Here is a 120923-nt window from a genome sequence, read left to right as displayed (position 1 = left end):
TGGGAAAGAATTCTATTTGATAAAAACTTCTAGGATAAAAAAATTATAAACCAATCTCACAGAAATTAGGCTGAGATCTATATCATACACCATGGTGGCTTTATTTCTCATTGGAAATAGCTGGAGAGTCCTTTGAAAGGAGGAATTGTTTGGATCCCAATGCCTTTGTAAGCTTGAACAAACTATTAATTGTATCCCCATGTACCATAGTAACCTGTGTTTGTACTGGCTGTCCTCCATGCCTAAAATGTACTTACTTCTTACCTCCACCACAGTCCTTATTTTCCTTCTGCATTGTCTTCCTTGATCTCTCTCTCCCACCATATGCCTATTCTCCCAAACTACCCTGAATTTGAATTTATTCACTATAAGTATGGAATATATGTATCTATATGTAGAGGCAGTTGGGTGAGACAGTGAATGTGCTGGGCTTGGAATCACTACCACATTTTAAAAATAAAATAAAATAATAAATTTGAGGTGTGCCTTGAAAAGAGATATGAAAAGACAACCTTTTTGTAAAATTGGGAAATCCCCAAGTCTTGGACAATTTTGAAAAAAATTTTTCCACATATTGATCATTTATGCTGATGTTTCCATCTTTTTTTTTTTTTTTTTCCTTAAAAATGTTATTTGTTAAATGGGATGGCTCTCTGGGAGAGATACTGAAGGAAGCTATGGTGATGTCAAACAAAAACAAAAAAAAAAAAAAAAAAAAAAGGTTTTTCCAGTGCAAAACTGTAGTAAAACTTTGAGACCAAAAAACAAAATAATACAAAAATACAGTAAGACCTACTTTATTTTATGGAAAGAAAAATGAACTTGGAAATGGAAGACCTGAGTTAACGTTAGCCTCGGTCACTTCACTTAATGTGGGCTAGGGTTTGGAGTGGGGGGGGGGGGGGAGGGAAATAAGGTAGGGAAGGCTGCCTCTACGATTTAGTAACTGTGGAAAGGCAGATTAAATTTTCATTTTAGGGACACCAAAGGTGAAACGACAGGGTTACACAGCCGGCATATATAATATGCAAAACTTGAACCCAAGACTTCAAGCTCACTATTCTCTACCCCCTACCCGCTGCTAACAGTATTTAGGACCAATAGATTAAGGTGCATGTCCATCGTGTTCGAACGAGTCTGTCCCAACAAAACAAGTACCGTGAGTTTGGGGGACTGGAGAGAGTAGGGCTCCCACACGTCCTCGTGTGGCTGGAGCGCGCCCGGGCAGGTGGCTACCGAACCGCCCCACTGCCCCCTTAGTCCCTTTCAAAGGCAGCAGCTGCAGCGGTGGGTAGCGAGGAAACGCCTAGGTGCATTATGCCGGCCAAGGGCTTAAACTGGAGCTTCATCACCAACCAGCGGATTCAGCAGCTGAAACATCAAGTTCGGGTGAGTGAGTCCAAAGACTCCTCAGGGGTCAAGTCCGTGGACTTTTACCTCTTGCCAGGCCGATGTTTTACCCGGTCCAGGTGTGACTTCCCCTAGAGCCTCCGGACTGAAGTTATTCATGGGCATAGAACCAGAGGTGTCAGGGGTCCTCCCGAGTTCATTTCCTTCACTGAAAAGAGAAGGAAATGCCCTCACAAAAATCACTAGAGTAACTTACCCAGTCTTACACAGAGTTATCCTCTGTGTAAGACAATGTCGGTAGCAGAACTTCTCTTCAACGAGGCTTTGCCTTCCGGAACCGTTGGGTCTGGATTTGGAGCCTGTTGTATTTTAGTGTATGTTGGGGGGGGGGGCGTTATTTGTTTTGGTTTTGGTTCATTATGCTGGTGCAGCTGGGACTAAGGGTCACAGATCATAGACCTACACCTGGAAAGTGTCCCAGAGCTCATTCCCTAATTTTTGGTTGATTCTATATCTGTATTTGTCTATAGATATGTACATATACATATATGGATATATCACTTTGCAAATCCTAAGTTGATATATAAATGTTACCTATTTTCATTACTACCTTTTCCCCTCAGTCGAAATCAAGGTAAACAGCCTTCTCAGAGTGTGAGTAAAGAAAACAAGATACTTTGAATTGTGATTTAGGAGATCAAGTTCTAGTTCCAATCATGTGTTTGGGATTTAGCACTAAATGATGAGCATCAAATGTTGGGGTTCTATCATGTGAAGAATTCACAATGGCCACTCTTTTTGGCAAAATGTAGGTTTATTTAGAAGAAGAAGTTATAGGCAAAATGAAGGGTTACAATAGACCTAATGTCTATGGTAAGCCTGAAATGGAGTTGGGAAAGTATATAACAATTAACAACAGGAAAGACAAATTCCCTCGTGGAATTCATAATTAACCACAAGAAAGAGAATGCTCTGTAAAGTTGGAATATGCTCTTAAAGGTCAAGGTAAATCCTAAAAGGAATTTAGCATCCCAAAACAGTTAGCTATAAGGAGAAAGATAGGAAAGACAACATGAGGCAGAGTGGAGTGATGAGAGTATAGGGGACATGTTGGACCCTGATTCTGGGCCCTAGGTTAGCCTTTGATAATTACTAACATAAGCATTTTGTAAAATCACTTATTTAAGCATATTTGGATTTGCTAAGGCCACAGAAGAAATGCTTCCCATATAACTTGTTCCTTGAACCCAGGTACAATAAGTTGTGTGACTAGGCTACTATCTAAAAAGATATTCAATTTAACAACTTCTACATCTCTATAGCAATTTTAGTATCCCTAACTCTAGTTTAGAGCCAGATTTATGGTATATAAGTATTCTCCCACCCCGCCCCCAGTTGCCAATTAGTAACCCATGCTACTTGGCCCACCTGCTTTGGTGAAATAAAGCTTTGACTAAAAGAGAATCCTGTGTGAGAATATTCACTGAATCAAATGCTTTCCTGCAGCAGCAGCATCTTTGATTTTTTTTGCCCACACCTTAGAAACTACCCACCTATATTTAGTTACCAAGTTTTGGTGTTTCTGCTCTTAAAGTAACTTTTAAATCACGCCTCTCCTTTCTATTCCCATTGCTAACACCATTTTATACCCTTGTACTTGTTCCTTCTTCTTTCCCAGTACATTCTATACACTCCTGCTTCATTAGTTTTCTTAAAATTAAGCACTTATTAGGTAACTCCCTTGACCAACAATTCTCTCCCTTTCTCTCTTCCCCCACCCCACCGAAAATGAAAGAAAAAGAAACAAAACAAAAGTCAAGCCAAAATATATTTGTCTCATTTTGCAATGTCAATCCTTTGCCTCTCTGTGAGGAAGAAGATAGGACATTTCATCATTTGTCCTCCAAAATTGTGATTGGTCATTATACTGATCAGAGTTCCTAATTCTTTCAAAATTGTTCGTCCCATGTTAACCAAATTCACTCTAAAGATCTCTGTACCTTACTGAGCACAAAATCATGTGAATTAATTATGGAAAAAAATCTACTGGAAAAAGAATGAGGTTTGTTGTGACAGAACTATGTAGATTAATATTGACCTAGATTTTTAAAAGACACATTCAGAAGATGGAATTTGGAAGTGACAGAGGTTGAATATGAAAGGATGATGGGATTCTGGAAGGCTAAAATACTTCAGTTAGGATGGCAACTTAGCAGGTCCTAGTGAAACCCAGATCCAACAAACACTCCCTCAGAGATTAAAAAGGGTATCAGATCAAGCAATGACAAAGGGAAGCACCATCTGATGCAGGGATCCATAAATTGACAGCCATAAGCCTATGGACACTCTGTGTAGACCACAGTGAATGACCCTGAACCATGGATCTCTATAAACAGATTATAGCCAGTGAAACCTTGGCTCTGGTCTATCCAAGGCATAGCAAAGGATAAAGCTAGTCCTTGTTGGAGGAATCTAGAGAAATACAGAACCCAGGAAATTTGTCCTGAATAATACCTCTGGGAGGCCAGAAGTCAGAATGATCGTCACCTTATAATTGATTCGAGTTTGTCAGGACTGCATCAGGGGATAAAAACAGTTTTAGATTGATAACTGTGGAAGAAGGAAAAAAAAGACAGAACTGATGCCAGCATCACATTGGGCCACCAGGGACCCGACACTAGGAATCGTGGCAGATGGAAGGACCTATTCTCAGCCCTTCTATCCAGAAGTCTGTGGCAAGGAAGCAGCATCCAGATTGCAGAGGGGAGAGGAATTAGCAGGGTCTCCCCATCGCATCCAAGAGGGTGAAGGCTGGCTGTGACACAAAATTTGCTAGAGCTCAGAATATTCTGAGGTTGGTGAGGAAACCTAAAGATAACAAAAAAGGATTATTTGTTCCAATGTGAACAAAAGAGGAAGATCAATAAAGAGAGCATTGTTTCTGGGGCAGACAAGATAATGATAATAGATGGTAGAAAGAAAGGACTCTTCATTTTTAAAAAATTGTTTCTATTTTCTTTCTGCCAAAGGAGAATGATCTTTGCACTAGAAGGCATAGAATGAGAAAAAGAGAGAGAAAGAAAGAGAGAGACAGAGAGACAAAGAGAGACAGAGACAGAGACACAGAGACAGAGAAAGAAAGAGAGAGAGAAGAAAAGGAAGAGGGACAGGGAAAGGACAGGGAGAGAAGAGGAAGAGGAGAAGGAGGGAGAATTAAAGAAGGAAAAAACAAACAAAAACTGTCCCTGTAGTATATAGCATAGCTCAGCATTGATTTCATTTATTCACAGCCCATTCTCTTCATCTTGTATTCCCTGTTCTTTTCTTGCTAACATTTATTGTTATAAAAGAAAATAATAGTTCCCTCCCAAAAAGAGGGGAAAAAATAAAAAGAAACAATGAAACACTTTTAAAGAGAAAAAAACACAAAAATCTTGATTTTAAATGCTGTCAGTTAAATCAGAATAATAATGAAAATGTTTTGATTTCTAGAATTATTTTTAAATTACAAAAACAATCTACAAATAATTATGTCTTCTTTCACCTACACTTTCCTTTGTATTTTCATTATAAACTTTATTTTTATAAGCAGACTATCCTCTCTACTTCTCTGGTTTATCTTTATGTTCTGTCCAATCTCTCTAACCTATCACCTACTCCACCCCACTACCTTTCAGATTTTTTTATTAATGAGAACAAACCCTTCAAACATAGTTTCATTCATGAGTTATGAGGTAAGTAGTCAATGTGAAATGCATCATATCTGGATTCATGCCAGGAAAAAATATGATGAATGTAAGAGCAATGCTTCCCTGATGTTAAAAAAAAGTTAATCAACCAATCTACAAGTACTTATTAAGCCCTTTTTTGTGCTCCACCAACGTGTGAGGTGCTAGAGATACAAATACAAAGGACAAAACTCACAATATCATCTGTGTCATGGGCATTACATAGTATTTTAAAAGCATATTAGAATATCTTATATTGAGATTATTTATGATTGAAATAAACTGTTCTCTATGCTCTTTCCTACTTCTGGTCATAATTTTTTCTTTTCTGTAGACTAGGGCTTGGCATTTGGGCTTCCAATAAGGTCCTTTCTTACTACTGCATCTTCCACCAGCATCAATCCCATGGCTGTTAGCTTCAGTTCTCCTTTCCTGGGCAAAGTCTTGAGATTATGTTCCTTGTCTATTATTAAAACAGTAGCAGGACTGAGAGTCATCATAGTTAACAGAAAAAGCAGCAGTTGAATAGACTTGCATTGTAGGAGATGATCACATTAAATAGGATAGAGCCAGAGAACTAGAGACCATGGAATATACATATATATATATACACTAGAGGAACTAGCCAGAAGCAAGCCATCACAGAAACCTTTGTTGTCAACCCTTATCTAAAGTATTCCAAATAGAACAGAGATTCAGATCTGGTAGGTGAAACTGAGCTATATATAGTGTGATCTAAAGGAGTTTATCTGAACCCTTCCATATGTTCTGTGTTCTGTACAACAGCAAAAATGAGTGTCATTAAATGAAATTGCTGTTCCTTTAAAATAACCAAAGTAAATGATCTCTTGGTGATGTTTCCTTTCTGGGTCCTTGGTTTTAGGCCAAAGAAGAAAGAATAGTTGAACTGGAAACTGAAAATGCTGTTCTTCATCTGAAACTGGCTGAGGTAATCATATTTTATACACATACACACACATATGCACATACATAGACATATATGTATATATATATGTATATATTTAGTGCAGTGCGTTTGTATTTTTTTTAACTTTGGTTTTTACATCATCTTTACTTTTCAGTATGTCCCTATATCCTTTCACATTTAGAGAGCCAACACTCCTAAGAAGTTCATTGTTTCATATGGCACAATGATACTCCATCACATACATGTATCACCACCTTTTTAGTTATTCTTCAAAAGACTATTATCTACTTTGTCTCTTGTATTTTGCAATTTTAGAGAACATTGCTATAGATATTTTGGTGTATGTTGGACTGTTCTTCACCAAATACTTTTAATATTTTAATAATGTAACTTATTTATATTTAGATTGTTACCAATTTGTTGTTAAAACAGTTTTCGACCTGATAAATTGAAATTTGAGGTGCTCCTCAATCCTTATCTTTCATTCAATGAACTGGGTAAAATGCCAACTTTTAGTTTGATTCATAAAAGTTCCATTCCTGTCTTTATTCTTGTAAGAATATGAATCATTCTCTGATATGTTATGTGTGGTTCTGAATAATAACCTGAGAGCATTTGTATAGCGCATTACTACAAAGATTACCGAATATTTCATCTTTCCTAAAATATGTCATTGTCCTGAAAGCTTCCAGGACCATTCCACATCATAGCTGTACACAAAACAAAAACAAAATTAATTTCCTAACTTTCCTTACAGGTACTGTTCTCAAAGCCCGGAAGGGAGAGCATAAACAAAGAAATGACTCCAAACATCAGAAGAAACATGTTTACTCCAGTCTTATAGACTTTCATTGTTGCCTCAAAAATGTTCACTTGCCCCAGATTCAATCTTTAATCCTCAGAAGATTCATGACATTCAAGACATGTAGTTTGTAGTTAGACTAGAATAAACCCAAATTGTATCTGAAAATCCAAACTCACTTCTATCAACATCCCTCCTTTTGTTAACCCGCTCTCTGCCATTGCCTCCATACCTGCTAAGAAAATAGAGTGAATCCTAAGACCTCCAGTCTTGAAACCTACTTGTCATCCTCAACTCCTCATTATATTTCAAATGTTAATACCAAACAGTTTCCAAAGCTTGTTGATTTTACTTTTTCAATATCTTTCAAATATGCCCCTTTCTCTTATTTCATATTGCCGCCACTCTGGTGCAGCCCCTTATTATCTCAGTCCTGGTCCATGGCAATAGTCTGCTGGGAGAGACTCTAGTCTCTCCCTCCTCTAGTCCATCTTCCATTCAGCTACCAAAGTGGTCTTCCTAAAGTTAAGATCCAACCCCCAGCCTCCCCATCTCTCCAGTCTTCTTATCTCCACCTCCTGGCATCCTGAGCTTTCTTCAAATTTCAGCTAAATTTTCATGTTATATAGGTAGCCTATTCCTCCTCCTCTTCCTCTCTCTTGATTATTTCTCATGTATCCTGTCTACATTTTGTTTGCACATCGTTGTTTACATGTTGTCACCCTCATTAGATTGTGCATTCCTTGAGATATCCCTAATATTTAGCACATTGCCTGGAACATAGTAATCTCTTGACAATTGTTGATTGATAAAGTGACTGATCTTAGATGATACCTGGTTCCACCCATACTTAAACAAAAATTATTTTTACACAATACCTGACAGCTGTTTAATTTCAAATGAGACAGAACACATTACCCCATTCTGCTCTACTTTGTGATAGCTTTTCCTCTTGAGCTCTTCCTTACATCAAGCTCAAGGCTACCTTGTTGGGCACTTCCCCAAATTCTCCAAGTTCTGCTTTCTGGAACCAAATAGCACTGAAAGAGTTTCCAGAGTATAATACATTAAGATAGCTTTTATATCCTTCCTAAGTCGTCTCCTAGTCAAGTATCCCCATTTTCTTTAACCAACCAAAAGAGCATGATCTAAAGACCTTCCATAATTCTGTTTCTCTTAGATACTCTCAGTCTTAAAAATGTTCTCATGATTATAAATTAGATAGATTGTAAATTAGATAGATAAATAAATAAATTAGAAGAACATAGGATAGTTCACCTCTTGGACCTGTGGAGGAGGAAGGAATTTATGACCAAAGAAGAACTAGAGATCTTTATTGATCACAAAATAGAAAATTTTGATTATATCAAATTGAAAAGTTTTTGTACAAACAAAACTAATGCAGACAAGAATAGAAGGGAAAACATTTTTACAGTCAAAGGTTCTGATAAAGGCCTCATTTCCAAAATACATAGAGAATTGACTCTATAAGAAATCTAGCCATTCTCCAATTGATAAATGGTCAAAGGATATGAACAGACAATTCTCGGATGAAGAAATTAAAACTATTTCTAGCCATATGAAAGGATGCTCCAAGTCATTATTAATCAGAGAAATGCAAATTAAGACAACTCTGACATACCACTACACACCTGTCAGATTGGCTAGAATGACAGGGAAAGATAATGCAGAATGTTGGAGGGGATGTGGGAAAACTGGGACACTGATACATTGTTGGTGGAATTGTGAACACATCCAGCCATTCTGGAGAGCAATTTGGAACTATGCTCAAAAAGTTATCAAATTGTGCATACCCTTTGACCCAGCAGTGTTACTACTGGGCTTATATTCCAAAGAGATCTTAAAGAAGGGAAAGGGACCTGTATGTGCCAGAATGTTTGTGGCAGCCCTCTTTGTAGTGGCAAGAAACTGGAAACTGAGTGGATGCCCATCAATTGAAGAATGGCTAAATAAATTGTGGTATATGAATATTATGGAATATTATTGTTCTGTAAGAAATGACCAACAGGATGATTTCAGAAAGGCCTGGAGAGACTTACATGAACCGATGCTGAATGAAATGAGCAGGACCAGGAGATCATTATGTACTTCCACAACAATACTATATAATGATCAATTCTGATGAACGTGGCCCTCTCCAACAATGAGATGAACCAAATCAGTTCTAATAGCAGTAATGAACTGAACCAGCTACACCCAGCAAAAAAACTCTGGGAGATGACTATAATCACAACATAGAATTCCCAATCCTTCTATTTTTGTCCACCTGAATTTTTGATTTCCTTCACAGGCTAATTGTACATTTGTAAATTGTAATTTCAAAGTCGGATTCTTCTTGTGCAGCAAAATAACTGTATGGACATGTATACATATATTGTATTTAACATATACTTTAACATATTTAACATGTATTAGTCAACCTGCCATCTGAGGGAAGAGGTGGGGGGAAGAAGGGGAAAAATTGGAACAAAAAGTTTTCCAGTTGTCAATGCTGAAAAATTACCCATGCATATATCTTGTAAATAAAAAGCTACAATAAAAAAATAAACTAGGAAAAAAATGTTCCCATGAAGATTTCAATTCCAGAAATGAACATGATATTTTAAGCTCTCTAACCAGTATTACAATCACCTACCGAGGCGTAGACACTGCAGAATCTCAGAATTTGAGAAGTGGGAGGCATTTCAAGAGCTATCCAGTTTAATACCTATATAAAAGGAAACTTTTCCATGATATACCCAACAAGTGATTGTGCAGCTTCTACTTGAAGACCTCTAATGTGTAGGGATCTATCACCTCTAGGGGTAGTTCATTCACTTTTAGACAGTAAGATTTTCTTAATAGAAAGCCTATTCCAGAAGGACTATTTAATGCCCAAGAGACTTTAACCAAGTCACATCATCATCATCATCATCTCATTTGTACAAAGCTTTAAGTTTTGCAAAATGCTTTACACAGTTTATTGCATCTGATGCTCACACCCATCTTGGTAGGTATGTGCTATTATTATTTCTGTTTTATAAATAAGTACACTGAGGTTGAGAGAAATTAGATAAGTTTTCCAGAGTCATATAGTTAATTAATAAGTATATGAGGTAGGATTTCAATTCAGGTCAACCTGATTTCAAGCCCAGTACTATTACCTATCTCTATACCTATCAGTGTTATTACCTACCTCTGTAGACCTCAATTTCCTTATCTGAAACATGAAGGAGTTGTACTGAATGAGTTCTAAGACCCCTTCTAGCACTAATTCCTCTAATCCTATGATCTGTCTCCCTAGGGAAACTGTAAATTCTTTGAGGGAATCATATTTTCTTTCTATTTCTTTATCTATGAAATAAACAAATTCAACTAGACATTATTTAAGGTCCTTATGACACTAAAATCCTTTGATTCTACAAGTATGATTCCATGCAATGAAATACCTAGTATATAATAGTTGCTAATCCTGGTAACTGAAAAATCGAATCTCTCCAAATTCTGAATGTCCTTTTATAATTTTTCTTCATTCAACTTGCTTTTTCAATACTCCTTCCAATCATATATGAATAGGCTTTCCAAACAATTAATTAGTGGCTCTTTTTAAATTTAATTTTATTTCTATTTTTTGAAGGTATGATTTTACTTTGTTATTTTTATAATAGTTTTTTTTTTATTTTCAAAATAAATGCAAAGATAGTTTCAACATTCACCCTTGCAGAACTTGGTGTTCCAAATCTTTCTTCCTCCCTTCCCCCTGCTCCCTCTCCTAGACAGCAAATAATCTAAGTTAAACATGTGCAATTCTTCTATAAATATTTCTACATTTATGTATCATGCTGCAAAAGAAAAATCATATCAAAAGGAGGGAATGAGAAAGAAAAAAAAAAAAGCAAGCAAACAACAACCAAAAAAGTGAAAATACTATGTTTGTCATTCACATTCAGTCCCCATAGTCTTCTTTCTGGATGCAGATGGCTCTCTCCATTACAAGTCTATTGGAATTGCCCTGAATCACCTCACTGTTGAAAAGGGTCTTGTTCTTCAGAGTCAATCATCTTAGTGGCCCTTTTTAATTACTCCTTTCCTTTTAGTATATTTGCAGTGACTATATGGAGTTGTGTGGGGATATTCAAGGAGGAATAGCACAGTTCACTGAGTCCTTTTTTGGTGTCCACCTAGTACCAAATTCTCACCTATCACTCCTAGAAGTTATAGCATGTACAACAGCCACAACCCAGTAAAACTTTCTTAGCAGATGGGCTAAACAAGTTGAGAGTTAACTGACAGGTCAAAAACCCATAGGTGAGCTAAGGGTTCAAGACTTCACCTAGCAGAATGGGCAAGTTACAACAAATCATTCCAATGGCCATGAAAGCAGATAATGCAGGTGGTGTAGAAGGCTTTAGGGCTTGATTGGAAATGGAAGATGCCAAGGTCATTCACTACATCCTAGGCCATTGACAGTTATTTTGACTTTTGTCTTGCCGCTGGACTTCAATGACCCAGGAAGAGAAAATGAAGCTGACAACTTTATGCAACTCTGCCTCACTTAAGTCTAATTCACACACAAGTTAAGACATCACTCCATATGCAATTGGTATTTTTACTAATGACAAGCAAATAAAGAACAAATAACAACAGTGACTTCTATATTCCATAGCTTAATATAATTACAACCTTTTTATTGAAACAGGGTAGAAGATCAGTGTGGTAGTTAAATAAACAAAACTTACTGTGTTTATTGGGGATTAGAATTCAGTAAGAATATATTAATTGCTTTCATATGCAAGGGACTATAGATAGAGTGCAAAGAAAAATACTTATGATGATTTAAGAAAAGTAAAGAATAACACTAGTGGACAATATATTCAATCCTCTATTTTTAAGGAAGAAAAAGGTGACAGCCTTAGACAATGATAGTGAAACTACAAAACTTCCTTACCTTTTACCAAGTGATTCAAAGAAATATAAATTGCCCTCTACCAATATCTAATCTGTCACTTAGCTGTTGAAGTGAGCATTGAAAGAACATTCTGTAATGGTAGGAAAGGTATCAGAATTCTCCCTCTATTTTCTTCTCTGCTCTTTTTGATAGCATTCATTTCTCAAATATCAGATTACTTTTGGTACTTTCAAGGTGTCAACTGAAATTAAATCTATGGCTTTAGGATGACCTTCAAAGTAAATGAATTGAATTAGATAAAATTACTTTCTGGTTTATTTTCATTCTTGTCACTAGAAGTGCCATTATTGCCCTGCCTATTTGCTGTTATTCTGACACAATGAAAGGGATGCCTTGAATTCTGAAACCTGTTCTTTCTAAGGACTTCATGTATTATTTCACTTCTCATCACATCTGTTTGAGATAAACATCATCCCTAATCCTTTTTGACAGATGGGGAATCAGGAAACAAGTCAGACAATTTACTTGTGGTCATAGAAATAAAGATCTGGGATAAGACTTCTTGTCTAGTAGGCTTCCCATCTTAATTAAACTTGCAAATCATATCAATTCATCGTGTATTGTATATAAATAATGTGTGAAGTAAATTAAATAGCAAATGAAATTGTGTTTGGGAACACAGGAAAGGATAAGAAACATATCAGTGGATTGTTGAGCCAGAATAAACAGAATTCAGGCTGCTATTCATTAAGAGACTGCCATTTACATGGTACTGCTATCAACAGTGGAAAATATATATATTTTTTCTTTCAAGTAAGGCAAATGTTGCCATAACTCTCTCTAAAAAAAAAAAAAAAAAAAACACACAAAAAACAACAATACATGGAGGTCCAGCTGTCCTGCAGAATTTTGGAAAAGGTTTTCTGCAGCTATTTTCTTTTCTGGCCACCTTTATTGGAGGGATTAAAATGGTAAGCATATTTCCTTTAAAGATGCATTTTTCTCTAGGAAATTCCAATTGTAGGCCATTGGAAAGTATGTCTTCATTTCCCTTTCCTCTCTAACCTTTTCTAATAGGGAGGATTTCCTCCCCTTTCTTAGAAAGTCATGTATAACATAACTTGGCTATCGAAATATCCTTAGAAATTTTCTGTTAATGACACTAGTCACTACTTTTAGTGAGCAGAGTGAACATCTGATTCAACATTTCACTTAATCTTAAAATTCAACTGTTGAAAAAAATTATGTCTTTTATCACATGTATCATGGAATCGTGTAAGAGCTTATCACATATGTGGGACATTTAAAAAAAAATATATTCTAAATTTAACACCAAATAAAATTGCATTAGGGATAGATAACAAGTAAAACAACAACAAAAGGATTTTGTGTGAAAACATAAATATCTGTTACCCAAAGATATCATTTGCTTTTCTTTTTAAGTATTTAATAAATTCAATATGTAACTTCCAAAGCTGATCTATTTTATTTTAATCCTGGTCTTCTATCTGTTGTCTTCTGTCCATTAAAAAAAAAAATGCTTCAATTATCTTCCTTTTGGGGGACTGCTGTACCATTATCTCTCCTTTTACCATCTCTCCATCATGCTCCCATTTGAATTTTTTTTTTAAAAGAAAGAAAATACTTTAAACCTTTTGAAAACACTTTTAAAGGAAGGGAAGGAAAAGAGGAGAGGAGGAAGGAAAGGAGAGGGGGGAAGGGGAGACGTTGGGAGAAAGGGATTCAGAGACAGAGAGAGACAAAGGGAGGAATGGGAGAAGAGAGAACGAGAGGGAAGGGGAGGGAGGGAATCAAAAAAATAAATTTCTACACTGTTGTATTTTAAGATTTATGGTTTTTGTTGCATCTTGAGGTCATCACCTTTGGGTTCCTCTGACATCATGTGAGGTTGACATTTTGTTTGACAAAACCTTAAAGGCCAGCTGAATTCAAAGTGTCCATGAAGTTAAAAAATAACAATAACATTCAATAGTCAATCGAGGCAAGCTTTATTCTTTATATCTCTCATTCAATACTACTATGACTGATTACAGTTTGGTAGCAAATCTTTTTCTGGGAAAAGATCTGGGAGTTTATTGAACTGTGACCTTGATATGGACAAACTATGATATGCCACCATCCTCTCAAAATGCTAATGAAATTTTGGGATTACAGTGATAAAGGCAAAGTTTTATGAATTTTGTGATACTTCTGCTGTACTTTGTCCAGGTCATATCATGTCTGCAGTATTTGTTCAATTCAGGGTACCAGAGTTTAGGAAAGATACAGTTAAATTGAAGATAAACCATTCCTTTGAATGCAAAGAAGAGAACTATAGACATCTTCAAGTATTCAGAGGGCAGCCTCTGGAAAGTATATGAGAGTTATTTTGCTTGATCCAAGAAGAAAGTCAAAGATCTAGGAACAATGAGTGAAAGTTGCAAAGAAGAAAGTTTAATCTTGATGCTTAAAAAGAAGTTTTTGGGCAGCTAGATGGATAGAGGACTGGCCCTAAGTCAGGAGGACTTTGGAACAAATTCTGACTCAGACGTTTCCTAGCTGGACAAGTCATTTAACTCCAATTGCCTCCAAGAAAAACCATAACAGTACAAGGCTGGGAGTGGGGGTAGGGGGGTGGAGCTTTCTAAGAATTAGTGCTGTGCAAATTTGGGATGGGCTGCCTGGGTTCTTCCTCATTGGAGGACTTTAGACAGAGGCTAGCTGCCCATTTATAATTGTTGTAGTAGAAATTCTTTTTCAGATATGACTAGATGACCATGTTATTTGTTACATACTTCTAGCATGTGTTATGTTACTATGTTACTATGTGTTTATGTAATCTAAGTAATTATGTGTAATGCCTCCCATATTGATGGATTTATGTTTCAAGGTCATGACTATCCTATGTTCTAAATCAAAAGAAAGGGGGAGATGTTAGGTTCTTACTAAGTGCTAAGTCGATACTTGACAATTTTGAACTCTGAATTTTGTCACTTTGCTGATAATTATCTGCTGCAAAAAATCTTCATAAAATAACTTATAATAGAAAAAATATGGATTATTAACAACTATATAAAATTCCTCCAAATCACTAACAATAAAAGTAATGAAAATCAAAATAACTCTGTTTTCACCTCACACCAAACAATTTGGTAAAGTTGACAATAGATAGGACTATTCAGTATTAGAGGTATTATGATACAGTATATACCATTGTTATAACTGTTGAATTGAATTGATCCAATTATTACAGATAATGTAGTTGTAAAGACAAAAAAAATCAATATTTTTTTTATTTTTAAAAGACGAGATAAACTTCAACAAAAATTATAGAGCTATTAAAAAAAGATGTTAGTTGTCATTATTGCAGCAGATGAAAATGTAAATATAGGCATTCTAGTATATTATTGGTGCAACTTGGAAGGATCCAACAATTTGAATATCAATTTAGAATTATTCAAGAAAAGTTACTTTCCTTAGAGATCTTATTTCTCATATTAGGCTCCATCTTTGAACCTACAAAATTCAATATTCACTACTTTTTTTTTTTTTTTTTTTTACTCATTATAAAGTTTACTTGCCTAATCATAAGAATGTTGGTAACCATATGTAACATGGGTGAGATAAGTTGATGTTATAAGGAAAATCCCCTACTTATTTTTGTACCTCTGGAGTATCCTCTTTTGCCCAACATGAAGACAAAACCATCTGAAGACCACTTAGTAAGGCAAGATAACCTTTACCTTTTTTGTCCTATTACCATCTTGCTGATGCATTATTTCTGGCCCTCCTGTAAGATCCATTTTATTTTGCCTCTTTAGTGTGTATAAGTATCAAGCCCTATAAAAGGCACTAGGGATCAGTGGACATCTCAGACCATGAGGAAAATGATTAATTGTTTGGAGTTCTGCCTCAGTGGTTTTTCTTACAGATTAGATATTTTTGGACCCCACAGTAAGCAATCTGGCAATAAGAAACAAAAGTTTATTAGCAATACTGTTTATAGCCCAATAATCCCTTAATGAAAATATACTCTGAAAATGTTTTCCTAAATAAAAAAGAAAAAGTTTATCTATTCAAAAATTTCCATAGCAACATTATATATAATTGTTAAAAAAAAAAAAAAAAAAAAAAAAAAAAAAACTGGAAACATACCCGGCTTAATAAGTAGAATAGCAGAATGGAATTAAAGTGAACAAGTATGAGGATTACAAAAATGATCATTTGAAATAAGGCAAAATGAGGGGGGGAAAAAAAGCAGATTTAGAAGTCTAGAATATATACAATAATTATAAAACTTTGAGTATAAGTAAATGAGAATGAATGGATAAAGAATTTGGTTGGCAACTCAGAGGAGGTAATTAAAATCATTTTGTGTTACTTTAGGTGTTGAAGCCAATATAAATATAAATAATCAGTAAGTTAGTTTAGTTTGTACTGACATCGTCAGGTTAAAAAAATGTTTTAATGAGCTAGTATCCAGTAAACTTGAGGTCTGGAACCATACAAGGTCCTTTCAATGAAATTTTTGGACTCTCAAAAAAAAAAACCTTACTCTAGGGCAGCTAGGTGCTGTAGAGTGGTTAGAACACCAGCCCTGAAGTCAGGAGGACTTCAAATCTGGTCTCAGGCACTTAATATGTCCTAACTGTGTGAAAGCAAGTCGCCTAATTCCAATTGTCTCAGGAAAAAAACAAACAACAACAACAACAAAAAAACAAAGCAAACAAAATTAAGACAACTCTGAGATACCACTACACACCTGTTAGATTGGCTAGGATGACAAGAAAAGATAACGCTGAATATAGAAGGGGATGTGGGAAAACTGGGTCATTGGTACATTGTTGGTGGAGTTGTGAATGAATCTACCCATTCTGGAGAGCAATTTGGAACTATGCTCACAAAGTTATCAAACTGTACATACCCTTTGATCCAGCAGTGTTACTGTTGGGCTTATATCCCAAAGAGATCTTAAAGAAGGAAAAGGGACCTGTATGTTCAAGAATGTTTGTCGCAGCCCTCTTTGTAATGGCTAGAAACTGGAAATTGAATGGATGTTCATCAATTGGAGAATGTCTGAATAAGTTGTGGTATATGAATGTTATGGAATATTATTGTTCTGTAAGAAATGACCAAGAGGATGATTTCAGAAAGGCTTGGAGAGACTTACATGAAGTGATGCTGAGTGAAATGAGCAGGACCAGGAGATAATTATATACTTCAATAACAATACTATATGATGATCAATTCTGATGGACGTGGCTCTCTTCAACAGTGAGATGAACCAAATCAGTTCCATTTGTGCAATAATAAAGAGAACCAGCTATACCCAGAGAAAAAACTATGAGAAATAAATATGAACCATAACATCACATTTCCACTCCCTCTGTTTTTGTACAATTGCATTTTTGATTTCCTTCTCAGGTTATTTTTACCTTATTTCTAAGTCTAATTTTTCTTGTGCAGCAAAATAACTGTATGGATATGTATACACATATTATATTTAACATATACTTTAACATATTTAATATGTGTTGGGCTACCTGCCATCTAGAGAAGGGGATTGGGGAAGGAGTGGAAAAATTGGAACAGAAGGTTTTGCAAGGGTCAATGCTGAAAAAATTATCCATGCATATATTTTGTAAATAAAAAGCTATATTAAAAAAGAAACAAACAAACAAAAAACCTTAGTTATCTGCAGTGGAAAATAAAGTGGATAAGCAACTATTACAAATATTAATACTTGCCCATAGAGCTCATTAGTAAAATATGGGGAGGACGAGTATGTACCTTGTATGGACCAAGAATTATGGTAAATGTTGTACAAAAATTATCTAATTTGATTTTCACAACAATCCTGGGATAGGAACCTAATCTATCTCTAAATATAATCCCCATTTTACAGTTGAAATTAAGGCAGACATATTATATAACTTGTTGAAGATTATATAGTGTATAGGTTTCTGAAATCATATTTGAATTTAAGTCTTCTGTCTGCAGGTCTGTCCCCTATTCACTGCATCTCCTAGTTATCTCTGAAATATGGTTCTGAAAGAGTGTATCATTCAAATAAATATGATTTGTAAAAGGTGTGAGGGTCAGAGTAACATAAATTTTAAAAGTGTAGTCCTACGAAATAATGAAGAAATCATAGAGAGAATCATGATGAAGAACAAATATTAACAAAGGCAAAAACAATAGTACTGTCACCAGTGCATAGTGGAGAGTTAGAAAGAAAAAACAGGTGAGGAATCTGGGAAACATGACAAGTTTATCAAAGAAGTATGATTCCGTAGTGAAAAGGGACTTCAGTTATTCTGCTAAAGCTTCCTACCAAAAGTCCATGTAACAAGTCATTGCCATAAACTGTGTTTGTTTAAACATGTATTTCCTTTAGCAAATGAAATAGATGTAAAGAAATAAGTTTAATAATGACTTTTCTTCTCTCTCTGCTCCATATACATCTTCAACATTTTTTTTGATATAATATCCCCCATCATTACCTCCAGGTATTGTGGTGAACCCTTCTTCCTAAAGTTATAATTTTTTAAAATGTTAAAATAAGGTGTGTTTTTTTTTTCTCTTAAAAGTGCCATGGAATAATTGGGAGAAGCAATAGTAAGACTATGCAACTCTGCTCTCTTTATAAGGAAGAACAACACTTGAGAAGAAATACATACTCAAACCTAACCCAGATCTACCAGACAGTACAGGTAAGAAAACTTAGTCACAAGGCAAAGGTGTTGTTTACATAATACATTTTATATGTAAATAATCTATGTAAACAAATAAAACTATGTGTGTATATTTGCATATATGTACATATATATATATATATATGCATGGACATACTGATGTATCTCTACACATATACAAATAGTAATTATTATATTAAGTTTGGACAAACAAATATGAGGTATTTGTGGAGGAAGGACTGGAGGGGATCAAGAAAGATCTTTTAGGATTTGTTGCTTGAGATTAGCCTTGAAGTAGAGAACAGTTTGGAACTGTTCCCAAAAGGCTATAAAACTGTTCATACCCTTTGATCCGGCAGTGCCATTACTGGGTCTGTATCCCAAGGAAATCATAAAACCACATGTGCAAAAATGTTTGTAACAACTCTTTTTGTAGTGGTAAGAAATTGAATGGATGTCATGTGGGAAAAGGAGAGACTTGAGGCAGGGGGGCCAATTAAAAGTTCAGATAAGAAGTGATGAGGAGCTAAATTAGACTGGTAACCTTGAGAGTAGAGAGGAGGGGACAGGTGTGAGAAATGTGTATGTAAAATTGATAAGATTTGGCAACTGATTGGATATATGGGAATAAGGAATTGAAGATGATATAAAATTTATGAACCTGGATAACTTATTCCTTCAAAAAAAAAGGGAGAAATTTGGAAAACAGGAAGGTTTGGGAGGAAGAGGAAAAAATAAGTTCACTTTCAGACATCATGAATCTGAGATGCCTACAAGAGAGACTTTGAAACATTCTATACAGGCAGTTGTAAGGAGGGATTGGAACTTAGGAGAGACATTAGAGCCAAATATATACATATTTGTAAACATATATATATGGATGGTCATTGGAAGTTAGTGATAGCACTAAGAGAGAAAATATAGAGAGAAGAGTATTCAGGATAGAGCCTTGGGATATACGAATAGTTAGGAAGTGCATATGCATGATAATCAAGCTAAAGGAGACTGAGAAGGACCACTCAGAGAAGTAGAAAAACCAAGAGAGAGTGGTGTCATAAAAACCATATAGGAAAAATATGGAGGAGGGATGGAGAGGGAAAGAATGTCACTACTGTCAAATAATATAAAAAGGTATAGGAGAATGAAGATTGAGAAAAGGCCATGAGATGTGGTAATTAAGAGATCACTGGAACTTTGGAAAGAGAATTTGCAATTGAGCAATGAGGTTTGTCAGGTTTGAGCAATGCCAGTGTATCTGATAAACTTATTTCTAAAATACATAAAGAACTGAATCAAATTTACAAGAATTTCCACATTACAAAGGATTAAGAAGTGAATGAAAGGAGAAAAAATAGAGGTAATGAGTGTTATCTAGTGAGTGTTACACTCATTTTATCTCACTAATTTTTCTAAAAGTTTGATGGTAAAATGGGACAGAGATATTGAAAAATACCTTAAGAAGAGAATGTGGTAAAGTGAGTTGTTTTTAAGGGTGAGGAAGACCTAATTGTGTTTATATTCATCAGGGAATAGACCAGTAAGGGGGAGATGATAATGAAGGCACTCTGTCAGAAGAGAAAGAAGGAGATGGAATTAGGCAACATGTTGAGGAATAGACCATCTTCATCAGAGACCCAAGGAAAGAAAGAGATAATAGTGGATGGTGTTAAAGGGTTTGGGCATGTTTTTAATGCATAGTAGGCGGAGAATGAAAAAGCTCACAAAGACTGGTTTAGATTATCACAATAAATTTGAGGTAACATTTGTAAAGAAGGGAAGAATGTAGGACATTTGAGAAGACAAAGAAATATTTAGAATAGCTGTTGTTGGGAATGTAATGAATCAATTAGGGAGAAATAAAAAGATTGCTTCACTGCCACAAAATTTTTGATAGCTCAGATAAAATAAATTTGTCCTATTTCCAGTCAATATGATTGTGTAAATTTCTCTAATTTCATTCAGTAGTATTTGAGTAGGAAGATCTTAGAGTATAAGGGGATCGTTAAATAGAAGGGGAAGATCATAGATCATAGATTTAAAGCCAGAAGGGACATTAGAAGTAATCATCTCCAGATCCCTCAATTTATAGAAAAGGAAACCACTATTCTCTCCTTTATATAATATTGTCACTCTAGAATGGTGATAGTAATCTAGCATTGGGGTTTATTGAGGCATGGATAGTAGTAGGATAAGGGGACAAGGGATTCAAAAATAAGAAGATGATATAATATTAAATTGACTAAGCCAAGGTGAGATTGGGAAGAGAAGAACATGAAGTCAAAACAATGATTATAGCTTAGGAGAGTATTTAGAGGTGGAAAAACTGGTAACAATAAATAGAATAACATAGATTTAAGAGGAATGAGGTATATGGAGCAATATGAGGCTATGTTAAAAGAATTTGAGAATTCTTCACCATGAAAGTAGCACATTTGTGAGTGATGGCGAGATCAAGAATGTAACCATCCTTCTCTGGAGCTGAGGTTAAGTAGTATGAAACACTGGAAATCCAGCATGTTTGAGGGAAGGTCAAATGTTATTTCCTTGTATTAGATTGTTGGTTGTTTTCCTTCATTCTCAAAGAAGACTAAAATAATATCATTATGTTAGAGTCATGTTAGTGTGTCTGACTGTGGCTGATCAAACCAATATGAGCTCAGAATGTTCTGCCACAGGTTGGGCACAAATAGATCCCTATGAACATTTGGGGTACATTCTCTAACTTTGTGCATCTCATGTTTCTTGAGCTACTTCAATTCTGCTTTGCTCATAGAGCATAGTACCTTCTCTGATAATGGCACACCATACTGAGCCGTCCTATACCAGTGTCTCCCATGTCTTGCAATCAATTCTAAAGTTCTTAAGAGAGAGACCTTGAAAAGTATCCTTGTGTCACTTTTTTTGTGAGCCTTGCCATGTGAGTTGTCCATAAAATAGTCTTTTTGGCAAGTGTTTGGAATTTAAACAATGTGACCAATTCAATGGAGTTGTGCTCTCTCCGGTACAGTTTGAATGCTTGGCAGTTTAGTTCAAGAAAGGTCCTCAGTGTCTGGTATTTTATTCTGCCACGTGATCTTCAGAATTTTTCTAAGACAATTCAAATGGAAGTGATTCAATTTCCTGGCATGATGCTGGTAGACTTTCCAGGTTTCAGACATACAACAATGAGGTTAGCACAACAGCTCTGAAGTATAATATATCAATGTATGACATTCTTGTCCAGATTCTGGACAATATATAATGCTCTTGAGTTTTCCCATCCACCAATGGAATAAAACAAGGCTGTGTGCTTGCTCCCATGCTTTTTAGTATGAGGTTTATAGCCTTTGTGGTCAAATGCTTTTAAAGGAGAACAAACATGGTATCAAAGTTAACTACTGCACTGATGGTAAATTCTTCAACTTGAAAAGTCTATGAGCCAAAACTAAAGTGGAGGGAGTGTTGGTGTATGATTTTTTGTTTGCAGATGATTGTGTATTCAATACAGCCTCTGAAGCTGAGGTGCAAGAAGGTTTGGATTGATTCTCTGCTGATTGTGCTAATTTTGGCTTAAAAATAAACATATACACATGCAAAAATAAATAAACAAATAAATAAATAAAAAACCCACAGATACTCCATCAGCCAGGACCACACCATCCATATGTGAAACCATTGGTTACAGAAAATGGAAAAGTTTTGAATACTGTGGATAAGTTCACCTTAGCAGTATACTTTCCAGGAATGTACACATTGATGATGAGGTTGGTAAATGCATTGCCAGGAGTAGGTCAGTGTTTGCAAGGCTTCAAAGAAAAGTGTGGGAGTAGTACTATTAATGAAGAGTAAGAGCAAGAATTGGGAAGGAAAAGAAGACTAAGCCATGTACTTTCAAAAATGAGGGAAGATGACCTTATCTGATAAATAATTGCCACAATGTTCTGGATTTGATAATATATCTGGCTAGAATGAATTTCAAAGGAGAGGTTGCTGGCTGATGGTTGAGAAAGGAAGGGTCTTGAAATTAGGGGGGAGCAAAGAAGATACTGACTGTTCCTTCAAGATCAGTATTCAGGGGCTATTAAGGAAAGTACAAAAAAGTATAAGCAGGGAACTGAGGGCAACCAGGTTTCAGTGAATGCCAGAATGTAGATGTAAACACAAGAGGAAAATGTGTGATATAAAGAGAAGTTTGATAACAGTAAGATGTGGATTCTAGAAGGTACAATAGAAATAAGTTTTTAAAACAAACAAAATAGATAAACCCTTGGTAAATTTGATTAGAAAAAGGAAAGAGGAAAATTAAATTGTTAGTCTTAAAAATGAAAAGGGAAAACTTTGCACTAATGAAGAAGAAATTAGAGCAATAATTAGGAGTTACTTTGCCCAACTTTATGCCAACAAATTTGATAATTTAAATGAAATGGATGAATACTTTCAAAAATATAGCTTGCCCAGATTAACAGAGGAAGAAGCAAATTGGTTAAACAGTCCCATTTTAGAAAAAGAAATAGAACAAGCTATTATCAACTCCCTAAGAAAAAATCCCCAGGATCAGATGGATTTACATGTAAAGTCTACCAAACATTTAAGAACAATTAACTCCAATGCTATATAAACTATTTGAAAAAGTAGGGATTGAAGGAGTCCTACCAAATTCCTTTTATGACACAGACATGTTATTGATAACCTAAACTAGGTAGGACAAAAACAGAGAAAGAAAATTATAGACCAATCTCCTTATTGAACATTGATGCAAAAATCTTAAATAAAATACTAGCAAAAAAGATTACAGAAAATCATCTCCAGGATAATATACCAAGACCAAGTAGGATTTATACTAGGAATGCAGGGCTTGTTCAATATTAGGAAAACTATTAACATAATTGACTATATCAATAACCAAATTAACAAAAACCATATGATCATCTCAATAGATACAGGAAAAGCATTTGATAAAATCTAATATCCATTCCTATTAAGAACACCAGAGAGTATAGGAATAAATGGACTTTTCCTTAAAATAGTCAGTAGCATCTATTTAAAACCATCACTAAGCATCATATGTAATGGTGATAAACTGGAACTTTTCCCAGTAAGATCAGGAGTGAAACAAGGTTGCCCACTATCACTATTACTATTCAATATTGTATTAGAAATGCTAGAATTGAGAAAGAGATTAGAGGAATTAGAGTAGGCAATGAGTAAACCAAATTATCACTCTTTGCAGATGATATGATAATAGAGAACCCCAAAAATTCTACTAAAAAGCTATTAGAAATAATCCACAAATTTAGCAAAATTGCAGGATACAAATAAATCCACATAAGTCTTCAGCATTTTTATACATCACTAACAAAATCCGACAGCAAGAGATACAAAGAGAAATTCCATTTAAAATAACCGTCAATAGTATAAAATATTTGGGAATCTATCTGCCAAAGGAAAGTCAGGAACTATATGAGCAAAACTACAAAACACTTTCCACACAAATAAAATCATATCTAAATAAGTTGAAAAATATTAAGTGCTGTTGGATAGGCCGAGTGAATATAATAAAGATGACAATATTACCTAAATTAATCTATTTATTTAGTACTATACCAATCAGACCCTCAAGAAACTATTTTAATGACCTAGAAAAAAATAACAACAAAATTCATCTGAAAGAACAAAAGGTCAAGAATTTAAGGGAACTAATGAAAAAAAAAATCAAATAAAGGTGGCCTAGCTGTACCTGATCTAAAACTATATTATAAAGCAGCAGTCACCAAAACCATTTGAAATAGCTAAGAAATAGACTAGTTGATCAATGGAATAGATTAGGTTCACAGGACAAAATAGTCAATAACTATAGCAATCTAGTATTTGACAAACCCAAAGACCCAACTTTTGGGATAAGAATTCACTATTTGACAACAACTGCTGGGAAAAATGGAAATTAATATAGCAGACACTAGGCATGGACCCACACTTAACACCATACATACACCAAGATAAGATCAAAATGGCTTCATGATTTAGGCATAAAGAATGAGATTATATATAAATTAGAAGAACACAGGACTCTTAGACTTGTGGAGGAGGAAGAAATTTGTGACCAAAGAAGAACTAGAGATCATTATTGATCACAAAACAGAAAATTTTAATTATATCAAGTTAAAAAGCTTTTGTACAAACAAAACGAATGCAGATAAAATTAGAATGGAAGCAATAAACTGGAAAAACTTTTTTACAGTCAAGGTTCTGATAAAGGCCTCATTTCCAAAATATATAGAGAATTGACTTTAATTTATAAGAAATCAAGCCATTCTCCAATTGATAAATGGTCAAAGGATATGAACAGATAATTTTCAGATGATGAAATTGAACTATTTCTACTCATATGAAAAAGTGTTACAAATCATTAATGATCAGAGAAATGAAAATTAAGACAACTCTGAGATACCACTATATACCTGTCAGATTGGCTAAGATGAAAGGAAATGATAATGATGAATGTTGGAAGGGAGGCAGGAAAATTGGGACGCTGATGCATTGTTGGTGGAATTGTGAACGGATCCAACCATTCTGAAGAACAATTTGGAACTATGTTCAAAAAGTTATCAAATTATGCATACTCTTTGATCCAGCAGTGTTACTACTGGACTTATATCCCAAAGAGATATTAAAGAAGAGAAAATGTTTGTGGCAGCCCTTTTCATAGTGGCTAGAAACTGGAAATTGAATGGATACCCATCAATTGGAGAATGGCTGAATAAATTATGTTATATGAAGTTATGAAATATTATTGAAATAAACAGCAGGATGAATACAGAGAAGCTTGGAAAGATTTACATGAACTAATGGTAAGTGCAATGAGCAGAAGCAGGAGATCATTATACATTTCAACAATACTATGTGAGAATCAATTCTGATAGAAGTGGCTATTTTTTGGCAACGAGAGAATCCAATTCAGTTCCAATTAATCAGTAATGAACAGAACCATCTATATCCAGTGAAAGAACACTGGGAAATGAGTGTGGACTGCTTGAACTTTTGTTTTTTTCCCCAGTTATTTTTACCTTTCTAAATCTGATTTTTCTTGTGCAATAAAAGAACTGTATAAATATGTACACATATTATATTTAAGATATTCGTTAACATATTTAACAAGTATGACACTGCCTTCCATCTAGGGGAGGGGATGGAGGGAAGGAAGGGAAAAGTTGAAACAGAAGTGACTGCAAGGGTCAATGTTGAAAAATTACCCATGTATATGTTCGGTCAATAAAAAGCTACAATAAAAAAGAGTAAAAGGTTCTTATGGTTGAAAAGTCAAGTTTAAGGGGAATAAGTTTGAAAGACTGGAAAGTGATGGCAGAGTATGACACTGCCTTCCATCTAGGGGAGGGGATGGAGGGAAGGAAGGGAAAAGTTGAAACAGAAGTGACTGCAAGGGTCAATGTTGAAAAATTACCCATGTATATGTTTGGTCAATAAAAAGCTACAATAAAAAAGAGTAAAAGGTTCTTATGGTTGAAAAGTCAAGTTTAAGGGGAATAAGTTTGAAAGACTGGAAAGTGATGGCAGAGATACAGGCATGATTTTTGCTTTGGCAGCTAGGGATTCTTTTAACATTTGGATAGGAAAAATAAGAATTTGTGAGTCATAGGGAATTTATTCTTTTTAAATAGACTTTCACTTTTAAGGGTCCAGTGAATATCTAGGTAAGTGAGGTTCTTTTAAGTGTAGGAGCACAGATGCTTTGTACATCCTGAGGAGAGTGGGCAGTGAGAGGGGATCTGATGTCAGAGGCTGAAGTTCTGAGTTGCATCGAGGAGGCAAAAGATGAAGGATATAACAGGTTCTAGGAGATGAAAAGTAAGCTATATATTATGAATCTAGGAGAGACTTGTTGCTGTGACAGCAAAACGAAATGGAATTGAATCAGATTTATTTTTAAAGCCTAGTGGTTGGTACTAGTTGAAAAACTTATTCAAATTTAGTTATGAATGTTCCCTCATTGAGAGCAATCTCCTCTTTCAGTCCCTATTTTCCTAGCACTTACAGAACTTAAAGAACAAAAGCTTGTGAAATGACCCATACCTAGGATGCTTCTTAATTAAAAAGAAAAATGGTAAAGGCATTTAAGAATCGGAATAGTTTTACAGCCAATTCTGGTGATATGTTCCCTCTAGAGTTAATAATTTAATTTTCTCTGCTAATGTCAAATCTGTCTTTGTTTTAAAAAAAAATTAAATGCTAGAAAAATGGTTGCATTTATATGTTTTATTAAAACCAAGGCTAGGACAGTATGTCTTTACACAGGAAAGTTTTCCTTTAAAGTCCTGACAGATTCTGGGATAGTATTAGAAGAAAAATTAGGTTTCCATATTTTTTTGCTGGCTATTCTCCAAAAAAAAATTGTGATAGGTTATTTTTAAACCTTCAGCTCAAGGTATTGTTTTGCTTTTTCATTATAGCCAAACAATGTTTCTAGCGTCAAAACTTCAAAATGTAGTTATTGTTACAACCACAAAAACACCACCTGTAAATGTGATTAGTGAGCTGTCATGCTTAATAAGGTTATAAGTTAGTTGGATGGAAACAGTGTCTTTACTTTTTTATGAAGTACTTCAGTGTGTTAAAAATATTCTTTAAAAATTTTAAGGTAAAGTCTTTGAAATGAATCAGATTGGTGTGCCTATAACTATTTATACAACGGTTCAAATACAGAAAAGAAAGAGCAAGATATATTTATAAGCAGATAATTAGCCAGAACTAATTGGATTACAGGAATCATAAGTCAAGAATCCTGGGTAGATTATGGGTCATTTTCCATAATATGTCTGTCTTATTGATATATTGTAACCATAATAATCTTATTTTTTTTGCTAAGGAAGACCAGGTAAAAATATAATTTGGTCAGCAAAATCCATCAGTATTAGTAGGAAAAATGATCAAAGTACATAATTTAAAATTTGCTTTCTATATATCTACTGAATATTGATCAATAAAATCATCACCATAGATGATACTTTGATTATGGTAAAAATACCATGTATTAGAATAATAAATATATTTTATATCAAATTGTTATTCTGTGTCTTCCATAATATTTTCCAACTTTTCCTCAAGGCACTTAATAATTCCTAAGTCTATAGCTTTCTTCAGGGTACACAGATTTTTTTTTTAATCATGCTTTCTTTTTCTCCTTTTTCTTCATTCCAAACCCTTTATTCTTCTCAAATTAATTTATCCTACAGCAGCTTTTCTCAAATGTTTTGTTCTCAGAACCTCTTTACATCCTTAAAAATTATTGAGGACCCCAGTAAACTCTGAAAGTGTTTGGGGAACTCAAAGAACTTTTGTTTGTATGATGTATAACTACCAGTATTTACCATATTAGAAATTAAAACTGATGATTTAAACTATTTATCCATTCATTTGCAAATAATGTAAATAAGACATTTTAACATAAAGATCATTTTCATAAAAATAATCACTTTCCAAAACAACAAAAAAAATTAAGAACAGTGGCATTGTTTTACATATTTTTGAACATCTCTTTAATCTCCAGACACCTGGATTCTCATATCTGCTTTTGCATTCAATCCATTGTGATATGTTGTTTTAGTTGAAGCATATGAAGAAAATCCAGTTTGAAAAGGAAAGAATATTTTAATAGGCAAACAATGTAATTGTATTATTATGAAAAAAGTTCTGACTATATATACAAATTCCCAGGGGTCCATAGACCATACTTTGAGAACCACTATTTTAACATCTTTTATGTTATCCCTTACCCCTCATTTCTGCTTTTATACGTCCTTCCAAACTGACATATAGCATATAACATTCTAGTACACTAACATGTTTCAATCATAATTCAAAATGCTCCTAAAATCTCACCTCTTTACTCTTGACTGAAGCCTTTTTGGCTTCTAGAGTTAAGCCCTCTCTAACCACATAAAGTTATTACACATTTTTATTGTATTAATCAGTTTCTTGTAGACATGTCTATATTTCCTTTATGATTTTGTCTATGAGCTATCTTAATTGTAATATTGTTAGCTGTCTTGAATATAAATCCTCTAGAACAATGAAGATTTAGTCTAAATTCTGGATAAAATCTGGTGTAGTTTATATAGTATTTAAATATAATTTAAATAATAAAACCCCCAAATTGTTCTATATATGAAAAATATCTAGAATACATTCTAAAATAAATAATAAAAGTAATTAAATTCTTTTTAATGACCATAATGGGATTGATTTTCTTGTAGACAAAAAAATGAGGTAATTTTAAAGTACTCATTCAATTTAACACAAAAAATTGCCTTTATACATACCTTTCATTTTTTGCCTTCCCCCCATATAAATGTATGTATGTAATCTGATCTTTTAAGCTTATGATTTCCATGTTATAGATTAAATAATAAGAAAAATAAAATGACTGTACTATTTTATTAGATTTATATGATCAAGGACCATAATCTGTACCATTGAATAACAATGCATTCTCTTTCACTCTATTTACTTATCTTCTCTATGTATAGAGAAAAATTTTGTTTTTGTATAGAGAAGGTGAAGGTTAAAATTCAATGAATGAGGTTTTATTTGATATGATTTATTCTTAAGAGATTTGTCAGGATTCTGAAAAAAAAAATTGTACTTAAAATTTTACTATGTTTGAGTCCATAGCAAATAGTTTTAACTTTATTAAAATTCCATTTTTTCCCCTCATTCATCCATCATAAATGCCTCTAAAAAGTAATCTGGGCAAATGATAAGAATTTCTTCCCCCATTTAATGACAAGTTGACAGAGAGGTTTGGAAGTGTTGCCAAATTCATAAGGAAGTCAATGTAGCAGCAGAAAAATACCATATGTTAACTTCTTTCTACTGTTATTTGTTATTTGATGTTCTAAGACATAGCACTTTAAATAATTTTAGTTCAGGGGGTGTCTTCTATTGAAAGATAGGAAATTGTTTATCAGGAAAGTAGACACTTTATAAAAAAAAGCACAGATAAAATTTTTCTTTAAAAGTGTGGTTAACAGTAACAATGGTATTAATTATTAGGAATGTGTTCTTCTCATTTATAGAAATTTAAACAAGAACTAAAGGATTTTCAGTCTTTTTCTTATCTACTCATGAGAAATTTCCAACATCATTACAAAGATTATCTTTCTCAAATAGTGGATGCTGTTCAAGGAGCACAGATCGAAAATGAGAATCTGCAGTGTAAGTCTCATTACCTGCAAATACAGGTTGGGTCACTTGAGACCAAGAAATATTTCTGTGAAGAATGTAACTTCATTATTATAATCATTTTCCTTTTAGAACATATTGATTTCAAAAGTTTAAAGGAGGTAGTAAAGGAGGTAAAAATCACTTGCACCTGAGTAATTAATTTTCATGCCTGACTTCCAAATTAGTTGGCTCTAAACATAGAGCAAATTATAGATGCCACCTTCCTTTTCCCTATTCCACCCTACCCTCCAGCCATTGCTAATGGAACTTGATCAATTCATTGTAGATTTCAGTAGGAATATACTGGTCTTTCCCTTTGATAAGGGAAAAATAGCTGGGCAATTTTCTGGCATCTGAGAATGGGCTGCTTAGTTTTAAATTTTAGGGGGGGCTTGTGTGTATAATGTTTTATATTTAATACTGCACATTTCAAAATGTGCCTTCCTTTCACCACTCTCCTTAAAATCATGGTAAAGTAACACAAGGAATCCTGATTTGTTACTTTAGAAAGTAGTAAAAACTAATGAATGCATTGTATTTTGGAGAGAATCTCTTCCCAACATTTTTTTAATATTTTAAAGTCTGTATTTATAATTATAAGACATTCAAAGTCTCTCCCAGTTAAAAGAGGACATTATTAATCATCTCTAGTCCAACCCTCTCGTTTTGTAGATCTAGAGAAATGAAGTGGTTGGATCTGTTCTAAAAATGTTTCCATTATCAGCCAATTTAGACATGACCTTACTATTTCTAAAATCAGAACCTTTGGCAGATTGTCTCAGGGAATAGAGAAATAAAATTACTGCTTAAGAGCATATAAACCAGTGGCCAAGATTGAATTAAAATTTGACTCCCTTATGGAAAACAAAGAAAAGAAATAAAGCCTGGTGTTGCAAGTGAAATTTAACAAAAGGATAAATGAAGACAATTCTTTGAGTAAGATAACATTTATTAGCAGGTGTCTGCTACCTGTCAATAAATGGGTCAATATATTGCCTCTATTTATACCAAAGACCCCAAGCAAAAGGATAGTTCAGCTTTTGTAGGTTTGGGAGAATGCAGAACAATGGCAGAATGCAGGGTAGATGATATATGGTTGAGGACATCATCTGGTTGAGGTGTAAGGAACAACATAATTGGTTGGAAGTATGGTCATAGGGACTAGTAATAACCTCCTCATTACCTCCTGAAAGCACAAGTGCGACACAAAAATACCAGACATCTTTAAAGGTTAGTTTGGGTATAAAGTATGTTAGGGTCCATTTCCTTGTGTTCATATGTATTCTTCAAGATCAGTCAAAGTTTTTAAGGCAAGAATGGATAAGTTATTAACAGAAAAAATGGGTTTTAAACTTAACTGCAGGTCCATTGAATTTTGTCTAAATTTGGAAGATAAAGAACTATAACTTAAGTAGTAATAGGACAAAAGTAATCGCAAGACACAATAATCTTTTCACTGGTAAACATTCTGATCTGTCATGGTCAAAATGGACATTCCTAATGCAAGGTCAGAACTTGAATAGCCTTGGAGCATTGAGATTCTAGGGAAGAGGCAAAAAAAATCATTTGTTGCATCCTTTTCTATATTTCATTTCACCTGATTCAACTTTTTTTCTCATTCAGGTTAACTTTAATTGTCATAAGTGCTCTAAATAGTTCTGGATCCCAAAACTATTTTCTAAGACTAAAACATTATCTTAGACTTGGCCTGAGTATAAAAACATTCCCATTTTTGGACAAAAAATAAAAGAATTCATGCTATATGACCTTGAGGAAGTTACTTAACCCAGTTTGCCTCAGTTTCCTCACTAGTAGAATCAGCTCGAGAAGGAACTGACTTCTACTCCAGGAAATTGGCCAAGAAAACCCCAAATAGGGTCACAGGAGAATAAGACATGATTAAAATGACAACAATAACAACAAAACAATTCATGAAGACTGCTTAATAAAAAAGTTAATAATAATGTCATAATAGCTAGACAATTGCTTAGTTTGAATGGCTTTATTATCCTATGTTACTGGCTTAAGAAAGATTATTTTACTTTTTTTCCATTGCCAAAATAAATATCCTGATCTCTGATTTATAGTCAAACCTTTACTCAGAGAAAGCAGAAATTATATTGCCTCATATATAAGGATATTTAAGAATTTAAAGGTCAAATGATAATGGAAGAAATGCTAAAGTCGTTAAGCATAATATATCTATATGTGTATATAATTCTTAAACTGAATTGAACTGACTTTCTATTTCTGTCTAAATTTTGCTTATAAAATTCTTTCAGTTTAGTTTTACTTCCTTTTTACTCTTGGGAACAAATCATCCTTACCCCCACAAATTCAACAACTAAGATTAAATGTAACATTGACTTTAAAGACCACATTTTTCCCCCAGATAGTCTGACAATGCTTTTAAGTACAAATTCCTTCTATTGTGACTTTCTATACTTGTCCATCAAAGTACTTTGTGTCAACACTGTCCCAAAACTCAGTCTCTCAGTACATCATTTATTCAGTGTTAAATCTGAGTTCAATACACATTTATTAAGCACCTTATTGCATGCAGACCACTCTGCTAGAGTTTGGGGAATATAGAGTTATAGGTTAGTACTACATGGTATATATAAGGACTTTAGAGAAAAAGGAGAACAAGAGCCTGACACAAATACAGTGTATACAAATGAAAAGTTTCTTTAGTACTCTTTTGCCTAAGGTTTTGAGCAGCTTGACAGCAGAATTTGCAGAATCTCTCTCTCTCTGTCTGTCTCTCTCTCTCTTTCACACACACATACACACACACACACACACACACACACACACACACACACACACACACTTTCTCTCTCTCTCTCTCTCTCTCTCTCTCTCTCTCTCTCTCTCTCTCTCTCTCTCTCTCTCTGTGTGTGTGTGTGTGTGTGTGTGTGTGTGTGTCTCACCTTTCCTCTTCTCTCTCTCCTTCCCTTCCTCCTTTCTTCTTTGTCTCTCTACTGCTCAACTCCAATGAACTCCAACCTGTCCCCTGTACTCTCTCTCTTTCAAAGATTCTCGTCTTAATATGTAATATGATTGGAACCAATTTCACAAACACCAGCTAGCCTTTCTTTTATTTTACATACATGCTGACCATTAGAAGATCCAATATGGGAAAGGATTTTTATTGTTTGGGGTAAATTATTACAACTCCTACATTCCTGACCTTACAATTTAGATGTCCTATTGATCTCTTACTATGCTAATTTTAAGCAAGTTGAGTGACAGAAGTTCTCAATCTGATCACCTTGGCTCAATATGAATTTAGGAAATATAATTAACTCTGAAAACAATTATGTCACCATATTCTCTTTTTTGTGGTTGATCTGTTTTCTACAGGTTAATGTAGAAAATAGTGTTATTTTATGAAAAAAGTATATCTGTTTTTTAATAGAATTTTATATAAAATATCAAGGAAGGAAATAATTTAATGATGTGTTTTTTTGGACAAGAAATGTTTAAATTGTATGGAAATTTAATAACATATGGCATATTTAAACACATTGCATATGGCACAATCAGTTTTTCTGTTCTGAGAAAAGAAACATTTTTTAAAACTGTGCAATCTTTAATTTTCTCAATATCAGGAAATGCAGAGCATTATCTTCAGTTTTCTTATTATATTTCATTATAATTCATTTAAAGGCCAACTAATTGACATAGTGGATAGAACATTGGGCCTGGAGTCAAGAAGATTTGAGTTCAAATCCAGCTAAAGACACTTATTATTGTGTGACCTTAGGCAAGTCACTTAACCCTGTTTGCCTCAGGTCCTCATCTATAAAATGAGCTGGAAAAGGAGATGATAAACATCAGCATCCTTGCCAGGAAAACCTCAAATAGGGCCACAAGGAATCAGAAATGATTAAACAAATAACTTTTTTAAAACTTTGAATGATATTATTGTTTTTTTCCTCTTGAGGCCCAAAGTATTGTTACTTGTCTCCTTGCTCCATAATCATCATCCTTGAACCCTTCTCAGTCCAATCTACATTTTTGTAGAAATCTAACATTTCTCCTAAATAGAAGAATCATCTACTTTTATCATTTTGTCCAACTTTATCACTCAATTCATTCCACTATGTAGGCAATTGTCACTTAGATCTAGTTGACCCAGGAATTTCAGAACAAATCTTATAACCTAGACATCTTAAGTGACAAAAATATAAAGACCACCATCAAAAAATGAGCCAGGTAGAATTCAGTTGGAATTAAACCCAGCAGACTTGTCAGATCCAAATAGTTTGTGTGTGTAAATTTCAACAAGTCGACTTTTATTTCAATGTTCAATTTTTAAAAAAATTTTTTTCAGTATTACAGGCAAGAGCAATTGATCTTGAACAGTCTTTACAGGAAATAAATGGCCGTTATCAAGTTGAAAAACAGAAGAGAAAAGCACTTCACAACAATCTTGTGGTAAGCATCTATGATTAGTCATTACTTAGTTACTCTACCAATATAATAGACCAATACCAATATTTATATGACACATTAGTGGTTCAAAAACATCTGGAAGTTCTAGTTCTCCTTTTCTTTCCTTGATAGATTTTTCCAGCTGCTTTTCCTCAGATTTATTTTTTAAAAGTCTTGTTTATTTTGTTTGTTTTAAGATGTTTTGTTCATTTACTTGATCAGTAATTCTCTGAAATCTGGCACTATTTAAGATTTAAGTTTCAATTTACCACCCATTGTTTGTTACTCTTTGCCAAATTGGGTGATTTATTTAATGACTGGCTCTTAACCACCATGACTGACTCTTAACCACTGGCTCTTAACACCTTTATGCCTTAGATAAGAAATATCCCTGCAATTTTTCATTTGTATACACTGTATTTGTGTCAGGCTCTTGTTCTCCCTTTTCTCTAAAGTCAAACCATTCTGCCTTTTCTGGAAATACTCTTTTCTTCTCTCTTTCTATTGAGAATTCTGCGTCAATCTTCAAGACAAGATATAGGACTATTTAGATATAGAAATAGTTTTGTTTTTCTCATTCTTATTTGAATTTCATTTTTAAAAGGAACATTTTCTAAACTATACTTCTCATACCAGTAAGTTGATTGACTTATTTTTACTTCTATTTCAGGCAAGGTCAAGATTTAATAAAACAAAGTTAAAAAAAAAAAGATAAAAAATAATAACAAACTAGTAGCAGCATCAAGATGATAACCATTTAATGCAAATGTGCATTTTTGGCATGGCTCTCAGGAGTCCATCAGAGTCTTGCCTTGGTCTAAAGGCAAGTGGTTCTCAAAGTGTGGTCCAGATAATCCTGCAGGTTTCTGAAACTCTTTCAGAAGATTTACAAATTAAAAATTACTTTTTGTTTCTAATACAGTAAATATCTATAAATATAACCCACATTAACAAAAACTCTTTGGACAGATCCTCAATAATTTTTAATAGTAATAATATATATATATATGTAAAAGTTTGAGAACTATTGGTCTAAAGCATAGCTGTTTACGTCCTCATTGCAGAAACATAAGGCCACACAGGACTTTGGGTATTTTGTATTTTAGTTTATTTCATAGTCCATAATGGCCAAAGTCATCACCTACTGAGCGGTCTACTAATATTCAGCCTCTCCATATGAAACCAGCTAAACCATACTAAACAAACTAGACTGAGTTTTGGAAAGTAAGTTCAGTCTGTCTTTAGGACCAGATCCTCATAAGGATTAATGTTGAGGTCTCTCCAAAAGATAATGATGAAAGACATGATGGTGAAATATAGATTGCATCACACCAGAGAATGTCATGACCTACATCTTTAACAAGATCTATGAGCAGAAAAAGAGAAGAAATGAAATTATAGTAAGTTCAAGGGTAAAATTATGTATATGAGTGAAAGAAGTATTTATTTAATATTTACCTTGAGAATATAAATAGAAAAGTAAATCAGGAGCTTCCTCAAGGAGCTCACATTCTATTTGGGGGCAAGATAAGGAGAAGGGGAGATGGAAACATGTGGAATGTTTTGGCTGCAAATCAGATGGAGAAGTTCCATAATTCTTAGGGTGCAGCAGCAAAGCAGATGGTGATATTGCCTCTTTAACTAACAAAATCATCTGAAAAAGTCAAGGACTTTGGTGGCAAGAACTCTTTCCTTGTTCTTCAGTAGCTATAGTTATAACTCCTGCAGATACAGTTGCCAGGCTGTATCTCCCCAGAATGATGACTGAGCACACTAGGCTGGAAGCATTGCTATTCCCACGGCTTTTGGGTTCAAGATCCTTAGCTTTCTCCATCAGTGTTTGAAGGGACATCACCTCTCCAAGATAGTGGTAGTGATATGACTTGCCCTACACATGCTACCCCTTATCTCTCCCTAAATGTTCTGAAGTTCATCATTATTCATATAATGTCAAGAATGCTAGAGAGATGTCTCCAGCCCATTGTGTGTGAACATAATAAGGTCATGGATAAGTATTCTACAGGAAGAGATAGATAGCAATTGACCATGTAGGAAAAAGGACTCACACTTTTCAGAACAAGATCCATTGAAATATGAAAATTCTTATTTTAGTATGTGACACATAATTTTAAATGCCTTAAGATCTATAAAAAACTAATATTTAATCTTGTAATTCATTTTTTCCCCAGAGGCAATTGGGGTTAAGTCACTTGCCTAGGCTCACAGCTAGGAAATATTTAGTGTCTGAGACCAGATTTGAACTTCAGGGCTTATGCTCTATCCACTGCGCCATCTAGCCTCCCTAATGTTTAATCTTTAAAGAAATATCTGCTTAGAAATCTATGTCCCAATCTTTAATGCTTCCAAGATTCATAATTTTGCTAGGATGCATACTTCTTTCATCAAGGCAGATTGTAACCCCTCTTTTCTCAGTGGATAGAATTCATGCATGGTTGTATCTAGAAAATGTATCATCTTTTGCCCAGCCATTGACACTTATATGAAAAATACAACGTGCATTGACCAGTATTTGCAACTTATTAGGAACTGGTTGTATTTTGAATAGCTCTAATACAATATGATATCAAAGTTAGGATTTCAGTGAAAAAAAATATTTTTTTCTTGTTGAATATTTTCACCACTGAATATTTTATTAGCTGAAAAATAAGTGTAATCCTTCTCTTTATGTTGTTTACAACTTTAATAAGACAAAATATATATCCTCACAGTCAGGGAAAGAAGAAGTAGGGTCAGGATGGGGGTGGAGGAGGCATGGACTATTAGGGAAAGTTGAGTTATTTGCTTATTTTAAATCAGCAGTATCTCTAAAAGAAACTCACTGAAGGATGCACATTTGCAAAAATGTTTGTGACAGCCCTTTTTGTAGTGGCAAGAAACTGGAAACTGAATGGATGCTCAACAATTTGAGAATGGCTGAATAACTTATGGTATATGAATGTTATGGAATATTATTGTTCTATAAGAAATGATCAGCAAGATGAATACAGAGAGGATTGGAAAGACTTACATGAACTGATGCTGAGTGAAATGAGCAGAACCAGATCATTGTATATGACAACAAGAAGATTATGTGTTGATCAATTCTGATGGACATGACTTCTCAACAACGAGATGATTCAGGCCAGTTCTAATGGTCTTGTGAGGATGAGAGCCATATACAGCCAGAGAGAAGACTGTGGGAACTGAGTGTGGATCACAATATAGTATTTTCTCTTCTTTTGTTGCTTTTTGCTTGAATTTTAGTTTCTTTCTCATTTTTTTCTTTTTTGATCTTTTTCTTGTGCAACAAGGTAATTGTATAAATATGTTTACCTATATTGGATTTACATATATATTAACATATATTGGATTAGTTGCCATCTAGGAGAGAGGGTGGGAAGAAAGGGGGGAAATTGGAACACGAGGTTTTACAAGGGTCAATGGTGAAAAATTATCCTTGCGTATGTTTTGAAAATAAAAAGCTTCAATAAAAATAAAACAAAGCAAAAAGAAACTCACTAAAAAAAAAAAAAACCCAATACATTCAAAAGGAAAGCCAAAAGGTTAGCTCAGTCTCTCCCCTCCTTTGATTATTAGAAGGTATTTCTTTCATTGTAGGAGCTGAGAGGAAATATCAGAGTGCATTGCAGAATCCGCCCTTTGCTGCCTTTTGATACTGAATCTGGAGATCCAGCCTTCCATAACAGGTAATTTGTGTTTACAGTATGATTATTGATCTGTTAAAATCATGGAGACCCAATGCACATGTATATTAAATGTTAAATCTGAGTATGTATGCAATAAAGATGAAATATAATATTCTTTTTAAAAGCTAGCAATATATATTATACATATATACACAAATGTTTGGAAAATGTTGACATTTTCTCACACTTATATACATACACATACATATATATCTGAAAAATGTTGCCAATTGAGTTCATGGTATTTTAATCATTATATCCTTTTACTGCAGATAGGTAGCTGACATCTGATGCATATGGAGATTAAGTAACCTTCCAGTGAGGTTATTATTCCCTCTTCTTTTTGATAGACACAGATGGGGCCTTGGAACTACACTCTCAAGTGCAAAACTGTCCTAGACTAACCTGAGACCCATTTTCATTACCCATGGCTCCCTTCTAGTAACTTGACCAGCTCTGGCCCCACTCCCAAATATCTCCTGCCCTCACCCAGGTGCACACAAACCACCTGTTATCTCCACAGGGACACAGTGTAAGATGAAACACAACTCTCTTGTAGTTTGTAGAGAGTAGAACTGAAGGAAACATATTTGCAACCCTGAGGAGGAATAGGACTGGTGGGTGAATCCTGAAGGGGTGCAGTTCCCCACACTGTCCCTTCAGAAGCACTAATCCACAAATAATTTATCACAAGGTACTTTTGGTTTAAAAAAAAAAAAAAAAAAAAAAAAAGACAGAGCAGAGGACACCTCTCTGCTGAGTTCTGTAGCTTCAGAGGTAGAGCTTTATTTCTGCTCAAACATTTATGCAGTGCCTGTAATGTACCAGACACTGTGCTAAGCACTGAATATCTGAACATCCAGGATCCTGCATTCTGAGTATCTGGGGTCCTCTGGCACTTATGTACTTTTAGGATTCAGGATTGATTCAGAGAATATGTTCTCAGGGATGTTTTAAATCTTTACTTTGCCATTTACTCCATGTGTGATCTGATTTTAGTCATTTAAACTTTCTGGGTTTCAATTTCCTCATCAGTCAATTGAAAGGGCTGAATTTTCCCCCTAATCTTTGATATGTGTAGCCTCTGCTAAAATAGTTATAGCAACACTTGCTGTTGTTGTAAAAAGTTGTAAACAAATTGGATTCTCATTGATTGGGAAATTGCTAAATAAACTGCTATATGAAAATAATGATATATATTGTTCATTAAGAAATGATGAAGATAAGGAACTCAGAGACACATGAAAAAGTTTGTATGAATGGATGCAGAACGAAAAAAAAAATAGAACAAGAACTATCTATACACAATGATTACAATGTAAATGAGAGGATCACTAAAAGGAAATCAAACTCTGTAATTAAAAGCCAACAATGATCCTGGAGTACAAATACTTCAACATGCCTCCCTCCTCTCAAGCAGATTAACTACCCAGACAGAATATTATTGCCCAAATACATCACTTGTTGGCTGTTTTTGGATGACTTTGTTCAAAAGGAAGGTTCTAATTTAAAGATATAGCTTCAGAAATTACATAAGATCTAAAAACAAAATATATTAATAACACTTTTGTAGGCCATAGAAGAAAACAAAGAATGTTTTAACAGTACTTTTAAATTTTGTGATTTTTGTCTGCTTAGGTTGATATCACTTTCAGAAAAGGTGGTACACGCAACTGATGATGTGAGTTAAGTTTTATAACAAAAGTTGATGGGAACTGGGGGTGGGTGAGGAGGGAGAGAGTAATTACATAGGGATATCTTGGCATGTGGAAAGTCATCTGAGAATTAGATTTTTAAGAAGGCCAAGGCCTTCATCTATATCACTTTCATCCAAGCCAATGCTTAGTGCAGTACCCAGCAGTTACCATAGTACCTGACACATAATAGACATTTACTGTTTATTGACTGATTGATCTACTAGCACAGAAATAATAATTCACATTTATGCAATGCTTTACAATAGAGTAGGAATAAGATATGAGCAGCTTATAAATTAACAAATTATTGTAGTGAGGTAATAAATGAAACTATGATATTTGATATCCAAAGGACCCGTATGCTTGAATATCTAAATAACTTTTAGACTACTTTGAGAGCCAATGGCACAGTTGTTTGGGTTTGGCTCACCCCTAGAAAACCTAAAATGATTAGAACAACTTCCTACTGACCAGTATGAAAAATTTCTATTTTGTTCTTCTGCAGAGGGAGGAAAATAAAAGTTAAGAATTTCTCTATGAACTGCTCCAGCTTTTTTATTTGCTTTTTTTTTTTTCTGCCATTTTTGCTTATGAAATCATTTTGGGCCAGATTACAGATATTCAAAACAAAACTTGAATGGGTGTCATTCTTTCCTCGATAAATAACAAACTAGAACTTTTTTTTTTTAAACTGTCAGCTTTTCTCTTCCTCTGTGTGCTCTTTGGGCCCAGCTTCTTATGGTTCAACCTGATTTGAAAAAAATATATTTTTGGGATCTATCAAAGAAATATATTTGTATTGATTTTTAAAATCAATGGAACCCAAATTAATGATGAAAACAAAAATCAATTTCTCTGGAGACCATGCTATTAAATTACTTTTAAATCAAAAAGTGATTTACTAGCAAATCTTTAAGTTCTGGTTCTCTGCCTTCTATCTCCATTTTCACTTGTATTCATACTCCAGGAATAGTTTGAAAATAAAATTCCTATTTTATTTTGTCCTTCCTCAAATGATTTCAAAAAAAGTATTTTTCTTCCTTTGATTCTTGTTGGAAAAGGAAGTCAATAAAACTGTTTACCTATTTAATGTTAGGCCTGTTTTGTAGTTTAGTGTGGAGAAGTTTTCTGGTGATTGTATCATTTTTATTCTTGTTCTAGCTCCAAAGACCATAAATACATGATTATAAATTATTTGTAAATATAATATTTTGATCTAATTTTTCTTGTGTAGTATGATAAATGTGGAAATGTGTTTGGAAGAATTGCACATGTTTAACATATATTGGATTACTGGCTAACTAGAGTGGAAGGGAGAAAAATTTAGAAGTCAAGGTTTTGCAAGTGTGAATGTTGAAAACTATCTTTGCATATATTTTGAAAATAAAAGCTGTTATTAAATTTTTTTTTAAAGAAGTTATTTGTAAGATTTAAGGAATTGAACTTGGATTTCTGATTCCTAAATCCCATAATCCTTTCACATTTAGTTCTTTGTGTATTTTACTTTGTGTAAATTATATAACAAAAAGAGGCTGCCTTATAATTGTTGTTGTTTTGGAGTTGGGAAGATTTGAGGAATAAAGAAATATAGTGGGTATTTTCAAGAGACCTTTAGATAGATTTTGGAACTTTCAAAATTACATGTGCTGGTTTATTTTAGACACACAGGGAATTAATACAAATATGTGAATCATTCAGAAATAGACAAGGATATAAACAAATAGCTCTTCAAAAAAGAATTGTAAACTATTTACAATCATGTGAAATATCTCTCCAAAGAACTAATAAGAGAAGTGGAAATCAAAACAATTTTGTGGGTTGATCTCACACCCAGCAAATTGCCAAAGATGACAAAAGATGGAAATGATCAAATAGTAGAAAGGTTGCTGGAAGACAGGCAAAATAATTCCATTTTGGTGGAGCTTTTTGTTGTTGCAGTCATTCTATAAAGCAATTCAAAATTATGCTAAAAAGTGCTTAAAATATTAATACTCTTTAACTTCTAATTTCTACTGTTTAGAGACAAAAAGAAAGATTTCATTTAAATTTAAATATTCATAGCAGCACTTTGTGACAGCAAAGAACTGGAAACAAAGTAATGTAACATGCCCTCTTGGCAGTTACTATTACCAGTCTGTCCTAGGCCCAACAGAGTACCTTTGACCACTGACCTTGGCAGTGTCAACTCTAGCTGGCTCGCCTCCTCTGAGGCCTTCAAAGGTCTCTGGCCACAATTTCTTGAATCTATAGTTTAATAACCTGTAGCGCACTCAAGAACAGCCACGTGTAATCTTAAAAGCTTTTATTATACCTATTCACATAATGCCCTGACTTAATGCCCTGACTTGTTAGCTCCCTAGTGAACACCTGGTCTGAAGACCAACATGTTCACTACCAAACTCCTTACCTCTCTGGGCTATCCATCAGCTTGGCTTGGCTACCCCAGGCTGGGGAGCCAGGTTAAAGAGAGAGACTGATGCCTGCAGTGGGCTTATAAAGGGCCTGTGAGGCCACACACACAGCCAACCAGCGAGAGAGCCATCACCCATTACGAAGCTATCTCAATATGGCCAGGATCCCACCCACAGGGCAGTCCTATATCCACAGAGATTACTTCTGGGTCACTCAATCTCCTGTTGCGCTGTGGCGCCGCCCATTTAAAGGACCCTTACAATTCCCTTCTCTTGTTTTGCGGGAACTGCATCCTTACAAAGTTCATGAGTATAATAGAATCTTATTATCCCCATTTTACAGATGAAGAATATGAGACCTACGGAGGTTCAGGTCTTCCTGATTTCAAATTCAGCACTCTACCCACTGTTACATATATCTGTACTTATTAAACACCTAATAGATACAAGGCACTGTGCTGGGTGCTGGTGATACAAAGATGAAAAAATTTAAATCTTCCCATCCTGAAGGAAGACTATATTTAGAGGAGTGTATGTAAGAGGAGAGAAGGAAATGGCAAACCAGTATTTTTGCCATGAAAATCCCAAAAGGGTTATCACAAGAATCAGACTAACATAAAAATTAACCAAATAATAATATGTAAGGAGGAAGAATAACATGGCAAATATAAGTAGATAAGCCGAGTGATTCCAAAAAACAAACAAAAACACTAGCAGCAGTAGAGATAAAGAAAGAACTCATGCCAGTTCGAATGATCTTGTGATGGAGAGCGCCATCTGCACTCAGAGAGAGGACTGTGGGAACTGAATGTGGTTCACAAGAAAGCATTTTCATTCTTTTTGTTGTTGTTTGCTTGCATTTTATTTTTTTTTTGTTTGATTTGATTTTTCTTGTCCAACAAGATAAATATAAATATGTATGCATATATTGGATTTAACATTTTTTCTACCATATTTAACATATATTGAACTACTTTCCATCTAGGGAAGGGGGTAGAGGAAGGGGAGAAAACTGAAACACAAGGTTTTGCAAAGGCTAATGTTGAAGAATTATCCATGCATATGTTTTGAAAATAAAATGCTTTAATAAAAAATTTTAAAAAGAAAAAAAAGAACTCATGAAGAACTTGGCTTTTTAGTCAGTCATCAAGTATTAAGTACTTACTGTGTTCCAGGCACTGGGCTGAATCTTCAAGTTACAAAGATAAAAACTGTGTCTGCCTTCAAGAAGCTGACAGTCTAAAAGGAAAGATATGTTAAATAACTTGTTATATACCAGATATACACAGAGTAGATGGAAGATCATATCAGAGGGGAAGGAATTCACTGGGAAAGGCTTTTAGACAGTGTGAAATTTGAACTGAGTCTTGAAGGAAGCCAGATGAAGAAAGAGGATTTTGTATTGAGAGGAAGGAGGGGAATGTGTGTCCAGATAGGGGAGGTAGCTTGTATAATTGCATGAAGATAAGACATTGAATTTCAAATCCAAAAAAAGTCAACAAAACAAAGTAACTGAAACTTAAGAGTATATTGGGGGGGGGGGGGGCAGCTAGGTAGTGCAGTGGATAGAGCACCAGCCTTGAATTCAGGATGACCTGAGTTCAAATCTGGTCTCAGACACTTAACACTTCCTAGCTGTGTGACCCTGGGCAAGTCACTTAACCCCAGCCTCAGGAAAAAAAAAAATATATGGGGGGGAGGTAAAAACAAAAGATTGGGAAAGTAGGAAGTAGCCAGATATCAAAGAGCTTTAAATGTCAATTTAGCCAATCAAAGGAATTAGGGATGAGGAGGGCTGCTGAGAAGACCAAGGAGTAAAACATTTTGGCAGTCATCAGTGGGAATAGAGGTGGGGTCCCAGAGAACTGATAGTATTAAGTCTTTGAAAATGTGGGAAGACTTTGAGGCAAGACAGCTACATAGAAGATGGCCAGGCAGTAAAGTTATGCCAAACTAGAAGTAATAGGATGAGAAAAATTAAACTAAGGAGTAACTTGTTTTTTGTTCTTTTGACTTTATGCTCACTGATAATAGCCACCCACCTCCTGAATACACCTACACATCCACATACTCTACAAAAGTTTCATTGCCTTCAAATTCAGAGCTTTGAGGTTTGTACACATCAGAATAAGTTAAAATTCCCTTTGATGTGAAGTGGATACGAATTCTCCAAAATGATAGCAAATAGCACTCCGGTCTCAAACAAATATATATTTAAAACCTCCAAATTATTAAATCTACTGAAAAGACAAATGATCTTTTCTTTGGCCATGTAATTCTTGGCCCTTCTGTTGTGATTTTAGTCCTAAATGCCCAAAAGAAGTTTGAGTTTGTGTTGGACAGGTAAAATAATATTTCATTTCAATTTTTAAGCTATTTAAGCTAATTTGAGATTTTTCGAGTCCTAGATTGCATCTATAAGTTAAAACAAACAAACAAACAAACAAAAAACAACAACACTTTGGTGGGGAAATTTTACTATTAGGATAAGGGCTTAGGGGTCTGCTGTTTTTGGATTTTTGGCTTGCTGATTTTTCCATCTATTTTAAATCTATTTGGTAGCATAGATATGGGAAAAGACATTTGAATTTTGGTATCCTTCAGTTTGATAGTTACTAAATAGAGTTACTGAATTTTATGTTAGTGAAAATTGTTGGCAATCTTGCTTAGCTCAGTCTTTTGAGCTCACATGTGCCAGGAGTTAGCCCTTTACTTCAAATAACCTGCTGTTTCTCATGACTTGAAATAGTTCTAATAAAATCTCATCTCATCTCTAAACAGACATACCAGATTTGATCTTGGAAATGTGGGCATTAGTCTTTAGAATTGCCAACCAATGTATTTTTGACAGGGCTATATAGTAAAAGGTTTGAGAATATAGTCACCTTTGACAAAAGGAGACTTTTGCAACTGCTTCATTTTTTTTCCAGGCTTACTCCTGACTTTTCCTCACTTCTTTCTTTCTCCACCATGTTCCCTTGAGGGTGCCTTCTTCTTCTCTGACCTTTTTAGCTTCCTTTTATATGTTACCTGTTCCCATTAGAATGTAAGTTACTTGAGGACAGAGATTGTCTTTTTTTATTTCTATGTATATTCCTAACATGTACCATAATGCAAGTTGAGCAACACAGTAAGCACTTAGAAAATGCTTGTTGATTTGATCTGACTTGACTTGCATAAAAATGGACTCATATCAGAACTCAAAATAAAATTGTCTTTGGGGAAGCTAGGTGGTGTAGTAGGTAAAGCACCAACCCTGAAGTCAGGAGGGGCTGAGTTCAAATCTGTATCAGACACTTAATGCTTCCTAAGTGTGTGATCCTGGGCAAGTCACTTAACCCCAATTGCCTCAGGGGGAAAAATGTCTTTTCTGGTAACTTGGAGGTCTTGTTTAGCATGTGGAATATTTGTTTTCCCAAGGGAAGTTTTCTAAGACAAAAAAAGTTCAATATTTGAATATTAAAGACAGCTAGATGGCCAAATGGGCAGAAGGCTGGGCCTAGAAAGAAAGACCTAGAAAGGCCTCAGATACTTACTAGTTTTGTGACACTGGTCAGGCTCCCTTTGCCTCAATTTCCTCATCTGTAAAATGGAGATAATAACAGCACTTATCTTTCAGAACTATGGTAAGGATCAAATGCGACAATAATTAGGGCCTGATACATGCTTTGTGAATGTTAGCTATTTTGAGCAGCTAGGTGAGCCCTAAAGTCAGGAGGACCTGAGTTCAAATTTGCCCTCAGAAACTTAATACTTCTTAGCTGTGTGACCCTGAGCAAGTCACTTAACCCCAATTGCCTCCGGAAAAAAAGAAAGATAGAAAGAAAAGTTAGCTATTTTTAATATATTCTGGGAAGTCAGGAATAGAGGACAACCCAAATATGACTATATTCTTGAGAAAGGCCATTTTGTATTGGAACAAAAACTGACAAAAACATGACAGAGAAATTACATCAACTACTTCCTTTCACCAAACCACTACCCCTAAGATTGTGCTATTACCTTTCCAGCAATATATTTTTTCATAATTATACCTGTATGTATATATGTGTATATGTATGTGTAGATACAAATATATATATATGTATGTGTAGATACAAATATGTATATAAATGTGTGTACATGCATACATGGATATATATGCCCTAAGTTCATTCCATATAAGTATATCTGGTGGCATTGTAGATAATGCACTAAGAAACTCACAAACTTGCTTTTCTGGACAACTCTCCTAATTCCCTAAAGGGACACTACTGTGTCTTGTTTCATTCTTTCATCATTGTGAAAAATTTATGAAGAACTGATATACACACGGTACCCATGGACTCTGCTCCCTATCATATAATCTAAGACAAGTAACACTGAGCAGATGGGTAGATTTGGGTCAGGCGAAGGACTAGGTGGCACCCTTCAGGCCCTTCGGAGAAAAACAAGGAAGAATTTGTAGATAAGGTTGGCCATCTAAAGAATAGTCTGAATATATTAAATATGAATAGCCAGGAGCTATGGGAGAAGGCAGGAATGGAAGAGAGAAAAAGATCAGAAAGCTCATTGAAGTAGATTTAGCATTACAAGTCTGAATGCCTTGAAAATGAAAGTCTAGTTTTCTTGAAGTGCATTAAAAAATAAGAACAGACTTGAAATATGGAAAGAAGCAAGGTGTTAATTAACCCCAACTTCTAAGGAGAAGAGCTTGGTTGATGCTAGGGTCCAGATTGAGAAGATAAGAAAGTAAGGCAGGTGGTTATAGACTGGGAGTACAAAGAGAGGCTGAGGGACTAAAGGAGATTGTGAGGATGAAGGATAAATTTGGGAAGTTAAGGAGACATAAAAGGATAGATTAGAAACAGGAATTCTAAATTAAGGAGTGGGATGATATAGAAAACTACAGACTAGGGGCAGCTAGGTGGCGCAGTGGATAGAGCACCAGCCTTGAATTCAAGAGGACCTGAGTTCAAATCTGGTCTCAGACACTTGACACTTCCTAGCTGTGTGACCCTGGGCAAGTCACTTAACCCCAGCCTCAGGGGGAAAAAAAAAAAAGAATAGAAATACTAGAAAACTACAGACTACCATAGGCAGAGTCAAGAAGACCTGGTTACAAGTCCCATTTCCAATACTTGCTAGGTTGAATTTTTAAAAATACCTAAAAAAGGATTTTTAAAAGAAATGTTTTCTTTTTACCAGAAGGCATTCAATACAGTAATGCTTGCATGGGAAAGGAAAATTTACACTGACCTTCCTCACTAACTGAAGCAAATCATTTAAGTTTTATTGAATCTAATAGATTGGATTTAACATATATTTGAGCATATTTAACATGTATTAGACTATCTGCCATCTAGGGGAGGGGATGGGAGGAAGGAACAGAAGGCTTTGCAAGTGTCAGTGTTGAAAAATTATCCATGCAAATGCTTTGTAAATAAAAAGTAAAAATAAAAAGTTGTATTGAGTCTAAAAAATTGGAATCCAGAAATAGCTCAAATGATCAATAGTGAGACAATGGGAGCAGGAGGGGTCAGGTGGAGTGGAAAGATAGAATCTAAAAGACTAAGAGGAGTAAAGAGAGAAAAAAAAAGAGGCTATATAGTAAAAGAGATGAAACTGATATGCCTTTATCAATTGATTGAATTAAAATATTAAAACATATAAATACACATTAGATCATGCAAGTGTTCAATAAGAATTTATCAAGCAATTGCTGAATGGCTTAGAGAAGATATGCTAGCTTACAGCCTGGTTGGGGAGATCAAATCATGGATACATGTCTAACCAAGGGGGAGCTGTGAATGAGGCTCCTCTGGCCCAAGTGCTGACAGCTTCCCTCATTGGCCACTTTGCTAAAAGCAGGCTCCTATAAAATCCTCCAGCTCATTAAATTTCATGAAAGCAGCTCTCTTTCCCTCCCTACTTGGGTTAGGCCTTTCAGGGCACCAGCTGCCCAAAGCTTCTCAGGCTACAGAAGCTGCTGCTTCCCCTCCACCACAACATGCCATTGTCCAGGCTTGCAGACTAGAGCTATATCCCTACGGTCTAGGCTACCACTTGCCTCAGTGTTTAGCTCAATATCTGGCACATGATGGATACTTCATAATATTTCAAGGATGAGAAGGAACATAGCAACATGAAACAATGGCAAATAGTGGCCTTATGATAATTGTAGAGAGAAAAGCTTCACTAGGCATTTCAGGAGGCTTGTCCAGAGACTGAGAATAAAAGAACCATAACAATCTGAATTCTCCTGCTTGGTGTCTCCTTCTTTTCCAACCATCTTTATAGAAAGATGTGGACAGATAGACATATTGGAGCTGAAATCTGGGAAAACGAGAAGAAATACTTTTAAACTCCACCTTCCCTCTACTAGTCATCAGAAGATGTTTGCTCCAAGATTGTTCTCTCTTTTTCAGTTTGTTCAGACTCTCTGACTTATTTAGCATATTTTAAAATCTAGCTTACTTTTAATATAATAAATGAATTTTAAAATCATTTATTAAATTTTAATTATGCAAAGTACTAAGTGCTGAGGATACAAATTTTCTGTTTTTCAGTTTTATCCAATTTTTAATTATTTCATTTGAGGTTTGGGAATTTTCTTAGGAAATTTCCTCCTCCAGCTCATTTTACAGATGTAAAAACTGAAGTAAACAGGGTTAAGTGACTTTCCCAGTAAGTATCTGTAGCATCAGAAAGTTGAATCTTCCTGACCTCAGACCCAGTACTCTTTTCCCTGTTCCACTTAGCTGCCTCCAGGGATACAAATAGAAAAGCAAAAATAATAATAATAATAATCCCTTCTTTCTAAGAGTTCACATTCTAATGGGAAACCAACATATACAACAAGTTTCATACACAAATCAGAAAGCCCTGAAGTATTTTAGAATCTCCAAAAGTGATCTATAATCATCTAAATTAATTTATCTGTCATTAGATTGTAAATTCCTGGAGGGCAGGAACTGTCTTTTGACTCTTTTTTTATATCCCCAGCACTCAGGACCGTGCCTAGCACATAGCTGGTGCTTAATAAATGTTTATTGAATTGATTATCTACCTAGAAAATACCAAGTGGATAAATTGCCAGATTGTAATATGCATTTGGATGAAAAGCCTAAGGAACTTGTCCATCTCTATGTATGTCTTCTATACCCAGTTCAAATGCACAAAGTTGAGAACAGAATAGGAAAAAGAGAGCCAGCTAGATTGCCTTTAGGGAACTGCAGAGCCCCCTTTGATGTCCCTAAGGTTCCCAGGAAATCAAAAGCCTATTGTTTTTAATATTAATATTCTACTGATGATAGTGTATGGCATCAAGACATGGAATACAACAATCTCAAACAATTAAAAATATCATACAAAGGACAATGGAAAAACAGATTGTTGATATGAATAGGCTGCAATATATAATTAATGAGGAGCTTTTTAGGTCAACAAGAATTAAGAAACTATATGACAGGAAGAAAACATGAGTTAGTTACATACTAAAGAAAGGAATGACAGGTGGATAGTCAGAGTTCTCCTAGTCCTCAAAATATCAGGAGAAAGTAAGATCTCAACACATTGGGTGGATCCCTATGGATAAGAGGGGTAATCTTGGATCAGTCACATTATCATCAGAGAGAACTTTGAAATCAATGAGATCATTGCGATGCAGGTGAACTTTATGAAAATTGTGTAAAATAATCACTGAAACAATGTTCTCTTTGATCTTCAAAAGAAGAAAGATTGGGGTCTCCCAGGCTCCAGAGAATCTTGAAAAAAGGCACTTCCTTCAAAGATAAGCAATATCATTCAAGGCAAATCATCTCCCCATTGATTTTTGGGGAGTCACATCCTCATTCAGGAAACTCAAAAAGCTTTCAAAGTGATTTTCATTCAATTAGGAGATCTGGGCCTGATATTGATAAATATCTAAGTCTGGGGACATTGGCTTTCTTTTCAACTGGGAACTTCAGTCTCAGATTTCCCATTAAAGGGCAATTTTAAACTCATTTCTCTGCAGAATGGCCAAAGTAGGAATTATGCTTCTCCCAAAAGACCTCTCTCTCCTCTTGAAACAGCCTCCTACTAGGACTCCTGCCCGCTGTGAAGAGATCCTCTTCTCAGTGCTAATAAACTTCCCTTTGCCACAAACAGATTTCAGGTTTGTCTCAAAAACCTGTGCCTCCTACCAAAAGACCAAAAGGTCTACAAGTCTGCACTGCCAACACTAGAACAGCATCAATTGATCTTGAGTTTTTAGTATATAGAATGCTGATGATTTGTGTACATTTACTTTGTCTTCTGCTACTCCACTGAAACATTGCCTTGATTTCTTTAATGCTCATTGGGATTGTCCAGGCAAACCATCATGTCTCCAACAATGGGGATAACTTTACTTGCTCTTTACCCATGTTGTAACTTTAATGTTTGCACTAACATTTTAGAACACACATAATAGTGTATAGAAGTGAAAGTAATAATTTTTGGTTTATGTCTGTCTTTATTGAGAAAGCTAGTGTTTTCCTATTACAAATAATGCAACCTTTTAGTTGTTAGTAAAAAATGGTCTTCTCTGCCTATAGTTTTAAGGGTTTTTAGCATAAATGAGTATATATTTTGTTAAAAGTTTTTATTTTTTCTACATTCATTGATACACTTATGGTTTCAGTTGGTTTTGTTTTAATATGATTATGTTAATTTTTTTTCATAACATTGAACCACTCATATTCTAGGACAAAATTCAACTTGGTCATAGTAAACTGACAGAAGAGAGAGAGAGAGACAGATTGAGAGAGAATTCTAGGGGTTTTTTGGCTAAGAATTTATATAAGTTTTTTTATAGATATTCATTAGTGATATTGTATTACTGAACTTATTTCTTGAGTACCGATATGAATTGATCAATTTTTCTTTAGAACAGAAGGATTGATAATGAGAGTTTGAAAATTAGTCTGGAGAAAATGGATTTTATAGAGAAGAACTTACTAATTTGAACAGAGAAAGAATGGGATCCTGGTTTAAGGTGGAGAAGCTGTACCATTTACAACAGATTTCTTTATATATGTAACATTTATAAAAAAAAAAAAATACAGCTTTTTTTTTTTTTACAAAGGTTGGGTTTTTGTTTTTTTTTGTCTTTGAGTCTTACATCTGAGTCATTTCAGATACTTTTTGAAATCCTGTAGAAATGGTCACAAATAGGATGAAATTTCAAATAGCCATGGGGACTTTTTGGAATCAAGTTTTTTGTTTTTGTTTTTTTTTCTTCACTTTAATGTTCTGAATATTGGTGTCTCTTGAGCTTTTGGGTAAGACATTATGAATGTTAGCATTTTAAATTTGTTTTTCTTTGTTGTTAAAATCCAGGCATCTGATGACAGCAATTGGACACTTTAGGGTTTGAATTCCTGTGTAACTCATTCCAAAGCACTGGGATTACATTTTGGCTTCTTTTTAAAGGAATACTACCACAATCAGGAGACCATTAAAATGAAAATATGCCACAGGGAGGGAGTAGAGGGTTAGTGGTTAAGAGTCTAGGCCTAGGAGCCAGAAATTTCGGGATCTATTCTTGTAACTACATTAGGATATGATTTTTTAAAAACATTACTCTATGTATTGCCCGTATCTTTCCATGTCAGATATCTACTAGAAAAATAGGGCCATAGATTTAGAGCTAAAAGGAAACTTAGAGAACATATAGCCTAACCCCTCTCATTTTATAAATGAAAAAATTGAGGCTTAAGAAGGTAACCTTATTAGCCCCAAATCACATGGAGAGTTGTGTCAGGGAACACTATAATCTTAAAGGACCTTGCCCCATGCTATGTTGGAATAGGTTACAATTATACAGTGAAACTTCATTTATTAAATCCCTTGGGAATGAAGCTTCTCTATAGGAAACCAACCATTAAAAAAAAGGGGGGGGGGAAGAGATCCTTTTAAAGCATATGAAACAGAATGACTTACATTGCACCTGTATGACAAATGCATCTCCATTGCCTAATTTATGTCTATCCCATCCCATCCAAAAGTAAATACGGTCAACCCAAGCAAAATGTAGTCTTAAGAAATTTAATTTTCACATCCCCAGCTTCTTTTCCCTCTTTCCTACAGAAATACCTATGTTACATAGAACAGTGTATTTTTGTTAACTATTCATATCCAGTGATTCACTGATTATACGTTACCCCAAACTGTCACAAGAGTACATTGTCCTGGCATTTAAATTTTAAATTCTCTAATTATGAAACAAATTATACAAATCATGATATGTGTAACATAGGAATTTAAGGCATCAGCAAACAAGTGAGGATTTTTTTTTTTTTTTTTTTTTTTTGCATAGTAGAGCATTAGATTTGACATAGCAAGATCTGTATTCAAAACCTTCCTCAAATACTTACTATCTATATAACCCTGGGCAAGCCGCTTGAGCTCTTTCAGCCTGGGTTTCCCCACCTATAAAATATTAATAGCTAACATTTCTATAGTGCTTATTCTGTTCCAGGAACTATACAATTTCACAGTTATTAAATTATTTGGTCCTCACAATAACCCGGGGGGGGGGGGGTAAGATGTTATTATTATTCCCATTTTACATATGAGAAAACTTTAAAAAGCAGAGGTTAAGTAACTTGCCCCATGTCACAAGCTAGTAAGTGACTGAGACTAAACTTTAGCTGAAATCTTGACTCTAAACTCGGATTATACCCTGGTACCTACCTCACAAGATTGATGTGAAGATCGAATAAGTAAAATTTATAGTACTTAGCAAATCTTGAAATATTGTATCAATATCCATTTCTAATGATCTTGTGATGAAGAGAGCCACCTGCACCCAGAGAGAAGACTGAGGGAACTGAGTGTGGATCACAATATATTATTTTAACTCTTTTTGTTGTTGTTTGCTTGTATTTTGTTTTCTTTCCCATTTTTTTCTTTTTGGTCTGATTTTTCTTGTGCAGCATGAAAATTGTGGAAATATATATAGAAGAATTGCACATATTTAACATATATTGGATTACTTGTCATCTAGGGGAGAGTGTGGGGAGGAAAGGAGGAAAAAATTTGGAACACAAGGTTTTGTAAGGGTGAATATTGAAAATTATCCATATATATGTTTTGAAAATAAAAAGCTTTAATAAAAAATATATTTTGAATTTTAATTTTTTTTCCTCTTCTCCCTTATCTCTCCCCTACCCTTCACAAGGCAGCATGGAATCTGATATCAGTCATACATATATAATCATTTTAAACATATTTCCATATTAGTCATGTTGTGAAAGAAAAATCAGAACTAAAGGAAAAAAGCCATGAGAGAGAAAAAAATAACAAAAAAAGGAAAAAATAGTATGCTTTGATCTTCATTCAGTCTCTATACTTCTCTGGATGTAGATGACATTTTCCATCCCAAGCCTATTGGAATTGACTTGGATCACTGTATCTCTGAGAAGAGCTAAGTCTATCATAGTCTATCACTGTGTTTCTGTTACTGTGTATGATCTAGTTCTGCTCTCTTCAGTCAGAATCAGTTGATGTAAGTATTTCCAGGCTTTTCTGAAATCCTCTTGCTCATCATTTCTTATAGAACAATAATATTCCATTACATCCATATACCACAATTTAGTCAGCTATTCCCCAACTGACAGACATCTCCTCAGTTTCCAGTTCCTTGCCACTACAAAAAGAGCTGCTACAAACATTTTTGCACAAGTGGGATTTTTTTCTCTCTGAACTTAGACTTGAAGAAAAACAAGGATTCTGGAAGGAGTCAATAAAAATGCTCTATAGGCAATGAGAATGAGCTGTACAAGTCCAGCAAAATAAAAGATGGCAGAATGAGACCAGATAGCAGCTGGTGGCCCAGTTTTAACTGCAACCAAAAGATGTGTAAAGGGGAGGAGACTAGAGTGGAGGTAGGTCAGAAACAGACTGAGAAGGACTAAAAAAGACTGGGTGTAGGGTCTGTATTTTATACTATAGGCAGGAGTCACTAAGTTTGGGAGCAGAGGAATGACCTGGTCAGACCATATCTTGGAAAAACTCTTTTCTGGATATAGGAAGAATGAATTTGAGAGAGGAGAAAGAGAGACCAAGAAAGAGATTGTTGCAATAGTTCAGATGAAAGATGGTAATAGCCTGAATTAGCTTGGTGAGGAGACGGATGTGAGAGATTTGCAGAGGCCTTTGGTGACAAGAGAGTGGGAGAGGTTTCTCACAACAGTGGAAAGCAAAAACATTGGAATGTGGGCAGATGTTGAATTCCAAATATTTATGTTTTCTAAAAAAACATCTGGTCAGTCAATTTATTTGACATTTAAGAGTTGATATATTTGAAGGCAGTGTTCTAGCATTTCCTAATTATTGTTTACAAAAATAAAATGTTCACTTTTGGATTAATCAGTGTTGCCATTTTAAAATTTCTTTAAACTTTTTGACTGTTCCCAAATATGTTTTTCCATTAGTCTGTGTTTCACTTCATATTCCATTCACTAGATTTCTTTTCTCCTGGCTTTATTGGAGAGTAACTGTAGCATTTCTTTTATTAAGAGATACCTATGTGGGGCAGCTAGATAGAGCACCAACCAGCCCTGAAGTCAGAAGGACCTGAGTTCAAATTGTGACCTCAGACACTTAACATCCTAGCTGTGGGACCCTGGACAAGTCACTTAACTCCAATTGTCTCAGCAAAACAAAACAAAACAAAAAAGAGTTACCTATACCTCTACCCACCATCCCTAAGAATGACACTGTTGAAGGGAAGAACAGAATTTGAAAGAGGTTTAAATTTCCTTCTATACTGACACAGTATCCCAAAACTAAATATGGTTTTAACTTTGATAGGTTAAAAACTTTACAAAGACTTTTGGAACATTGTATAAAAATAGTACTCAAGATTCCACCAGTTAGCTGTAAGTCACAAAGACATACAAATAAAAAAGTGGTTGTCATCCTAGCATGTCCTTCAGTTAAGCTTTGTGAAATTTTACCCTTTCCTTTAAAACAGTCAGTGATATTAGACTAAAATTCTTGTGGTCTCTACACATTTCTCTCTTACATTTTAGTGAGTCCCCTAATATATTTTCAACTAGTTTTATATTCTTTTTTCCCCTATTGTGCCATGGGTATATTCCTTATATAGTCTTAGCTTTTATTTTTAATATTCTTTTCTCTTAGGAAACAGTCCTGGTGAAATGCAATCGTCCTGGTCATCCTTTGGTCAATAAGACATTTCAATTTGAAAGGTAGGTGACATGCAGAATGGCTTGTTAGAGTAATAAATACCATTATAGCAGAAAAGCAGATCCTGCAGCAGAGACTGATAGAATAAATTGTGCTGGAGTACTGACTTTGAAAATATAATTAATAGAATTACAGATTCTCAGAACTGGAAAGGGACTTAAAAACCATTTAGTTCAACCCCTACCTAAGAATCCAGTTTAATGGCATTTCCTACAAATGGTCATCCAGCTTCTGTTTGAGACTTTGTTGAGTACCATTAGGTACCATTGAGTTATTACTTATCTCAGCAAGTCAATGAGGTATAGTAGAGCGTACACTTGCCTTTGAAAAAATGTGGTAATTAAAAAGGTTGAAACATTGATTCTGGGCAATTTAATTATTTTATTAATAATGCAAGCATTTTAATAAATGGATAGTCATTTATAGATCTCTCTCTTAGAGGAAGACAACTATGGCACCTGGCTCATAATTTACATGTTCTTTTGGAATTCCCCAAGATGGCTATTAATTCCCATTGGTTAACAATTAGTGAAAGAATATTACAATGAGAAGCTGAGCATGGTATCAACTCACCCTAGGACAGAGACTATCTCTATATCCAGACCACCCCCAACTTTAGGCAATTTAGATAAAGAGATTCAGATAAAAATTCTCCACCCAATTTAGACAAAAGGGTCTGTCTCCACCCAACCTAGATTGAATGGAATTCATCTCAGCCTAGATATTATTTATAAGATGGGGTGGAGTTGTAATGAGGAGGTTAGTTCAGCCTTCAGATACTGACATCTTGAAATGAAGATTAAGAAAAATGAAGGAACTCTGAATATTCCCAAATCATTAGTTATTAACAATTATTTCTCTCATTTATGAGCATTAATCACTTATAAGTTGTCACTTAATCTGTCTCAGCTTCAGTTCTTTTGAACTATGAAATGGAAATAATAATAATACCAGGAATACCTTCTTATAGAATTAATATGAAATTCAGGTAGATGACATATATAAAGAACTTTGTAAACTTTAACAATTTCAGATAAACAGATAAAATAGTTTCAGCAGTATTTGTTGGAGCCACCTCAGACCACCTTAGAGTCAATTGGCAAATGTGTCAAATCAGAGTCTGATTTATTGTTTTGTTGATTTTCTAAACTTTAGAAAATAATGGGGGAAATATTAATAATGCAAATTAAGCTTAAAAATGTATCCAGCATACTTTCAAAAAAGTGGGGAGAACTAGCTGTTAAATATTTACTAGCACAAAACTACATGTAAACGTCAGCTATCATTATTGTTGGACATTTTGCCATGAATTCAAATATTTATCAATGTTGTTTTACATAATGATAAAAAAATTCACAAAGATCAATTTTTTATGAATATAATAACTAGAATACCAAGTGAGCTTCTCAGATACAGCCTGATCCAGATTAAAAAGTTTAACAATATAAATAAAAATATAATAAACCATAGTGGAGAGTTCCAGAAATCTATGGTTGGCTTGTGTTTTTTAACTTTGCAACCAATAACTTGTGTCATTTTGATCCAAATCTGGGAGGGATAACTTATATGCTGGATGACAGAATTAGGATCCAAAAAGATCTTAATGGGATAGAACATATCCAATAAGATTGAAACTTAATAGAAAACATGTAAAATCTTAAACTGGAGTTCAAAATCCTAATGTCATGACTACAGGGTAAGGGAAGCATATTTAGACAGGATATCATCATCACATAGCAGTTTATCTGAAAAAGATCTGTGTGTTTTGACATATTCCAGACTCCAATGTGAGTCAATAAGCTCATTTGCTCTAGGGCTACATGAACAAAGGTACAATTATCAGGGATGAGAATATGATGTTCTGCAGTTACTCTGCTTTAATCAAACCATATCTGGGTACATATTTAGGAAGAATATAGATAAGCTGGGGAGTGTCTAGAAGTGGTCAACTAAATTGGTAAAGAGTCATTTGAGGATCAGTTGAAATGAAGGAATCTGGGAATCTCAGTTTCCAATTAGTTTGAATAAAAGAAGATTCAGGGGGATGTGATAGATTTCTGTCTCCCTGTATTTTAAGTATTATTATATAGAAAATAGATTAGACTTATTCTGTGGGGAGGACAGAACATATATAACTGTGGATTTCATATAAACTGTGTCCCCTTTAATCTTTGGAGGGGGGTCTGATGCAAACTGTGCCCCCTTTAATCTTTGGGGGAAGGATAAGGAAGAAAGAAAAGAAAGAGAAAGAAAGAAAGAAAGAAAGAAAGAAAGAAAGAAAGAAAGAAAGAAAGAAAGAAAGAAAGAAAGAAAGAAAGAAAGAAAGAAAGAAAGAAAGAAAGAAAGAAAGAAAGAAAGAAGAAAGAAAGAAAGAAAGAAAAAGAAAGAAAGAGAGAAAGAGAGAAAGAGAGAAAGAGAGAAAGAGAGAGAAGAGAGAAGAGAGGAAAGAGAGAAAGAGAGAAAGAAAGAAAGAAAGAAAGAAAGAAAGAAAGAAAGAAAGAAAGAAAGAAAGAAAAGAAAGAAAGAAAGAGAGAGAGAGAAAGAGAGAGAGAGAGAAAGAAAGAGAGAAAGAAAGAAAGAAAGAAAGAAAGAAAGAAAGAAAGAAAGAAAGAAAGAAAGAAAGAAAGAAAAGAAAGAAAGAAAGAAAGAAAGAAGAAAGAAAGGAAGGAAGGAAGGAAGGAAGGAAGGAAGGAAGGAAGGAAGGAAGGAAGAAGGAAGGAAGGAAGGAAGGAAGGAAGGAAGGAAGGAAGGAAGGAAGGAAGGAAGAAAGAAAGAAAGAAAGAAAGAAAGAAAGAAAGAAAGAAAGAAAGAAAGAAAGAAGAAAGAAAGAAAGAAAGAAAGATCACAGAAGATCATGCCATGAATGACATCCCAAAGGATTCACCTGTCATTTGGCAAGCTTTGTGAAGCCATTGAACTAGGAAATGGCATGAGGACTGAGTTTTTAGAAAGATTAATCTGGTAGTTGAGTTGATATGAAATCATATCAGAGACAAGGAGATTAGTGAGAAGACTAATTGAGTGGGAAAAGATAATGTCATCCTTAACTAAAGATTATCAATCAATCAATAAATATTTATTAAATATTTACTATATTCCTGGCAGCGAGGTAGTACAATAGAGAGAGAGCTGGGTCTAGAGTCAGGAAGACTCCTTTTTCTGAGTTCAAATTTGGTCTCAGACACTATCAGCTGTGTAACCCTGGGCAAGTCGCTTACTCTTGTAACCCTGGAACCACTTATCTGTTAAATAAGGTGCAGAAGGAAATGGCAAACCACTATAGTTGTTTGCTGAGAAAACCCCAAATAGGGTTGTAAAGGGGTGGACACTACTGAAAATGACTGAATAGCAACAAAAATGTGCCTGGCATTAAGCTGTTTTAGGCAAAACACTCTTTCCTCTCAGTGATCTTACATTCTATCCTTAAGACAACAAGTTCATATATCAATATATGCAGAATTCAACGTGGTTAGTGAGGAGTGAAGGTACTGATAACTAAAGGAGGTCAGGGAAAGTCAGGAAGATGCTTAAAGGGATTCTGTGAGCAAGAGCTGAATTCCAGGTCTGGGGAACTGAAGATGTGATCACTTGGGAATGTAGAAAATGGGGACAGACTTAACTAGTTGGGTGAAGTCAGGAAGTCATAAGATTCCAAGATTTTAATCTTGGTGACTGGGAGACTGCCAGTGCCATTATCCAAAACAGAGAAGTCAGGAGGGGCAGACTGGGGTGAGGAAGTATGGGAGGTTTGGATGTAATGGAAAAGAAAAGGATTTGAACCACATTCTGCTCTTAAGGTGATTCAACAGTGTTGAAAATGCTTAGACACCTGCAATCAGAAATCCCATCAATCCAACCAGTTCATGGTCTTTCAACCAAATAAATTAAAAAAAAAAAATTTCCCCCCACTCATTAGAATTTTGTTTCCCAGTTATATGTAAAGATAATTTTCAACATTCATTTTTTTTTAACACTTTGCATTCTAAATTTTTTTCCTACCTCCTTTTCCCTCCTAATATGGCAACCAATCTGATATAGATTATGCATGTACAATTGCATTAAACATATTTACACATTAGTCATGCTGTGAAAAGAAAAATCAGAACAAAAGAGAAAAACCAGGAAGGGGGAAAAAAAGTGTAACTAGCATGCTTTAATCTGTATTCAGACTCCATAGTTCTTTGTCTGCAAATGGATAATATTTTCCATCATGAGTCTTTTGGAATTATCTTAGATCATTGTATTGCTGAGAAAAGTTAAGTTAAAAAAATTTTTAATTTTAATTTTGGAAATAAGTTTGAGCTACTGGTGAAAGATTCAAGTGAGATAGAAATGTGTTAGTTGAGAAAAATGAGGCTAAAAATAAATGTTTATAGTTATCTTCATAAAATTTATAATTCAAGTCATTGGGGCTAAATGAGATTGTCAGAGGAGAGCATGTAGAGAACAGAAAAAATTGGGACAATTTGGTAATGCTTGAACATTGGAGATAGGAAAAAGGGGAAAAACAATAGTAGCAGGAGACTCAGAATAATGAAGTCTAAGCAATGGGTCTCTAACCTCTCTTGGTACAACCCTTTCATGTAAAATATTTTTGGATTCCCCTCTCACCATAATAGTACTGTTGTACTATTCCCTATATATTACTACCCTCAATTTTCTATTATCATCTTATATTCTCCCTTAGCAAAATTCTAGAAAACATTGCCTATGTTTATTGAATATATTTATTTTCTATTCACTCATTCCCCAGCTCTTTTTCTGAATTTTTCCAAAGTTATTAGTAATCTCTTAATAATACATCTGATCAGCTTTTCTCAGTCCTCATCCTTTTCAATCTAACTGTTAAGACATTCTTTTCTGTCTAGGTTTTTTGGTATATTTTTCTTGATTCTCTTCCTGACTGATTGATCCTTCTCAGTTTCCTTTGCTAGTTTGTCATCTAGATCACACATCCCACCAGATGATGTTTGCTAAGGATTTGTTCTAGATATCTTATTCTTCTCTCTTAGTGACCTCATTGGTTCTTATGGCTTTAATTATCACCTCTATGTATCCAGCATCAGTCTCTCACCAGGCTTTAACCCCACATCATCAAATATCTGTTGGACATCTCAAAATGGATATTTTGGAGACATCTTAAACTTAGAGACATTTCAATTCCAAAAACTCTTTTTTTTTTCCTCTCCAATCTAACTGTCTTCCATTTCTTTCTTTTTCTTCATTCAGTCTCCATCATTCATAACTTTGACTTTAGGCTTGACTCCTCTGTCTCACCCCCATATATCAAATTAGTTGACAAATCTTGCCACTTTTATTTTGATTATATATATATATATATATATATATATATATATATATATATTTTTTTTTTTTTTTTTTTTTTTTTTTTTTTTTTGCCTCTGACCCTTTCTTTCTGCTCCATTCTACTCCAGGCCCATCATTTCTCACTAGATTACTTCAACAGCCTCATAATTGGTTTCTGCTTATTCCACAGACCTGCCAGAGAGATTTTCCAGTCTCACTGTAAATTACTCTCTCTCTCTCTTGTCTCTAAGAGCCAGTCAAATGGGCCTTTTCTTTGTTTTTTACATACAACATCGATTTCCAATCCCTATGGTTTTGCACTGGCTCCCCCATGCTTGCAATATATTCCCTCCTCATTTCCATCTAATGGAGTTCCTCTCTTCTTTTAAGACATAGTTCAGGCATGACCTTGCACATGAAGCCTTTTCTGCTCCTCCCAATTGCTAGTTTCCTCACAAATTATCTTATATTTATGCTCTTTATATTATAAGTACATACACACTTATTTGTTTTCTGCTTCAATATAATAACTAACTTTATATAGAACTTACTATGTGCTAGACACGATGCTAAAATTTTTGCAATTATTATCTCATTTGATCTTCATAATAATCCTGCAAGGTAACTTCTATTATTATCCCTATTTTCCAGATGAGGAAAGTAAAGTTAAATGATTTTCCCAAAGATCACTCAACTGAAAAGTTTCTGAGCCTGGATTTTTAACTCAGGTCTTCCTGATTCCATGTCCAGCACTCTATCTACGAGCCACTTAGTGACTCCTGTAAGTTCCTTGAGAGTAAGGATCATTTCATTTGTTGCATTTGTCTCCCCAGTGCCTGGCACATAGTTGGTCCTTAAAAAACGATTGCTGAAAAATAGGAAAATAAATGTCAGAAACTTGGCAGAGACCTAAATCTCACATCCCATAAGGTGAAAATCAGTACATGAATTAGACATAAAAGGTGATACAAGAAGAGTAAGAGATGGTTTACATGGCAGATATTTAGAGAAGAAAGAAATTTATGGCCTAAAAAGAACCAGAAAACATTATAAAATGCAAAACGGACAACTCTGATTATGTTAAATTTAAAAGGTTTTGCACAAACAAAACAAATGCATCCAAGATTCTAATCTTCCTTCTAAGGAAGCAGAAAGATGAGAAAAAAAATTTACAGTCAGTATTTCTGATAAAGGTCTCATTCTTAAAATATATAAAGAACGGTGTCAAATTTATCAGAATATGTCATTCTCCAGTTGATAAATGGTTGAAGAATATGATCAATTTCCAGATGAAGAAATTAAAGCCATCTATAGTTATGTGGAAAAAAAATACACTAATTCACCATTGATTAGAGAAATGCAGACTAAAACAACTCTGAGGTACCACCTCACATTTCTCAGATTGGCTTAGGTGACAGGAAATGATAATGATAAATGTTGGAGAGGATATGGGAAAACTGAGATCCTAACACATTGCTAGTGGAGTTGTGAAATTATCCAGCCATTCTGGAGAGTAATTTGAAACTATGCCCAAAAGGCTACCAAATTGTGCATACTCTTTAATCCAGCAGTGTCTCTACTGGGTCTGTGTCCCAAAGAAATCATAAAAAAGGGAAAAGGACCCACATGTGCAAAAATGTTGGTAGCAGCTCTTTTTGTGATGGCAAAAATTTGGAAAATTAGTAGATGCCTATCAATTGGGGAATGGTAATATATGTCACTAGTTATGATATATGGAAGAAATGGAATATTATTGCTCTATTAAAAAAAATGAAGAGGGGGCAGCTAAGTGGTATAGTAGTTAGAGCACCAGCCCTGAATTCAGGAGGACCTGATTTCAAATATGACCTCAGACACTAACACTTCCTATCTGTGGGATCCTGGGCAAGTCACTTAATCCCAACTGCCTCAGAAAAAAAAAAAAAAAAAAAAAAAAAGAAATTATTCTAGAGGCCAGTGGAAAGAGAAAGGAACAAATGAATGAATTCCAGCATGATCTAGCTTCATTTTATTGAACTTGAACTTTATGAGAGCATGGTTTTTTCCTCAGTGTATTCATTATAGATTTGATTATGTTAAATCTATTAGCCAAAATCACTTTAAGTGAATGAATATCCATTGCCTCATTTTCAGTCACTTAATGGTGCCAGCTAACTATCTCAAAATGTAGTCCACAGATCTTAAGGCTTGACTCAATCAATCCATGGGTTTTTTTCCCCTTGTGCAACCAGCTGAACAATGCTCTTTTGTTGGTTGTTTGGCCTATTTAGCCAATTCCTTTCAGAGCCAGGTGGTTTAGAAGTACTTACATAAAATCTTTGCCGAACTTCCAACACTACACATGCAGAACAGCAAAATGAACAAGCCAGTCCTTCAGAGTCGCTTTTACAATTCATAAACTCAAATGAATGCTGCCTGTTTCCCAAATAGAGCTCCATGTTTTCCAGACATTTCCAGGAGACAGTACTTATGCAAGAGCTCTGTTTTTTTATTTTTATTTTTTCCTAAAACTTGTTATTCTACAGATATTAGATGGAGTGTCTTTTGTCCCTAGTACTGTACCTATTTTCAGAATTTATATATTAGAGGGCTGAGGTTGGATGGAAATAATTTCCCCCCCTAAAAAACAGTTCTAAAAGGAGTTTTTGGATCTTCTTCCAATATTACTTTCTCATTGCTTTATGAAGTTTAATTTTATTTAGCCTCCAGAGTTAATAAACTGTGTATGTATTTTTACTCAGCAATATCACTATTTAGGCCAGTAGTTCTAAAGGTATCAAAGAAAGAGGAAAAAGATCTATATATACAAACATTTATGAAAATACTTTTGTCATGGTCAAGAACTAGAAACTGAAGGGGCAGCCATCAGTTGGGGGGGATGACTAAGCAAATTTTAGCATGTGCATTTATTAGAATATCATTATGCCATAAGAAATGACAAAATAATTTCAGAGAAACCTGGGACTGAACTGATACTGAGCAAAATGAGAAGCAGGGGCTTTTTTATTTTATTTTATCTTCCCCCCCTCCCCACTCTACTAATTGCTTTAATTTTTTTTTTCTGGTTATACATGTACATTAATTTTTTAAAAGACACATTTCTTTATGAATCCTGTTAAGAGGGAAAAATCAGAACAAAAGAGAAAAACCACAAGAGAAAAAAAAAGTAAGAAAAAGAATAAGTGAACATCAGGAGCATACTTTAAAAGGCTCTGATCAATGCAATCCACAATCCCAGAGAAGCAATGAAGAAATACCCTATCCATTTCCTGATATAGAAGTGATAGATTCAAGCCACAATATTAGATAATAATATTTAAATTTTTTGTTTTTTGTTGTTTTTTTGCTTGCATTTTTTTTCTTTCTCATTTTTTCTCTTTTTGATCTGATTTTTCTTGTGCAGCATGATAAAAGTAGAAATATGTATAGAAGAATTGCACATATTTTAACATAGAGGATTACTTGCTGTCTAGGGTAGGAGATGAGGGGAAGGGAAGGAAAAACATATGGAACACAAGGTTTTGCAAAGGTGAATGTTGAAAATTATCTATGCGTATGTTTGGAAAATAAAAGTTTTTATCGAAAGGAAGAAAGAAAGAAAGAAAGAAAGAAAGAAAGAAAGAAAGAAAGAAAAGAAAGAAAGAAAGAAAGAAAGAAAGAAAGAAAGAAAGAAAGAAAGAAAGAAAGAAAGAAAGAAAGAAAGAAAGAAAGAAAGAAAGAAAGAAAGAAAGAGAAAGAAAGAAAAGAAAGAAAGAGAGAGAGAGAAGAAAGAGAGAAGAAGAGAGAGAGAGAAAGAAAGAAGAGAAAGAAAGAAAGAAAGAAAGAAAGAAAGAAAGAAAGAAAGAAAGAAAGAAAGAAAGAAAGAAAGAAAGAAGAAAGAAAGAAAAAAGAAAGAAAGAAAGAAAGAAAGAAAGAAGAAAGAAAGAAAGAAACGAAGAAAGAGAGGCAAGAGAGGTTAAGTGCTCAGGATCATACCATTCAAGACCACAAAGCTAGTAAGTGATATTATCAGTGTGGTAAGTAAAATAATACAAATTGAGGCAAACATTTTCTATAGAGCAAGATAATTTGTTAATATTGGCAAGTATTTGAGAGGTCAGACTATGCCTCCTAAGTTGGGTCAGCAATAGTCAGGATACAGCATAATATTAATTTTCCTTATTTGCTAACTTTGAACCTAGAGTGGAGGGATAGAGGGGTCAAAAATCTTAGAGAATTCCAAGGAAGTCAATCTAATCCCAAACCATTTTGAGGTTTTATGCTTTGATTTTAGAATTCTAGATAATCTTGAGGACTATGTAGAAAAATTCTCACTGAAATTAGTGATTGATTCTTGGTGGGATACTAATCAACTTCTGATTTACTCTCAGTTATTCAGACCAATTGTCAATTTTCCTGATTTTCTCCAGTCTCCTTAGGAGACAGCTCTAGAGCAGGAGCTCTTAATATCCAGTCCATGGATCCCCAAGGAACACATTTCAAGAGGCCCATGAACTTAAGATAGGAAAAGATCAGATTAGATTTTAATTTTAATGTATTTATTTCATTCTTTCCCATTAGAGAATGAGTTCCTTGAAGGAAAGGAGTGTCTTTTGCTTTCTTTGAATCCCCAATGCTTAACACAGGGTCTCATACATAATAGGCATTTGATAAATGCTATCGTCCAATAAATATTTAGCCTGATAAATGACTGAATTTGGTTTCCTTCATAATCATAATATATCCTATTATGCATATAAGTTAATTCCGAGTAGGGAGTATATAGGCTTTACCAGCCTGCCAAAAGGGGTCTGTAAGCTTACAAAAAATTATTGTTACCTCTTTTCTTATGTCACATTAGGAGTATTCAAAAGGTTATGGAGGGGCAGCTAGGTGGTGCAGTGGATAGAGCCCCAGCCTTGAATTCAGGAGGACCCGAGTTCAAATCTGGACTCAGTCACTTAACACTTCTAACTGTGTGACCCTGGGCAAGTCTCTTAACCCCAGACTCAAAAAAAAAAAAAAAAAAAAGTTATGGAACTGCAATCTATTGTGTGCTTATTATCAAGCTACCATAACATTATTTTGTTGTTCTTGTTGAGGCAATTGGGGTTAAGTGACTTGCCCAAGGTCACGCAGGCAGTAAGTGTTAAGTATCTGAGGGCAAATTTGAATTCAGGTCCTCCTGACTTCAGGACTGAGGATCCATCCACTGCAGCATCTAGCTGCCCCTACCATTACGTTTTAATGTAGGAGTTTGATAGAGATAAGAATTCCCAGAAAAAAAATGTCCCTTTTTTGAACCAGTAATTAGTTCAATTAGCCTTTTTTTTTTTTCTACTTATCTATAGATTGCTTTATTTAGCAAACTTTATTGTTAGTGGTTTAAATTGTTGGTAGCCAGATATAGGCCAAGATAGGTAGGAGGGTTCCTGATCCTGTCAACTGCTAAGAAAGGTCCTTTTAAGACGTAGCCCCTTATGCTTTCCATCATTAACTAGAGTACATTCTCTTTCTTTCTGTCTTTGTCTCTGTCTCTGTGTCTCTTAGTGTCTCTCTCTGTCTCTATTTCTATTCTCTCTTTCTCTGTCTCTCTGTCTCTCTCTATCTCTGTTTCTTTGTCTCTCTCACACACTACTACTACTACTGTTACTCTTCTTCCTCCTCCTCCTCTCCCTTTCCTTGTGAAGAAGATGAGACCCAACAGTTCCAGAACCAAGACTACCATCTATTTAGGGCAAGCATGCTTTTGCTCTGTGTATCAACCAATAGGATCTGAAGTATAAATGAGCCTCATAAATAAAGGGAACAAGAGAAACAGGACATTGAATGAATAAAGAAGGAAGTACCAGTGTATGTGGATCACCAACTTAAAGATCCCAGAGATGCCTTAGCCCCATGTATTCCTTCTCAGAAAGGAAGCAGTTAAAATTAAAATGAGCATAAGAATGCTGCTTCGGGGCAATGTTTTTTCAGCATTTAGTCACAACTCATTTTTATAAACACTGGAGCATATGGTTCTTATGAACTCAAAACACTGTTTATTTTTTTTAGCAACTTTTTATGGATCTAATAAATGTCAAAATATTTGATTTCTCTTCAGAAATAAAATTCTAACTTTCAGCATTTTATTCCTAAAAAAAAAAGTTTATCAATGAATCAGGGGGAAAAGTACGATACTTAATATTGAGGAATGCAATTAATGTTAATATAGGAGACATAATGCCAAAGGAAAGTTGGCTCTGAGGTAGATGAAAGAATGTTGGAAAAAAGAGATTTGAGAGATGTCAGAGGCAACTAAGGGGTACAGTAGATAAAGTGAAGGAAATGGAATCATGAAGACTCAACTTGAATTCTGGGCTACTTAGTTTCAATTTCCCTATCTGTAAAATGAGTTAATTGGGCTCAATAGCTTCTGAGCTGCTTTCTAACTCTAAATTTATCATCCTGAATTCCATTTGGCTCTGATGGTTGAAGAAATCTTCATTGATAACAATATCAACAGCAAGCTCCTTAGGGTTTGCAATATGCTTTTATGAATATTGTTTATTTTCATAACAATTCTGGGAAATAAGTGCTATTATTATCCTCATTTTACAGATTCAGAAATTGAAATAGAGGTTAGATGACTTACCCAGAGACAAATAGTTAGTATGTGTTTGAGGCAGGATTTGAACTCAGGTGTTGCTAATTCCAATTCTGGTTCTCTCTCCAATATGGATATCCTTATTAGCAGATTTTAGTACATACACTTCACTGATTCTTCAAGAACAAACTTCTCTCACATAGAGTATCTAAAGATGAAGCATGACAGCTTAAGATGGAAATTATTTCAGACATTGTAGTAAAATGAGTAAGAGTCTAACTGCTCTAAATTTGGTTATTGCAGGTAATTATTATTGATGTTTTTATTATGATTATTAATGATGTTTTTAAAAGCTAACAAAATTCTAAATGATTTACCAGAGGCTAACCAAGACATTTAGGTAAGCAGAAATTATTGTGTCCTCTTGACATTTAGGGACGTATGGTAGAAAAAATTGGCCATCAGTAATTTCTTTTAAAATAAAATAGAATCTTAATTAATATATTTTCAGAAAGGCAATAGATGTGTTCAGTTATTTTTCAATTGTGTTCAATTCTTCCTGACTTCATTTGGGGTTTTCTTGGCAAAATGCTAGAGTGGTTATTTCCCATTTTGAGCTATTTTTACAGCTAAGGAAACAGAGGCAAACAGGGTTGAGTGACTTGCCAGGGTCACATAGCTTTATGTTTTTTGTAGCAACAGGCTTCCACGGACTCCAAGTAATCATTGGATCACTTTTCCTAGTCGTTTGCCTTTTCAGACAACTCTTTTATCACTTCACATCCACTCATCATTTTGGCTTTGAAGCTGCTGCCTGATAAGTACTTGACACCAGATTTGAACTCAGGAAGAGACTTCCTCATTCCAGGCCCAGAGCTCTAGCTAGCAAGTAGTTAGACTAAATATTAAATCCCAAAAACTCTGGATTCAGTTGTTGTCTTTGACGCAGATTGGGGGCAGCTAGATGGCACAGTGGATAGAGCATAGTCCCTGGAGTCAGGAGGACCAGAGTTCAAATCCAGAATCAGACACTTAACATGTCCTAGCTGTGTGACCCTGGGCAAGTCATTTAACCCCAATTGCCTCACACAAAAAAATAGCAGCAAAAACAAACAGACACAGATTAGCTGTGTGAGACTGGATTTAAACTCTCCGTACTCTAAGCAACTTTCTAAAACCATAAGTTATATCTTTATCGGTAGAAAAGTTTCCTTATCTGGAAGTTTCCAATACTAATGAAATCATAGATCTAATCCCTATCGTTATTCCTATAATGCTAATAAAAAGATAGTTGACAATGATTAATTTTTTTTTTAAATTAAGCTCTTACTCAATATTGTTCTAGGTGTTAGAACAACAGAAATATTTGATAACTTCTCTTTCCTCAAGATAACAGAATGATGAATATACTATATTTTTCATCTCAGGAAAGTAGCTTAAATCATTATAGAGAGCTTTCCAAAAATAATCACTGAGATAAAAGTATTTTGCATTAACCAGGGAATTCTCTTAAGCTAAATGACCTATTTTCCAAGCATTAAAGAAAGAAAGAAGGAAAGAAGGAAAAAGAGAAAGGAGGGGAAAGGAGAAAGAGAAAGAAAGAAGGAAGGGAGGAAGGGAGGAAGGAAGGAAGGAAGGAAGGAAGGAAGGAAGGAAGGAAGGAAGGAAGGAAGGAAGGAAGGAAGGAAGGAAGGAAGGAAGGAAGGAAGGAAGGAAGGAAGGAAGGAAGGAAGGAAGGAAGGAAGGAAGGAAGGAAGGAAGGAAGGAAGGAAGGGAAGGGAAGGAAGGAAGGAAGGGAAGGAAGGAAGGAAGGAAGGAAGGAAGGAAGGAAGGAAGGAAGGAAGGAAGGAAGGAAGGAAGGAAGGAAGAAAAGAAGAAAAGGAAGGAAGGAATGCATTCCACTAAATCCACTGAAAGGCTCTAGTGTTCCTCTCCTAACCCCATTTTTATTAATAAGCTGAGTCTAAAGGGCAACTGTTTTGCCCTCTCAAGGCAGCAGGTTTAATTCCAAGGTGGGTGGGCAAGTCCTTCTGCTTCTATTGTTCACCAGCTCCTACTGGTATGTGGTAATATCTATATCAGCTGCCTTTCCTCAAAGTGTTAATATAGCCTTGGTTTGATATAGATACTACAGCAGGTTACTGCTGTTCCAGGGATTCTACAAGGACAAGTGTGTCCAAGTCTCCCTATCTTCAGAAGTCCATGAGATCTTTCTTTGCTCAAAGGATTGGAGAGATGATTTTGGCTCATCTCTTCTCTCACCTAAAAGATTCCCTTTCATAAGTTTAGCTGGAGAAAGCTACTGTCTCCCCACTGCCAGACACTCAAATATTCTGATTCCAAAATGATCAGTTGTTTTCTCCAAAACTCTCAGGATGTGACTGAATTTCTTTAGCAAATCCCAAAGCCACTCCTTGTGTCAATTCACTTATCTAAATTCCTAAAATATTCCTAAAATTTCTAAAATATTCTTCACTTCTAAATTGATCAAGGACTTCTTAAAATATCTGGTCAAAATGACTTAATTGATTGACTCAACAGAGAAGTCTAAGAGCTCTTTACAACTTTCACTACTAAATTGATCAAGGACTTTTAAAAATACCTGGTCAAAGTGTCTTTGATCAACTCAGTAGGTATCTAAGATGTCTTTACAACAAATTCCTAATTCTCATTTATTGGTTCTGTTAAAATAAGACAAGACTTAGGGAAGCTAAGTGATGCAATGGATAATGCCAGGTCTGGGGTCAGGAAGACCTGTGTTCAAATTTACCCTCAGATAGTTACTAGTAGAGATAGTTACACACTTACTGTATGACCCTGGGCAGTGAGGAGTGTATTGACTACAATAATAATAATAGTAATAATAATAATAATCAGGATTCACTAGGATTACTGAGGTAAGGATATGGAACATACAGGGATGTACTGGAGACAGATCAAACTTGCTCATGAAAGAAGATTATTAAATTATGTAAATATTGATACCTCAGAAATTGGCAAACTCTACAAATCAGAACTTGAATTATTTTGTTGATTGTCTACACTTAAGAAAGTGAGGAAATGAAGTGCTAATCAGATTAAACATTTACCTGTTGTAAAACCAGTTTTCACTGGGGGACACCTCTTACATCACATTCTGAATTACCACATTGATAAAGTTCTTACTTCTATCAAGTATGAAGAGCAAGAAGAAATGTGTCCAAGTATATGACATTTTGTACTAATCCCACATTTAAGGATAGCTTTCTTTGAGAAGAGTAAGCAAAGAGACTCCATTAATACCCCTTCAGTCTCTAGGTTATTATTTTTAGTCCTGGTCTCTCCACTAACTACCTCTGTGACTTCAGGCAAATAATTTAAAAGTTTGAGTTTTTTTATTTGGAAAATGAAATTGGATCCATTGAATCCCCAAATCCCTTCCAGCTCTCTAATTCCCTGATTTTCAATAGATAGCCAACTGGATTGTTGGGAGCTACCCAGACACACCCCATCATCTTCATGTACTTGAATTCAGTTTTCTTCTCCAGGGTAAACTTTTTGTGTAGTCCTGGAAGCTTAGGAAAGATGACAGGTCAAAGCTGAGAGTGAGACTAGATCAGGCTATTGGGGAAGGTCAGCCAAAGGAGAAGGAAACATCATGAAAGCAGCCCTCCTCAGAGACTGAGGCTCTACCTTTACATGTCAAATTCCTTAGTGAAGATAATGATTTTCATGCCTTGTCCCTGTAACTTTATACACAAAGAAACCCTGTGCTCATTCCCTATTGTGATCTATAAGGTCTTTAGTCCTGAAACAACTCCAAAGAGTGTTGAGCATTCAAATGAGAAAATGACTTGGAATGTTTCGTTTTATTTTTCAAGCTTCCTTCTTGCCATAAATTATTTTTAGATCCAGTTTCTCACCACCTTATTCAGAGACAGAGCAACACTTATAAACTACCCCAAATTGAAACCAAGCTTGGTTACTGTATTGAGCATGAAATCTATAAACTCTCAGATATTTTTAAGCAAATTGATGTCTAAAATTTCCTTCCCCCCCTAAAATGAGCTCCATTTTACTTAGAAGCACTTGTGGCACATCAAGGTGAGGTAGCCAAGACATATTTGACATGAATATGAAGCTAAATTGAGAGATCAAGACTTAAGACACACAAGAAGGCTGCTCAGGAACTGAGCTCCATTAAGGACCAGGGAAGAAAGATCATGAGGAGCCATCAATGGCAACAGAAGAAGAATGCAGAAACATAAGAGGAAGACCTGGAGGAGAATATAGAGCTTCATAGGAAAGAAGAGAACCAAAAAAAAAAAAAAAAAAAAAAAAAGGGAAAATGGGGAAGGGGGGAGAGGATTAGGGCTTCAGTTGAATAAGTATTAGCTTGTTAAATAAATAATTACTGTGCTAGGTGCTGAAGAAGCAAAGACAAAAATGAAAAATGTCTTGGACCTTACGGTACTGAACCTTGAATTCCAAGAGATGGAGGAGAGGAGGATAAGCATTTGATGCTTAAGAGAACATTAAATGATTTGCTTTGAGAGCAGTTTTAATGGAGGGATCAAGACAGAAGCCTTTATCACTAGGAGGCAAGGAGAGAGCAGGTAGTTAGGAAATAGAGGTATCATACCTGAGCAATTTTTTTTTTAATTGAAGCTTTTTATTTTCAAATCATATGCAAGGATTTTTCACCATTGACCCTTGAAAAACCTTGTGCTCCAATCCCCCCCCTTCCCTAGATGGCAAGTAATACAATATATGTTAAACATGGTAAAAATATGCGCAAATTCAATGTATATTGCTGCACAAGAAAAATCAGATCGAAAAGAAAAAAAAATAAAATTCAAGCAAACAACAAAAGAAGTGAAAACACTATGTTGTGATCCACACTGTTTCCACAGCCCTCTCTCTCTGAGTGTAGATGGCTTTCATCATCATAAGATTATTGGAACCGGTATGAATCGTCTCATTGTTAAGAAGAGCCTCATCCATCAGAATTTATAATCATATAATTTTGCTATTGTACAATGATTTTTTGGTTCTGCGGAGCAATTTTACAAGGAACTACTTGGTGGAGTAGAAGAAATAAAGCAGTGACTAGGAGATGGGTCAAAGGAAGGCTGAAGGTTTTTATCTTTTTTTTCAGAATTTTAGGTACACTTAAAGCAATGGAAGAATCCTGGGTATAGACAAAGGGATTATCCTTAATGAGTCACAGATCCCAATCCCTAGGATCATAGGGATCTCTTCTTCCATAACCTGAGGGGGGAAAAGAGGGAAAATGGGACTGAGATTTGAATAATGGAGGAGGGGAGTTGAAGACTACAATCTCTTTGAAAAGGAGGGTTTTAAGTGGGTGTGTTGAAGGGTGGGTAAAGAGAAATGTAAAAGAATTTGGATGCTCTACAGATTTGATAAGATTAGAATTGTTCATTTCAGTTTCCCCATTTGTGACTTCATTTGGAGTTTTCTTGGTAGAGATACTGGAGTGGTTTGCCATTTCTTTCTCCAAAGAGTAGAAAAGAAGGCTATAGCAATAACAATGGGGTGGCTAGATAGCACAGTGAATAGAATCAGAAATACTCCTGGAGTTCAAATCTGGCCTCAGACATTAGTTGTGTGACCCTGGGCAATTCACTTAACCCCATTTGCCTCATTTATAAAATAAACTGGAGGAAGAAATGGCAATCTATTCTAGTATCTCTGCCAAAAAAAATCCAAAAGGGGTCATGAAGGGTCAGACAAGAGTGAAAAACAACTGAACAACAAAGTTTAGTTTGGGAGCTTTTGCTATGTGTATTTATTGGGGTTTTCTTTGTTTTACAGCTAGTGAGGAGGTTGTCTGTTTGCTTTTACCATTTGGCTTCCTGCCTTTGACATAACTCCCTCACTAATGGTACAAGCAAGTCTGTATATTGTTGGAGATTAAGGGAACAGAGAGAAGTCATCCCAATCCTTTATTTTGTACTCTTAATTTTAGGATATTAAAGTTGGTTGACCTTCAGAGATCCTCTTAATCCACTCACTTTACAGATAAGGAAACCTGGGCTAGGGAAAGTAAAGACCTGCCTAGAAGGACAACTCCAGAAGCTTAGATTTAACCTTACAGCTAGTGTTGGAAATAGTGCATTTGGGGGAGGGAGGTGGAAAAGTCTTGGAAAAGTTTAATTCCAACTAAAGTAAAAATTCAGCTTTCAGGAAACTATATGAAATCCTGAAATCAAAACAGCATTTGACTAAGAAGAGAATCCATTGATGCTGACAAAACAGGGTATTTTATCAGGCTGCCCCGTAGTGTTAATTTTATTGTCCTAGGTTTCTTTGTGCAATGAATGGTGCTCACTGGTTGGAGCCTCTAAGCTTACCTTGATAATAAACTTAAAGCCACATTTAAAAACTAGGTACCTGTAGTGTGATTTACAGATCTGCTTATCAGATTTTAAATTGAGGGAGGAGGAAGTAATGTATTCAATCATAAAAACAAATACGAAATTAAATTGTTGTTTGGGATGGAATTTTTACATTCTCTAGTAAAAAGAACTATTACTGCTGTAACAAGCTTAACACACAAGGCCCTTAAAACCTGTTTGTTGATATGACTTAACTTGAACCACAGGAAGACTGTTTTAGTTGAATACTATGTTTTTAAGCTTTGTGAGCAGTATCTTTCTCCTTGTATTCTATTATGCGTTTTGGTTTAAGGGGACAGACAAGAAGAAATAGTCAAACCTTCATGTTTTGTTCTTTGGTTTCTGCTAACTTGACTGAGTCTCAAGCCTCTTTTCTTTTTTGCTTTGAAAGAACGTTAAATTTAATTTGTTGAGCAATTCAAATACATCAATAATTCCCGCCCCTACCCCTTCAATCTTAAATTTGTGTTGCAAAAGTAGATCCATCTTTTTCCCCCTTTCACTAAAATGTCATTTCTTCTTTTCCTATCAGAGTTTACAATCCTCTGGAGTCTCAGAAGATAGTATTTGGAGATGTATGCCCTCTGCTTACATCTCTCTTAGATGGGTAAGTTAAGAAAAACTACTAATTCTGATGTCAGAATTAATATTTGTAATTTATTTTTAAAGGAATTTTCTGCTTTTCTGCTTAAAATATACAAACAAGAAAATACAATTACAATTTACCATACAAAATTACAAGCATACTCAGAAGAAAAGGTTGCAAAGTTAATATCATTTCTCCAAAATTATAGGCTCCCACATAAAAATATGACCTCATCTGTAATGTCATTTAGTCAAGCATCTTTTAAAACAGCATTCACCTGACATCATGTTTTCAAAGAACCAGTTAACACAATATATTATACAGGTGTATACCTATATTATTTGTTTTTAAACAAAAATGAAAGGTAAACTCTGAAAAATTTCTCCAGCATAAATATACTGACCCAAGGGGTCTTGTATCTGGATTAAGTGGTGAATATTACAAAGCATTATTTAGGACTTAAATTCAAAATTGTACAATAAATAGAATTATGAGCATTTCTGTGATATCATTTGCTCTTCTGTATTTATTTTTCACTTTTATTTTATGTTCCAGAACTTTAAAAATATATATTTAATAGGGGGCAGCTAAGTGTCACAGTGGATAGAGCACTAGCCCTTAAGTCAGGAGGACCTGAGTTCAAATCTGGTCTCAGACACTTAACACTTCCTGGCTGTGTGACCCTGGGCAAGTCACTTAACCCCAGCCTGGGGATATATATATGTTAGGAACAATCAGTTATTAACATTAACTTCAGAAAGGGAACATCTCTCTCTCTGGGAATCAGTCATCACAAACAGAGCTGTTCCTCACATCAAAAGGAGCTTTTCACAACTCTATAGTACTAAAATCTGGCCTGATTTTGATCTCCTATATTGCACAGTGGGTTATGCATTCATCATGAGGGAAAGGAAATTCACTGAGCAATAATTTATAGATTGCTCTTCTTCACTTAATAGATTCACAAGAGGCACAAACTTTCCACTTCAGTTTTGTCAGACTATAAAATTCAATTTTTCAAGTTGTATTAACTTTCTAAAAGAAAGATTATTTATATTTAGAATTATCAAACAAAAACTTATGTGCAATCAACAAAAAAAGAATAGACTTTTTGTTGAAGACTCTACATGTATCCACAGTATATTAAGCATGTAATAAATATATAACCTGTCACAAGATATAGCTGTAATATTTTTAAGACCACATCTATAATTTCGCTGGTATTCCCAGGAAGGGTTATCTCCCAGTGGAAGAAACTCCTTCTACCAATTCAGAGAGGCCAGTCATTCTGCAATTTATAGTCTTGTAGAGTTGTATGGGGGCACCAAGAGGCAAAGTGATTTGGCCAAGATCAAACAATAAATATGGATTAAAGGAAAGACTAGAGCTCATCTTTCTGATTCTAAGAATGGCTTTCTATCCACTATTATAGATATTGTCCTTCATTGTATATTTTACTATATATAGCAATACATAATACAGCACAACATAGCATCACAAAATAATACAACATAACACAAAGCAGTACAATATAATATAATATAGAGATAGAGACCAGACCTATGGTTTCATGGTACAGGGACTCTCAAGTGGGAAACATCCTCTACCAAAGTAGATAAAATATCTGCATCCTATATTTTTGGCAATTTGCCTACAGCACAGAGAAGTTAAATGAAAGTAACACAGTCAGTCTCTGTCATGGGCAGGATTTGTGGCTTTAAGACCAGTTCTCTAGGCTTCTTCAATAAGATGGCATGACCTAGCACAGAGCACAACTTAGCATGCTATACCAAATATGCAGAGCATGTGGATGGCCCACACAAAGCAATTTTCCCCATTATGTCTTGGAGCTTCCGTCTGACCTTTTCTTCCTGAATACTGGGATTTCCACATTCATTTAGGAAATATTCTTCTATTGAAAACTTATCACTGTCAGCCATCATTTAAGCAGAAGCAGATTCCAGAAAAGAGAAAGAAAGGCTCATGGGTCAAAGCCATCTGTTTCAGTTGCTTTTTCATTACAAATGTGAAACAGATGACATTATTTTGAGCTTCCAGTCCTCCCCATGGGGCTTTAAAATTTTTTTTTTTTAAACTATGAACTCCAAAATAGTCTGAAATATCCCTATAAGAAATAACATTTTCAGTGCCAATGATCTCCTGTGGATATTATTCCAAAAGCCAAAGGAATGAAGATAGATGGGCATAGGAAAGACAGGGAAAGGGATGAAGGGATTTTTTTGGTCATGTAAGTGGGTTGTTGGTTTTTTTTTTTTTTTTCTCCTTTTTTCACAGATAGCTTCATCTTTTGACTTGTTATTTAAGAAAAAGAAAATAAGAAAAACAGGAATTATCAATGATTTTTACTTCTCAATGATTAGTTTTCATTGAAGGTAAGAATGTTCCAGGAGATCAATACTACCTGGAATTGCTAATGGTTCTGAAAACATTCTCCTTCTGTGAATCAGTGGTTTCAATTAATCCAAATTGCACTTTCACTGTCTCTGTCTGTGTCATTCATCTCAGAACAAACAAACAAGCAAACCCAAGCATAACAGCTTTTTATTGCTATGATGAGTCTGCCAGATTAAACAGAAAAATTTGAGCTGGGGTCAACTATTTTATCCCACAACACAAACACAGAACAACTGTTTATCTATATTCATAGAGGAATTTTTTTCATTTGAGAGTTCCCTGTATCATGAAATCAGGGTCTAGTTTCTGTCCTTATACTGTGTTAAGTTGCATTGTGTTGTGCTATGTTGTGTTGTTTTGTAATGTTATGTTGTACTATGTTATATATATTGTTAAATCAAAATAATTGCTATTTTAGATTTTCATGTGGGCTGTGTACCAAGTAAGCCTTAGCATTGATCTCTAAACTTTTTTCAATTTACAAACCCAATTGTTGAATTTTAAATTACTAGAAAAATTCCCAGTGCAAAAAACGTTATTTTATATTCTAATTTAAAATTTCCAGAAAAATTAGCAGTACAAAGAACCATAATTTTATATCCTAAACTTCTCCCTAACATAAAGGATCTCCTAGTTTTTTCCCCTATTGATAGCAAACATACTCTATGCTTTATTGGAGAAATCAGAATAACATAATTAAAAGGGACTTTAATAATGCATATGGTTCTTGAGGTAAGGTAGTCTTTGAACCATTACAGGTCAATGACACTTCTTTTCTTGTAGCATCCATTTCCTCATTTGTAAAAGGGCAGGAATTAGGTTAAATGGTCTCCATTTTTTCTCAGTTCTAAAAGCCTATAATCCTAATGTAGCTTACTATGATAGTAATATCTTCCATTTACATATTGTCTTTTTTCCCCTGAGGCTGAGGTTAAGTGACTTGCCCAGGGTCACACAGCTAGGAGGTGTTAAGTGTCTGAGATCAGATTTGAACTCCAGTCCTCCTGAATTCAAGGCTGGTGCTCTATACATTGCACCACCTAGCTGCCCCTAAATTTTTAAAAAATTCTGAACCTAAGCAATAAGAGAGCATTTCCATATACATAACAGAACACAGAAAGAGGATTCTTTATGCAATTGTAAATTTCTAGTTCACATTCCTCACTTTTAAAAAAGCATATAACAAATTCTATGCATTGTTTTCAAAATTGTCTTGCTTCTCTTGCTGCTTTCTGAACTTCCTTATGTATTTTTTTGTGCTTTTACAATGATTTTGGGGGGCATTATTATTGCTAATCTCCCACCCTCAATTAGTGGAGAGGAAGAAAGAAAAAAAGAAGGAAAAAACAAACCTAGAACAAATAAATAAAGTCAAACATAATGAACTCATATATTTTGCTCAGAAATGAATGTTTCTGTAGCTTGTGTCCATCTTCATCAGTATCATCAGCATCATCACTCCTCTTATCTAAAAGCAACAAATAGTTCTTACAACAGTAATGAAACTACCTCTTTCATATAATTGATTAATTGATTATATCATGTATATATTATATAATTGATTATGTTTTTTTTTCTCCATATTTTCCACTATTTGGCTTACACTGATTGAGGGATTTCTACATGGTTAGTCCATCAAAATATTGTGAAATGATAGTGATTCCTATTTCTAATCCCCCCAAATAGTACTTAAAATCCTTGAGCACAGGGACTAGTTTCATTTTGGTCTTTATATTCCTAGAACCTATAATGCCTGGAACATGGTAGTTAATAAATGCTTGTTGATTGATTGGCAGTAGATATTTCCGCTTTTTAGCAACTTCTGCATCTTATACTCCTGGCAATGTGCTTAGAGGACAGAAGAGTTAGATAATTTTCCTAGGGACACACAGGCAATCTGTGTCTCAGGAAGACTTGAACTTAGGTCCTCCTGGCTCTGTATTAGCTCCACTTTGCTACCTCTATAGAACACCATAACATGTATGACATGACATGACAGCACTACACAACCTGACAGTGGCTCATTTGACTTCATATACTAGATAAATTTGTAAATTGAAAAAAGTTCAGATATATTGCTAAGACTTACTTGGACCACAGCCCATATGAAAATCTAAAAGCAACCTAGTAGAGTCATCACAGCAATAAAAAGTGCTAAACATTGTTATTCTGGGGAAAGGTTTGTTTGCTTGATTTTTTGTTTTTAGAGGAATGAGCCAAATGGGGATAATGAAAGTGTGATCTGGATTAATTGAAAGCTCTGAAACACGTGGGCAGAGTGTTCTAAAAATCATTAGCATTTCCATGTAGCAGCAAGATCTCCATGGTGAACTCTTACTCGATGAAAATTAATGGGAGGGATGGCGTGAAGATTATCAATGACAATTTATCTATTATCCTTGTTTTCCCTTTCTTAAATGACAAGTCTAAAAATGTGGGTATCCATGGAAAAAGGTTTTTTTTTTTTTTTAAAGAAATAAAAAATCAAACCCAACAACATTTTTGATTTGTAGGTATAATGTTTGCATTATGACTTATGGACAGACGGGAAGTGGAAAGAGCTATACCATGCTGGGGCCACATTCAGAAAGTGATCCTATTTCATCATCAGAAGCTGACCAGGAAATGGGAATTATTCCTAGAGCAGCTGGAGAGCTTTTCAGGTACTACTGGTAGAGGTAGTTATGGAGAATTCACAGAACTCAAAAGGAAAGTGCTAAGTGGATGGGTGCTACTCTGAAAATGGGGGTTAAACCTCCTTTTTTTTTTTTTTTTTTTTTGCTGAGGCAATGGAGTTAAGTGACTTGCTCAGGTACAGGTAGAAAATGTTAAATATCTGAGGATAGATTTGAACTCAGATCCTCCTGACTTCAGGACTGGTGTTCTGTCTACCACACCACCTAGATGCTGCTTAAACCTCCTTTTTTATGAAATGATATGCTTAGGACCAGCTAGATGGGACAGTGGATAGAACACCTCCCTGTCAGGAGGGCCTGAGTAAAAATTTGGCCTCAAATACTTTGACACTAACTGTGTGACCCTGGGCATGGTACTTAACCAAGATTATCTCACCAAAAAAAAAAAAAAAAAAAAAAAAAAAAGATAAAAAAAGAAAGAAAAAATAAATGACAGAGAATAGTCTCTGTCTCCTGACTCACATATTTTACAATATTTTGCTAACTCAATGTACAAGTAATGAAGACAGTTCCTAGAGATTATCACCTCTGTATTTCCCAGAATTTCATTTGTGCTTCTTCTTTAATGTATTAATAACTCCCCACATCTCATGCAGAAGGGCTCCTTAGTCAAATTTTTTTTTTTTTTAATCAAGTTCAAACTAACAGGAAGAGATATTTCTCCCCAACCTCTACCCTTCTGAACCCTTTAGGTTGGGCAAAAGTTGGAGGATAAAGTGTCTTTTTTCTTTGCCTTCCTCTCCTTAGAAAATGTATTGACTTTTTTCTCTCAGATATACAGCTAATCCCAATGTTGAAAGGAAATTCTTATCTTTAAAGACATTCATTTTACTTAAATCAAGAATCTGAGCTCCTGTAAACATAACTTATCCTTAATATCAACAAGTTACAGGCAGAGCCAGAAAGAGCTCCCAGCCCTGGACATTCCATTCCTTTGTTCTAGCCCATATATACACACTACCTTTGTCTCCCTACCACTCCTGTACTCTGTTAGTACTATCTTAATTTTTATGTATTTACATCCTCCCTTGTGTATGTGCCTAAATCAGCTTCCAGATTATAAACTCTGTGAGGGCAAGGCTTTGTCTAGTATTGTCTAGCACCTTGTATTAAATCAAACTCCATATATGCTGAATGACTGTTGCTTAGTCATGTTTCTGAGAGACAGTCTTGTTTTTGAAGGAACTAAATAGTGAGAACCAAACAGTCCCCATTGTCATTAGGTATGAGATGATCTGGCAGATAAACTGTAAAAGGGACTCTTTTGCAGTTTGAAGGAGGCAAATGCTGAAAGATCTCTGTGTATCATTCAAATCAATCACATTTTGTCCGGTGAGTTCTGGCCTCCTTTGACTTAGAATTCAAACAACATTGCTGATTAAAAATAGGCCCCAGGCATATCAGTGTATGTGTGCTCATTACATTTGACAAGGAGACCCCCGACATCCCCAGAAAGGGATAGGAGAACATTCAATCAACTCCTCTGAAGGTGGTCACAGAGGAAATTTCAGCTCTCTTTTACTACTGCTAGATATTCTTCTATATTCTTATGTAATAAATTCTCAGTTATCAAACTTAGGGAGAGAACCAATTCCCAGAGAGAGGATAAATGGGGCTTTCCTCCCTGCTACAGGAGTTTTGGGGGCTTCAAAAGCAGAGAGATCTAATAGCAGGGAGCCTAGGTAGGCAGTATCCAGGCTGGGAATTTTTATTTTCTTTTGCATTCTTTGATGTTTGTTCTCTTTTCCTGCAATCCCTAGTCCTCAAAAAGCAAGACTCTATTCTCTTGATTGAGAGAAGAGCCAGGACTAAATAGCAAGTTATACAAAAAAAAGTTGAGGATGAACCTATAAATGTGATGTGTATAGGGAGGAAATCAGGGAAGCTAGCACAATCTCAGGTTGTATTAATAGAATTTTGTTTGAATCTGTTTCCATTATACCTTGTGTTATACTTGCACATCTTATGTCTCATTCTTTTATTAGCTTATAAACTTCCTGAGGGGAGACACCATTGTTTCATCTTGAAGTGTCAAGTCCCCACCTATAACACAGAGTACATGCTTATAGCCAATTTACACATGCTAACTAGTCTAACAGAAAAACTTATTAGACATATACTTCTCAATGTACACAATCAAATTTTATTAATTATAATTTTATTAATTAACACACAAACTTCTGAGAAGAAATCACCAACCTCAAAATTCTCAAAGACTTCTGAGAAAGAACCCCCACCCCTTTCAGCTCCCTTTTCTATCTAATTTTCCTGATTATAATGTAAGCTCCTTAAGAGCAGGAACTATCTTTCTTTCTGCTTGTATTTTTGTATTTCAGATTTTCAGTACCACATTAATGCTGGTAAATGATGGTATGCAAAGGAAGAACGTAGTATATACTTAATAAAATCAAAACAAAATTGATTTCAATTTACTTTTAACTTTCACAATAAACATTCTCTATATCATATAGAGAGAAAAGAGTATAAACAAAATCAACTAGTAGATTCCCAGAAAGAACAACAAAGAAATTTAAGAATACCTACTACAGAGGAATATATTCATTTAATTGGTTCAAATTTTGTAATTTTTAATCCATCTTAGTGATGCCACTTCTAGTCAGTCATCGTATGATTATAAATTTCTGACGGAAAAACTATGAAAATCTTTATAGAGTAGTAGTTATATCTTTACAAATAGCTTTGCCTATGGCAGCAAGTAAAGTCCATAAAACACATTTTCTTTTTTTTTAAATTTTTTTATTTTATAATTATAATTTTTTTGACAGTACATATGCATGGGTAATTTTTTTTTTTTTTTACAACATTATCCCTTGTATTCACTTCTTTTCCAAATTTTCCCCTCCCTCCCTCTACTCACTCCCCTAGATGACAGGCAAACCCCTACATGTTAAATGCATAAAACACATTTTCTAAAGTTGACTTTCTTTCATCTTAATAAGTTCCTTTTGCTCGTAAACTCTTTTTACAAAGGTATCAATTTTTATATTGCAATATACCTGATTTGATCGTAGTTTAATACCTAATAAATAATTCAGCTCCAATAGCAGCTCTTTGAAAAAAAAATCCAAAAGTAAACAGTGTTGACAATAAAAAGTTGTATTCCAGGAAAACAATATGATCAATTTCTTGTGGAATTCCTCTAGAACTCCATGAATTTATATGATGAACGTAAGGGCAAGATATATGGTACTATATCATTTCCATCTTCTGAACAGACAAATTAAACTGTTCTCACTTTTGAAATTGCTAAATATCTTTCCAAAGGTGTCCTAAAGAGAAAATATAAAGTAAATGGATTTCTCTTTCATCAGGGGCTTTCTTCTTGCTTCATTCATACATTTATTTCATACTTGTTGAAATTTTGTGTTAATGATAAAATTCACAAGAGAAAAAAATTAGTTATCTCTTTCCACATCACAATTTTCCCCATTGTGGTTCCCATATATCACAGGCTGGCATAAGAAATTAAATAGGAATTTTGGGGAAGTTTTGCAGAAGCTGCAGATACCATATGAAGGCCAGCAGACAACACAGAGTCTATGACCAAATTCTTAACCCAAATTTTACAAAATGGTACTGTAAATATCTATAAAAGAAAAAGAAAAAATTCAGACTTCTTCTCTGATATGAAGAGAGGCCCCCAAAATTTTACACTGATTTTCCAGACCAAGAGGCTACTGAGCCCCTAATCCCTGAGAGACAGAAGGGATATCTGTGCAAAATTAGTTTGAAATTTCTGAAGGACTACATTATAGTTTGACAAGAAATAAAGTGACTCATCGAAGTTTAGGGTGTAATACTCAAAACAAGTTCTAGTCATTAAAAATGTATATATATTTCCCCCCTACGGTATTAAAAAAGCTTTTTCCCATACCAAAGTACCAAGGAACCATATGCCCAGGTGTGCTTTTCCTTTGGTATCTTTAATACTTCACCTAGGGTGGAAGATGGAGAAAGGCAGTGGCTAGGGCAACTATTTAGAAATTTACTAGTATAAATAATGTTGGAATACTGTAAAATTAAGAGGTATTAAAGAAATAATCACAAGAATTTATTAAGTACTACTATGTGCCAAGCACTTGAGGCTCACTGAGTGTACAAAGGCGAAAAGCCAAATCACCCTTGACTTCAGGGAATTGACAATCTAGCTAGAAGACATAACACATATACATATCATAAATATATATATGTGTTTGTGTGTGTATGTATATGAATAAATACATGTATATACATGCATGTTTGAGCATATGCTTTTGTATATATATACATTTATAGACAGTTAACTATGTGATTAGATATGTATAAAATAAATATACTTGGGGAAAGGGGAGGGACTAGCAAATGGGGGGCAGCAGAGAAGACTTTGAACAGAAGGTGGCTCCTAAACTGAGACTTGAAGGAAGTTAGAGATGTTGAGGCAAAGGTGAGGAGGGAATACATTTCAAATAGAAAAATCTTTAATCTGAGATCATAATTGAAGAAAAGAAACTAAATAAAAATCATCTCCTTTCTAAATAACAGGAGATATAACTTAATGTAGTAGAACAACTATATTTTATCATAGATTTTCCTTTTAATCTCTTTAACAGTTTTCCAGGAAAAAAAAATGCCAAAGAAAATTTAGTCACCAGTAAGGACAGAGGAATCTGTTTACTTAATTGGTTTAATTTTGGCTATTTTTCAACTCTTTTTTTTTTTTTTTTTTTTTTTTTTTTTGTGGTTTGCTACTAGTTTGCTCTAGTAACAGAATATTTTGAATGGAAACTATGAATAGAAATCTGAAGAATTTGGATTTTTTTTTTTTAATCACTCAGCAAATCTAACTCTTCCATTTCTTATTTTTCCATTTCAAAGACAAAGATTATTATTATTGTTGTTGTTGTAGAGTAAAAAAAAGTACTTTGTATTATATGCAAGGTATGCTACAGAGAAGCTAAATCTCTTCATCTCCAATGATTCTTTTTCCTATTTCTTTCTATAACTTGTTTTCCTTTCATTTTCCCCGTGTTTTCCTTTTTTTTTTTTTTTTCCTATCATGTTGCTCATCAGAAGACACTAAATGCCTACATAAAGTCCTTTGTTGAAAAGGACCCAGAGCCTAGCCCATGCAAATATTTCCCTATACAATGCTTCTGGCAGATGCCATCTATCCTCTCCTTTACAAGGAGTTCACTGAGAGAGAGTCTTCCCTCTCCACTTTGATTTTTTGGTAAAGGCAAACTAAAACATCTTTTGCCAAAATTCTTTATCTAGGTTTTAATTATTGAATGAGCATGCTTCAGACAAACTGAGACCTATGAAACCTGAGATCTCTTATGAGACCTTAAAAAGACAAAGGTTTCCCATTGCATCTGGGGTCATTGCCAGTTGTTCTGACCTATGTCTTTCCACTGGACTCTGGAGGAGAGAGTGAGACTAATGACTTTGCCCAGCTCTGACTCACTTAAATTCGCTTCACCTGCAAGTCAAGACAACACCCTTCTGATGTCATTGGTCTTCTTTGAGAATGAAAGATGAACAACACAGTTAACATGACTCTCCCTCCCTGTCCCTCTTTCCCCCCACACAGTTCATTTTTTGACAGTTCTGATTGTTATAAAGGTCTTAATAAGGAACAAAAATCAGCTTTCCACACATGGGATAATTCTGTCCTCTAGAGATATGGGATATAAGTTTATCCCTTGAAATATTTAGAGATAGTTATCATGTTTTTCTTAAGTCTTCCCTTTTCCAGGCTAATTAACCTTAGTTTCTCTTTATCTGATTTGGCATGTAAGTGACTAGCAATCCTATTTACTTTCCCTAGATGTATTTCTGATTTGTCAAGACCTCTTAAAATGTGGTGTCCAGAATTAAATTCAATGCGCTCATTTCCATATATGGTTTGACACTTGTTCACCCCATGCAGATTTTAAGAACTTTTAAAGTCAATTCTGGCAAATTATTATGCACTTGAGAGCTTTTATCCAATTCGTGTTTGTCTGTACATATTATTAGAAGTTCTAGAAAAAGGAAATGTTTGTATTTTTAAAGAAAAAAAATTTAAGATATGAAGAATATTTAAAGTCAGTTTCAAAACCCATCTCAGTTTTTAAATTTAATTCCAACTTTTCATTGAACCTTAGAGACCAGGTCGTGTTTTTCCATTTTATTCATAATGATGATAGGCAACATGGCATCTGGGATAGAAAATTGGCCCAGGAGTCAAGAAAATATGTGTTTAAGGTCTACTTTTGTTGTATATACTGACTGTGATCTTAGGCAAGTAAGTTAATTGTTCTGTGCTGCTGGCACCTCTCTAAGACTGAAAGTTAAGAAGAGGTACAGATGTGCATAGGTAATAAAGACTCCTCACTAGAAGTTTATTGGACTAACAAAATCACTGCATAGGTCCAAAATAAAATTTAAGAAGATGAGAGAGATTTTTTTCAACTCTGTAGCTGAAATCCAGATAAACTATTTCTGTGGCACTTTATTCATCTACCAGTCTAGAACAGTTTAAAAATAATTAATTTAAAAAATAAAGATAGAGAGAGGGAAGGGTGGATTTTAAAAGAAAACATCAATTTAGTTTGGTATGATAGTAACTTGTTCAAACTCTCCTTTCAAAAAAGACACAAGCCCCTTATATAGCAATACATTCTAAAATTTTATAAGGGGTTAACATTATGGTAGGCTGTACCTCCATGAGTGGGACAGTAAATGGGACAGATAAAACCCTGAGCTTAGAATCAGAAAGACTCCTCTTTGAGTTCAAATCCAGCCTCAGACATTTACTGATTATATGATCCTGACCAAGTCATTCAATCCTGTTTCTCTCTGTTCTTCATCTAAAAAAACAAAACTGGGACATGACTGAAATGACTAATTAACAACAGCAACATTATGTTCCTTTGTCTATCTATAGTCCTCTAGAAAGAACCTTACCTTTTCTGGGGAAAAGAAAATATGTGGGAGAGGGTGGAGTATTACTGGTTTGTCTCCAATATCCCAAGGCGTCTCTCAATCTCTGATTCCTCAGAGATAATATAATATAGTTGAGAGAGCCTGTTTCCAAATTCCTTCCAATCTCTGAGATGTTATTGTTATGGATTAAAGACAAACTCATTTAAAGGAAGTAGCTTTTTGTTTATTATCACCTCATCTCCTTTGGGATTCAATTTCTTTTGCTCTTTGTAATTTCAAGAGCATTCTCCTTGATAAAGAAGATGAAAATAAAATAAAAATTGCTTTCCTTCTATCATTCCTCTTCCATACTAACGTACTGCCATATCATTATGGTCAAAAAAGGTTGAAGTACTTGGCTTCCAAAGCCAGCTATATTTGGGTTACTTATTACAATATCCACTTTCAGTGGAAGATAGCTGTTTTTCTTATATTCAGGTTATTATAAACTTTTCTGGTCTTTATAAGTCACTTGATATAGGACAGTTTCTTTAAATAACACAACAGAATTGTAGCTGGCTTTATCTTCTAAATATGTTTACAAAGAGATTTATATAATTTGAGCAAATGGAAAAATATTATACCATCTGCTCTAAACTCTGAGCTCATATCTTCCTCATTTCCCTTTTTACTCTGAATAGAGTACTATTCCCATTGACATAGACAAAAGAAATTGTTGGATTTGTTCTTAGCATTTTTCATAAATCTTAGCTCATTTTAGATTTAGACTTTCTGATGCTATTGTAAAGATAATAATTTTAAATTCATTAATCTCAAATTTTCATAGCCTAATTAATAACAGAAAATTCCTGATTTAATAAAATTCATCTATATCTTCCTTCATAATCCAGTTTTGTTCAGGGGAATAAAAGAAACATCAACAATAAATAAATATTATCTTAAGTTCACCAACTTTATGGATCTGATAATTATGATAATTTTTGTAATGACAGTTACCATTTTAAGTACAATTTGCTTACATTGAAGGGATGACCTTTGGTCTATTTTATTATCTTGTCTATTTTTTTCCCCCTCCCTTCTCACTTACTTTTCTCCTCCTCCCCTAACCTAGACTTCTTTCAGAAAATCAAACAGTAAACTCCAGGGTTGAAGTTTCTGTAGTTGAAATATATAATAATGAACTCTTTGACCTTCTGGCCAAGGATAGCTCTGGAATATTTGGTGTGAAGCGTGATGTAATAACGACCAAGGAAGGAAAGAGTAATGTACCTCTGTTGATCTATGAGTGAGTATATTATATAATCTCTTAATAGAAATGTTTCTTTTTCTACCAGGTGAGAAAGACACATTACACATGAGGGTGGAAAAAAATGCTATCTTACACATCCAGATAAGCCATGTGAAACTTTTCATGAGTGGGGTGATAGGTATCCAATCAATATCATTATTACCGCCCCCCCCCCCCTCCAATATGCTATTTAACCCACTGCCATGTCATTATGGACAAAAAGGTTGAAGTACTTGGCTTCCAAAGTCAGCTATTTTTGGGGTTACTTAATACACTATCCCCTTTCAGTGGAAGGTATCTATATTTCTTACGTGACTATAAAAGTTATAAACTTTTCTGGTCTTTATAAGTCACTTGATATAGGAAACTTTCTTTAAATGACACAGAATTGTAGCTGGCTTGATTTTCTAAATACGTTTACAAAAAGATTTATATAACTTGAACAAATGTAAAAGCAATCCTATTTTAAATGAAATTAGAGGAACTTCTTATATGAAAAGATTTCTATGGTAATCCTTAGGGGGGTTAGGCCATAAAGCACTGGATCTAGAATCAGGAAGACTTGAGTGCAAATACAGCCTCTGATACTTATTAGCTGTGAAATTTTGGGCAAGTCATAGCCTCTGTCTGTTCCAGCTTTCTCCTTTATGAAATATAAATAATAATACTATCTATCTCCTAGAAGTGTTGTAAAGATAAAATGAGAATAATATTTGTAAATCACATTGCAAACTTTAACAAGTTAAGTTATAGAAATAAAAATAATAAATGAAGAAATAGTTTATTGAGTAAATAGTCACTTCTAATTTACAAGCCTTATTTATCTAAATTTTCACCTCATAGATTTGCTTAAAATGGGGGCATGCCAAAATTTGAAATCTAGAGTAGACAGAAGGAAATTTTAAAATGTAGAAAGATGCAGAATTATGTTTTCTCAAACAGAGGAGCAGGAGCAGTAAAGATTTACTACTGTTAACTTTGTAACCCTGCTCACACTTGTGAAGACTTCCTCTGTCTGGCCCTATATCCCTCTCTGATTACTAATGGCACCTGTTAAAGTCTAACGATAAATAATAGGGGAAAAAAGTTATTACTAAAGCAAAATAAGTGAAATAGTTGTTTATGTAAGAGAGAGAAACAGAAGCAGAGAAACAGATAAAGATACACAGAGACAGAGATAGAGACAGAGACAGAGACAGACAAAGAGGGACACACAGAGACAGAGAGAGACAAAGAAAGAGACAAAGACACAGAGACATAGAGAGAGACAGAGACAAATTGAGAAAAGAGAGAGAGAGAGAGAGAGAGAGAGAGAGAGAGAGAGAGAGAGAGAGAGAGAGAGAGAGAGAGAGAGAGGAAAGGAGAGAAAGGGAGGGAGGAGAGAGGAGAAAGAGATGTGAGCCAAGATCAATGAGACTATAAATTGACAGGCAGACAAGACACATGACAGTAGGTCTAATCTTAGCTACGTATCAATCATTCTGTAGATCTTCAATAAATTTCTGTTAATCTTTCATTTGAATGAAAAGCACTTTAAAGAAGTATTAAAAGCCCAGAAGACCCATGTGAAAATAACAGTTAAGTGCAAACTATGAGGAAAATTTAGACTATCCCCTCAAAATGATTGTTAAGTATACATTACAGAGTAAGTAAAATCGTTTTGGCTTTATTTATAATGTATTTTTTGTCTTTATTTTCAGTCTTAATTTTTAAACAAACTAAGTGTCTCAACTGGCTTTATACAATGGAATTATGTCAAGACATGTATGAGAAGTAGGAAACTGGGGTACATAGGATGATATACCTCCCTGCCTTGCCCCAGTCAAACTTAGAAGAGTGGTTAACTATAGAACACTTCTTGATTTCTTTAATAAAAGCTGTTACCTAATGATGATTTATTCTTCAGACTTGTAGAAAGTCCTGCTGAATTTATGAGACTTATCAATAAAAGTCTGCAGCTCAGAGTGAAACATCCCACACTGGTTCATGCTGATTCCTCACGTTCTCACTTGGTGGTTACAATTACTCTCACAATATCTGTCCCTTTTGATAGCTTTGGTAAGTAGGATGAACTATTTCTAAAACAAATCCTTTTTTTTTTCATTATCTCATTAATTGCTTTTTTTTTTTTAATTATAACTTTTTATTGACAGAACATATGCCTGGGTAATTTTTTATAACATTGTCCCTTGTACTCACTTCTGTTCCGACTTTTCCCTTCCCTCCCTCCAATCCCTCCCCTAGATGGCAAGCAGTTATTTATTAATTATATTATAGTATATCCTAGATACAATATATGTGTGCAGAACCTAACAGTTCTCTTGTTGCACGGGGAATGTGGAATTTTAGTCTAGAGGATCCTCCTTCTATTTATCTGGACTCTTTGAAACTCTACTACCCTAAAATTTCTTATGTACATCAATGTATTTCCCTCCAAGTTTCCCCATAATTTCTATCATGGTTATTTCTTCCTTTCATTAAGAATTATTAGAAAACTATTTTTTTGTGACTAGAGCCCTAATCTGCAACTAGTTCTGTCCTTCAGTGCCAAATAGGGCATGTCTAATCCCACATCATTCTTGGATTGGTACAGACTTGTGATTTCATTAGCACAGGGAACTTCTGCTATGGAACCATCTCCTAATGAACATCAGGAGCTCATTTGCAACAACGTACAATGTTAGAAAGTTGCCTGTGGGTCTGAGAGGTTAAGGGACTTGGCTGGGGTCACACATCCAGAATGGGCCAAAGGCAGAAAGTGAACTCAGATCTTTTTGATTCTGGGTCCACTCTTTTATACATCACATTACTCCAAATCTCACTTTATAATAGAAGTAAAGTCAATATGTCAGTGATGTGTCTTTTAGACATATAGCTGGAGACATGAAATTCCTAGATTGCAAAGTATATTAAAAAGTACTGGTGTTGCCTGTCCCTTAGTTTTTTCTAGGTAGAAACAAAAGAGATACAGGTCAGTCCTTGTATTATAGAGACCCTGGAATGGTACATTTAGGATGGAGGGGAGATTTCCTATCTAGGTCAGAAAAAGAAAAAGTATTCATATAACTTTCTCTCCATGCCATTGAATGTTTACCAAAACTTCAGTGGAATGGATATCTATCAATCTATAAATTTTAATAATATAAACTATTTTAAATCTATATTAAAATATAAATCTATCTAGTTAGATATTTAAATAAATCAATATGAGAGAGAGAAAGAGAAAGAGAGAAGGAGGGAGGGAGGGAAGGAGAGAAGAAGGAAGAGATAAATAGAAAAATTCCAATTTAGGATTTTCAACACATTTTTATCTGCATAGAAGTGATACTTTAAACCTTTGGAATTTATAAGTTTGTTAAGAGAGTATATAAACAGGAGAGACAAGAGGACCAGATATGGATGATAATCCAACAAAGAAGACTGAGAGGAACATTCAGATAAGGATGAGGAAAATTAGAAGAAAGTCATGTCATAAAAACTCATGGAGGGAAGAGTATTCAAAAAGAAAGGGAAAGGAGAAAAGATCATTAGTGTCAAATGCTATAGTAAGAACATGAAGGATAAAGACTGAGTGATAGTTACTACATTTTGTGAGAGATTACATATATAACCTTTGGAAGAATAGTTTTGTATTTTAAACAGCCAGAAAAAAAATTAATCTAAAAGAAAAGTCAAGAGAATTAAGAGAATCAATCAATGAAAAGAAAAAGAAGGAAACTGACCTAGAAATAGCAGATCTCAAAATGTATTACAAAGTGGTAATTATCAAAACAATCTGGTACTGGCTAAGAAATAGAATGGTAGATCAGTGAAACAGATTAGATATATAATACACAGTGCTAAATGACATAATAATCTTTGATAAACCTGAAGATTCAAGGTTTTGTGACAAGAACTGTTTGACAAAAATTGCTGGGAAAACTGGAAAGCAGTCTGGCGAAAATTAGGCATAGATCAACTTCTCAAATCATATGTCAAGATAAAGTAAAAATGAGTCCATGATTTAGACAAAAAGAGTAATATCTAGCTACCTCCCACGCACACCCCAAGTTATTTAAGCCCAACTGCATCACAAACATGCACACAAACACACAGAGAAAATGAGTAAAATATAAAAATATAGAATAAGTTCAGTTAAGCTGTCAAAGGGGAGATTATAGGAAACCATTATTAGAACCATTTCCAAAGATGAAAAAGGTCAACAAACCTATATGTTCTAAAATATTTATAGCAGCCATCTTTGTAGTGGCAAAGAACTGAAAATTGCAGGATCATCAATAGGGAAATGGCTGAACAATTTGTGGTTTATTAGTGATGGAATACTGCTGTGCTGTAAGAAATGATAAGCCCAATAATCTTAGAAAAAAACATGAAAAGATTAGCATAAAATAATGAAGAGTGAAATGAGCAGAAGCAAGAGAACATTGTATACAGTAAGAGCAATATTGTTTTAAGAATGACTTTGAGCAAAATATGCCATTTTGATTATTATCAATATCCAAGTTGACTATAAAGGACATATGAAGAAAGATGCATCCAGAGGAAAAAAAAACTTATAAATAAGTGTGTATAGAATAATTTTACATATGCATATCTATTTGTGTCTAATGGTAGTTATCTCTAGTGTGGGAGAGAGGAGAAATAAAAGGAAAAAAGAAAATTTACATGATCTAATTTCCTATAGCATTAAGGCTTTGAAAGAGAGAAAGTGAGAGTAGAGAAGGAAGAATGGGCACGGAAATCAGGGAAGGAGGAAATGATCATACATTGCAGAGAATGAACTTTATATTTAGGAGGGATGAGGCACAAGGAGAAATGGAATGATAGGGAGTTATGATCAGATAAAGAAATTTAAGGTTTCCCTGATCATAATGTTTGGTGATGAGATCAAGGTTATGATCATCCATGTGTGTTGCTGAGGTAAAGTAAAGGTAAAGATCATGGGAGTTGATGAGATTAATAAACTGGGAAGCAAGAGTATTTGCTCTCAAGAACTCATAGAACAGATTCAGAGGACTACCAGACCACCACTTTGAACCTCTTCAAATTCCTTAGAATCTTACCTGATTGTTTACATCTGTATTCTTCCAACAATGAATTATGAATTTCACACATTATGGGCCAGTTTGCTATTATGTTGTACAACAGGTTGTACAAATCAATATGCACTGATGGAGCTTGTAGCCTCACCAGTGAAGTCACAGATCCATCAAAGCATCCAGGAAAACCCATATTCCAAGATCCAAAGGGAAAACCTAGATAGACTTCACATGGAAGTCACTAAGATAGGAATAGAGAGTAGACTTTGGAGTTCATCAAGTTCTAGTACTCATTCTTACAAATAGGGAAACTGAGACCTCCATGGAGTTAAGTGACTTTCCTGAGACCATAGCAGAGCCAGAATACCTACCCAGATCCTCTTGATTCCTAGTTTTCCCTTATCACACTTCGCACGGCTTTACTTATTTGGAATTTCCCTTATGCTTGATAATATCCATTCTGTCCTATAGGGAGATTGTCATATATCTAATTGATCCAATCACAGCAGCTAGCACAGTGGCAAACACTTTCATGGAACCAGAATACCTGAGATTGAATTCTTCTTTTACTACTTAAAATTTTATGTGGTCTTGAGCAACTTAGACTCTGAGCTTCCATTTATCTAGACAATAGGAATACTGGGCAGAGCCGAGAAGGCAGATTATCAGGAAGAAGTACAGTGAATGCTATCCCAAAACTCTTCTCTGGAGAAGGAAATGGCAGACCACTCCAGTATCTCTGCCCAGAAAACCCCAAATAGGTCATGAAAAGTTAGCTGAAATGACTGAACAATAATAGAAAGGAGTTTTCATGGGCCCTAGGATGCATACTGATTAAGAAGCAAGTTCAGAATCAAACATCAGCTGCAAGACTCTTCTAAGTGGAGCAGGGTCTCAGTTCAAGCTCAAATCTAACCCAGTATGTATCCTACAGAAGAATAATCATACAGAAGAATAATAATCCAGCCTATAGTTCTTTCACTCTGAAAGAGCAGAATTGTGGCAGAGTATAGTCTGCCATAGCTTATACCCAAACCCAGATTAGACACTTGCAGAGTTCAGACTAGGTGCAAAGAAGGGCAGTGGTCAAACTTTTTCCTGAATCAGGCCATGATGAGAGCACTGAAAGCTTATAGGTTCTCAACCTGAGTTTTTCCTGAGAGTCAACTGAACATTCATTTTCCCTTAGAAACCAATAACAGGACCAGTCCAGGTCTTCCCTCCAGAAGTATGAAGTATCTAGATCCTAATATATCACCAAAATCAGAAAGGCAAAAAGAATGAATAAAAAACATCAATCCATCATAAAATGCTATTATAGTGACAGAGACATTCAAGACACAAACCTTTGTCTTAGAAAATAATTCCAAAACAGAAGCAAAGTCTCAAAGAAAAATACAACTTGGTCATATATTTAAGAGAATTCCTAGAAAAGGTAAAACAAGGAAATGCTTTTATAAATTAGGGTGCTAAACAAAAAAACTTGGAAAAGGAAATAAGAAATATGGGGGAAAAAGAAATGGAAAAATAATTAACAATTTATTACAAGAAATACAAAATTTTATTAAAGCACCAAAAACTCCCTGAAAATTAGAATGGATCAGATAGAAGATAATGATTTTATGAGACAATAAGAAATATTAAAATCAAAAGATTGAAAAAATAGAAGAAAATGCAAGGTATCTTTTAGCAAAAATAATTAACATTGAAAACAATTTGAATAGGAAAAAAAAGAATCATTGGATTACCTTGGAGCCATGATCAAAGCATGGGCATCATATTTCAAAAAATTTTAAAAGAAAACTTCTCAAATTTTTTAGAACCAGAGAGCAAAGGAGAAAGAGAAAGAATTTACCAGTCATCTCCTGAAAGAAAACTCTCATGAACATTATAGTCCAAATTCATAACTTCCAGGTTAAAGAAAAAATATCTTAAGGATCTAGAAAGAAAAAATTCAAGTAGCAATAAGAATTTCACATGATTGAACAATAGCTGTAAAAGTGGAGGGTTTGGAATGCAATGTTCCACAACACAAAAGATAAAGGCTTACAGGCAAAAGTAACCTATTCAACAAAACTAAGTATACTACTACTGTTGAAAAAAATGAATTTTTAATGAAATAGAGGACTTTCAATCATTCCTGACAAAAAGACTTGAGCTCCATAGAAACGTTGAAGTTCAAACATAAGAGTTGAGCAACATAAAAAATGGTAAACACAAATAAACACTCATAAAGGAGCAAACAAAGATAGATTGTTTACCTTCTATTATGAGAAGATAGCATATGTGTCCTTTCTGAACTCTATTTTTTTTCTATTGTCTCAATTGAGCCTTTGTCTCAATTGAGAATGGAAGAAAAACAATCCCCTTCCTTCCCCACCCTCCCTGTTACAAACATGTATGGTCAAGAAAAATTAATTTTTATATTATTCATGTCCAAAAGAAATGTGTGTGATATGTATAAACATATATGTTACTATATAATAATATTCCCTCATAAATACCTCATAATTAATTCAGCCATTACCCAATTTGTGGGCATCCTCTCAGATTTCAATTCTTTGCCACTTCAAAAAGAGCTATTTTTATACACCCTTAGAGTAAGTTTTGCTTAAACTAATATTTCCTTTAATCAATCTTCATGCTTATTTCTTCTTCCTTCTTCCTTTTCCTTTTCTCTTTTGAGTGAAAGAGCATATTTTCTTTGTACCACTTATGTCTGTGAGTTTTTGTGAGGAAGGTAGTTTACACACTATGCAAAGAACTATAAAAATTATACATTTATAATCCTCTCCAGCTTCTTTTAAGACCTTGTTCTATTATTTCCCTTAGGTTTCCAGAATCAACAACCTCTCCAGTGGTTCATATTCTGTCTACAACTACACTACCTGATGTCTTTAAAACAAACAAAAACCTTTGACTCTCTTACCTACTTGACCTATATCTTTTTAATAATGAGATTCTCAGGCTAATATGCCTTACCACCCCCACAGAATTTCCAAAGTAGAAGGGAGCTCAGAGGCCAACTAGTCCAACCTGTATTTAAATTAGAATACTTTCCCATAGCCAGTAAAATGTCAGCCAGTCTTTGCTAGTAGAACCTACTACCTCCCAAGGCAACCCATATTAATTTTTAACAAATCTAACTATTAGGAATATTTTGTTTCATCTAAGTTTTTAAACTTTATTTTTCTAATTGACCTTTTCTTTCTTATCCCATTACCTCCTAATGAAAAAGAAAGAAAAACAAAATTCTTATCACAAATATTCATAAGCCAAAATCAATTCTCACATTGGCCATATCACACACACATATATATACATAAATGTTTATGTGTATTTCATCCTGTACCCTAATTTCATTATCATTCAGCAGGTGTGTAGCATGTTTTATCATGCAATTTTGGTTAGTCATTGTATTGTTCAGAGTTCATAAGGCTTTCAAAGCTATTTGTCTTTACTATGTTTTTCATATGTAATCCTCATTTTTTGTCATTCCATTGCATTATAAATTTCCATTTCATTCCAATATAAAAGTCTTCCCAGATTTCTCTGAAATCACTCCTTTTGTTTCTTACAGTCCAATAGTATTCCATTACATTCATATACCATTTTTTTTTAGCAATTTCCCAGATGATTGGTACCTCTTTGCTTTTTATTTATTACCACACATAAAAAAAAGCTGTTATAAACATTTTTGCACATTTTACATGAGTTATTAGATTTTCCTACATCAAACCTAAACTTTATTCTCTTCAATGTCCACCCATGATTCCTATATCAACATGTTCTTGAAGGCCAAGAACAGGACTGATCTGTCTTCCATACAACAGTCACTTACATTCTGATCTCCGGTCCCTCCTTAACCACAGCACCAAAACTTCTCTGGAAAGTGGTCACGAGGACCTCTAAATCATCAAATCTAGTACTCTTTTCTCAGCCAGAATCCTTAATGTCCACAGCATTCAGTGCTATTAGCCATTAGCCACTGTCTTCTTTTTGAAACTCCTAACTTGGCTTGTGCTTTCTGTTTCTCACCAATTTTTGTGTCCTCTTTACTGACTTTTCCCCTAAATGTACATATTCTCTAAGGTTCTATCCTATCACTTTCTAGCTCTAAATATAGAGCTTTCTCTTCTTTCTAGGATAAAATACCATCTTTAGTTTAGCAAGTACTACCTTTCAAAACCTGGATCCATCCTTTCTATATGGATTAATTTCACAGATTCCCCCTCTTAAAGTTCTGCATTTTATTGAAACTGGTTCACTTGCCAGACCCTACAGAGAGCATTCCATTTCTCACCCTGCACATGGAATAATCTCCTTCCTGACTTCCACCTCTTAAAATTCCTAGCTTCTTTTAAAACTCAGCTTAAGTGTCACTCCTACACAAGCCTCAACTGAAACTTTCCAAATAGTACTTTCCCTCCTCCCATACCTAAATTACTTTATATTTACCTTACATATATTTTATATAGATTTATAATGATGTTGAATGAATGGGGCCATTCTTGTTTTGTGTGTTTCATGCCTTGCATATGATAAGTGCTTAATAAATGTTAAATTGAATTTAATTGAGTTGTTTGTGTAGAGAAGCAGGACACACCCAGCAGGTAATGAAATTGGGTGCCTGTGGATAGGCCAAAAACCAGGAACTACACATTCCATTAAAAAATAATGTTACTGGTATGTGAAAAGGGCTTGTATTGCTGGGGATTCTTATGATTGTATTTATGTCTTTCCCTCTTTCTATATTTATATTTGCTAAATAACACAAAAATTGCCACATTTATAGACTCTGAGATAGTAAAAGAAATACTTGAAAACGAATTGTATAACCTTAAAAAACTTGAAGAATATCATAATTATTCAACTTGGTAACAACTATTAAGCTCCTACCATGGTCAGGATCCAATGTTAGTCCCTAAAGTGGTCATCCCCTTCAAAAACAGGACAAGAAGAATAGACTTCCACTGCAATTTAAGGAATTTAAGTTGGATGTAAAGAAGTTTGAGGCTTGTTGCATTAGGTCATCAAAGGGAGGCTGTAGAATCTCTTTTTCTTGGGGTCTATAAACTTAGGATAGATTTTTTTCTGCCTAGCAAAATTTTTCTGGTGTTAATGAAAATGGAAACATTTGCTCATACTGTAACTAAACCTCTCTGGAAAACATTGTTAATTTGTCTTGAGACAAGTATTGGCAATTAGAGATTAGTCTGACATCCAACAGACAAAAGATGATCCTGTCTTCCTTTTTTTGCTTTTTGACATTTTTGCCAGAAGAAACCACTAATTATCATTCTAGTTTTTATAATCCATATATAAGACATGAAGTGAATGACAGAGTTTTATAGACCAGAATAACTGAATCTGTTGGCCTCTGAGCTGAAGATTCACCATCAACAGCCCTTATGAAATGAATTTTTATTTTCTCTATTATCTTTTTTACCTCACAAAATACCTGTGTTTTCCCCCACATGTATAGCAGATCAACAATCAAGTCAAAATCTTTGTAAAGAGATACTGTGCATCACTCCTCAGAAAGTAATGAAAGGTGAGAAGCCCAGCTTCTTTTCTCGAGGTCTTTCTCCAGCACCAACCCCCCTGGATCCCACAGAGCATCAGAAGCAGGTCCAAACCAAGTTACAACTTGTGGACTTGGCTGGCAGTGAATGTGTTGGTAAGTTGACCCTTCCAGAAATGATAACCTTGGCAGGACAACACTTAACTTGAACCTAACTTGTCTGCAGAATAGGACCTTGGATAAATGAGAGAAAGAATTAATAAAATAACACCCTTTGCAAATAGTTTTTTTCTTTTTAAAATTTTCATTACATCCCACTGGGTCAACTTTTTTCTTTTCTTTTCTTTTCTTTTTTTTTTTTCATTTTCTTTTTTACAATTGCTCTAGTTTAGAAATGTTTTGAAAATTAGAGCCTGTATTATAAAGGAACACTTGATCTTGATGGCCACGAGTTTTAGTTGCTGACTATTTAGCTTATTTTAGGACCAAAGTTAGAGGAATACATTTTAATTTAGTATGTGGAAGAATATCCTTCCTATGAAATCTTTATCCTAATTTTTTTGGGGGGAGGGGACATAGTTATTTAATGATATTCTTTGTGATATTTAGCAAAAACAAAACAAAAACCAAAAAACTAAATTCAAAAGGCAAGTAAGAATCAAGTGTGGCTTTGGTTTCACTTAGGTATGTCTGGAGTGACAGGAACAAGCCTGAGGGAAACCTCGTTTATAAACCGAAGCTTAGCAGCCCTAGCTGATGTTCTGGGAGCCCTATCAGAGCATCGTGGTCATATTCCTTACAGAAACAGCAAACTCACCCACCTACTCCAAGATTCCATTGGTAATTTTCCTTTCCTTCCCGTTTCTCCTATTTTTGTGTTCTATATCAGAAGGATATTCTGCAAGTACTCAGCAGAGTCTCTGCCTACCACATAATACCAAAGTTATATTTTCATCATGCTTAGTGATGACACAGTGAACCTGGTTCTGTTTTACACCTTGGAATGCTCTTCCCAGTTTCATGGAGATGCCCCACTCCATTCCAGATGTTCATACAGAGTATTAGTGCCCAATTTGTGGTAGACTTTTCCAAACTCATATTGGTCTCATCAGCCACAGTTGAACATGCTCTGTCTTGACTCCAATATAGTGATGTCATTTTGGTCCTCTTTGACTGTAAAGGATAACCACCAGTCGGGATCATGGATTTAAAACTGAAAGGGGACCTTGAGGGTCATCCAATCCAATCCTCTGAATTTTTAGATGGGAAACTGAATCCCAGAAAGGTTGTTTTGCCCACAGTCATAAAATTTATTAGGTCATAGAACTGGCTTTGGACCAGGTCTTCTGACCCAAATCCAACATTTTATCCTACTACTCTTTCTGTCTCTGTCTATCAGGAAACTCTGACTCTCTCTCTCTCTATCTGTCTTTGTGTAAGTGTGTGTCTCTCTCTGTCTCTGTCTCTGTCTCTCTCCTTTTCTCCCCTCTCTCCTTTTCTTTTTACTTGTCCTTCAAAAATGGGCTAAAAGAAATAAGGATGTATTAAACACTTACTATGTGCTAAGTGCTTTAAAAATATTACCTCATTTGGTCTTCACAATACCCCTAGAAGGTAGGCACTATTATGATTTCCAATTTACAATTGAGGAAACTTTGACTAAAATGATTGTCAGTAAGTGATTAGCCCAGGTTCACACAGCTGGTAAATGACCGGGGCAGCTAGATAGAGCACTAGCCCTGAAGTAGGAAACCTGAATTTAAATCTGGCCTCAGACACTAGCTGTATGACCCTGGGCAAGTCACTTAACCCCAATTGCCTCAGCAAAAACAAAACAAAACAAACAAACAAAAAAAAACTTTGATTCTCCTGACTCCAGGCTTTACCTCTCATACCACCTAGCTGCTTCTCATAGCTCCATATTCACCTCTTCCATCATTCTTTCCTTCACTGCACTTTTAATCATCTCTCAATTTCCTGGCCCATATAGTCTGCCCTGCATAGCCATCTTGTGTTGCTTACTAATTGTTTTATGTTGGGTTTTTTGTTATCCCAAAATGGATTGTAGGATCTTAAACACAGAGATTGTAGTTTTTTTCATTGTCCATAATGCTAGGCACACAATAGAAATTTCACCACTAGTTACTGATTGAATCATTTCTCTACAGATAAATAGATTGAATCCTCCATATTTAGGGAACATGGGACATAGATCTGTGGCCTCCTATGCAGTGATTGAATTCTACTGATCTCACCTACTTTTTCTTTATTTCTTCCTTCTTCCTTTTTACCTATTATTTCCCCGTCTTTTCTCTCTCTCTCTCTTTTTTTTTTTTTTTGTATTTGCTTGCCTTGCATTCATTATGCCAGTGCAAAAGAAATATATGCATAATACAGAAAATTGCTTTTTATAGCCCCTTCCCATTTGCTGGGGGAGAGGGATCATGAGGGAAGAGGATGTCCATCTCTCTCCCCTTGGTCCAGCAGATAGCTTCCATGAAAAGGGTGAGACTAAAAGAACACATAAAATAGAAAGAATCCTCATGGAAATGCTTTGAAGTTAAAAACACTTATGGAATGTGACAAGGTTGTTGCTATTCTCTTCCTAGTTATTAGTAATCATGTTCTTCAAATGTCAACACAGACTTGTAGATAAAGGCTCACTAGATTTAACACAGGAGAGGAGAATGGAGGAAGAAGTCGGATCTCTTATTCTGCTTCCTTCTGTCCATCAGTCACCATTTTGTGTGCCTTGATGATCTTAGAAGGCTCTATAAGATATGGGGTTGGAGCAGAGGAATAGAAGGAAGCGTTTTTGATAGAATGCATTATGTTACTGAACTAGAAAGTGGAAGAAAGTGAAGAACCAGAAAGTTGGCAACAGCTCCCATTGTGCTGTATTTTCTTAGATAAGCGATTATTTTCTTCCTCTATGTTTGTGTTTGTTTATTTGATTTTTATTATGATTATTATTAAAAGGAGGTGATGCAAAGTTATTGGTGATGCTCTGTGTGTCCCCTTGCCAGAAGTATTTGGCAGAAACACTGCAGTCCCTGGGGTTTGGAAGCCGAGCACGGCAAGTTCAGAAAGTGCAAGCCAAGAGAAGAAATCTGCTTGTGTCAAGCAAATCCAAATGAGAGAGAAGATTTTAGCGGATTAAAAATATTAATGAGTTCCTCATCCTGAAATGTATCTTCTTGTCAGAGAGCCATGCTTTAAAGTGTAAGCTGCCAGAAAAAAATAAACTCTTTTCATTTGGACTTCATAAACATGGTTTTATTTCCAAAGAGGAGTAATAAACATTGACAAGAGCTCCCAAACACTATCAGTAACAGATCATCAAAGAAACCATAAGCTTCAGGATTTGGGGTAGGGATGAGAGATCTAAATGAAATATTTTATCAGACTGATTTTTCCTAAAACACCATGGTGCAATTGATGGAACCAGAATGGGATGAGAATTGCAACTGTGAAAATAAAAACTATAATCCAAGCAAGCTGAAAGGGGTAGCAGTGGGATGTGACTGGGGAACCACCATGTAAGGTATTACAGGCCTTCTTCTGCAGCATAGTTTCCAGCTATGTCACACAGTGTCACAACATTCATTTTAATTCCCTTAAAAATTAAAATCATAAATCTAACACTTTTTATGGTTACCAAATCAAATTCAACAGCAGGGGTTACAACTCCAAAAAGACTGACTTTCTTCAGGCTTTGCAAATGTCATGATTAGTAACATATGTGTAACTATATTTGACCCTAAATTTCCACAAAGGAGCTAGGTTTAGAAAGGATGAGGTTGTCCACATCCTCAGCCTTGAGGAAGAGGGAATTGAGACCAAATACCCATTCTGCACCATGGTGTCCTCTCTTAAAATCTCGGGGTGGTTCAAATTGCCATTGTCCCTGGTGGACAGCCACCCATGAAAAAAGACAGGAATTTGCACTAGCAGCCCAGGGCATTACTTTATTTTTCACTAGCAATTTAATGTTGGCTTTGAAAGTGGGAGGCTTAGTTGCAAGAATCGTGTGTATATATATATATATATATATATATATATACACATACACACACACACATACATTTAAATGAATGAAAAGAAAATATCCTTGGGTTTTCCTTATTCTCATGTGATGGGGGAGGAGAGTTTTTTTCCTAGCCTCTAGTTAGCACAGACTAAACAACTCTTTGGTGCCTCATGTGCCAAGCTGAGACTCCCATAGGGTCCTTAACTATGCCACATAATGATAGGTCTGGAGATATGTCCCCTTAATCATCATATGCAAAATAATCCAGAAGGAGATGAAGCATTTCCTCATTATTTTAAATACATGGCACCTTTGGGGTGCCCCTCTCCCCTTGCCTTCTTGCTCCCCACCTCCTTTCTGCTCTACCTCCCTGCCTCCCCTGCAATCTCAGAACTCAATCTGAGTTGCTTAACTTCACATGGCTTGGATGAAGTGGGAGTCGCCTCATTCTCATCTCTCTAACAGTTAGTTTCTGTCCACCCTGCATGAATTTCCTTTTAAGTGTTATCTATCCCAAATAGTGTATGAAATCTTTGAGAGTAAAGATTTTCTTTCTTTTTTTTTTTTTTTTTTTCCTATTTGCATCCCCAGGCCTTTGGCCCATAGCAAATACTTATAAAATAAATGCTTTTCATTCATTTTTCAATTTATGTTCCCATAGGCCTAGGTAACAATTCATGGAAGGTCATAATACAAACAGCTGCACAGTCATTAAACAAGTATTAATTGAACCCAGTGCAGTAAGTACAGACCATTGCTCTACTGTCTAGTACTCAAAATGTTCACAAAAAAAGAAGCAAAAAAGAAATCATCTATATATATTACGAGCCTTCACCTTCTCCGACAATGGAACCAAAAATACTCTAGAAATCTTGTGAGTAGAAGAGGGCAAAAAAAAAAACCCACCAAAAACCTAATAATTTGGTGTACCTAAATCCTACAAGAAATAAATGAAAGGCAAGAAGACACAGAACCAGAAATTAAGTTTTTCTTAGGTAATCCTGCTTACCTTTCTTTCTGTTCTACCTCTTCTTGCTTACCCTATAAGGTCAGAGAACCACAGCTCTACTTTGAAAACCAAAAATGGAAGGAAAGGCTGCATAGTACTTTAGCTATAAACATTAAACATTGTTATCTTTAGACTAAGATTATTGGAGCCTGATATTGAGCCTCTTTGTTTCCCAAATATGTGGAGAGCCAGTAACAACAGACCTGGCCATGAAAGTCTACAAAAGTCATACTACTACCCTCCCTACCTAAAAATAAATAAAAACAATCATTCCTATGATGAAAAAGTAATAAGAACTGGATCTGTGATTTCATTTGTATATAAAACTCCTAAATGAGGAAGCTCTCTCCATTAATATAGGTTGGAACTTTTTTTCCCAGTTATTCTCAGAATTGCCCTGAAGTGATTTATCCAGGGTGTATTTGTTAGAGGAAGCATTTGGACTCATTTTCTGCCCTTCTTGCTGCCTCTGCTAAAGACAGACTAATTTAAAAAATAATCCTAAAAAATAATTATTCCTGGAAGGTGGGTAACAGTGGATTAGCAATAAATTTCTGTCCTTTGCTTAGCATAACCTAGCTTGACACCAAGCCATATAGAATTTCTAACCCCTAGAGGAAAGAAAAAAATAATATTAAAAAAAATTATTCATTGCTCCTCTGCTCACACAAAGTTTAAAGAGTAATTATGCTTGTTACTGTTCTAACAGGACAGGACTTAGTCAGAGAAAGAAAGCCAAGAGAGTCAGTCAGAAGCATTTATTAATTGCATACTTATAAGCTAGGCACTATGTTAAACACTGAGAATACAAGGAAAGGCAAAAAACAGGAGCTCACTGTCTAATGGGGAAAACATGTGAACAATTATGTATCAACAAGATACATGCAAAATAAATTGGGCATAATATCAAAGGGAAGGGACTCGATTAAGGAGGAATAGAAAAAGTTTCTTGCAGAAGGTGAGTGAGACTTTAGCAGAGACTTGAAGAAAGCCAAAGAAGCTGGGAGGAGATGAAAAGGGAAAGTTCCAGGCATGGACATTCCTGGACAACCAATGAAAATGCTTGGAGTTTAGAAGAAAAGAGAGCATAGGAACTGGGCCAAACTTCTATTCATTGTGGAGGGGGAGTAAGAAAAAGGAAGGCTAAGAACAGAACCAAGGAACTAGTCCCGTCCTGGTCATCTGGAAAGCAGAAAAACAAAATCAGGAGAGAAACTACAGAAATTCTGAGTCTCAAAGCTTCAACCACTACTTCTGGTCAAGTAAAATTACATGGTCCTACTCATATTCCTTCTTATTAGGGTCTAAAGCAATGTCTTTTTAAGAAAATGGATATCTTTTATTATATCATTATTTTCCAAATATATATTTTCCCTTTCTTTTAGCCAGAATGTCATTCTTTGCAAAAACAAGCAAAATAAAATAAAAAGGAGAAAATAGCAAGTCACAAAAATGAAGTTTTATAGTTTATATGCAGAATTCATATCTATAAAACCCCTACCTGTTCACAGAAAAGCAATAGGCATATTTTCTCACCTCTCCTCTGGGACCAAATGTCATTATAATTACACAGCATCCAATTTTGGAGTATTTAGTATTTCCATTTCTATTATTAGAAATACATATTGTATATATTGTTTTCCTGGTACTATTTACTTCATTTTGCATCAGTTTATATGCAAATCTTCTCATACTTTTCTGAATTCATATTAATTTTTTCCACTACATGCATGCATTCTACCTTCTTTTAGCCATTCCAATGTGTGAATTAGTTGTGCTTAATTTTGCTTGTTTGTCACAAGGAAAGGTAAATTGTTTTTCATTTTGGAGTGCTGATATGGAAAAAGGGACAAATAATAATTTTTTTTTTTTCTCCAGCAATTGAGATTAAGTGACTTGCCCAGGGTCATAAACTAGGAAGCATTAAGTGTATGAGATAGGAGGACCTGAGTTCAAATCTTATCTCAGACCTGGAGATAAGTTGGGAGGACCTGGCTTCAGGGCTGGTGCTCTATCCACTGTGCTACCTAACTACCCCCAAAGATAATTTTTTAAAAAGAACTAAAAGAGCGCACCAGCCTGAAGTCAGGAGAACTTGAGTTCAAATCTGACCACAGATACTTAATGCTTCCTCACGTTGTGGCCCTGGGCAAGTCACCTAACCCCAATTGCCTCAGAAAACAGAACAAAACAAAACAAAACAAAACAAAACAAAACAAAAAAACTAAGAGGGTCATTGAAGTATTTTTTTAAAAGCCAGAAGAGAACAAAAGAAATTTAGAGGCAGACACAAATAATTCATACAACTTTAAAATAAAAATACTGAATTCATTATATTCTTTAAAAAATAAGGGCAAATTATTTGTAATGGAGATCAATAGTTTCATGTATAAGCCTCTTTTTTGTTCTATGAATATGGAAATGTTCACGTTAATTGGTGTTTGTCAAAGATCGAATAACAAAAATAAAAAAAAATTATTCTTAAAAAAAAAATTAGTCATTTCTCAATCAAGTCATTTCTCATTGGAATCACCCACAAAAGAAGGCTGCTATGAATATTTTGGTATATGTGGGAACTTTCTTCTGTCTTTGGCCTCCTTGAAGCATTTGCCTAGCAGCAAGATCTTTGAGTCAAAAAATATGTACATCTTGGTTAATTAAGGGAATAAATTAAGTACATAATATACAGTAGTAAATGAACATAGTAACTTAGTGTTTGATGAATCCAAGATCCAAGCTACTGAGGCAAAAACTTTTTAGTGGGAAATTGCTGGGAAAACTGGAAAAACACTCTGCCAGAAACCAAGTATCTCATACTATATACCAAGAGAATGTCTCAGTTCTCAAGAATTCTCAAACTTGACAACCACTGGCCACTTACAGTGATTCCTATGGAAAGATATACTACTATTATAAGGAACTAAAAAACACTACTAATGATCATGAAGACATAGAAAAATGAAAATCCTAAATGCCCATCAGCTGGAGAATGGTTGAATAAATTATAGTATATAAATGTCATAGAATATTATTGTTCTGTAAGAAACAATCAGCAGGATGATTTCAGGAGGCTTGGAGAGACTTACATGAAATGATGCTGAGTGAAATGAGTAGAATCAAGAGAAAATTGTTCATAGCAACAAGATTATGTGATGATCAATTCTAATGGACATGGCTCTTCTCAACAATGAGATGATTCAGGCCAGGTCCAATGATCTTGTGATAGGAGAGAGCCAACTGCATCCAAAAGGAAGACTGTGAGAACTGACTGTGGATCACAACCTGGTGTTTTCACCCTTTTTGTTGTTGTTTGCTTGCATTTTTTCCTTATTTTTTCCTTTTTGATCTGATTTTTCTTGCCCAGGATGATAAATGTGGAAATATGTATAGAAGAATTGCACATGTTTAACATATATTGATTTACTTGCTGGCTAGGAGGGAGAGTGGGAAGCAGAAAAAATTTGAAACATAAGATTTTGCAAGAGTGAATGCTGAAAACTATCTTTGCATATATTTCAAAAATAAAAAGTTATTATTTTAAAAAACAAACAAACAAAAAAGACAGCATAAAAGAAATAATAAATTGTTTCTCTGAAAATAAGATCTGAGGATTTTGGTGAACTACAAGCTCAATATAAATCAATAGTGTATATGGCAGTCCCAAAATTGATACTATTCTAGCCTGCATTGAGAGATACAGTGTCGGGACTAAGGTTATTGTAGTTCTATCATGCCATGCCCTCGTCTGACCACATTTGGGGCACTACAGTCAGTTTTGGATTTATTTTAGGAAAATAAAATGAGAATTCTTAAAAAAAAAAAATGGTAGAACAATGAGAGGATGAGAAAGTTTGGGTATTTATCAATAAGCATTTATTAAAAGCCTACTTACATGACAAACACTGATATAAAGTTAAAAGTGAAATAATCCCTGCCTTTAAGGGAGCTTATATTCTATCAAAGAAAGTTATATGTATTATGTATACAAGGTAAATATAAAATAAGTACAAAGTATTTGGAAGAAGGAAGCACCAGCAATTGGTGTGCATAGAGATGATGGTCTGAATGGAGATGTCACTCTTAGAGATAATGGGTGAATTGTACCATTAGAACTGCTCTGAGCTTTATAAGCCCTTAAAGTATATCTCCAACCATACCCGTGCCCAGGTATGCCTACCTCCCTACCCAGCCCACCATTTGTGTATTAAATTTTTGCCATTAGAATGTAAGCTCCTCTTGGGCAGGTGTTCCAAACCAACTGAAATGAGGAATATTTGATGTTACATATAGAGGTTAAAATGTAATTATATAAATCACATAAATATATAATGATATAAGGAGGTTAGAAATGTTTGAGACAAATTGTAAAGGTCTTTAAATGTTCCTTTCCCCAGAAAGAAGTTTATATTTGTATTTAAAGGTAATAGGGATCCATCAGACTTTTCTGAATGAGGGAGTGATGTAGTCAGACTGTGCTTTTAGGAAAATCATTTGGGTAGTTGTGTGGAGGATTAATTAGAAGGCTATTATGATAGTCTACATGAGGAGGTCTTGAATCAAGGTGACAATATTAAGTACAAGGAAGAATCTGAGAGATTTTATAGAAGTAGAAATGGAAAGATCTGGCAACTAATTGGGAGATTAGGAAGAGGAAGGAGTAATGAAGGCATATAAACTTAAGTGGCCAATTGGATAGCAGTGCCTCTACAGAAATAGGCAAATTTGGAAGATGGAAAGGTTTGGAAAAGAAGATGAAAATGAAAAAAGGAAAAATTCTATTTTGGACATGCATTTGAAATGACCATGAAACATTGAAAATGTACAATAGGTAATGGTGATAAAGAATTGGAGAGATAAGGGGATGATATATATAATTGGGAATCAGTATCATAAAAAGGATAACTAATGAAGTCATCAAGAGAGAGTATAGATAGATAAGAGGACCCAGAGCAGAATTCTAAGGTACACCCACTGTTAGAAGATGATGATATAGATGATAATCCAACAAAGGTGAAAGAGAAGCTTTCAGCTGTGTAGGAGAAGAATCAGTGTCATAAAAACCTAGAGAGAAAGGAATAAACAGTAGGAGGAGAAAATCAATAGTGTCACATGCTATATGGAGGTCAAAATGAGCAAAGGTCATCTGTTTAGCAAATTGGATTAATTGGTAACTTGGGAAAGGAGAGTTTCAATTGAGGGGTGAGATCAGAAGGCAGTTTGCCAAAGATTCAGAAATGGGTGAAAGGAGATAGGAGCACCAGATCTCCAGTTGTTTTTTTTCCCTCTACCAGTATGGCTGTGAAAATGAGACAAGGTATCTGGTGATAGTATAGCAGTCCTTTTGGGATATATAATGGGGGGGGGTCCTTTTTGTCAATGACAAGAATTCATAATTTACTGCTGAGCCAGAACTCCATGGATAAGGTACTAAAGGGGCAATCGTTGCCTTTGATGAGTAACAATGATTATCTGAATCCCCAAGGACCCAAGGTGTATTGTCCAATTAAAGCAGTTGTGGAAAAATGTCAGAGGTAATGACAGTAACAGGCAAAAAAAAGGAGGAAGAAACAAAGAGTCAGTGACAGAGAGATATCCCTGGAAAGAAAAGTGCATTTGAAATTTTTGGGCTGTACTCATTGAAATCTATGTGTAAACTAGTTAATGAGCAGCCCTGTCGCAAAAATCCCATAAAGGGTGGGTATTAACTTCTTAACTAATTGAAATTATTTTATTGATTCTCTGTTTCTTAGTAGTTCCCTATCTTTCCTGGAAGAAAATTGTCTGTTCTATTATTACTGTGGATATGTTTTGTATTCTACTATTCCCCTAACTGGGGGTGATTCCTTAAGACTAGTGCCTTAATCTGAGGTAGGGTTAGGGTTAGGAAGAATAGTTCTTTTCCTCAAAAGATACAAAATCCTAAAGAAATGAACTCAGGGCCAAACCAAGAGGGCAGAAAAAGGACAGAGAATAACCAGTTTATCATTCTCAAGAAGTCCCTAAATTGCCATGGTGATAGGAAACGAGGGGTCAAATTAGAACTTCTTAAGAATAGGAAAAAGTTGAGTGTTTGTAGGTAGTATCAAAGGAACCAGTAGACAGGAGACAGAGACAAAGATTAGTGAAGGAAGGAAAGAAAGAGAATATGATTAGGGAGTAATCTGTTGAAGGAGATGGCAGAGTATGGGATCAAGGGGATGTGTTGACTTTGGCAAAGAAAGAATGGGAAATGCTATTAAGTTCTGAAACATAGAATAGGAGAAACTTAGAGTGAATGACTTTTATTTTTGCAGCAAAGTATGAGAGGTTGAAAAAAAAAAGGTTTGGAACAGCTGCTATGGGGAATGCAACATCAAATCAATTACATGGAAGCAAAAGGCTTGCCTTTCTTCAATGAGTGTCTAGATGAGATCAGATATATAAATTTATAGTCAATCCAGTTCTCCAAAATGACTTCCTCTCATTCCATTCAGCAAAAGATGAAAAGAAACAGAGTGAACAGAGGAGGTTAAATGATGGGAGTAATCCAGGATTGTGGTTTAGTAATGCAGGAATAGCATGAGTACAAGGGAGTAAAGGATTTGTATAAAAGATAGCATAGTATTAAACTCATTAACTAAAGCTGCCAGTGAAAGAAGTAAAAAGAAACCAGAGGAGGGATACATGGTTTGGAAAAGCATAGAGGATTGGAAGCCATGGTGAGAATGAAGAAAAGGTTTAGAAGGAGGGAAGCACAGGAAGAGATAGAGTGATAGGTTATGATAAGAAAAGGAATATCAGAGTTCTTGATAATGGAAGTGGAAAAATTGTAGCTAACTGCAAGATCAAGGGAATAATGCTGGAGTTTCTAAGATAACATAGAGGAAATCATGAAAATTCAGGAGATTAAAGATCTGAGAAGCTTGGGTGTTTGAGGGACATCAACATGTAGTTGAAGTCTCTTGGTGTTAAAATGGAAGATATTGGCATGGGGGACAAGGCTGTGAACCAGGCAATCAACTCCTTGAGAAAGGAGGGAGAGTGCTCTCAGAAGAAATGGATAATTGGATCCCGTCTACAGTGATCTGGACAGTGTGATGAATTGATAAGTTTAGATAGAATGGATTTCAAAAGAGTAAAGGTTACTGAATATTCTAACTTTCTGTCTTGTGTATTGAGTTTATAAAGAAGTTACAGACAATTCTGGAGGGAAAAGGAATCTCTTAGGAGGGAGTCAGATCTCGAAAATGGCAAGACCATGAGAAGTCCAAAGAGAAGGGAAGTTTATTAAGTATGTAACAGGAATTCCAGAGGATTTGATGGAAGGGATGGGCAGAATTGGAATGAGACATGGGAGGAATAAGGTGAATGGAATAGAATGGGCATGAGAGTTGGGTAGAAGGGAGGTTTACTTTTAAGTAACTCAAAATTCAACATTTCAACATTGTACACAGCGACAGCAAAATTATATAATGATTAATTCTGATGGTTGTGGCTCTTTTCAATAGTCACATCAAACTGGTGATTTAGGTCAGTTCCAATGGGTTTGTAATGAAGAGAGCCATCTGCAACCAGAGAGAGGACTGTAGGGATTGAGTGTAGATCACAACATAGTATTTTCACTTTTTTGTTGTTGTTGCTTGCTTGGATTTTATTTTCATTCTAATTTTTCCTCTTTTTGATCTGATTTTTCTTGTGCAGTATGATAATTGTGGAAATATGTATAGAAGAATTGTACATGTTTAACATTTGGTGGATTACTTGCCATGTTGGGAGTGATGAGGAGAAGGGAGAGAGAAAAAAAAATTGCAACACAAGGTTTTGCAATGGTGAATGCTGAATATTCCTTATGCATATATTTTGAAAATAAAAAGCTTTAATAATAAAAAAAAAAAAGATTCAATATCTCAAGAACTGAGAAAATTTGAGGTAGTGCTAGTTTGCTGACCATAGAGGATGAGAACTTCACAGAAATTGGAATGCTGTCTGACTTGCCCTCTGCCTTGAGATGGCTTGCTTTTGCTCTTGGGTGGTGCAGGCTTTTCCTGGCTTCATAGTATTCATAATAGTTATCTTCAAATATTTTAAGAACTATCACGTGGAAGAAGGATTAAATCTATCCTACTTGGCTCAAAAGGCAGGAGTAGGAGCAGGAGTAACTAGTTGCACAAAGGCAGATCAGCACTTGATGTGAGGAAGGAAAAAACCCCAACCTTCTTAATAATTAGAACTTTCCAAAAATGGAATAAACTGTCAAGAGAGGGGGTGACTTTCCTCTCATTCAATATATTCAGAAAGAGTCTGGAAGATGTTATCAAAGGTTCTTTGGTCAGATTAGGGTTGCTTTAGCAGTCTGGGAGATTCCTTCAAGCTCTGGGATCCTGGGATTCTGGGCAGAGGAGTTGCTGAGAAAAGGAATGTGAGTGGGTGGAGGTAGGTTGGGTTGACACACATGCACTTCTGCACATGTCTGTATTTGGAGACCCAGAGGGTAAAAATCCCTATCCTATTTAACACATTCACAAGCTCGCACAGGTTTTAGGCATTGCACAACAATCCATCTGCATTTTTTAAAGTGTGGGTAAGAAGAGAACAAAACAAAGCAGTGATAGGGGAAAAAAATCTACATGATTAAAAGCTCACTTCTTTCCATTAGGGCTGTCCAAGAATCACAGAATATGAGAACTGAAAGAGGCCTTGGAGGTCATGAGGAAAAGGAATCCCCCATATGACACACTGGACAAGTGGCCATCCAACCTCTGCCTAGAGTTCCAAGGGGATGGAACCCACTCACTACCTCCCCAGGCAGCCTATTCCACTTTTGGACAGTTTTTCCTTAATTTATTCCTTCGTAGGTTCCATGCATTACTTTTGGTTCTTCCCTCAGATACTTGAATACAGTTATTTGATCTCTCCCCTTCCCCTCCCATGGAAACCTTTTCTTCTCTAAGATAAACATCCCCATTCTAACTATTCATGACAGATTCTGGGGTTTCCCTATCTGTCCACATTGTCTCATCTCCTCTCCTTTACAAATAGTAGTGCACATCCCCAGTCATACATCATCAGTGGATTACTGCTATCTGCTGGACTCAGCTTGACATTCAAATCCTCTACAATCAAGCTCTGACTGGCAGTAGATGATTTCTAAGGTCCTAAGTCTGAGATTCTGATACCTTTCTGAGCCATCATAGGTCTAGGGCTGGAAGGTGACTTAGAAACATCTGGTATCTTGATTGGTAGGTGAAGGGGTAAGATTCTTGTTACCCCCAATTACCTAGCTGGTCTTAGATAATGCATCTTATTAAATCCACCATGAAATTAAGGAGCATCTTGCCACCTGTGGACTGACTATTCCTCCACCCCTCCACCCTGCCCATAACCCCTCACCACTCAACATCTCTTACTTTTATTCTTACTCTGCTTTCCAAAAGGATTTGACAATGAACTTGTTGATGGTTTCAGCCACAATTCCTGACACTTCAAATGTCCTTTCCTTCCTTGGCTCTCACCTTCCCTCTGTGATCATACCCCATTAGAATGTAATCTAAAGTGAAAAAACTATTTTCCTTTAGCATTGTATCCTCAGCATCCAGGATAGTGCCTTGGATAAGCACTTGTTCATTTCTCCAGGCTAATTTCCTCTGTTTACAAATAAGTAAACTAAGTCCATAAGGATTGTTATTTGTCCCAGATCATGCTTAATCCCATTACTCTTCAAATACCCTTTGCTTTAACCAAACTGGACTTTAAAATTTATAAAAGAAAAAAGATTTCAAGAAAACATATATTTAACCATCCACATCCAGAGAGAGAGCTCTGGAGACTGAAAGATTGAAGCACAATGTGGAGATTAAAATGATCCCACCTACAATAAGAGACTGAGGTAAAGCTCTGAGACGATGACATTTTATTAAAGGGTCCATGGTCTCCTCTAATGAAGTGGACCTTACTTTTCCTCACAGTCTGAAATGTCACCTCCCTTAGGGCTGTACTTTTATAGGATTATAGTTATGCTAAATATAGAACAGTGATTTCATTGGTTAAGATATAATACATTGGCTAAAATATGAATACCAGTAGAATTACCAGTTAGATGAAGCAAGGAATATTTTCACATAAGATGGACAGACTTCTCCTTAATTTGTGCAGGAAGAAATGGTAGAAGCTATCACAATCAATGACCTAAGTGGTCATAAGCTGATCATCTGCTCTTATTGGTCAAGGGATTGATATTTGAGGGACTTTCCATGTAATTGCTATTTCTGCCACATTAGGTTTGGTCAACATCACAAGCCAAAAAAAAAAAAAAAAAAAAAAAGAGGGGAAGAGAGTAGAGGGCCTTTAGTTAACCTCCTAGAGTTAAGCAAGTAAACTTAGAATCTGCAGCTCACAGCTCTGGGGCCTTATTTATATACAGAATTTTGATATGATTCTATCATATTCATTAATATGGATTGGAAGAGTAGGAATCCAAATGAATTATTTCTCTCAATAGCATTTTTACCTTTTTTTATTTGTTTTTTTTCTTATTCCTGATTTTTCTTTTTTGTTCTGATTTTCTTTTATAACATGATTAATATGGAAATCTGTTTAAAATAATTGTACATATATAACTTTTACCTGTATAACAGGTATATAATTGTTTGCTCTCTTGGAGGGGAGAGAAGTAAAGGAGGGAGGGGAAAAAATTGGAACTCAAAATCTTATTTTGGGAGGTTTTCTTTGATTTGTTTTCTCATTTTTTAAAATAACTTTTTATTTTTCAAAATACCTGCAAAGATATTGTTCAGGATTCGCCCTTGGAAAACTGTGTTTTTCCCTTCTTTCCCACACAGCAAATAATCCATTAAAGGTTAAACAAGTGCAATTCTTCTAAACATATTTCCACATTTATCATGAAAATCAGATCAAAAGGGGAAAAAATGAGAAAGAAAAAAAAAAAGCAAACAACAACAAAAGTGACAATACTATGCTGTGATTCACCTTCAGTCCCCATAATCCTCTCTGGATACAAATAGCACTCTCCATCATAAAACTATTAGAATTGCCGTTATTGCACTTCATTGTTAAAAAGAACCAAGTCCATAATAGGGAACTCAAAATCTTATAAAAATGAATGTTTAAAATTATTTTTATATGTAATTGGAAAAATAACATTAAGCAAATTTTTAAAACAAGATCATGTATTTTAAAAAATTGTTAAAGCTTTTTATTTACAAAACATATGAATTTTTCCAACATTGACCCTTGAAAATCCTTGTGTTCCAAATTTTCCCTTTCTTCCCTCTACCCCCTCTCCTAGATGTCAGGTAATCCAATACATGTTAATAATATATGTTAAATCCAATATATGTATACATATTTATATAATTATCTTGCTTCACAAGAAAAATCAGATCAAGAAAGGGGAAAGAAAAAACAAGAATGAAATAAAGTACAAGCAAACATGAACAGAAAGAGTGAGAATGTTATGTTGTGATCCATACTTAGATCCCACAATCCTCTCTCTGGGTGTAGATGGCTCTCTTCATTACAAGATTATTGGAACTGATTTGAATTATCTCTTTGTTGGAAAGAGCCACATCCATCAGAATTGAAGATCATGAATTTAGAGTTTGAAAGGACTTAGACAATTTACTAATCTTTCAACTCCAGTCCCCCTATTTTACAGATGAGGAAACTAGGCCACAGGGCCTAATTTACACAAGTAGTAAGCATCAGAGATGGAATTTGAATTTAAATCCCTTCACTCTACAACTAAAATGATCTCAATTATATTATAGTCTTCTTTAAATCTCAGGGTATAATTAGTCAGTTAACAAGCATTTATTGAGTGCTTATTAGGGGCAGATAGATTGTACACTATTTAGAGCTGGAGGCCTGGAATCAGGAGGACCTATGTTCCCTGAGGGCAGCTAACTGGTGGAATAGTTAGAGCGCTGCCTCTGAAATCAGGAAGACTCATTTTCCTGAATTCAAATCTGGTCTCAGATACTTACCAGTTGTATGACCCTGACCAAGTCACTTATCCCTGTTTGCCTCAGTTTCCTCGTCTGTAAAATGAACTAGAGAACATGCAAACTATTTTTTCTGCCAAGAAAACCCCAAAACGGAATCACAAAGAATGAGACATGACTGAAATAACTGTGTTAGGGACTGGGATATGAAAGAAAGATAAAAACATGTCCCCTAATTATAGAATTTACAAATCAAGATTCCCTTTCATAGAACATACAGAACTTGAATTCTAGTGAAAGAGACAATACATGAACAACTATCCACATACAAAATATATATAGTGTAAATGATAGGTAATCTCAAAGAAAATGCATTGGAGAAGGAAGAAGAGGAAAAATATTTTGAAGCAGGTGGGATTTAAGCTGAGTCTTGTCAATTCCTGCCTAAATCATTAATTCTCTCCAAAGTGATGTTATCACTTCATTTCAAATCTCACTGATATTTGAAGACTTCCAATGATGTAGAACCTCATCACCATCTCATCAACTGGAGCTTTTGGTTGTGACAGAGTTCTCAGAATGGTGTCTCAATGACATAACCAAGACCTTGGCTCAACCAAGAACAGAAGGAAGATTATAAGACAAAGCTCATTTGTAGCTCCCCTTAGTTCTGGAGAACTGAACAGGTCTCAATTTTGCCCAATCTGGAGGCTTTGTCTCTTTTGGGGAACAGCAAAGCCTCAATGGCTGACTGTGTTCCCCCAATTAGTGGAAGTAACAGAGATGATGGTCCACAGCTCAGTTTCAAACAAGTCGTTGACAGTCATTTGGCATAATCCTCAATTTCTGCCAATGGACCTTCAGCTCAAAAAAGGTCAAAAATCTGAGTCACCCCTTAGAAATGAGTGTTTTTTTCCCTGGGTCAGCTGGCGGTCACTGGATGTCTTCTGTCTGCTAAACACACAGGGAGTTTTTCTTGACCACATCCATACCACTTGGCTTCTGGCCTGCCCTGAACTGGCAAGGTTCACATTAGAGACAATTTGGCACTATCATTTGGCTTTTCCTGGAAATACCAGTATCGGCCCTGGGAGGATAAGCAAAAGAAAAAAATGCCTACGTGGACACTGTTATATCCTCCTGAGAAATGTCACTCAGGACAGGGGATAGCTAAGGATCACAAATGGACAAATTTATTTGGTACCAGCATTCATAAGCCGTTTTCTAGTCCCCTTCTTCCAACATCTCTAATACTCTTGGTTTTTCCTTTAACGAACCATGAATTCTCCCTTGAAAAAACTGATTTTCAGTCACAAGTTTTTAGAGTTCTTGTTCAAAATCCATTATTTGTTGCTCAATTTCATTCATTTGATTTTTTATTTTTTTTGGCTTTAGTTATTTCCTCACAAAATGAGATATTTTGTACCACTGAATAAAATGTGTTCAAATAATAAATTCCCTATCACTGTCTCCTTAGCAACTGTGGCTGAAAATTTCAGCTGTCCTTTTTATGAAGGTATTTTACCTTGAGGATGTGCTTCAAGAAGAGTGCACTGATTCTGAGGTTTGTTTGAGGGTGGGATGAGGACAGGAGAGAGCTTAAGTTTCAAGCTCTCCTCTGTCTCTTAGCCTCTCTGAGATATTAGGCAAATAGCTTAATCTCTCTGGGACTCAGTTTCCTTATAAGTCAATTAACATTTATTAAGACTCTTGCAAAGTACTAGACACTATGATAAATGTTAGGGATACAAAGAAAAGCAAAGATTTACAATCTACTAGGGGAGACATTATGTAAACAATTATGTACAAAAGAGATATGGACAGAACAAATCCAGGATGCTATCAGAGGGAAGTCACTAAGGTTAAGCAGGACTAGAAAGCTTCTGCAGAAGATAGAACTTTAGCTGGGACTTGAGGAAAACCAGAAGGCAGGGATGAGGAGGAAAAGAATTCCAGGCAGGGGGGCAGCTGGTGAAAATAGCCAGAATCGAGAGATGGTATATCTTGTGTAAATTAATAGATAAAAGAGTATGTGTTAGAGTGTGAGATAAGGTGGGGAGGGGAGTAGATTATGAAGGTCTTGGAAGATCAAACAGAGGATTTTTATATTTAATCTTGAAGGTTATAGGAGCCACTGAAGTTTATTGACTGTGTGCAGGGGACAGGAGTTGGAAGGGGAGTAAGGGGAGAAAAGTTCCAATCTGGTCATACTCAGAGTCCTGTGATTTTGGGTAAGTCACCAAAAGTCACTAAATCTCCATGGACCTCAGGTTCCTCATATTAAGAGTGAAGGAGTAGACTAGAGGGCTTGGAGATCCTTTCTAATCTTAGCTTTATAATACAATTTTTAAAAATAAAAATTAAAAAATAGTTCCTTGCAGGTAAATATTAGACTCAAATGTGGAAGCAGTGTAATGCACCACCACTGCCCTCTGATGGCACAATTGAGGAATGCATGTTCTGCCCAGATGTACATGAAAAATTGACGTGAAATTGAGGAAATCAAAGAATCCCCACATTTCAGGAATGGACCTTATTGTAGATCATTTGGCTCATTTTTCTCATTTTGCTGATCAGGAAACTGAACTCGGTGCCTTGTACAATGTCATCACATAGGGATAAGGCAGAGTCGGACTAGAATTTACATTCCCTGCCTTGATACAATAGTGCATCACTTGGTGGTTGTTCCCACAAGGCCAGTGGTTGGGGACAGGCATCCATTCTGTTCTGTAAGTATGTACTAGTGGTTCTCTTTTTGCCAAGATAAATTAATGAGTCTGTACCTGTGTGTTGATTCATCCCGTTTACAAGAAATTATGCAAGGCTCTCCAGCAGTGAATCATGAGCTTACTTCCTAAAGTTCTAATGCAAGATCCTTTCCTCTATCAAAGTACTGAACCTTCAGTTGGATACCCCAGGTGGACCACTTTTCCTTAGTCACTGCTCCCATTTGGGCACACTCTCCCATCCCTCTACCCTCCTTACAGACAATTCCTTCCTCCTCAGTCTTCACTCCCTCAGGGCCAGCTTCATCTTGCCACCCAACCCCACCAGTTACTTGAAATTCCTCTCTCAGAGTTTTGTGGGTTGGTTTGTTTGGTCTGGATGTGTAATTTCATGAGTGTAGCAGGGAGATGAATACTTGAAATAGCATACATGTCATGTGAGGGGAGCAAAGACTGGAAAGGGGGACATTAGCCAAGCATACAGTGCCCATATTGGGAATGTGTCTGTATTCCATCTGAAATTTAAAATTTTTGAACTGACTGGAGATACTGAAAAGTTCACCAACTTATCTGCAGTCATACACACTATATATGTCAGGCAGATCTCTTTAACTACAAAGTTTATCCCTATTCACAATCCATAGTGGATCCACTGCACCCACTCTGCAGAATGACATTTACCTTTTTGCATATGTGAATATGTTTTACTTGAATGTCACAAATTTTTATTAAAAATGAATTCAAAGGAGGAGTGGGAAGTGAAGGTTAATGGTGTTTGTCAAGTACAAAATAAACAAAATTTTTTAAAAATCTGGAGCTTTCTTCAAGGCTTAACTTTGCTTTCACCCTTATGAGAAGTCTTTTTTGGTTACCCTTTAACTCCAAATTGCTTGCTCAAGATGACAGTTTGCTTAGTGTTCTGGCCATTTCTGTTTGCACATTTCCTGGATTCTCTGCAGCTTTTGCCAGTGTTGACCACCTCCCTGCCCTGGATTCTCTCTGTGCTCCTACATGTGTAGTTGATCCTCTCAGTCTCCTTATAGAGAAGTGGTGCTAATCCCTCAAGCCTTTTGTCTGAATCTTCTTCATGTTCTTTTTCTTGGCGATTTTGTCAATTCCTGTAAGTTATCATTCCTAGATAGATGGCTCCCAAATCTACCCATCCAGCTTTGTCTCTCCTAAGCAGTAGTCCACACTTCCAGGTACGCTGAATTTAGAATTGGATGCTCTATATCTCAAATTCAGCATGTCCAATCCTAACTCATTATCTTCCTCCATTAAACTTGCTCCTCCTCTAAAATCAGCTCAGTTACAAAATCTAGGAAATGAAAATTTTCTTTTCATTTGCCACAACTATTCAATCAAATGCAATGTATGAAGATTCTACCTCCACAACAATTTGCTAGTTCTTAGCAAAATATATGGCACATAGTAGGTGCTTAATATTTAACATCTCTTCATATCTTTTCTCCCCTCATATTACAAGTCCCTGTTTTAAAAACCCATCTTCTTCCAAAGGGGCTACCAAAATAATTCACTTGAATTCCCTGCTTCCTGGTCTCATTTCTCCAATCCATCAACCATACAACTGCCAAAATCATTCTCCCAAAGCACAGCTCTTAGCAGGTCCTTACTCAGTTCAAGACTCTCCAATAGCTCCCTATTTTCTCAAGCATAAAAAGCAAAATCAGTTTGGCATTTAAAGTCTCCCTAGTCTGACTTCAGCTTACTTTTGCAGACTTTCATTACATGAGTCTCTTCACAAAAAATGAAATCAGACTGATTTATCTCTACTCTGATCAAACTGTACTATTTGTTGTTCTCCAAATGTAGCAATACATCTTCTACTCCAATTCCCACCCCAGCCCCTCATCTAGAATTGGTTTCTCTGCATACATAGAATACATCTCATTTTCCCTTGTGCCTCTTAGAATTCTTAACTTAAAATTATTTGTTGGCAGAAAAGATGTCACTATGCAGAATGTTTATGTTTTTGGATGTGTGAATTTGTTTTACATGAATGTCCCAAATTTTTATTAAAAATAATGAATTCAGAGGGGTGGATGGGTGGGAAGTGAACATTAATGGTGTTTGTCAAGTATAAAATAACCAAAATTAAAAAAAAAAAAATCTGGAGCTTTCTTCAAGGCTTAACTCTGCTTCTACCCTTATGAAAAGTCTTTTTTGGTTACCCTGTTTAACTCCTCAAACTATGCTTTTATCCTTGTGTAAATGTATTTCTCAATAAAATGTAGGTTGAGGGAAAAGGTGGTCTCAATGCTTTTGTTTCCAATTTCTTTAAATTTTATTCTTTTAATTGGCAGAAAACTATTTTATCTCCATTTCAATTCTAACGCTAAGTGGTAAGCATTCTTTGTCATCAGAAATGGTCTTGTGTTTATCAGAATTCTTAAGGTTTTCAACTATCTTTATCATTTTGATGTTGTAAATGTATAGATTGTTTTCCTGGTTTTTCTCATTTCAGGTTTCATCAGTTTAAGTCTCCAAAATTATTTGGTTTTAATAAAGTTGACATTATCAATTGTTCTGCTTCTGCTTCCTTCACTTTGTATTGGTTCATACAAGTTTTTTCAGATTTTTCTGAAAATACCTATCTTATTAAAAAAAAAAAAAAAAAAAAGACTAGTGTTCCATTATATTCATATATCACAATTTGTTCTGCCATTCTACAATTAACATCCTTAGTTTCCAGGGTGTTTTTTGTTTTTGCCATCACAAAAAGAGCTATGATGAATACTTTTATACTAATAGAATCTTTCCCTTTTTAAAAACTTTTTGGAGTGCAGCCTTAAAGGAGAAGTGTCATTGAGTCGAAGTCCAAGTACTGTATAGCAATTTTTTTGGAGGGGTGGGGAGAAGGGCAAAGTAAATCTGAACTCATGATTTCATTTTTGTAAAGATTTTCAGGTGATGCCACCTCCTCTGCAAATTTGTCTTGGACTTTATGCATTTTTATTTAGGGCCACGCAGCAAGTACATACTAGAGATGGGACTGCAACATATACTTTCTCAGTCTGAAACCAGCTAATCATCCACTCCATAACATTGGTTCTACCTCCCTCTCCATAATGCAATTTTTCCCAAAGGTGTTTTCCTTTTAAAAGCTATAAATGTATGTGTCAGTGTGTGTTTAGTGGGCTGCTTTGGCTCTCAAAGTAATTCAGAACTTAGGCAAGGAGCCTAGGTATGTAAAATAAAATTATTAGATGGTTTCAGGATATTCAGGAAAGCTCTTACTAGTCTTACTGCTCTAATATCCACCCATTTAGTCACGAGGGATGGCTGATGAGCACTTGAGAAAATTTTCCTGTATTTTAGTCTTCCTTTAGTGCTGCCATTAGCCTCTAT

At 35.1% G+C, this 120923-nt stretch overlaps 1 protein-coding gene across 1 annotated transcript; it reads left to right on the top strand.

The window, feature by feature from the left end:
- Nucleotides 1-1242: 1242 nt before the first annotated feature.
- Nucleotides 1243-101115, top strand: KIF25 (kinesin family member 25). Its single transcript, XM_074265167.1, has 15 exons — nt 1243-1389; nt 5962-6027; nt 18308-18430; nt 29482-29620; nt 33969-34072; nt 37688-37776; nt 39415-39457; nt 55037-55104; nt 73908-73982; nt 78890-79039; nt 87111-87284; nt 89194-89345; nt 97812-98006; nt 98535-98690; nt 100830-101115. The coding sequence occupies exons 1-15, from the start codon at nt 1318-1320 to the stop codon at nt 100985-100987; spliced, it is 1764 nt and encodes a 587-aa protein (XP_074121268.1). The 5' UTR covers nt 1243-1317; the 3' UTR covers nt 100988-101115.
- Nucleotides 101116-120923: the final 19808 nt, after the last annotated feature.

This window comes from Sminthopsis crassicaudata, chromosome 4, assembly GCF_048593235.1.
Source record: "Sminthopsis crassicaudata isolate SCR6 chromosome 4, ASM4859323v1, whole genome shotgun sequence".
Lineage (NCBI taxonomy): Eukaryota > Metazoa > Chordata > Mammalia > Dasyuromorphia > Dasyuridae > Sminthopsis > Sminthopsis crassicaudata.
This window is presented reverse-complemented; position numbering and strand designations above follow the sequence as displayed.

Excerpts from the sequence above, each read along its gene's own strand:
- KIF25 (XM_074265167.1), top strand. The coding sequence starts at position 1,318 with ATGCCGGCCAAGGGCTTAAACTGGAGCTTCATCACCAACCAGCGGATT. Across the intron at positions 6,028-18,307 it reads TTCATCTGAAACTGGCTGAG|TGCCATGGAATAATTGGGAG; the intron begins GTAATCATATTT and ends TTCTCTTAAAAG. Across the intron at positions 79,040-87,110 it reads GCAGCTGGAGAGCTTTTCAG|ACTTCTTTCAGAAAATCAAA; the intron begins GTACTACTGGTA and ends CCCCTAACCTAG.